Source organism: Magallana gigas, chromosome 10 (assembly GCF_963853765.1).
Source record: "Magallana gigas chromosome 10, xbMagGiga1.1, whole genome shotgun sequence".
NCBI classification, from domain to species: domain Eukaryota; kingdom Metazoa; phylum Mollusca; class Bivalvia; order Ostreida; family Ostreidae; genus Magallana; species Magallana gigas.
The window spans coordinates 17,951,890-18,096,068 of record NC_088862.1 but is presented as its reverse complement, the minus strand read 5'-3'; the positions used below and the strand labels follow the sequence as shown (position 1 = coordinate 18,096,068).

At 33.4% G+C, this 144,179-nt stretch overlaps 11 protein-coding genes and 3 long non-coding RNA genes across 28 annotated transcripts; 6 read left to right on the top strand and 8 right to left on the bottom strand.

Annotated features, from left to right (window-relative positions):
- Positions 1-4,939: 4,939 nt before the first annotated feature.
- On the top strand, positions 4,940-7,286 carry LOC136272448 (uncharacterized). Its single transcript, XM_066074029.1, has 2 exons — positions 4,940-5,036; positions 5,385-7,286. Exon 2 carries the CDS (start codon positions 5,392-5,394, stop codon positions 7,054-7,056), a length of 1,665 nt encoding a protein of 554 aa, XP_065930101.1. The 5' UTR covers positions 4,940-5,036; positions 5,385-5,391; the 3' UTR covers positions 7,057-7,286.
- A 14,972-nt stretch (positions 7,287-22,258) lies between these two features.
- On the top strand, positions 22,259-36,144 carry LOC105321386 (Tripartite motif-containing protein 3). 3 transcript variants are annotated; one of them, XM_066073656.1, is made up of 2 exons: positions 22,259-22,359; positions 22,701-24,594. In XM_066073656.1, the coding sequence occupies exon 2, from the start codon at positions 22,708-22,710 to the stop codon at positions 24,370-24,372; it is 1,665 nt and encodes a 554-aa protein (XP_065929728.1). In that variant the 5' UTR covers positions 22,259-22,359; positions 22,701-22,707; the 3' UTR covers positions 24,373-24,594. The 3 variants fall into 3 exon arrangements, with proteins under 3 accessions (XP_065929728.1, XP_065929729.1, XP_065929727.1); XM_066073657.1 differs by lacking the exon at positions 22,701-24,594 and adding an exon at positions 34,116-36,144 and having other exon boundaries at positions 22,269-22,359; XM_066073655.1 differs by lacking the exons at positions 22,259-22,359; positions 22,701-24,594 and adding exons at positions 33,679-33,785; positions 34,116-36,141.
- Positions 36,145-45,918: 9,774 nt separating this feature from the next.
- On the bottom strand, positions 45,919-46,902 carry LOC105332003 (adenosine receptor A2b). Its single transcript, XM_066072633.1, has one exon. It carries the CDS (start codon positions 46,900-46,902, stop codon positions 45,919-45,921), a length of 984 nt encoding a protein of 327 aa, XP_065928705.1.
- Positions 46,903-50,329: 3,427 nt separating this feature from the next.
- On the bottom strand, positions 50,330-53,958 carry LOC105331997 (uncharacterized). The gene has a single exon (XM_066073352.1). The coding sequence runs from the start codon at positions 53,907-53,909 to the stop codon at positions 52,029-52,031; it is 1,881 nt and encodes a 626-aa protein (XP_065929424.1). The 5' UTR covers positions 53,910-53,958; the 3' UTR covers positions 50,330-52,028.
- Positions 53,959-60,752: 6,794 nt separating this feature from the next.
- LOC109619097 (uncharacterized) lies at positions 60,753-65,693 on the bottom strand. The gene is made up of 4 exons (XM_066074104.1): positions 65,074-65,693; positions 62,620-62,824; positions 61,469-61,496; positions 60,753-61,388 (listed from the first exon to the last, which is right to left on the bottom strand). Exons 1-4 carry the CDS (start codon positions 65,288-65,290, stop codon positions 61,128-61,130), a joined length of 711 nt encoding a protein of 236 aa, XP_065930176.1. The 5' UTR covers positions 65,291-65,693; the 3' UTR covers positions 60,753-61,127.
- An 8,087-nt stretch (positions 65,694-73,780) lies between these two features.
- On the bottom strand, positions 73,781-76,451 carry LOC117683429 (probable E3 ubiquitin-protein ligase MID2). Its single transcript, XM_066073677.1, has one exon. The coding sequence runs from the start codon at positions 76,399-76,401 to the stop codon at positions 74,515-74,517; it is 1,887 nt and encodes a 628-aa protein (XP_065929749.1). The 5' UTR covers positions 76,402-76,451; the 3' UTR covers positions 73,781-74,514.
- A 3,233-nt stretch (positions 76,452-79,684) lies between these two features.
- Positions 79,685-80,660, bottom strand: LOC105331996 (uncharacterized). The gene is made up of 2 exons (XR_010710144.1): positions 80,171-80,660; positions 79,685-80,065 (listed from the first exon to the last, which is right to left on the bottom strand). It is a non-coding gene; the product is annotated as an uncharacterized lncRNA (long non-coding RNA).
- A 1,033-nt stretch (positions 80,661-81,693) lies between these two features.
- Positions 81,694-89,109, bottom strand: LOC105331995 (defense protein l(2)34Fc). Of its 7 annotated transcripts, none has more exons than XM_011434403.4 (6): positions 88,734-89,109; positions 85,095-85,323; positions 84,643-84,713; positions 84,340-84,354; positions 82,240-82,461; positions 81,904-82,001 (listed from the first exon to the last, which is right to left on the bottom strand). In XM_011434403.4, exons 1-6 carry the CDS (start codon positions 88,987-88,989, stop codon positions 81,928-81,930), a joined length of 867 nt encoding a protein of 288 aa, XP_011432705.3. In that variant the 5' UTR covers positions 88,990-89,109; the 3' UTR covers positions 81,904-81,927. The 7 variants fall into 7 exon arrangements, with proteins under 7 accessions (XP_065929430.1, XP_011432705.3, XP_065929429.1 ...); XM_066073357.1 differs by lacking the exon at positions 88,734-89,109 and adding an exon at positions 86,960-87,477; XM_011434405.4 differs by lacking the exon at positions 82,240-82,461 and adding an exon at positions 83,171-83,248 and having other exon boundaries at positions 81,911-82,001; positions 88,734-89,107.
- A 933-nt stretch (positions 89,110-90,042) lies between these two features.
- On the top strand, positions 90,043-93,436 carry LOC105331994 (uncharacterized). Its single transcript, XR_010709896.1, has 3 exons — positions 90,043-90,265; positions 91,553-91,642; positions 91,997-93,436. It is a non-coding gene; the product is annotated as an uncharacterized lncRNA (long non-coding RNA).
- A 1,220-nt stretch (positions 93,437-94,656) lies between these two features.
- LOC105331992 (uncharacterized) lies at positions 94,657-100,622 on the top strand. 5 transcript variants are annotated; one of them, XR_010709895.1, is made up of 4 exons: positions 94,657-94,701; positions 97,379-97,622; positions 98,774-98,863; positions 99,445-100,622. It is a non-coding gene; the product is annotated as an uncharacterized lncRNA (long non-coding RNA). The 5 variants fall into 5 exon arrangements; XR_010709894.1 differs by lacking the exon at positions 94,657-94,701 and adding an exon at positions 94,706-94,720; XR_010709892.1 differs by lacking the exon at positions 94,657-94,701 and adding an exon at positions 96,081-96,228.
- Positions 100,623-102,892: 2,270 nt separating this feature from the next.
- LOC105330036 (SWI/SNF-related matrix-associated actin-dependent regulator of chromatin subfamily A-like protein 1) lies at positions 102,893-113,994 on the bottom strand. The gene is made up of 17 exons (XM_034452973.2): positions 113,922-113,994; positions 112,928-113,643; positions 112,142-112,192; positions 111,428-111,611; positions 110,784-110,934; positions 108,806-108,967; positions 108,465-108,530; positions 108,040-108,177; positions 107,867-107,946; positions 107,011-107,143; positions 106,622-106,692; positions 105,970-106,069; positions 105,631-105,816; positions 105,230-105,330; positions 104,432-104,519; positions 103,614-103,788; positions 102,893-103,143 (listed from the first exon to the last, which is right to left on the bottom strand). The coding sequence occupies exons 2-17, from the start codon at positions 113,535-113,537 to the stop codon at positions 102,926-102,928; spliced, it is 2,514 nt and encodes an 837-aa protein (XP_034308864.2). The 5' UTR covers positions 113,538-113,643; positions 113,922-113,994; the 3' UTR covers positions 102,893-102,925.
- Positions 113,995-114,168: 174 nt separating this feature from the next.
- On the top strand, positions 114,169-120,866 carry LOC105330026 (DNA ligase 1). 2 transcript variants are annotated; one of them, XM_066072715.1, is made up of 11 exons: positions 114,169-114,613; positions 114,891-115,091; positions 117,159-117,331; positions 117,470-117,526; positions 117,682-117,803; positions 118,250-118,554; positions 118,983-119,038; positions 119,084-119,134; positions 119,507-119,601; positions 119,863-119,951; positions 120,365-120,866. In XM_066072715.1, exons 1-11 carry the CDS (start codon positions 114,257-114,259, stop codon positions 120,449-120,451), a joined length of 1,593 nt encoding a protein of 530 aa, XP_065928787.1. In that variant the 5' UTR covers positions 114,169-114,256; the 3' UTR covers positions 120,452-120,866. The 2 variants fall into 2 exon arrangements, with proteins under 2 accessions (XP_065928787.1, XP_065928786.1); XM_066072714.1 differs by having other exon boundaries at positions 118,983-119,134; positions 120,365-120,862.
- A 1,149-nt stretch (positions 120,867-122,015) lies between these two features.
- LOC105335223 (calpain-1 catalytic subunit) lies at positions 122,016-133,578 on the top strand. 2 transcript variants are annotated; one of them, XM_034452974.2, is made up of 16 exons: positions 122,016-122,208; positions 122,592-122,813; positions 123,851-123,982; positions 124,395-124,609; positions 124,986-125,163; positions 125,741-125,806; positions 125,961-126,049; positions 126,429-126,601; positions 126,741-126,842; positions 127,147-127,250; positions 127,714-127,904; positions 128,339-128,418; positions 128,809-128,922; positions 129,110-129,192; positions 129,309-129,538; positions 132,705-133,578. In XM_034452974.2, exons 2-16 carry the CDS (start codon positions 122,604-122,606, stop codon positions 132,724-132,726), a joined length of 1,989 nt encoding a protein of 662 aa, XP_034308865.2. In that variant the 5' UTR covers positions 122,016-122,208; positions 122,592-122,603; the 3' UTR covers positions 132,727-133,578. The 2 variants fall into 2 exon arrangements, with proteins under 2 accessions (XP_034308865.2, XP_034308866.2); XM_034452975.2 differs by having other exon boundaries at positions 122,578-122,813.
- A 129-nt stretch (positions 133,579-133,707) lies between these two features.
- On the bottom strand, positions 133,708-139,283 carry LOC117683550 (E3 ubiquitin-protein ligase TRIM45). Its single transcript, XM_034452977.2, has one exon. It carries the CDS (start codon positions 136,277-136,279, stop codon positions 135,104-135,106), a length of 1,176 nt encoding a protein of 391 aa, XP_034308868.2. The 5' UTR covers positions 136,280-139,283; the 3' UTR covers positions 133,708-135,103.
- Between the last annotated feature and the right edge of the window lie 4,896 nt (positions 139,284-144,179).

Genomic DNA, 144,179 nt, shown 5'->3' with positions numbered 1-144,179 from the left:
CAATACATTAATATTGTTTGTCTGGCCTACCCAAAACCGCCTCCCCCCTCCTATTTTCAGAGGGTTATTTTTTTAATAGAAAAATTAGATAGGAATAAATCAACTGAGCTTCCGTGAATATCAATGATTATGTAATATAGATAATTAGATATATAAAGTAAGATATTGACATTTAAGGAAAAAATGGGGAAATGAAATATCAGTTCTCTCTACCATTTAAGATTATAGATCTCTTTTTTTTCAACTTTTTTTTAGGGGGGGGGGGGTAAAAACTTAAAGTTATTTTTTGTTTTATGTTTTGGAATGTATATATTAATTTGCAAATGTTACATGTACTAGAGGCTGTACCCTTTATGTGTATTTTGACCAGATATGACTGACAAGATTATATAACCCTCTCTCTCTCTCTCTCTCTCTCTCTCTCTCTCTCTCTCTCTCTCTCTCTCTCTCTCTCTCTCTCTCTCTCTCTCTCTCTCTCTCTCTCTCTCTCTCTCTCTGTTGAAAGGAGAGCAAGAGCTAACATAGGTAATGTTGAAAAATCATAACTGGATACCTAAATTATTTGTCACTCACCTGTTTTTTTTCAGTCTGCTTAATTCGGTTTAGAATTTGTTCTGTTTGCTTTACACATGTGGTTGATCTGCAAATACAAGTTACTTGGAATACAAGTAATCAGTTTTGAAGCACATTTACTTATGTTTATCTATAAGACACCTTTTTTTTTTTACAACAATCCTACTTTAGGAGGGTGGGCGGTTTACAAATTATCCATTAGATCTGTCCAAAAAAAGTTAATGGTAGTATGATATTTTTTGCTATTAGCCATTACATTGTATCTTGTGAAACAACAAACTATCCATCAGATCTGGCTAAAACAATTACCTGTATTGTAATATTTTTCGCTTATAACTATTATTTAGTGAAACAAAAATTCAAATATTTAAGCTTTAAAATGTTGATATTTTGCCTATTCTCTGTATAGAGCTCTTTGTTTCAAGGAGATTGTTATAGTCTAAAAATGGCAACGACCCACTAGCCCTACTTAATGAATTTGGAACTTATGAAATTGCTTAAAAAAGACAATATCCTCAAGCTGTTGAGCAAGATCATTCTGATCAGCATGTATGAAATTAATATGAATGCCAGTTTTAAAATCTCCACATATGTGATTTAGAAATAGTAAAGCAGTTAATATGGCTTCAAATATGTATAAATATGTATAAACTAGTAATATGTTTGCATGCATGAGAAGATTTTTTTAAATATTTCTCTCTATTCTGAAGCACAATCCATGATACATTCATTTATTATTGTTACTTAACAATTTTATAATCAGTTTTCATTATGTATTCTTCATTTCAAGTCTTATAGAATGACTGAAAACTAAACCTGAGTGATCTATATGTCAATTTAATCTCATGTATTATCCTTCAAATTCACATGTTGATTTTTGAATAAGTAAAAACTGTATTCTTTTTTTCTCTCTTTTTTTTTAAAAAAAATTGTCTATATCTACATAATGCTGTTTCAGTATTCTTTACTTTTTAGTATATTAATAGACTAGAATATTTGATATTTTTTAGCTCTCAAGTCTTGTTGATGGTTTATAAAAGAATACATTATTATCTGAACATGTCTATTTAATCTGCTTGTTTTCTTTTATTTTGTCTTTTATGGTATATACCATATGTTTCAAGTACATACATGTATCTAATCAGGTGCATCAATATAATTGTCAGAATTGAAAAAAAAATGCATTTACTGTATTATATAAATGTAAAACCATCTATTTATTTTATTTTTCAATGTCAAAAAAGGGGGGAGGGGTCATTTAGATGTATACGTATGTATCAATTCTGGTGAACATCAAAAAAGGATAGAAATGCAATAAATATGTCCACACTTGTATAAACTTGTCAGAATTGCAAGTCTGTAAAGATTTCCTGTATTCTTTTTTTTTTCATAATGTGGTATATATATATGTGTGTATTATATATAAAGATTAAACTGGTGGTGTATGACTGAGGAAGCGAGGGCTGGTAACCAGCCAAGTGTGTCTTAATAAATTGAACTTACAAATGATACTGGTGTTTTGTTTTTTTAACAACAGATTTGAAATCTGTAACTAAACAGACCTGTTACATATCTCTATATCCTGCATGTATATACCGTGAAAAATAGGGCAACAAAAAACTTTTAACTGGGGGTGGGGGGGGCAAATTAAAACAAGATAGATAGATGATTAGAAAATGACGAGATGGAGGTGTAACTAAATAGGGTACTAACCATCTCAAAAGGTAAAGTGCGAGTCAGATAGTGTAAAAGGGGGAGATGGTTTGCTTGGGGCAATGATTGCTATCATGCTATTCCATGGCTACCACTCTAGAACAAAGTCCATGAGTTTTGCACATCCTTCATTTATGCTCATTTTGACCGGGGGAGTGGTCGGTAGATGTATGACCAAATAGGGGCAAAGGAAAAGAGAAAAAATGTTGTTTCGACCTTGACATTAGAAACAACTCAAGGTCACTGCATTCTTCATGTTAACACTGTAGATGAAGAATGAGTCGCACAAAAGGAAGAGAAAATATTCTTGGACAAAGATTTTGCATGGAGAATTCATACAACTTTGACCTCTGACCAATGAACCTTGACCTCTGGCTTTAGAGAGAAAATATGCTCCTGACTAAGTTTAACCAAGAGATATGATATGACTTTGGTTTAAGGCCATTGTACATTTGTTACGAAGTTAGCTGCAGATCTGTATACTAGCTGTTTGGTTGAACAAATTCGGATAGACAAATCAGTTTGTCACTCCGATTTTTTTTTAATCAGAGAGCTACAGATCTACAGCTAATACGAAGAGTTGGTGAAGTTTGAGCAATACGAAATGGCTATAGAGGGGACGGAACTTTACATCTCTATGTAAAGGAGATTTCTGTATATTGTGATCATATTCCCAAAAAATATGTATTCATTTGTACAACATATTAAACATTACGTTTTAAAGCCATAATCAGCAGTAAATGTGGTCTACTTTCAACATCATTTAAACTGGTATGCTATTCGAGTACAACTATGCACATTAGGACATGTTTTATGCGGAAGGGGTTTCCCAAGTTATGACTTAATCTTCCGTCCATCCATAAAACCACCAGGGGAAACATTTTATTTTTTTTAAAAGACAACAAAAACAATAGACTCTCGTGTTGATACAAGAATAAAATAGAAGAAATGGTCAATATCATATGCTAATATGATCAGTTTAATATAGGTAACTTTTTAAAATATATATATATATATATATATATATATATATATATATATATATATATATATATATATATATATATATATATATATATATATATATATATATATATATATATATATATATATATATATATATATATATATATATATATTACATGTACATTGTTTTATATGTTTTTCAAGCACGACAATATACATGTAATTAAACTCTAAATAGTAATAGGAATTAGGCCAATTCATACATACCTATTTTAAAAAAAAAATATTCTATATATGTATATATGTAACGTGAGAGCCAGATTTATGAAAATATTTATGGAGACTCAGAATTAAAATCAATATTTGTACACTCCCAGGTTGCATATACCTGCATTCATCTTTACAGTTGGGGTTTCGTTTTGCAGAGTTATTATTTTTTGTAAACAATGCTGAAAATTGAACATAAATGTAAGTATCATGGAACACATGCACTGTACGTAGACCTTAATCTAGGTAATTATTTCATAAATTACATACTAGTTTGACAAGATATACAATTATATGCATAGCTCTGTGTTCTGAATTTGTAAATGAAAAAGTTTTGAGAATTTTTGAATAAATCTATCTGTTTGTGCAATTTTGTCCAGGCTTAACCACTGTTTTAGAGAATTTTGGATTGTCAACAATATCAACTTCCTATATAAAGAAGCATTTATTTATCTAACACATGTAATCTTAACAATGATTCAAGAATTTGATATATTAAACACATTTCACATCTTTTGGATTGTATGCATTGTCATTCCGAAAATATGTCAACCAGACGCTACAAAAGTGCATGTAAACTTGATTTATAGTTTGACATTTAAAAGCTGTTCAGCAGCTTATAACAGAAGAGAAACTATGAGTATCTTAAAACTTCATAATTCGTCTTGTATACTTGGAACATCTTTCGAACAGTGAACAGCTATTCCCCCATGTTCTCCAGAGCTCTTCCTGCATCTTCGATTTGTTTTCAAAAATCGGATTTCACCTCCATTTCAGTTGTTTGTTTTTATAAGAATCCCTTAATTTTATCACAGTATGCTTATACAGCCTTCAGAAAGCTGGCAAAATATAAATGTAGGAAGTCATGGTTTAATCTATGAACCTGCATGGAATTTTTTTATCCAGGATAAAACGATATTTTGTTTACAGGATATTTATTTACATTGTTTTTGTAGGTGTGTAATGTTTACATATTATTAATCGCCTTTTATTTTTAAACCCATAGAATACTCAAGCGCAGTTAGGCACGTGTTCTCCTTTGTTCTGATACTTGTAGGTCAATTTAATAAGAAATAATAGAATTAGTAAAACATGGCAGCTTGCACAAAATACCCATTATAATGTATTATTTAAAGAATGCAAGAAGTTTTACATTACAAGGTGTCATTTAAAAAATGGGCCGCTGAATTGTACGTGCTATAGGATTTCATAATAGAAGCATAATGAGATTCATGCATAAAATGCTGCATTGGTTTATTTTGAATAGTAACGTTATACCGTATAGAGTATCTATTAAAACTCCAACATGTACTTCGTTTGAAATTCAGTCATCGTGACTGTTCAGTAAGGAAGGGGGGGGGTGATACAGAATTATAATACACGGGGAATAACTCTTAATTGTTTTGAATTCTTGACATTCCTTACAAGCAAGCTCAGCCATGTTTAAGTTACGCGTACACGTCTGTATGTTTGATTTCCGATTCTACGAATATGTATATTGATTTATTTTAAACAAGGTTTGTGCCGCTTATAATTGACTTTATTTATTAGACGGAAATTGAGATACCTACATGTAAAATTGGTTGTTTTGAATTAATGTCTCTCAACTATAAGTACTTTCGTTTTAATTTTCTGTAAGAGTTGACCTTCAACAATATATATTTTATGCTTAAATACTTATCAGTTAACGCAAGTTGATCATTCTATTTGGTTATTGTAAACCCTTGATTAAAGCAGGGCTGCAACATTCGGTTTTTATTTACGTTGGCTCTTAATATATTAACAATTAATCCTACGTTTTCTTCTGGATTAAAGACAAACAGTTAATTTAATTTTTTCATTTAACTTTTTCATTAAATTTTTAGAAAAACGATGGATCCTCATTCTAGTGCCCAGGATGTGCACCGATGTGATTTTTGTGAGACCGCCATTGTACACAGTTACTGTGACTTTTGTCATGTCAACCTCTGCAAGCTATGTGTAGTAGATCACATCTCAGATGGATATGACAAACATAAAATAGTCCCTTTTGGGGAGCGAAGATCAACTCTGATTTACCCAAAATGTGGGACACATTCACACAAAAACTGTGACTTGCAGTGCAAGAATTGCAACGACATATTTGTTTGTTCTTCTTGTACTGCATCACAAACACATAAAGGACATATTTTTGTAGAAGTTTCCGAAGTTTACACGACAAAGAAAAATGCTATTGCGGACGAGGCAAATAAGTTAGAAAATCTTATTTCTCCTACCTATGAAGAAATTGCACTCGACTTGGAAAATCAGCTTGCCAGCCTGGATGGAGGATATGAGAAACTTACGACATCAATGTCTAAACTAGGAGAGCAATGGCACAGAGAAATCGACATTGTTATCAATAAAATGAAAACTGAAATCAGTGAGATAAAAGTAAAACACCGAGACATTTTACAGAAACACTTGGATGAAATCAAACAGATACAGGCTCTCATAAAACAAACATTACTGGCCATAGAAGAAATCAAAAAATCCACTGAAGTATCTCCTACCATTGAATACAGCTCTAAGATAAAAGAGTTCAGCAAGCTGCCACCCAAAGTAAAGATTGCACTGCCAACATTCTTTCCAAAACCATTAGACCATGAAACGTTGTATAATATGTTTGGGAAGATAACTCCTTTGTCTACTGCTACAGAAGAGAATGTCTTGTCACTAAACCAACCCAACACTTCAGTAAGAGAACTACTGGATGAACCGGAGCTTGTTGCCACAATACAGACAGGGTATCAAAGACTTTTCAGCGTCACCTATCTAAATGAAGATTGTGTTTGGACATTTGGATCGACAAAGGATATCAAATGCTTTAACATGAAAGGTGAATTGCTTCATACAGTTAGCAACAAATCAGAACAACGACCCAATGATATAGCTGTAGACAATGATGGGAATTTACTATTTAGTGACGGGAAATCAGGGACAGTGAATAAAGTAAATAATGGACAGACAGAAGAGTTGATCAGATTACAGGGATGGAAGCCTAGTAAACTGTGTGTCACCTTTACTGGTGATATCCTGGTTACCATGTACAGTGATGATGAAACTCAATGCAAAGTTGTCCGTTACTCAGGATCTACAGAAAAACAAACAATTCAGTTTGATGATGAAGATAAACCCCTGTACTCAGGGAATATAAATGTTAAATACATCACTGAGAACAGAAACCATGACATTTGTGTAGCTGACTGTAAGGCTGGTGCAGTAGTGGTGGTTAATCAGGACGGGGAGCTCAGATGGAGATACACCGGTCGTCCCTCAGTTACCAAAAAGGTACCATTTAAACCATTTGGTATCACAACAGACAGTCAGAGTCGTATCATAACAGCAGATTGTAAAAACCATTGTATCCATATTCTGGATCAGGATGGACAGTTTCTCCGTTACATTGATAACTGTGATCTGAAGAGTCCGTATAGTTTATGTGTGGACAATAATGACAATCTGTTTGTATCAGAACATTTTAAAGGCAATGAAAAGAAAATAAAATTTCTCAGATAGACACCAAACTGGGTGATAAAGATTAAGCAAGACTATTTCCATGAATTTGATGATTTGTTGTAAAGTAAACTTCGTTCCTATCAGGGGTGCAGAACACGTGTATTTCATACTATGTATGAATAAATATTTACATTCAGTGTAATTTATTATGATTGTATTGAAAATCTGCGATGTTCAATTTCATGTGAATACACTTAGCCTATTCATGCGTTAAAGCGCAAATAAAAACTTCATCACGCATTTTGAGTTATTGTACGACTGTATTGTATTGTACGAAGGAAATGTTCACACTTACATAACTAATTTGATATTTGCTTATGATATATGATATACTATTGTAAAAGTAGAATGCACACAGTACAGTACATGTAAACTTAAGATTACAAGAAATCATGTATAGCAACTAGATTAATTAATTGATTTTGTTTATACATAAACATGGTGGCGGCAAATGATTCATCAAAATTAGGCATTTTATCCACAGGGGCCAAGTCCGTTTTAACATTAATTTCAATGTAACCATAACATTTTCTTCATTTATCATATGGTTACATTGAAATTAATGTTAAAACGGGCTCGGTCCCTGTGATTTCGTCCGCATGGAGGGAAAGTGTCTAGGGGGGGGGGAGGGGGGCGCTATATGGAGGTGATTGTCTTATAGACACATGACAAATTGTGTCAAACTAATATTGATTCTATTGGAATATAGTAATTGTTTACAGTGATATTGGATTTGTGTTAGGATCCGATCCAATAATTCTTTACAGTGATATTGGATCTATTAGGATCCAGTAATTGTTTACAGTGATATTGGATCTGTGATAGGTTCCAATAATTGTTTACAGCATCTCATACATTGATTATGTGACACAGTATTCTACAAATTTCCCTTCAAGAGAAAGTTATATATTAGTACATTGTATTTCCATTTACATTTGTAGGGGGGGGGGCTATATGGAGGTGATTGTCTTATAGACACATGACAAATTGTGTCAAACTAATATTGATTCTATTGGAATATAGTAATTGTTTACAGTGATATTGGATCTGTGTTAGGATCCGATCCAATAATTGTTTACAGTGATATTGGATCTATTAGGATCCAATAATTGTTTACAGTGGTATTCGATTTGTGCTAGGTTCCAATGATTGTTTACAGCATCTCATACATTGATCATGTGACACAGTATTCTACAAATTTCACTTCAAGAGAAAGTTATATATTAGTACATTGTATTTTCATTGGGATATGAAAGGGGGAAAAGAAATGGGGGGGGGGTGACGAGGCCTATGTCTATTTTTTTAGTACTATGTTTGATTTCTCCTCCCCTCCCCCATCTAGATCAATGAACTTTTTATTTTATGTCAGGGGACTTTGCCCCTCAGCAGATTTAAAAAACATGCAGTTTTGTAACGTTAAATATCACGAGACTCTGAAAATCATAAAATTATAAAACAGCAGTTTCTCTAGCAGTTTAGCTATATCTTATCAGACATAAATAACAATTTATTATGTTATGTTATTTATATCTCTGGTCTTATTTATTAAGTAACGATAAAAGCATAACAATTACAGCAATATTATAGCTTTTTGGCAATCAAAAAGAAATTCTGTCATGGAAATATAAGGAGGCTAAATTAATAAAACTCTTCAAGCATTTCGCCTTATTCCATAACAGTTTAATTAAGGTGCAAAACTTGTTTGTGTGTTTGGTCAAAGAGCTCTCTCTCTCTCTCTCTCTCTCTCTCTCTCTCTCTCTCTCTCTGACCGGATTTTTTTTTATAAATCTGCGACTTTATATACTCGACTGTTTTGGTTCTGTTTTAGACAAAGCTCCGCCATCTTGTTAGCGTACACACCAGGTTCAGCGACGTTGCTGACCTCAGTATCTAACCCCTGGAAGTACAGACCTTGTGCGCAGGCGCCACTCTCAAATCTTACAGCCACCACTAATCACGGAATTAACAAATCATTAATAAAAAATGTATTTTGATAAAAGAAAAAAAAATAACAAAAGCAATTATTAAAAGCTTTATTCTAAGTAACGTCAACCATTTTGGGTTGTCAGATTTTGATTCGATCTTCCTTTGAAACAAACATTGTACATTTAGTTAAATTTCACGAATAAGAATTTCTCATTTTTGAACATTACTTTAAAAGAAATCTCAATAAATGATTGTGATTTGAACACACACCTGACAAAACATGTAAGTGTTCACTCTGATAAATATAATTATTTTAACAAATTAATTTAATAGTACTATATAAATAAGTTTGCCACCAAAATATCAATAAAAGTTATAAAGCGTTTAGGCACGTTCATAAGGTTAAACTACTTAAATACTATCAAAATAAATATTCAAACTGAAAAAAAGTATCCTTTTGGCCCATTTTCCTAACCAAGTTACTGGCATTTAATTTCAATTTAACTTACATGTATTCATTAATTTAAAAGTAGATTGCCGTCAAATCTCTTATTTATGTCTTTTCTCTCGGTTTTTTAAATTTTGCAAAAAAAATAACAAAATGAACCAGGACTAGTTAGTTCAAGCTAGTAACAAAGGAAAAAGCAGGAGAAACTGATAAAGTTATACTTTAAGTTAATCATATAAATATTTTGTCCGTGGGCAATAACTCAAAAGGAAGCTTGAGAATTTTTAAATAGTCAAATATAAAATGTTGACTGACAGTAACAATCAAAACTGATGATAATAATAATGATATTCATCATAGCACAAAGGTAGATAACGATTTGAGTTAATAATAACGATTCTATCAAAACCGTGGCAATTTCATTTACCTTGCTAAATGGTGTGGCGAAGAAACCCAAACACGATTGTACGAGGGTTTAAACATGCATTGTTTATTGTTTATTGATAACACTATCTTTATATCATGTTGAGTCTCTTGTACATGTACCTTTCATCGTGCATTTTAGAATAGCTCTTATACGACTTGCTTACTTATTTGCTCACAATAGTTTGAGAGTTATAAGTTAGATTTTTAGTATTCTTCTGTATTCTTGAAAAACATTGAATGTCAGAAGACGTGATTAATAATGCTTTTGATTAAAAATAAAAAAATATCAAAATTGATTAAAAATATATTGATTCAAATAATCATTCATTTTATTTCGGGCTACTAGATATCAAAAAGACAGTTTCCAATACCCTTCAAAATTGAAAATGTATTACATTTAAGCATGTCAAATGTACGAATAATTTTTTATTTGTTATTTGCATTATCTTGCATTTTTAGTTTGCTTCTATGTTTTCCTGAGTTGAATCAGGACTGTTATCACTTCTCGTTCCTCCATGACACCCAACAACGTCATTTTTCATTATGATAGTGAATTTAATGATGACTATCTGGCTTTAGTTACTAATTATCAATACGTCTTAATTTGGTACGTAAAATACATGCATGTATCATGGCGAAGGTCAATTGAAGTTTCAATATTAGTTGGTTTTATGTCCAATTTTTAGAAACGTTACTTTGGACATCATAAGGTTTATCGCTAACATAACACAAAATTGACCGTGCGCCGTGACCTTATTTTGCACTTTTAAAGCCTAAAAAAAAGTTGTGGTGGAATGAGTTTCTTGAAAGAAACTAAAGTGATCTTTGTTTTTGGACTATAACAAGTTAAAAACCAATTCTTAAGTATAACAACAAGTGTACTTATCCCATGGCTCCGTTGGCGGAGCGCTCGTTTTTTAAACTCAAGGGCCTTGAGTTCGAGCCTAGATGTGGTCAATTAGACTATTGTGGTAATGTAATAATAGGCTCAGTACTGCTACACTTCTACTTATACAAGCTAGTCGGTTAACTCTTTGGCTTAGTAGAGCATAAATTGTTTTAAACTGAGGGGTCCTTGGTTCGAGCCTGTGGTTATTCCACCAATTCTTCTTCACCCTCAAAATAGATAAAAGAGAAACAGTTAGATTCTGATTTATAGATCGTTATTAGGTTTTTATTGATGCAGGTACATGCACATTAATTCTACTTTACATGACAACATACCATATTAAACCAATATCAACAAAAACATTCGATTTTTCCCATCTTCTTCCGCATGGTGTTGAATACCGATATATAGAATTTCACTGATCTTAAATTTTGCCACGGAAAATAGTTGCCCAATCAGCGGAGAAAGGGGGAAGGCTATCGTCCTAATAACCAGTGAAAAAATATGTAATACGAGGGTCAATCAAAAAATACGAAGACTTTTGTCATAGCTATGTTACTTAACGTCATATCATTACTAAATTTGGTAGACATAATTTAGCAATAGTTTTAAACAATTTGCAAGAAAAAATTTAATAAATTCCTTTATTTCTAAGAATTTTTTAGAATCTAGTCCTGCAAAAATAAGGTCACGGCGCACGGTCAAGATTTGTGTTATGTCAACAATAAACCATATAATGTTAAAAGTAATATCTCTATAAATTGGGCTTAAAACCAAATAACATTGAAACCTCAAATTAAGTATAGTCATAGTATTCTATGTACCAAACAATGACAGGATATATTGTTTTGTCAAACAAATATTAGTAACTAAAGACAGATAGTCCTCTTTAGAATTGACTAAAAACATCGACGTCGCCGGACGTCACGGCGCAACGAGAAGTACAAACAAAATAAATTTTAACTCACAAAAAAGCCGATACAAGCTATGAAAATGCTCAAAGGTGCAAAAGATAAAGCAACAATTATTTGCAAGTTTGTGTTTAACTGTAATAATTTTTTGGGGGTGGTGGTAATTGTATTTTGAATATAAAACAGTCAGAAAGAGAGTAAAATATCTGTAAATATTTGGTCAAAAAATAAGTAACGTCAACCGACGTTCAGGATTATCCCTACTGTACACTAAGAGATACACGGTTAGAAAATGAAAAATTCGAAGAACTAACTTATGATTCTTGCATAAATGTGTGCAAATAAGATGTTAAGTGGTTCAGTGCCATTTTAAATTGTAAGGAGAAAGGCACAAGAGACTAAGCGCGATATAAAGATGGGGTATATCTATAAACTGTCCGTGTTTTATCTTGACGTCATGCTTTGAACGTTACCGTGCGCCGTGGTGACATAACATGTTGTTTTTAAAAAGGGGTAACAAAAATACCGTTTCATCAAATGGACTAAAACTTCGCATATCAATAACATAAGTGTTGGTGCACAGGTTAATCTGTTAAGTATGACTTTCATTAAAAATATATGATAGACAGCCACATTGTCTTCGTATTTTTTGATTGACCCTCGTATATATCTATATATTTGATTTCAAACTTGTAACACGTGACAAACCGTTTTAATAAAATCTACGAACATCAAATTTCAAAAGTTAAAATGCTAGGAATATTCACAGCAACAAAATTAAACATTATAACGACTGCAGCCTACGATTCCTCTGGAACGTCCCTGGAAGAGATGATGTAGGTGGGTATATCCCTCTAACTATTTTTAGAATCGGTAGGACAACAAAGTAGTGCCTTTACGCAAAATAGTTCCTATACTTTCAGAGTGTATATACATTTATTGGGACATTTTAAATCAGAATGCTTGACACATGTCAGACAAGAGGATTTTGAATTTTAAAAACAAGTGTCAAAATTGAATTATCATTTGAAGAAAAGAATTGAAATTGTTTGATGTACACCCTTTCCTAAACTGAGAAATTCCCTACTTTTACTTTCATTTTCAGAATTTTTCAATACAGACGCATTTTGCCGGAAAACGAATCTGACTTCAAACCACGAAATTTTAACAGGAAAGAGACAATTTGATGAGCTTTCATTCAAGAGGTCCCTCGTTGTTGAACGAAAATTAGGGCCGGAGCTATGAACCCTAACGTTAACATTACCGCCTATGGAAAATGCATTAGTGGACTATACCCAGGTGACGTACGATTTCCTCTTCATGCTTTTGTAATGCGTCCGTCGTTTCTTGCTTCATCAAGGAAACAAACGAAGAAGGTCAAGAAGTGATCAAGGTTAGTCCTGGGTTCTTGTTAGCTAAGACAAAAAAAAATAATAAAAGTTTGTTCCTCAGGCACGGCTGGTTCAGGCCAAATGCTGTTGCAATGATTAATTTTACTGATAATTGGAAAGGGAAAAACTCAATTTTAGGCTTAAATATTTATTTCCCTTTGCGATTCTTGCGATAAAAAAATAAACCTTCCTACTTCATTAGATTTTGAACATTTTATTCCAGAACCAATACATTAATATTGTTTGTCTGGCCTACCCTAAACTGCCTCCCCACTCCTACTTTCAGAGGGGTATTTTTTTAATAGAAAAATTAGATAGGAATAAATCAACTGAGCTTCCGTGAATATCAATGATTATGTAATATAGATAATTAGATATTGACATTTAAGGAAAAAATGGGGAAATGAAATATCAGTTCTCTCTACCATTTAAGATTATAGATCTCTTTTTTTCAACTTTTTTTTAGGGGGGGGGGGTTTAAAAAACTTAATACATTCTACACAACTTACATTATTTATTATAAATTTAGATTTACTTCCAAGGAAGCTTGGTGGTCAACGAATCAACCATCAGACCTACCTCGTATTCTTAAAAATGATTTGTTTACGTATTAATTAATATTTAGTAAAGCGTTTATTTTCACTTTTAAATTTGAATGTTTCCCTATATCTTTATATAGAGCTCTTTTTAAAAAAGAGATTTATATAGTCTAAAAGTGGTTACGACCATCCAGTCCTCTTATGGTTCATTTTCAAGATTTTGTCGGTATACATTTTCATTCCAATTCAACATTTGTTAGATAAAACTTGTCAGGCCCACAAGATTTCTTTACTTCCATATAAGATTAGTTGTTTTACCGCTATCTCCTTAAAACATGCATCAATTATATTTTATATACTGAATTTTAAAATCAAATAGGCCTAATGGAAATAACTTAAATACTTAAGGATGACTAATTAATTGTCTATACATATACACCAATCAACTGATGGTAATTATAAATTTTGCTATGATACCATTTTAAATGAATTCAAATGGGATCCATTGGTTCAATTCTTGTCGCGTTATAATGGGTTATACTAATCAGAGTCTTAATCAGACATGTGGTCATGCACACAGAGAATTCAGAACTGAGAAAAGAGCCATACCAATTTATAGTCTCGGTGGTTTTTGAAGAGAAGGCAAATTTGTAGACCCCGGCAGCCCTGGACAGACCGGCAATAAGTCTGATGTTGGTCTTCTATTTATAGAAGTTTCAGAATCCAGCATTCCTGGTCTCTGTGGGCCTTTGGCAGTTGTTTTTTACTCCCCCGTATCGCTATGTAGTTATACAGTCTAAGAAGGCTTGATTTAATCAATGCTTTTGGCAGATGGTTTGTGTGTGGTACAATCATTGTATACCCCACAATCATAACAACTTCTAAAGGTTCTTGGTCCTATGGGGATTAAATATAAAATCCCCCTAACCTAACCCCCCCCCCCAAAAAAAAAGAAGAAGAATTACACATTTATCAATACTCGTAATGTCCTTTCAAACTAAACTGCTGAGATCAACAAAAAAGGTTTTTGTGAAAAATTAAGTTATCCATCAGTTAGAAGTTGTGTAATTCAATCAATAATCAACAAATTAAGAAATTGCGACTAACGATATTTTTGAAAAAGCATTATTAAGTTTTGTGGGAATATATTTTTTCATCAATTTTTTATTGAAAGAGGTGTGCCATTTGTGGCTAATTGAGGTTTTTATTTTAAAATAAAGGAAAAATCCGATAATCCTGAAAAGATTTACCGCTAGATATTGATCATGTGTTTTATAACGGAAGGCTATGATCAGAGAATTTATGATGTACATGAATTGCAGTCTTAATCAATGGATTTTATAGTACACATGCATTTTCTAAATTAATTTTTTTTTATCATAAGGGGCTGGAAATCCCAAATTTAACTCAACTAATATTTCATTCTCTGCATGCTTTTTCACTATTTGCCTTTTATATGACGATTGTGTTCTATGCTTAAAATAATATTCCTTCATTTAAGGTGCATCATCCCCCTGAGAAGAGAAATAACTTTTGGTGGGATAGCCTTGACAATAATTTTCAATTTTCAGGATGCTTTCTGTCATTTTTTAATATTCCTGCAAATATATAAAGTTTATGTCACTGGTAATATTGTGTGCAATGCAAGTACGATTTTGCAGAGATAATTATCAAAAATGCAAAATTAATTATGCACAATTAATTGAAGAGAGGGATAATGTACCTTAACATTAATTAGATACAGTGCAACTTCTGTTTAAATCAACTTACTTATCACTTAATTTTTTAAATAATATTTTTAAATTTAAGGATTATTGAAATTGTTGATTGGATTAGTTTTACTGTACTTATTAGAATTCAAATTGGAACTGCATGCATTTTGTATCGTTTCTTCCGATACTCTTCCATCTGCTTGCTAAAAAAATATCATCACTATGACATTATTCTGCTAGTTATAGAATTTCTTTTCCAATACATGCAACAAAAGTATTTTTAAAAAATGGTGTTTATTATGGAATTTTTAATGTGGTAAAAAAATTGTCTTCCAATATTCTTTTTTTGTTTAATGAATTTAAGACACTTTTAGAAATCATTCCATGCTCTCATGTTGGTCACATCTTCAGAAAGAGAAGTCCGTACAAGTGAGGACTGGTGTCAATGTTGTAAAGAGTAACTCAATTCGATGGGCCGAAGTTTGGATGGACGAATACAAGAACTATTATTATAAAAGATTCAGCTATGATCTGGTATGGGTTTTTAAAAAAACTTCTTTGGATTTTTACTGTCCTGAATGTGAAACTGAGAGAATAATTATCTGTCTGTCTGTTTGTCAGTTAGTCTGGCCCCTCTTGGTTTTCAGCTTAATTTTTCTACATGGTTTTAAGAACTGATTCAGAAATAAAAATTGGGGCAGCTTGTAGATTACATGATTTGGTTGTGCAATACTCTGAAAATGTTTAATTTGTTATGATGAAGACATTTTTATTTCACTTCGATTTATAAGATGATGTTTTGTTTCTACAGTTAGATATTAAGTAAGAGTTTGAAAAATTACCTGCTCTTGAAAAACAAATTAAGGATATTCATTTGGAAAATTTAAATCGTATAATCTAAGGTCAACAATAATCTAATTAAACTAATTTAAATGAATAGATGAATAAATTGTTTTCCATAGGGAGATTACGGAGATGTCACCGACAGAAAGAAGCTCCGGGAACGCCTGCAGTGCCATAACTTCGACTGGTTCATCAAAAATGTCTACCCAGACCTATTTTATCCAGGGGAGGCCATTGCTTTTGGAGAGATACAGAGGATAGTACCTGATTCATCATTTTATCGTCTCATCTATCATTGTTTTTATGTTTTATTTTAATACAGACAAGATTAAAGTAAACAAAGAGCTAATCCTGTGCCATATTGGATATTTATGGCCCTAAGAAATAGACTTGCTTTAATTTGTGTTGCTATAAGGAATTTCAATGTTGGATAGATCAGCCACAACAGTACAGTTAGTTTAATCACATTCTTTACAAAAAATGAACAGTCGCATGCATAATCTCGTTAATATTTGAAATGTATGCAATACTATGATAATACTGCATATCAATATATATATATATATATATATATATATATATATATATATATATATATATATATATATATATATATATATATATATATATAGTATCTGTATATATATTCATCTGTTGATGATTGGATTGAACAGCAGGCACAATGCCTATAAATGTTCTCTCCTAAAATTATTTAAAATTATGAATATGATTATAAAAATTAAAATTACGAATTACCTACGATTTATTGAAATTGGTTTTGTTTAAATAAATTGTCCTTTAAGACTAGTACTTAAAAAAAAAAAATCTTTTTTTCATCAAATTTCATTATTGGTTTGTGATTTACTGGTAATGTTATGATTGAATCTTAAACCAATGACTCAAATTTTAAATAAGAATAAGTATATAATTTCTCTTTGGCTATTGACCTTTTTAGAAGGAAAAATAACCCTCTATCTCCTGAAAATTCCAGTTGAACACACAATATTTTATCTTCATTTGTGGGATTTTTCAGGTGTATTTTTTTGGTATTTAGCTTTGTTTTGAATATTAATTAAGTCAAATTGTCAAATTTTACTGACTTTGAATTCTTTTTGACAAGCTTTAAACATCCCTTTATCCAGCCTTTATTTGCAAAATATATGCATATATATATTAAGGACATGCCATCCACTTAAGGTCAAACTGTGTGTCTGCTTAAAGCCTTAATTAGTAATAAAAGTCTCCTTTATACCATACATTCCATGTTTGTTTTTTACTTTGTGTATAATGAAGAGTATATATTTACTTTGATATTGTTATATGCTATTGAATAATGTGGAACGTGTTTGGTTTTGTATATTTTAATGTATATATATGTAAGAATTAGTATTACATACTTCTTTAATCAGTACCAATGAAATCCAATACCCATTGTGTTATATATGTGATTCTGTAGAAGTGGGCGAATATTTGAGATAATTAACTTAATTGGTTATTTTTTGGGTTTTTTTGGTTTAGAATGTATGTATTAATTTGCATATGTTACATGTACTAGAGGCTGTGCCCTTTATGTGTATTCTGACCAGATATGACTGACAAGATTTTATAACCCCCCCCCTCTCTCTCTCTCTCTCTCTCTCTCTCTCTCTCTCTCTCTCTCTCTCTCTCTCTCTCTGTTGAAAGGAGAGCAAGAGCTAACATAGGTAATGTTGAAAAATCATAACTGGATTCCTAAATTATCTGTCACTTAATTGTTTTGTTCAGTCTGCTTAGTTAAGTTTAGAATTTGTTCTGTTTGCTTTACACATGTGGTTGATCTGCAAATACAAGTTAATTGGAATACATGTAATCAATTTTCGAGCACATTTACTTAAGTTTATCTATCAGACACCCTTTTATTTTTTTTTACAACAATCTTAATTAAGGAGCGTGGGCGGTTAACAAATTATCCATTAGATCTGTCAAAAAAAAGTTGATGGTACTATGATATGTTTGCTAGTAGCCATTACATTGTATCTAGTGAAACAACAAATTATCTATCAGATTTGTCTAAATCAATTACCTGTATTATAATATTTTTGGCTAATAACTATTATTTAGTGAAACAAAAATTCAAATATTTTAGCTCTAAAATGTTAATATTTTGCCTAATTCTCTGCTTTTTGTTTCAAGGAGATTATTATAGTCTAAAAATGGCAACGACCCACTAGCCCTACTTAATGAATTTGGAACTTATGAAATTGCTTAAAAAAGCTTTAAAAATAATCCTCAAGCTGTTGAGCAAGATCATTCTGATCAGCATGTGTGAAATTAATATGAATGCCTGTTTTTCAATCTTCACATATGTTTTTTTAGAAATAGTAAAGCAGTTAATATGGCATTCTGAATTTTGTTTCAAATATGTATAAACTAGTAGTATGTGTTCATGCATGAGAAGATTTTTTTTAAATTTCTCTCTATTCTGAAGCACAATCCATGATACATTCATTTATTATTGTTACTTAACAATTTTATAATCAGTTTTCATTATGTATTCTTCATTCCAAGTCTTATAGACTGACTTAAAACTAAACCTGTGTAATCTATATGTCAATTTCATCTCATGTATTATCCTTCAAATTCACATGTTGAGTTTTGAATAAGTAAAAACTGTATTCTTTTTTTCTCTTTTATGGTATATACCATATGTTTCAAGTACATACATGTATCTAATCAGGTGTATCAATATAATTGTCAGAATTGAAAAAAAAAATGCATTTACTGTATTATATAAATGTAAAACCATCTATTTATTTAATTTTTCAATGTCAAAAAATGGGGAGGGGTCATTCAGATGTATATGTATGTATCAATTATGTATCAATTCTGGTGCACATAAAAAAAGGATAGAAATGCAATAAATATGTGCACACTTGTATAAACTTGTCAGAATTGCAAGTCTGTAAAGATTTTCTGTAATTCTTTTTTTTTCCATAATGTGGTATATATATGTGTGTATTATATATAAAGATTAAACTGGTGGTGTATGACTGGGGAAGCGAGGGCTGGTAACCAGCCAAGTGTGCCTTAATATATTCAACTTACAAATGATACTGGTGTTTTGTTTTTTTTTACAACCGATTTGAAATCTGTAACAAAACAGAACTGTTACATATCTCTATATTCTGCATGTATATAACGTGAAAATAGGGCAACAAACAATCTTTAACTGGGGGGGGGGGGGGGGGCAAATTAAAACAAGATAGATGATTAGAAAATGTCGAGATGGAGGTGTAACTAAATAGGGTACTGACCATCTCAAAAGGTAAAGTGCGAGTCAGATAGTGTAAAAGAGGGAGATGGTTTGCTTGGGACAATGATTGCTATCATGCCATTCAATGGCTACCACTCTAGAACAAAGTCCATGAGTTTTGCACATCCTTCATTTAAGCTCATTTTGACCGGGGGAGGGGTCGGTACATGTATGACCAAATAGGGGTAAAGGAAAAGAGAAAAAATGTTGTTTCGACCTTGATATTAGAAACATTAGAAACAACTCAAGGTCACTGCACTCTTCATGTTATACATGTAGATGAAGAATGAGTCGCACAAAAGGAAGAGAAAATATTCTTGGACAAGGATTTTGCATGTAGATTTCATACAACTTTGACCTCTAACCAATTAACCTTGACCTCTGGCTTTAGAAACTTCAAATCCTTTTGTTGATGTCAGTATTTTTTTTACTGTTTGTGCCAAATAGAGAGAAAATATGCTCCTGACTAAGTTTAACCCAGAGATGTGATATGAATTTGGTTCAAGTACATTTGTTACGAAGAAAGCTGCAGATCTGTATACTAGCTCTCTGGTTGAACAAATTCGGATAGACAAATCAGTTTGTCTCTCCAATTTTTTTCAGCCAGAGAGCCACAGATCTACAGCTATTACGAAGAGACACCCTGTTGGTGAAGTTTGAGCAATACGAAATGGCTATAGAGGGGACGAAACTTTATATCTTTATGTAAAGGAGATTTCTGTGTAATGTTTCGTTGATATTGTGATCATATTCCCCAAAAATATGTATTCATTTGTACAACATATTAAACATTACGTTTTAAAAGCCATAATCAGCAGTAAATGTGGTCTACTTTCAACATCATTTAAACTGGTATGCTTTTCGAGTACAACTATGCACATTAGGACATGTTTTATGTGGAAGGGGTTTTCCAAGTTATGACGTAATCTTCCGTTCATCCATGAACCACCAGGGAAAACATTTTATTTTTTTAAAAAGACATCAAAAACAATAGACTCTCGTGTTGATACATGCAAGAATAGAATATAAGAAATGGTTAATATCATGTGCTAATATGATCAGTTTAATGTAGGTAACTTTTTAAAATATATATATATTACATGTACATTGTTTTATATGTTTTTCAAGCACGCCAATATACATGTAATTAAACTCTAAATAGTAAAAGGAATTAGGCCAATTCATACATACCTATTTTTAAAAAAATTATTCTATATGTATGTATATATGTAACGTGAGAGCCCGATTTATGAAAATATTTATGGAGACTCAGATTTAAAATCAATATTTGTACACCCCCTGGTTGCATATACCTGCATTCATCTTTACAGTTGGGGTTTCGTTTTGCAGAGTTTTTATTTTTTGTAGACAATGCTGAAAATTGAACATAAATGTAAGTATCATGGAACACATGCACTGTACGTAGACCTTAATTTAGGTAATTATTTCATAAATTACATAGTTTGACAAGATATACAATTATATGCATAGCTCTGTGTTCTGAATTTGTAAATGAAAAAGTTTTGAGAATTTTTGAATCAATCTATCTGTTTGTGCAATTTTGTCCAGGCTAAACCACTGTTTTAGAGAATTTTGGAATGTCAACAATGTCAACTTCCTATATAAAGAAGCATTATCTAACACATGTAATCTTAACAATCATTCAAGAATGTGATATCTTAAACATATTTCACATCTTTTGGATTGTATGCAATGTCATTCCGAAAATATGTCAACCAGACGCTACAAAAGTGCATGTAAACTTGATTTGTAGTTTGACATTTTAAAGCTGTTCAGCAAATTTCATATTATTCCTCAAACGCATAAAGAAAAAAAGTGTGGAAAACTGAAGTGGGACAGACTGACGGACGGACGGACATACGGACAGACTAACAGACGGACGCATGGACGCAGAGGAAAGCTATAGTTCCCTTCGGTGAAACCGGTAGGGGACTAATAAGAGACACTCCGATTTTAAATAGTAATGAACTATCATTTTCTAAATTTCAAGAATTTTTTGATAACAGAAGATAAAACTATGAACATCTTAAAACTTCATAATTCGTCTTGTATACTTGGAACATTTTTCGAACAGTGAACAGCTATTCCCCCATGTTCTCCAGAGCTATTCCTGCATCTTCGTTTTGTTTTCAAAAATCGGATATCACCTTCATTTCAGTTGTTAGTTTTAATAAGAATCCCTTAATTTTATCACAGCATGCTTATACAGCCTTCAGAAAGCTGGCAAAATATATATGTAGGAAGTCATGGTTTAAATCTATGAACCTGCATGGAATTTTCCTATCCAGGATAAAACGATATTTTGTTTACAGGATATTTATTTACATTATTTATGTAGGTGTGTAATGTTTAAATATATATAATTGATCGCCTTTTATTTTTAAATCCATAGAATACTCAAGCGCAGTTAGGCACGTGTTCTCCTTTGTTCTGATACTTGTAGGTCAATTTAATAAAAAAAATAATAGAATCATTAAAACATGGCAGCATGCACAAAATACCCATTATAATGTATTATCTAAAGAATATAAGAAGTATTACATTACAAGGTGTCATTTAAAAAATGGGCCGCTGAATTGTACGTGCTATAGGATTTCATAATAGAAGCATAATGAGATTCGTGCAAAAATGCTGCATTGGTTTATTTTGAATAGTAACGTTATACTGTATAGAATATCTGTTAAAACTCCAACATGTACTTCATTTGAAATTCAGTCATCGTGACTGTTCAGTAAGGAAGGGGGTGGGGGTGATACAGAATTATGATACACGGGGAATAACTCTAATTGTTTTGAATTCTTGACATTCCATACAAGCAAGCTCAGCCATGTTTAAGTTACGCGTACACGTCTGCATGTTTGATTTCCGATTCGACGAATATGTAAATTGATTTATTTTAAACAAGGTTTGTGCCGCTTATAATTGACTTTATTTATTAGACGAAAATGGAGATACCTTCATGTAAAATTGGTTGTTTTGAATTAATATCTCTCAACTATATGTACTTTCGTTTTAATTTTCTGTATGAGTTGACCTTCAACAGATATATTTTATGCTACAATACTTATCAATTAATGCAAGTTGATCATTCTATTTGGTTATTGTAAACCCTAGATAAAAGCAGCATGTAACATATGGTTTTCATGTTCGCTCTTAATATATTAACAATTAATCCTACTTTTTCTTCTGGATTAAAGACAAACAGTTAATTTAATTTTTCATTTAACTTTTTCATTAAATTTTTAGAAAAACGATGGATCCTCATTCTAGTGCCCAGGATGTGCACCGATGTGATTTTTGTGAGACCGCCATAGTATACAGTTACTGTGACTTTTGTCATGTCAACCTCTGCAAGCCGTGTGTAGTGGATCACATCTCAGATGGATATGACAAACATAAAATAGTCCCTTTTGGGGAGCGAAGATCAACTCTGATTTACCCAAAATGTGGGACACATCCACACAAAAACTGTGACTTGCAGTGCAAGAATTGCAACGACATATTTGTTTGTTCTTCTTGTACTGCATCAGAAACACATAAAGGACATATTTTTGTAGAAGTTTCCGAAGTTTACACGACAAAGAAAAATGCTATTGCGGACGAGGCAAATAAGTTAGAAAATCTTATTTCTCCTACCTATGAAGAAATTGCACTCGACTTGGAAAATCAGCTTGCCAGCCTGGATGGAGGATATGAGAAACTTACGACAGCAATGTCCAAACAAGGAGAGCAATGGCACAGAGAAATCGACATTGTTATCAATAAAATGAAAATTCAAATCAGTGGGATAAAAGTAAAACACCGAGACATTTTACAGAAACACTTGGATGAAATCAAACAGATACAGGCTCTCATAAAACAAACATTACTGGCCATAGAAGAAATAAAAAAATCCACTGAAGTATCTCCTACCATTGAATACAGCTCTAAGATAAGAGAGTTCAGCAAGCTGCCACCTAAAGTAAAGATTGCACTGCCAACATTCTTTCCAAAACCATTAGACCATGAAAAGTTGTATAATATGTTTGGGCAGATAACTCCTTTGTCTACTGCTACAGAAGAGAATGTGTTGTCACTAAACCAACCCAACACTTCAGTAAGAGAACTGTTGGATGAACCGGAGCTTGTTGCCACAATACAGACAGGGTATCAAAGACTTTTCAGTGTTACCTATCTAAATGAAGATTGTGTTTGGACATTTGGATCGACAAAGGATATCAAATGCTTTAACATGAAAGGTGAATTGCTTCATACAGTTAGCAACAAATCAGAACAACGACCCAATGATATAGCTGTAGACAGTGATGGGAATTTACTTTTCAGTGACGGGAAATCAGAGACAGCGAATAAAGTAAATAATGGACAAACAGAAGAGTTTATCAGATTACGGGGATGGACGCCTTCTCAACTGTGTGTCACCTCTAATGGTGGTCTCCTGGTTATCATGCTCAGTCATGATGAAACTCAATGCAAAGTTATCCGTTACTCGGGATCTACAGAGAAACAAACAATTCAGTTTGATGATGAAGGTAAACCTCTGTACTCAGGGAATGTAAAGGTTAAACACATCACTGAGAACAGAAACCATGACATCTGTGTAGCTGACTGTTGGGCCGGTGCAGTTGTGGTGGTTAATCAGAACGGGAAACTCAGATGGAGATACACCGGTCATCTATCAGTTACCAAAAAGGAACCATTTAAACCATTTGGTATCACAACAGACAGTCAGAGTCGTATCCTGACAGCAGACCATTACAACCATTGTATCCACATTCTGGATCAGGATGGACAGTTTCTCCGTTGCATTGATAACTGTCATCTGAAGGGTCCGTATGGTTTATGTGTGGACAATAATGACAACCTGTTTGTATCAGAACATTTTAACGGCAATGTAAAGAAAATAAAATTTCTCAGATAGACACCAAACTGGGTGATATAGATTAAGCAAGACTATTTCCATGAGTTTGATGATTTGTTGTAAGTAAAGTAAACTTCGTTCATATCAGGGGTGCAGAACACGTGTATATCATACTATGTATGAATAAATATTTACATTCAGTGTAATTTATTATGATTGTATTGAAAATCTGCGATGATCAATTTCATGTGAATACACTTAGCCTATTTATGCGTTAAAGCACAAATAAAAACTTCATCACGCATTTTGAGTTATTGTACGACTAAAGGAAGTGTTAATACTTAGATAACTAATTTGATATTTACTTATGATATATGATATGCTATTGTAAAAGTGGAATGCACACAGTACAATACATGTCAACTTAAGATTACAAGAAATCATGTATAGCAACCAGATTAATTAATTGTTTTCGTTTACATAAATATGGTGGCGGCAAATGATTCATCAAAATTAGGCATTTTATCCATAGGGTCCAAGACCGTTTTAACATTAATTTCAATGTAACCATAACATTTTCTTCATTTATCATATGGTTACATTGAAATTAATATTAAAACGGGCTCGGTCCCTATGATTTCGTCCGCATGGAGGGAAAGTGTCTAAAGGGGGGGGGGGGGGGGCTACAAGGAAGTGATTGTCTTATAGACAACATGACGAATTGTGTCAAACTAATATTGATTCTATTGGAATATAGTAATTGTTTACAGTGATATTGGATCTGTGTTAGGATCCAATAATTGTTTACAGTGATATTGGATCTGTGTTAGGATCCAATAATTGTTTACAGTGATATTGGATCTATTAGGATCCAGTAATTGTTTACAGTGATATTGGATCTGTGCTAGGATCCAATAATTGTTTACAGTGGTATTGGATCTGTGCTAGGTTCCAATAATTGTTTACAGCATCTAATACATTGATCATGTGACACAGTATTCTACAAATTTCACTTCAAGAGAAAGTTATATATTAGTACATTGTATTTTTATTGGGATATGAAAGGGGGAAAAGGAATTCGGGGGGGGGGGGTGTGACGAGGCCTATGTCTATTTTTTAGTACTATGTTTGATTTCTCCTCCCCGCCCCATCTAGATCAATGAACTTTTTATTTTATGTCAGTGGACTTTGCTCCTCAGCAGATTTAAAGAAACATGCAGTTTTGTAACGTTAAATATCACGAGACTCATAAGAATCATAAGATTATAAAACAGCAGTTTCTCTAGCAGTTTAGCTATGTCTTATCAGAGACATAAATAACAATTTATTATGTTATGTTATTTATATCTCTGGTCTTATTTATTAAGTAACGGTAAAGCATAACAATAACAGCAATATTATAGCTTTTTGGCAATCAAAAAGAAATTCTGTCACGGAAATATAAGGAGGCTAGATCAATAAAACTCTTCAGGTATTTCACTTTATTGAATAACAGTTTAATTATTGTAACAAATTGATTTAATAGTATTATATAAATAAGTTTGCCACCAAAATATCAATAAAAGTTATAAATCGTTTAGACACGTTCATAAGGTTAAACTTCAGGTTTCAGATTACATTAACAGCATCAACTTCTTCATCTTTACTATCAAAATAAATATTCAAACTGAAAAAAGCATTCTTTTGGCCCATTTTCCTAACAAAGTTACTGGCATTTAATTTCAATTTAACTTACATGTATTCATTAATTTAAAAGAAGATTGCCGTCAAATCCCTTATTTATGTCTTTGCTTTCTGTTTTTTAATATTATGAAAAATATATATAACAAAATGAACCAGAACAAGTTTGTCTTTTGCCTGCCAAAGCTAGTGACAAAAGACAATGCAGAAGAAACTGGTAATGTTTTTTCATTATATTACTAATCATATAAATATTTTTTTCCGCGGACAATTAATAAAAAGGAGGGTTGTGGATTTTGAACTTGTCAAATATAAAATGTTGATTGACAATAACAATCAAAACTGATAATAATAATAATAATGATATTCATCGTAGCACAAAGGTAGATAACGATTTGAGTTAATAACAACGATTCTATCAAAACCGAGGCAATTTCATTTACCTTATACTCGTTCTAAACAATAGATGAATACCTTTCAATTGATCTGGAATTTTATTGGTTTAGAAATGTAGCATAATCATGTTTTATTACAACGGAGCACGATAACGTTCAAAACACGGCGTCAAGATGACGCATGCGTAGTTTATTGATAACACTATCTGTATATCATGTTGAGTCCCTTGTACCTTTCATTGTGCATTTTAGAATTATTATAGCTCTTATACGGCTTGCTTACTTATTTGCTCACAATAGTTTGAGAGTTATAAGTTAGATTTTTAGTATTCTTCTGTATTCTTGAAAAACATTGAATGTCAGAAGACGTGAATAATGCTTTTGATTAAAATTTAAATATATATAAAAAAAATAAAAATCGATTAAAAATATAGTGATTCAAATAATCATTCATTTTATTTCGGGCTGCTAGATATCAAAAAGACAGTTTCCACCACCCTTCATTATTGAAAATGTATTACATTTAAGCTTGTCAAATGTGCGAATAATTTTTGACATTTTATTTGCGTTATCTTGCATTTTCAGTTTGCTTCTATGTTTTCCTGAGTTGAATTAGGACTGTTGTCACTTCTCGTTGCTCCATGATACCCAACAACGTCATTTCTCATTATGATAGTGAATTTAATGAGGACTATCTGGCGTTAGTTTTTAATTAATAAAATAAATTAATTAATAAAACAATATAATACGTCTTAATTTGGTACGTAAAATACATGCATGTATCATGACAGAAGTCAATTTGAAGTTTCAATATTAGTTGGTTTTATGTCCAATTTCTAGAAACGTTACTTTGGACTTTATATGGTTTATCGCTTACAAAACACAAAATTGACCACGCGCCGTGAGCCCTTTTTTTTGCAGTTTTAAACCTTAAAAAAAGTTGCTTTGGAATGAGTTTCTTGAAAGAAACTAGAGTGATCTTTGTATGTTAATTGACTATAACAAGTTAAAAAAAACTTCTTTAGTGTACTTATCCCATGGCTCAGTTGGCAGAGCGCGCGTCTCTAAACTCAAGGGCCCTGCGTTCGAGCCTAGATGTGGTCAATTAGACCATTGTGATAATGTACATAATAGGCTCAGTACTTCTACTTATAAAAGCTAGTGGGTTGACTCTTTGGCTTAGTAGAGCATAAATTGTTTTAAACTGAGGGGTCCTTGGTTCGAGCCTGTGGTTATTCCACCAATTCTTCTTCACCCTCAAGATAGATAAAAGAGAAACAGTGAATTTCTGATTTATAGATCGTTGTTAGTTTTAATATTGATACAGGTACATGCACGTTAATAGTACTTTACATGACAACATACCATATTAAACCAATATCACCCCAAAAAAAAATTAATTTTGTCCCATCTTCTTCCGCATGGTGGTGAATACCGGTATATAGAATTTCACTGATCTTAAAATTTGCCCCGGAAAATAGATGCCAAATGAGCAGAGAAAGGGGGAAGGCTATCGTCCTAATAACCAGTGAAAAATATGTAATATATAACTACATATTTGATTTTAAGTAACACATGACAAACCGTTTTAATGATATCTACGAACATCAAGGAAACAAACGAAGAAGGTCAAGTAGTGATCAAGGTTAGCTAAGGCAAAAAAAATAAATGTTTTGTTTCTCAGGCAAGGCTGCTTCAGGCCAAATGCTGTTGCAATGATTAATTTTACTGATAATTGGAAAGGGAAAAACTTAATATTAGGCTTAAATATTTATTTCCCATTGCAATTCTTGCGATAAAAAAATAAACCTGCCTACTTCATTAGATTTTGAACATTTTATTCCAGAACCAATACATTAATATTGTTTGTCTGGCCTACCCAAAACCGCCTCCCCACTCCTACTTTCAGAGAGGTATTTTTTTTAAAAGAAAAATTAGATAGGAGTAAATCAACTGCGCTTCCGTGAATATCAATGATTATGTAATATAGATAATTAGATATATAAAGTAAGATATTGACATTTAAGGAAAAAATGGGGAAATGAAATATCAGTTCTCTCTACCATTTAAGATTATAGATCTCTTTTTTTCAACTTTTTTTAGGGGTGGGGGTAAAAACTTAAAGTTATTTTTTGTTTTATGTTTTAGAATGTATGTATTAATTTGCATATGTTACATGCACTAGAGGCTGTACCCTTTATGTGTATTTTGACCAGATATGACTGACAAGATTATATAACCCCCCCCCCCTCTCTCTCTCTCTCTCTCTCTCTCTCTCTCTCTCTCTCTCTCTCTCTCTCTCTCTCTCTCTCTCTCTCTGTTGAAAGGAGAGCAAGAGCTAACATAGGTAATGTTGAAAAATCATAACTGGATACCTAAATTATTTGTCACTCACCTGTTTTTTTTTTCAGTCTGCTTAGTTCGGTTTAGAATTTGTTCTGTTTGCTGTACACATGCGGTTGATCTGCAAATACAAGTTACTTGGAATACATGTAATATAGATAATTAGATATATAAAGTAAGATATTGACATTTAAGGAAAAAATGGGGAAATGAAATATCGGTTTTCTCTACCATTTAAGATTATAGATCTCTTTTTTCAACTTTTTTTAGGGGGGGGGTTAAAAAACTTAAAGTTATTTTTTGTGTTATGTTTTAGAATGTATGTATTAATTTGTATATGTTACATGTACTAGAGGCTGTGCCCTTTATGTGTATTCTGACCAGATATGACTGACAAGATAATATAATCTCTCTCTCTCTCTCTCTCTCTCTCTCTCTCTCTCTCTCTCTCTGTTGAAAGGAAAGCAAGAGCTAACATAGGTAATGTTGAAAAATCATAACTGGATACGTAAATTATCTGTCACCTGTTTTGTTCAGTCTGCTTAGTTCGGTTTAGAATTTGTTCTGTTTGCTTTACACATGTGGTTGATCTGCAAATACAAGTTACTTGGAATACAAGTAATCAGTTTTGAAGCACATTTACTTATGTTTATCTATCAGACACCTTCTTTTTTTTTTACAACAATCCTACTTTAGGAGGGTGGGCCGTTTACAAATTATCCATTAGATCTGTTCAAAAAAAGTTAATGGTAGTAGTATATTTTTGGCTATTAGCCATTGCATTGTATCTTGTGAAACAACAAACTATCCATCAGATCTGGCTAAAACAATTACCTGTATTGCAATATTTTTCGCTTATAACTATTATTTAGTGAAACAAAAATTCAAATATTTAAGCTCTAAAATGTTGATATTTTGCCTAATTCTCTGTATAGAGCTCTTTGTTTCAAGGAGATTGTTATAGTCTAAAAATGGCAACGACCCACTAGCCCTACTTAATGAATTTGGAACTTATGAAATTGCTTAAAAAAGACAATATCCTCAAGCTGTTGAGCAAGATCATTCTGATCAGCATGTGTGAAATTAATATGAATGCCAGTTTTTAAATCTCCACATATGTTTTTTAGAAATAGTAAAGCAGTTAATATGGCATTCTGATTTTTGCTTCAAATATGTATAAACTAGTAATATGTTTGCATGCATGAGAAGATTTTTTAAAAAATTTCTCTCTATTCTGAAGCACAATCCATGATACATTCATTTATTATTGTTACTTAACAATTTTATAATCAGTTTTCATTATGTATTCTTCATTTCAAGTCTTATAGAATGACTGAAAACTAAACCTGAGTGATCTATATGTCAATTTAATCTCATGTATTATCCTTCAAATTCACATGTTGATTTTTGAATAAGTAAAAACTGTATTCTTTTTTTCTCTCTTTCTAATTTTTTAAAAAAAATTGTCTATATCTACATAATGCTGTTTCAGTATTCTTTACTTTTCAGTATATTAATTAGACTAGAATATTTGATATTTTTTAGCTCTCAAGTCTTGTTGATGGTTTATAAAAGAATACATTATTATCTGAAAATGTATATTTAATCTGCTTGTTTTCTTTTATTTTGTCTTTTATGGTGTATACCATATGTTTCAAGTACATACATGTATCTAATCAGGTGCATCAATATAATTGTCAGAATTGAAAAAAAAGCATTTACTGTATTATTTAAATGTAAAACTATCTATTTATTTTATTTTTCAATGTCAAAAAAGGGGGGAGGGGTCATTTAGATGTATACGTATGTATCAATTCTGGTGCACATAAAAAAAAGATAGAAATGCAATAAATATGTCCACACTTGTATAAACTTGTCAGAATTACAAGTCTGTAAAGATTTCCTGTATTCTTTTTTTTTCATAATGTGGTATATATATATATGTGTGTATTATATATAAAGATTAAACTGGTGGTGTATGACTGAGGAAGCGAGGGCTGGTAACCAGCCAAGTGTGCCTTAATAAATTGAACTTACCAATGATACTGGTGTTTTGTTTTTTTAACAACAGATTTGAAATCTGTAACTAAATAGACATGTTACATATCTTTATATCCTGCATGTATATAACGTGAAAAATAGGGCAACAAACAACCTTTAACTGGGGGTGGGGGGGGGGCGGGCAAATTAAGACAAGATAGATACATGATTAGAAAATGTCGAGATGGAGGTGTAACTAAATAGGGTACTAACCATCTCAAAAGGTAAAGTGCGAGTCAGATAGTGTAAAAGGGGGAGATGGTTTGCTTGGGGCAATGATTGCTATCATGCTATTCCATGGCTACCACTCTAGAACAAAGTCCATGAGTTTTGCACATCCTTCATTTATGCTCATTTTGACCGGGGGAGTGGTCGGTAGATGTATGACCAAATAGGGGCAAAGGAAAAGAGAAGAAATGTTGTTTCGACCTTGACATTAGAAACAACTCAAGGTCACTGCACTCTTCATGTTAACACTGCATATGAAGAATGAGTCGCACAAAAGGAAGAGAAAATATTCTTGGACAAGGATTTTGCATGGAGAATTCATACAACTTTGACCTCTGACCAATGAACCTTGACCTCTGGCTTTAGAGAGAAAATATGCTCCTGACTAAGTTTAACCAAGAGATATGATATGACTTTGGTTTAAGGGCATTGTACATTTGTTACGAAGATAGCTGCAGATCTGTATACTAGCTGTTTGGTTGAACAAATTCGGATAGACAAATCAGTTTGTCTCTCCGATTTTTTTCAATCAGAGAGCTACAGATCTACAGCTAATACGAAGAGACACCCTGTTGGTGAAGTTTGAGCAATACGAAATGGCTATAGAGGGGACGAAACTTTACATCTTTATGTAAAGGAGATTTCTGTATATTGTGATCATATTCCCAAAAAATATGTATTCATTTGTACAACATATTAAACATTACGTTTTAAAGCCATAATCAGCAGTAAATGTGGTCTATTTTCAACATCATTTAAACTGGTATGCTTTTCGAGTACAACTATGCACATTAGGACATGTTTTATGCGGAAGGGGTTTCCCAAGTTATGACGTAATCTTCCGTCCATCTATGAACCACCAGGGGAACCATTTTATTTTTCTAAAAAGACAACAAAAACAATAGACTCTCGTGATGATACAAGAATAAAATATAAGAAATGGTCAATATCATGTGCTAATATGATCAGTTTAATGTAGGTAACTCTTTAAAATATATATATATATATATTACATGTACATTGTTTTATATGTTTTTCAAGCACGACAATATACATGTAATTAAACTCTAAATAGTATTAGGAATTAGACCAATTCGTACATACCTATTTTTAAAAAAAAATATTCTATATAGCGTGAGAGCCAGATTTATGAAAATATTTATGGAGACTCAGAATTAAAATCAATATTTGTACACTCCCAGGTTGCATATACCTGCATTCATTTTTACAGTTGGGGTTTCGTTTTGCAGAGTTTTTATCTTTTGTAGACAATGCTGAAAATTGAACATAAATGTAAGTAACATGGAACACATGCACTGTACGTAGACCTTAATTTAGGTAATTATTTCATAAATTACATAGTTTGACAAGCTATACAATTATATGCATAGCTCTGTGTTCTGAATTTGTAAATGAAAAAGTTTTGAGAATTTTTGAATAAATCTATCTCTTTGTGCAATTTTTTCCAGGCTAAACCACTGTTTTGGAAAATTTTGGAATTTCAACAATGTCAACTTCCTATATAAAGAAGCATTATCTAACACATGTAATCTTAACAATCATTCAAGAATGTGATATCTTAAACACATTTCACATCTTTTGGATTGTATGCATTGTCATTCCAAAAATATGTCAACCAGACGCTACAAAAGTGCATGTAAACTTGATTTTTAGTTTGACATTTTAAAGCTGTTCAGCAAATTTCATATTATTTCTCAAACGCATAAAGAAAACAAAGTGTGGAAAACTGAAGTGGGACAGACTGACGGACGGACGGACAGACAGACGGACGGACGGACGTAGAGGAAAGCTATAGTTCCCTTCGGTGAAACCGGTAGGGGACTAATAAGAGACACTCCGATTTCAAATAGTAATGAAAATAATGAACAACTATCATTTTCTAAATTTCAAGAATGTTTTGATAACAGAAGATAAAACTATGAACATCTTAAAACTTCATAATTCGTCTTGTATACTTGGAACATCTTTCGAACAGTGAACAGCTATTCCCCCATGTTCTCCAGAGCTATTCCTGCATCTTCGTTTTGTTTTCAAAAATCGGATTTCACCTCCATTTCAGTTGTTAGTTTTAATAAGAATCCCTTAATTTTATCACAGTATGCTTATACAGCCTTCAGAAAGCTGGCAAAATATATATGTAGGAAGTCATGGTTTAAATCTATCAACCTGCATGGAATTTTCCTATCCAGGATAAAACGATATTTTGTTTACAGGATATTTATCTACATTTTTTATGTAGGTGTGTAATGTTTACATATAATTAATCGCCTTTTATTTTTAAATCCATAGAATACTCAAGCGCAGTTAGGTCATTTTAATAAAAAATATTACAATTATTAAAACATGGCAGCATGCACAAAATACCCATTATAATGTATTATCTAAATAATGTAAGAAGTATTACATTACAAGGTGTCATTTAAAAAATGGACCGCTGAATTGTATGTGCTATAGGATTTCATAATAGAAGCATAATGAGATTCATGCATAAAATGCTGCATTGGTTTATTTTGAATAGTAACGTTATACTGTATAGAGTAGCCTATCTGTTAAAACTCCAACATGTACTTCATTTGAAATTCAGTCATCGTGACTGTTCAGTAAGGAAAGGGGGGGTGATACAGAATTATGATACACGGGGAATAACTCTAATTGTTTTGAATTCTTGATGTCAGGTGACCACATTCCATGTTTAAGCAACGCGTACACGTCTGCATGTTTGATGTCCGATTCGACGAATATGTAAATTGATTTGTTTTAAACAAGGTTTGTGCCGCTTATAATTGACTTTATTTATTAGACGAAAATTGAGATACCTACATGTAAAATTGATTGTTTTGAATTAATATCTCTCAACTATAAGTACTTTCGTTTTAATTTTCTGTATGAGTTGACCTTCAAGAGATATATTTTATGCTTAAATGCTTATCAGTTAATGCAAGTTGATCATTCTATTTGGTTATTGTAAACCCTTGAAAAAAGCAGGGCTTCAACATACGGTTTTTACGTTGGCTCTTAATATATTAACAATTAATCCTACGTTTTGTTCTGGATTAAAGACAAACAGTTAATTTAATTTTTTCATTAAATTTTTAGAAAAACGATGGATCCTCATTCTAGTGCCCAGGATGTGCACCGATGTGATTTTTGTGAGACCGCCATAGTACACAGTTACTGTGACTTTTGTCATGTCAACCTCTGCAAGCCCTGTGTAGTAGATCACATCTCAGATGGATATGACAAACATAAAATAGTCCCTTTTGGGGAGCGAAGATCAACTCTGATTTACCCAAAATGTGGGACACATCCACACAAAAACTGTGACTTGCAGTGCAAGAATTGCAACGACATATTTGTTTGTTCTTCTTGTACTGCATCAGAAACACATAAAGGACATATTTTTGTAGAAGTTTCCGAAGTTTACACGACAAAGAAAAATGCTATTGCGGACGAGGCAAACAAGTTAAAAAATCTTATTTCTCCTACCTATGAAGAAATTGCACTCGACTTGGAAAATCAGCTTGCCAGCCTGGATGGAGGATATGAGAAAGTAACGACATCAATGTCCAAACAAGGAGAGCAATGGCACAGAGAAATCGACATCGTTATCAATAAAATGAAAACTGAAATCAGTGAGATAAAAGTAAAACACCGAGACATTTTACAGAAACACTTAGATGAAATCAAACAGATACAGGCTCTCATAAAACAAACATCACTGGCCATAGAAGAAATCAAAAAATCCACTGAAGTATCTCCTACCATTGAATACAGCTCTAAGATCAGAGAGTTCAGCAAGCTGCCACCCAGAGTAAAGATTGCACTGCCAACATTCTTTCCAAAACCATTAGACCATGAAAAGTTGTATAATATGTTTGGGCAGATAACCCCTTTGTCTACTGCTACAGAAGAGAATGTCTTGTCACTAAACCAACCCAACACTTCAGTAAGAGAACTGTTGGATGAACCGGAGCTTGTTGCCACAATACAGACAGGGTATCAAAGACTTTTCAGTGTTACCTATCTAAATGAAGATTGTGTTTGGACATGTGGATTGACAAAGGATATCAAATGCTTTAACATGAAAGGTGAATTGCTTCATACAGTTAGCAACAAATCAGAACAACGACCCAATGGTATAGCTGTAGACAGTGATGGGAATTTACTTTTCAGTGACAGGAAATCAGGGACAGTGAATAAAGTAAATAATGGACAGACAGAAGAGTTGATCAGATTACAGGGATGGATGCCTTCTCAACTGTGTGTCACCTCTACTGGTGGTCTCCTGGTTATCATGCTCAGTCGTGATGAAACTCAATGCAAAGTTGTCCGTTACTCGGGATCTACAGAGAAACAAACAATTCAGTTTGATGATGAAGATAAACCTCTGTACTCAGGGAATGTAAAGGTTAAATACATCACTGAGAACAGAAACCATGACATCTGTGTAGCTGACCGTGGGGCTAGTGCAGTTGTAGTGGTTAATCAGAACGGGAAACTCAGATGGAGATACATCGGTCATCACTCAGTTACAAAAAAGAAACCATTTAAACTATTTGGTATCACAACAGACAGTCAGAGTCGTATCCTGACAGCAGACGGTGGCAACCATTGTATCCACATTCTGGAATACAATGGACAGTTTCTCCGTTACATTGATAACTGTGATCTGAAGGGTCCGTATGGTTTATGTGTGGACAATAATGACAATCTGTTTGTATCAGAACATTTTAACGGCAATGTAAAGAAAATAAGATTTCTCAGATAGACACCAAACTGGGTGAGATAGATTAAGCAAGACTATTTCCATGAATTTGATGATTTGTTGTAAGTAAAGTAAACTTCGTTCATATCAGGGGTGCAGAACACGTGTATTTCATACCATGTATGAATAAATACTTACATTCAGTGTAATTTATTATGATTGTATTGAAAATCTGCGATGTTCAATTTCATGTGAATACACTTAGCCTATTCATGCGTTAAAGCACAAATAAAAACTAAATCACGCATTTTGAGTTATTGTACGACTAAAGAAAATGTTCACACTTACATAACTAATTTGATATTTACTTATGATATATGATATACTATTGTAAAAGTAGAATGCACACAGTACACTACATGTAATTTTAAGAGTACAAGAAATCATGTATATCAACCAGATTAATTAATTGTGTTTGTTTGTACATAAACATGGTGGCGGCAAATGATTCATCAAAATTAGGCATTTTATCCACAGGGGCCAAGTCCGTTTTAACACTAATTTCAATGTAACCATAACATTTTCTTCATTTATCATATGGTTACATGGAAATTAATGTTAAAACGGGCTCGGTCCCTGTGATTTCGTCCGCATGTAGGGAAAGTGTCTAAGGTGGGGGGAGGGGGCTAAAAGGAGGTGATTGCCTTATAGACACCATGACGAATTGTGTCAAACTAATATTGATTCTATTGGAATATAGTAATTGTTTACAGTGATATTGGATCTGTGTTAGGATCCAATAATTGTTTACAGTGATATTGGATCTGTGTTAGGATCCACTAATTGTTTACAGTGGTATTGGATCTATTAGGATCCAGTAATTGTTTACAGTGATATTGGATCTGTGCTAGGATCCAATAATTGTTTACAGTGGTATTGGATCTGTGCTAGGTTCCAATAATTGTTTACAGCATCTCATACAGTCATTTCATGCATATCTTTTACAATTTTATGCTATGCTATGGTATGCGATTTTAATGATATGCTATGAGATTTGTATGCTATGCTATGAGATTTGTATGCTATGCTATGAGAAATTGAAATAAAGGGGTTAATGATATGGTATGCTATGCTATGCTATGGTATGCTATGAGATTTAAATAAAAACGCCTCCATACACAGAAGAGTTCCACACATTTCAAAGTAAAATAATAAGAAGCCAAAGTTTACCACAAATCTATTATGTAAACATTTATTTTTTCAAATTAAAACAATTAAAACCGAGTTAAAGGAATGTTGTATGCTATGCTATGGTATGATATGATATGACGAATGCGATTCTATGAGATTGTATGCTATGGTATGAGATTCCAATGCTATGCTATGAGATTTCAATGCTATGCTATGGGATTTCAATGCTATGCTATGCTATCGTGTATGTTGTAAAAGATATGCTTAAACCGACTGTACATTGATCATGTGACACAGTATTCTACAAATTTCACTTCAAGAGAAAGTTATATATTAGTACATTGTATTTTAATTGGGATATGAAAGGGGGAAAAGGAATGGGGGGGGGGGTGACGAGGCCTTTGTCTATTTTTTTAGTACTATGTTTGATTTCTCCTCCCCTCCCCCATCTAGATCAATGACCTTTTTATTTTATGTCAGTGGACTTTGCTCCTCAGCAGATTTAAAGAAACATGCAGTTTTGTAACGTTAAATATCAGGAGACTCTGAAAATCATTAAATTATTAAACAACAGTTTCTCTAGCAGTTTAGCTATGTCTTATCAGAGACATAAATAACAATTTATTATGTTATGTTATTTATATCTCTGGTCTTATTTATTAAGTAACGGTAAAAGCATAACAATTACAGCAATATTATAGCTTTTTGGCAATCGAAAAGAAATTCTGTCATGGAAATATAAGGAAGCTAAATCAATAAAACTCTTCAGGTATTTCACCTTATTGAATAACAATTTAATTAAGGTGCAAAACTTGTCTGTGTGTTTGGTCAAAAGCTCTCTCTCTCTCTCTCTCTCTGACTTGATTTTTTTTTTATAAATCTGCGACTTTATATACTAGACTGTTTTGGTTCTGTTTTAGACAAAGCTCCGCCATCTTGTTAGCGTACACACCAAGTTCACTGACGTTGCTGACCTCAGTATCTACTCCCAGGAAGTACAGACCTTGTGCGCAGGCGCCACCCTCAACATGATATAAAGATAGTGTTATCAATAAACTATGCATGCGTCATCTTGACGCCGTGTTTTGAACGTTATCGTGCTCCGTTGTAATAAAACATGATTATACTACATTTCTAAACCAATAAAATTCCAGATCAATTGAAAGGTATTCATTTATTGTTTAGATCGAGTATTTAAGCCCTCGTACAATCGTGTTCGGGTTTCTTCGCCACACCATTTAGCAAGGGAATGACATGACTGCTCAAATTAAGCTGAAACAACGACATAGAAATAGAACTGTCTGATATAACTTGTCTCAGATTGAATACAATCATGTTTGTCAGAATTTGATTTTTATGTTTTTTGAAAGGTGTTGCTCTATGTAATATAAAACGAACGGTTTGCAATGGGAAAGTCAGGCATGCTGTGAAATACTGGTATTTTATATTATAACACTAAAAATCAAAGTACTCATAGTACTGAAAAGCGCTAACCCAGCTTCTGAATGTATATTAAGTATAAACAGTGTATGTATATAACATTTCAGCTTCTGTATTGACACTATACTGTATTTCCTCATCACTGCGTGACACCCCCTGCAATGATGCATGGAAGCCCCGTACATAAAATTTACAATAGCTCGTATGATTCACAATAGCCCGTGCAGTTATGTGCATAAACCCCTGAAGCTGGTTCCCTAACCAGTTTAAATGATGTATACTTCTGCTCATAGGGGGCGGTTATTCGATGCACCGGAAGTAGAAGTCTAACGACAATAAAGCGCTAGGCTATGCTTAGCGCTTTAAAAATATTTTCTGCTGATTTTTACAAGTTCTAAAGTACGATGTATTTAAAAATACATTATCATGGCAATAAATTATAACATCAAGTAAAAGGTCAATCATCACAACTTCAGAATACCACTGTGAAAGTTATGTAAATAAAATTCTAGCAGATATTTGACGTAACCTCATCCAACTAAAAAATTAACAGAGCAATTTGCAAAAGGTTGCATTGTCCATTTCTGTTTTTGCCTGTTTTAAAAAAAAACAAACAACACTATTATGTGTGACGATGAATTTTATTATGTGTACATTTACCATAATTCTTTTAGATTAAAAAAAAAATAAAACTGAAAACTGAAAGTTTGTATTAATCAATTACATTAATATCTACTGCATGTATTTTTACAAGGTATAATTTATATGTGACAACAAAATTATCTTCTTTTTCAGAAAGTTATCCATTTCACTCGCTTGCTAAAAAAGACTGAAGTTATCGGTCGATGGCGACTTTGAGTTTGACATGTTTAGAAAATATTTGGAAGGTTGTTAATTTTAATTTACAATATTGTATTAACTTACATGAGATAGTGTCAGCAATACACGCGTCCATTTCATTAAAACGATTTTTTATTACAATTTTTTAAGTGTGTATAAAAAATACAGAACTATGTGCGAGAGAAAGTGGGGTTTTTTTTGCCCCAAAATTCAAAGTTATGAATAGAGCTTTTGAAAATTGCTATATGATAGGTAAATATATAACTAGTTCAGATTTATAAAGATAAATTGTCTAGTCGAAGTCATAAGAGAAGTATGAAATGCTAAAAATGAGCTAATTTTACAAAAAAAAAAGTACGTATTTTAGCCAAAAATGGGGGATTTTCTATCAGATTTTTGAAAAGGAAACATCAATCACATGCTTGCTCCAACACTATTTTAAAAATATGATATGCAAATTAACATGATCAATTATATATGCAAAAATGGTTTTGCAACATTGTGCTCTATACCTTCTACTCTTGAATATGAAGAAAAACTGATGAAATGTTCATGCTTTTGAGAAAATGCGGGAAAGGGTCCATTTACGTGATGTCATAGAAGAACGAGGAATAATCGATGTTGAAAAACATTAAGATTTCTGTAACTAGCATATTCAGTTTTATGTTTGATAAAATATTTTTATGATATGATCTTTTTTTCCCAAATTAATAAAACACGGGGACAGAAATTAGACCTTATCGCATATAGTTCTTTCTTAGTGATTCCACAGTGTTCCTTATTCAAATAAACATTGAATGTTTGAAAAGGATACAGCAATAAAACAAATTCATTGCATGCATCTACATATATTTTTATCCAGTCACATAGATTTATAAACAGGCGTATGAATATTGATAATAAAATAGTACAATACATAATTTACAATATTATATCTACATTTTGTGGTGTTTTTGTCTAGATAACACTACGAATCGATTGTAATTTAATGTCTAATACATTCATCAATGACTATTTTAATGTTTGATACAATTGACAGTACAATTTATTAATTACAGTTTGCAATAATGTTAAACATATATTTTATATTAAAAATGTTGTTTTATGTCAAAAAATTTAAACCACAGAAATATCAAACAACTTGTTATTGCTGTTTTAAAAAAAACAAGACAACTGACTGTTATATTTGGAATGATGAGATTTCAATACTAATTACATTTACCCATATCTTGTTAACAACATTAACTTTACAAGACAGTCAACAATTAATCTATATTTTATTCTATTTTTATTCTATTTTATTCTATTATTTATATTATTGTAGTGGAACAATGTCTTTAAAATGGATAATCTGCATTTTTCAAAAGTAACTAGTGCAAGTTTATTATTAGGAATTGAAACTAGAACTGTCCTAATGGGACTAATACCCCCGCTAGGCTAATTTCAAATGGGACAAATAATTGAATTGAATAATAATTAAGGTTTGGAACACATACAAAAAAAAAATTCTAGAATTGTAAAAAGAAAAAAAAAATAGTTAACAAAGAAAAATTAAAATCAAAATTGTCAGAATTTCACTGTTAATACATATCTATAACAGTAATACATTTACAAATGTATGTATTTGATGATATATTTTTTTTTAATTTAATTGATTTAAAGAAAAACCAACAAAATGACAATAACCCCTCCCTTTGCAGTGAATAGAAATACCGGTAGCCAAGCAATGCTCTTCTGTTGATAAAACTTTCAATATCTTTCTAATAAGAGTCTTGACAGATGCAATTGGTTGTTTCAAATTTTCCTCACTTTCTCCTATGGCACAATTGAACTCCATATCAGAAAATTGATCCCATAGGACTATGATTTTCTTTGGTGAGCTTGTTAAGTTTAATAAACTCCCAAAACATTACCATAATTACCATACTATGTAAAAATATGTAAAAAAGAAAATTTAATATTACAAACAATTTTAAAATTGCCAAAACACTACAATCATATCAGTAATTTTGAATTTCATTTAAATTAATGCCCAATAGGGTCACTTCATAAAATTACTTGACAAATAAATTTAAACAACCGCTAAAAATAGTTTAACTTCTTTATTAATAATTATATTATTTATTTCCTTATAATGATAGACCTTTTGGTTTACATGAAACAGTTTTAAAATAGCCTCAAAACCATCACCCATTTTACAGATTATCAATTTCCCCTAAACACATGCTCCATCTGAGCCATGGCTCAGATAATGGCTCCCTTGGGACGAATGAATTCAGCCACACTTGTCTTTGATGTTCTCATTAGCTCCTAAGAATTTATCATTGACAAACAAAAACTTTGCATTGTCAGTTCATAGAATACTTATAAAAAATAAAATTTTTTTTATTAATTAAGACATAAAGACAAAAAACTCCATCTGGATATATTTATATAAATATATTTTAGAGTGTTTTCTATTAATTAATCAATAAAATCTGTAATGATTACCTCCCTTACTTTTCAACATTAGTGTACAATATATAGAATAAGGAAAATGAAAACTGTCATAAAATCATTAAATCTTGTCTGATCTTAAAAAAAATTGCAGGTGCACATCTTCAGATGGTGTTCAACATATGTACAAATTTTCAAACTGTTCCATGCAGTAATAAAAAATTCTATAGGGGGACAAAGTTGCGTCTACAGACAGACGGACAGACGGACAGACGGACAGACAGACAGACAGACAGACGGACAGACAGACAGACGGACAGACGGACAGGGTGAAACCAATATACCCCCCTAAACTTCGTTTGCGGGGGTATAATAACAAAACATTTGTTTTAACAATACTAATGATTTGGCCACCAAAAAAAAATCACTGAAAGTGATAAATTGCGCACAAATCTTTTCAGAGGTAATTTGAAACCTCTAGATTTTTTTAATTTCATAATCAGCATTATCTTACTCACTGTTAAAAAGAATACATTAAGATCTTCAAAATTTGAAGATGCCCCAAACAACACAATATTTTTAAACAGAAACATCATTAACTTATTCTAACTGTTTTGAAAAATTAGGGACCGTTACTGTCCATTTTGGATATCTACTTAATGCCTTTTGTCTCTAGATCAAGAAATAAAAAGGCTGGACATGCGAATAGTGACACGATGCATTTTTTGCTCCGACGGATAGAAATCACTAGAAACGTACTGGAATTGATATATCAACCTAAAATTGAGAGTGAGTGAACAGGGTACCTTAAACGTGGTTCCAATACCTCATAAAAGCATATGTCATGTTAATAAATAAATTAGAGAGAAGACATACGCTCAGAAGAAACATTTAAGCTGGGTTCTTACGTCAATGGCTATATCATAAAGCTACGTTCATGACTTCTTGAAGAGACCTGGAAAAAGTGATCGCACATTAAATTATTCAATATCCTACTTCATTGATTACAAAAAGATTAATTAGTTACTTTATGGGGAAAAAAATGATAAAAAAAAATTAAAATAGAGCATCGTGACGAATTTATATAGAGTACTAAATTACGAAATTCTACCAGAACGCCAAAGATCTAGAAATGACGTCGCCAGCGTGCGGCTACTATCGTTACCTCATGCTTTACAACATATATTATTTTCAGAAATAATTATCACAATGCATTCAAATTTTCAGGTATGAATTGAATTAGGTAAATATCTTAAAGCACGAATTTTTGTCACTTTGCTCGGATTTTTCACGATTTTATCGCATCTGTGACATTTTTTTCGGATCAACCCTCGTAGTAGATATATAAAAAAAAGATTTGAGTCAGTATAACCATTTCTATCAAAAACTGGGACTTCATTTTACCTTGCTTAAAGGTGTAGCAAAGAAGCTTAAGCACGATTGTACTCGGACTTCAATACTTGTTCTTAACAGTAGATGAATACTTCTCAGCTGTTTTGGAATTGGATTAGTTTACAAATGTAGCATAATTTATTTGACGGTACGTATTAAATCAATGACGGAGAAATAAGAAAACTGGAACTGAGAAATATTGAGGCAGAACGAGTTGATAAAACTAGACACGATCTCGTTGCGAGCAACGAGTGGGTCTTCCGTCCGATTTTTGAATAGATTAGATTAAACTTATCACTTCAAAGATAAAATCGTAGATCTAAGCGAAAAATAGTATAAAAAAAAATGCGGCAATCGGGGCTTGAACCCGGGACACCTGAGCCATGTCCACGACTCTATCGACTGAGCTACTCAGACTCTCGCTTTAAAGTTTTGACGCTTAATTTCTCGAGAATGCCCGAATTACCTGAAAGCACCTTGTTGCGAGCAACACATGGGTCTTTCGTTTGATTTTGAATTGATAGGGTTCAATTAACCTGTTGACATTTGGTACGATTTACTATCATATTATCTTCCTTTTAAACTAATTTTTCAACCTACACTGCGAAATGCAGATTTCCGAAAAACGTCATTTTTAAACTTCAATATCTCTGCAATGCGTTGTCCGATTTTAAAACGGATTTTAAAAATTCCAAAAATCGAAATATTAGAATCACTTCCGGTGACGACTGGAAGTGACCGACGACCTGCTCATATTAAAATTTGATAAGTTTAAAACATATTCTGATGGAAAAATTTTTTTAGATTATTTGATTTAAAAAAAATTTAAAAAACAATTTTTCCAAAAATGCTGTTTGAGCGGACCGGAAGTTACGGACGATCGTAGTTTTACCTGATCGGCCCTAGAAATTCAAAAATCTATCATTCCTGAAATTTTCAATTTTCTATCTTTAATCGTTTTTGCGAAAAAGGGAGGACACGATCACTTTTACAAAAAGAAAAATGAATATAACGGCCGACCGGAAGTGACGTCATCAACAAAAATGTACATGATAAAAGACCTTGATATTTTGTATTATTCGTGAAATTTTCATAAAAATCGAATGTAGCATATTTGAGATATTTGAGTTTTAAGAAAAATGTTAAAAAAAAAAAAGAATAATAATAGTGAAAAATAGAGAAAAAGAAACCTAACAAAAACAATAGGGTCTTCCGTTGGAAACGGAAGACCCCAACTAGGTGATACTAACTAGTAAGTGATATATAATTAATATGGATAATTATTACTCTACACCATATTACTTCAGTTTTGTTAGATTTATCTTTAACCAAGTAACTTCACAATCTGACTGTTTATCATAAAGGTTGTAAAATCTGCTAATTGCCTTCAATTAAATTAGGGTCACCTATTCTAATGGCTCTAATTAGTTTATTTTGATTTATTGCTATTGCTAGAATCAACACGCATAGGTGACACGGGGCAGTTTTTTTTAATACAATTCATTCAGCCAGGAATTGTGTGTCTTCTGAATTGTGGAACTAGAATTTCCCTAGTTCCCACTCAACACAAATAGCTTTAATTCGCACCTTAAAGGGTATATCATCAATTTTTGATGAATATTGCTTGTGATAACCAATAAAATTTTCTACATTGTGTTTTTATCTCTGATTTTGACCTTTCATATTTCGCCAATTTTTCATGATTTTTCAGCTTTTTAGACTTTCCCCAAGCTAATTCCCTCTAAAGGGTTGACAATACGTACCATGTGTATGTCGCACTTTTACATGTCGGAACTTTCCGGTGTATATTTTACTATGTTCCATCCACCCACTCTTCGTGTTATTTTAACTCCCGCCTGTAACTTGCAATTTCACTGTGCAAAGTCAACAGAATAAGTTTAGCTGTCATTCTTAAATCTAACTTCGGATTCTCATGTACTTAACATAAAGTGTCTACATATTGCATACCAATTTCGAAAGGAGACATCCCTCTAACTAATGATAATCGTTCAAGATCCTTTCATGAATTTTAACAACATTCACCTTCAAGTACAGCAATTCTCAATTTTACGAAAAATATTAAGGTTACTTTATCCAAAACTGTCAATTGCTACTACTGTTCAAAAATTCTTGGTGATAAAGAATAGCTCTGCCGTATTCCTGTACTGAAATCAAAAATAGAGGTAAACAATCATTAATTTAGTTGATGTTGAACAACACTATGATCGGATTTATATGAGTGCTTAATATTCAATTTTATAAAAAGAGATAAATGAAGTGGGAACACGCCTGAGATATATAATTGTAATAGAAAAACCAAAACAATCTAACATTATGTTGATGGTGCCGTCAAATATTATCAATATCATTTGTGTCCATAAAGTCTTTTAAAATTTCTATAACTAAGCTATATAAATGCAGCCAACGAATTCCCCCCCCCTTCTTATCTAATTATAGGTTGAGCATTTAAATTTAAATTGAGGGACCCGAGTTCGAGCGTAACTGTCGTTATTCCACAAATTCTTTTCACCCTTAACACAAAATAAAAACAATGAGACAATAATATATCAATTTATAGATCTTTGTTAGTTTTTTATTGATACAGGTATATGCACGTTAATAGTACTTTACATGACAACATAAAACATTTAACCAATATCGACAAAGAACAAAGCATGTTTTCCAATTTCTGTCCGCATGGGGTTACATGTAAATACCTAAAGTGTATTTCAGCGATCTTGAATTTTGCCTCGGAAAATAGTTGCTGTATGGGGAAGGGGGACTCTCGTCATCATTGTCAGTACAAGTTATATAATGTATAACTCTACATTTAATCTAAAGTAGCACGTGACAAATCATTTCAAAGATATCATTGAACATCAAATTTCAAGTGGCTTATGATTCCTCTGGAACGTCCCTGGACGAAATGTTGTACGTAATGTACGATTTCTTCTTCATGCTTTTGTAATGCTCCCGTCGTTTCTTGCTGCAGTAGCACAACGCAATCAGAAACTGGTATCGGCACTCCCGAAACCTCCAAGCGTACAGAAAAGGATTGGCGAACGAATTCAGGACACACAGCATCCCGGCAAGACTTACCCAACCAGTGAGTGACAGCGCAAATTTCTTATCGTCGGAATAACTAATAATCAGGTTTAGAATAACGACAGGTGTGTATAAAAACAGAAACGTACCGGTAATGACTAGAACTCGTGTGAATATCCGGATGTTTTCCATGGTCTTTCGAACGTTTTGGTCTAGCGGGTTGATACGGGAAACCCTGGATATTTTGATAATTCTTCTAAACATAACAATGTTGAGAATTACATTGATTAGAATGCTGGCAGCGAACACGGTGACGTCAATTTTACGCGCAAATTTACCTTGATGATATAGGTTCGGGATACAGACGGTGTAAGTTTGGAACTCGTCAGCATACCTTACAAAGTGGAAAATGAAACCTACGACCCAGGTGAGACCCATCATGGCCTTGATTCTTGTCTTGTTCATGAGGGCATGGTACCTTAGCGGAAACGTCATGGAGATGTAGCGATCGACCGAAAGGACTGTCGTAGTGCAGTAGGACACGACTACCGCCATGTCCCAAAACACAAGTAGGGTTCGGCAGCTGATTAGAGAGATGTTGACAGGCAAGTAGGTGTCCGCAATCAAAAGGACCCCGGCCAGCAAGTCAGTACAAGACAAGTTGATCGCCATCAGTCGAATCTGGACCATCATCTTCTGGCAGGAGGCAAGTACCCCTAATGCGAAGGCATTAATTGTTATCAGCAAAACTCCGAGAGTAATGGTGACAAAATCTTTCTGCATGACCATCTTGCCATCATTCAGACCGAAATCTGTATCGTTATCGCCCGACATGCTGCTTCAGATTGGGCCAGATTTGCCGTTGTGGTTTGACTGTTAAAGAGTTTCGTCCTTATATGAAGATGCAAATGAGGAGTGTTAAGGAAATTTATAAATCAGGATCAAATGACTGATCAAATGGGCTGAAACAACAAGGGAGAAATAGATGTGTATGATATGATTTGTCTCAAATTGATTACCATCTCTTTTGTCAGACTTTAATTTCGTGTCTGTTGAGGTGTTTGCGCTGTGTAATATCAAACTTATGTGTTGCGGTGAGACAGTCACCCATGCTGTGAAATCACAGCATCTCGTTTCCTAGCACCATGAAGTATTTCCTATAGTTGATTTCAACAGGTATTTGAGCTTAATGTATCAAAATATCATATCAAAGCCACACACATTTTCATACGGTATAAATTCATTCGTCAAAGCTTCAAAATACCAAAGTGGGAATTTATTTTATGAGAATAAAACCTCAGACGAAATTAGATCTATTCTCATCCCACCGAAAAACTCGAGGTTCAAAGATGCATTGTACTTAATGTTTTATCTGGTTTAATCTGGTTTTAGAAGCAATACAATCGTTTGAATTGATGAAGCTTAATTGTTACTGTATTTATTTTAATTAGGTAAAACTACCATAATTCTTTTTATATATATTTCGGAATTCAACACTGTCCTCTGCAGTTTAAAACACTGTCTTGGTTATTTAGCTTTACTGTATTTCACAACATATCAGTTAAAAGACAATATAATAATTGTACATCTATTGATTTATCAATTAGAAAAAATTAAGAACATTTTATCTATTTGTATAAACTTTTTATTTATCTATTTGTATGAACTTTTTATTTATCTATTTGTATGAACTTTTTATTTATCTATTTGTATGAACTTTTTATTGATTAATTTATTAAGTTATTAAAATGAAAACTGTATTACATAAATTTCTAATAAAAGGTATGATTTATGTCTAAATATATATAAGACAACCATATTTTTTTTCTTCTTCAGATAGTTGATTTAATATAGAGGTTTATTTCACTAGCTTAATGATAGAGATCGCAATTCTCAAAAATTCCGTTTGGAGTTTGACAAGTGAAGACGACAGTTCAGAAAATATTAGTAAGTTAAGTAATTTTACTTTAATAATGGTGGATTGAATTGTAGATAGTTTCGGCAATTATAGTTATACAAAACGTTCATAGCATTGAATATTATGTTTCATTAAGAGTGTGTTTAATGGTAAATTTTACAGTAGGTATTGTTTAAGATTTGAATATCATTGTGTTATTTAAAAAGGTAAAATTGAAATAGCATTTGTTTAATATCTTCATCACGATCACAAATGTTTTAAAACGTTCCTATTTTATACAAGCTACATATATGTGTTGTTTGAGTGTGAAATAAATATCACAGATATGATTTACAATATCGTTAATTAGTTTTGATAATCACCGTCTTTTACCCTAATTGTACTTAGCAAGTTTATGTTGTCAGAATTGATATTTTCAATTTAATTTATATTTTGTATTTATTTATTTGATTTTTTTAATTTTAGAATAATTAAAAAGTTCAAATATTTAGAAATCATATCTTTATAACTTGAGTGTATCAGAATAAGCATATATTGATAAGTTGATATACTGTAATTGTACTTAAATATCATAAGATGAATACATTTCATAAAAGTAGATGATAATTGATGTTTATTGTATGCCCTTGCAGGAACAACATTTTTTATCTAACAAACATGTATATACTGTTACAGTTGTAAGAAACATCAAGCTATAATACAGTTTCAACAAATATACTAAGAATTTGATTCGGCCACTTGGGTTGCATGTTTCAATTAAATTTAACGTGTGTTTACTGCTATCTTATCACTATAGTCATATAGAGTATTCAATTAAAAAAAATTACCTTGTGAATCATCTCTTGTTATGGATGTAATTCGCTTTTTCAATCTAGCACAAAGTCCGTCAAAGTTGCAACGAAATCTGGACGATCTGTAACTGTAAAAGGCAACACAAATGTCTCAAAAGTCAGAAACAACTTTAAAGTGATGACTGATAAACACTTCTTGATATTGCGAAAGCTGAAGGCATATGGCTTACGCTGGTACATTTCATTTTAAAGCGTATTTTGAAAATACCAATATGTGTTTGTTAGATGGATATTGCGTTTATTAACAGATGATTTAAAAAAAAAAAACCGGTACGAGTACAAACGCTAAGTAATTGCTAAAAATGTTTCCTTAATCCAATCAAAGACAATTTGCAAATAGTGTTACTCGTGACAAAACATGGGTTTAGTATTTCGAACCAGTAAGAAAAATTGAAAACAAGATATGGATAACTTACACGGTAGAAAGCCTGTAGTTGCAAAAAAAAAAATCATAATCCCAAAGGAAGGTTCATTATTGCACATTCTTCTTATGTGGTGTTGGTTCCTATCAGTAACACCTTTCTTGGTATCAAGATGTTATATTAAAAAAAACCTTAAAAAATACTGTCATAAACAATGCACTGTGTCGGGATTTAGGCATGGTCGACTACCTTATGAGAGTCTGCTTCATCACATACACATATTATAGCTTAAGGTCAGACGACACGTTCCTCAATTTTAGATAACTTTTTCCAGGAATTTGTTAATGGTTTACTACTACTTTGACAAGCTTTCTTGCAAACAATTAGGGTACCTTACCAGGCATTTCTGCAAAATACTAGATTATGCAATTTTCTATATATTCTTCTTGAAAATACACTTGAATTGCTGATATAAAAATAAATACATGTACAGCACAGCGAATTTCACTATATAATAATTATATCTCCGCCGGGGCGAGGTTTTGAACTCACGACCTCTATAGCCTATACACTTCTGGTAGTGTGCGGCCACTGTTCTAACCACTCGACCATCTAGACACGTAACCAAATCCAAGTAAATTTTGAACATTTTTAAAGTAATTATAAAATTTATATTTTTTATTAGAACTCTTTATTACGAGGAGATAGAAAAAAGATTCTCGAGGAACGTGTCGTCTGACCTTAAACAGGAATTTCTAAAGTCGATAAAGGTTACCGTCTTGCCACACCCACCATACTCTCCAGATCTTGGTTTAAGCGACTTTTTCCTTATTAACCACAGAAAGTTCTTATAATGTCGTCATAATGATATAAGAAAATATTGTTTTTTTCTGGTGTGTACTACTTTCAACAAAAATTATGCTTACAAGCCAAACATTTCAAAACGCAGTGTTTGCAGGAGAATGCAATAGATCAAGTAATACAAATAGTATCATCGTTTGCTGAAACGAACATCTCGTAATTTCTCTGTCTCAAGGAATCAAATTAAAGTAAAATAACTTATTTGTCTTCAATGTCGTACGTAGTTCCATATATTAAATCTTTGCACAAAATGATGAGTCGAATAGAAATTAGTTATAAAACTTTAGTTTATTTTCAAACTGTATGTAAACACTAAGCACAACATGGTTATAAACAATATCATATCCTACTTGACAACACGAATGTTGATTGACACTTCTATATCTATGCTTCTAATTCATAGTCAAACACATTTAAAACATATTAACGGGATATACAATCTGCGCACAATATACAAAGGTTACACTACAAATACAGTAAAACACGGTTATAACGAAGCGCCAGGGACGGGCGAATTTGCTTCGTTATAAGCGTAATTCGTTGTATCCGTCAAGTTTACAACATGAAAATCACTTCGCTGTAAGCGTCAATTCATTATAAGCGTGTTCGCTATAACTGTGTTTTACTGTATTCACAAAGATTTTTAATGCACAAGTCACTCTCCATCGGTACATCCTACTACGTTTGTTTGAAAAGTTCAAGTGATATCGACTTGCATAAATACTACGTAAAGGATTTAAATTTGCAGTTTCAATGTTTAATGATGTGTTGTGCACTACTTGACAAAAGCATCTTGAATTCTCTGTCTGATTACAGAAGCCAGCGATAGAGGTATTTTCACCACTGGTCTTTGTTTGTCTCAGCCTTTTGCAGAAATACATTTATTTGGTTTCATTGCATTTATTTGTTTGATAGCCTTTACACAAAATCATGAATACATGACAATAAAGCTGAGACTTTCTTCATTGCCTTCAGAAATTTGCAAATGTTCATTTCAAATGGATTGACATCTGGTAAAATCTTGGAAATCGGCTTTTCTTTTTCAGTTCAAGAGTCAGATAAGTAACAAATACGTAACCGTTATATGGCTGGTGAACTAGGTCGGAAAAGGTTTCTGTGTTTTCTGTCATAGTTTATCAAGACAATTTGAAAGTTTTTTGCAAAATCCTTAAGTATCTTATTCTCAATTATATCCAATGTTAAACTGATTTGTCTTATGTTTTTTTTTTGGTCTCGTTTATTACTTTATCTGCATTAAAATCGTTTTCCACATGCTGAGATAGGACCCAACGAATGACAGTGCTGTTGCCCTCGGGTAAACGCCTGAGGGAAGAAGGAAGAAGGGTCGTCCAAAACAATATTGCGACGGGTTGTGGAGGTTAAACGCAACAATACAGGCTGGAATTTCCTGGAATGCGGCACGCCATGAAGCCTCAGACCGGCACCAATGAATGAACGATATTTTTGCCTTATGAGCCTGCTGGCACGGAGTAAATTATGGTTAAGGTAAGAGAGGAACTCTTTTTCTGATTGGTTTTATTTCTATCATACATGTATATGCAAAATATGTTCTTATATCAGTCTATAGAAGAACAGAACCGCTCATTTCTTTTTGAACTGGTCCATAGGTTATTTTTTGACATCACAATGATAAACGGACGAGATTGTGGTTCAACAATTCCACTACTATAAAATAAAACAATGTAATGTTTATTACTCTGACCGCTTTTAAAATAAAAGTAAAACAATCAACAATGTTAAATAGCTCAGGCGGATATGATTTTGGTTGGTACGTGATCAAATCTGAAATACTCTATCATCTATCTATCTATCTATCTATCAATCAATCAATCAATCAATCTATCTATTTATCTATCTACCTATCGTTTTGAATCAGTAGATTGTTTCCTTAAAACCCTGGACCAACATGCATGAAAAATCATTGTGATACAGCCTCAGGAGATCCATTCACAATATTAATTTCACTTGTTTGACTGATGTTGAAGCAGACACTACATAAAATTCGTCGTTACTTTCTTTCCTTAGTATCATTCTACTCGGAAGTGGAATTTGTTCGAATATTTTCAGAGCATATCCTGCGCTGCTAAGCATGTGTATGTTGTTGCTAAAATTTCCGGCGATATATATATTTTCCACAAAGTCCTTTGTCAATCCCCAGGGTCTTTTTAACTCAGAATGTTCATATTTCCACAGCTCTCGCCCATTGCTCTCAATTCCTCTGACAATTCGCATACCAGTCACTGTACGACCGATGTACACTATGTTTCCAATGTTCAAAGAAATAACATCAAGAACTCTGCCTTCTGCAGGTATAATTTTTTGTTCTTTTCCATTTGTTTCTAAGTGGAGAATAGCATTATTGCAACCTACAACCAAATTTTCTTGAAAAACAGATACTGAAAAACACCGCCTGTTAATGTTAAATATTATACGCGAATATGTGGCACTGTTTTCAAGATATTCAATAGCGTGCAAGTTTTTCCTGTTGCTAACCGCATATATTTTTCCCCTCATCATAACAGCATGAAGAATAGTAAATCCAAAATGTACGCTTTTACGACATAATCCAGATGTAGTGCAAACTAAATTGGTTTTATCGTCAACACAAACAAACAGATCTGCATCATTTTCGAAGAGAAACATTTCATTAATCCTTGCACCATATTTATGGTAAATGTCCAGTACTGTCTTCTCTACTTGTGCTATTCCCTTTGGAATGGATTGAAACTCTAGAATACTCAGAGATATTGGCTTTTCATTCACAGTTAAAGATGCTAATTGCTTACTACTTTTGACTTCCTTTAAAACACTGGAAAAGGTAGCAGTTATTGCAGTGTCCTTTATGGATAACTTTGCACTTTTTAAACGTTTCAATTGCTTTTTAATTTGGTAAAATCCTCCGACATAACCAGGGTTACAAGACTTTTTGCTTGGATTAGCCAGGAAAGCTTTGCAGTGATTGGACAGGTCGATTAGGTCAGAGAAGGTTTCCATGTTTCCAGCTATTGCTTTTCGAGTAGCTTTCATACCTTCTGCAAGATCTTCAAGAAGCTCATGCTCAAGTTTTTCCATTGTTTCATGGATTTCTTGTCTTATTCTTTTGGACTCATCTCTTATTTCATCGGCCTTATCTTCTATTATTGATTGCTTTTCCTTCTGTATCTCCTTTAATTTCTGTAAATGACTAGCAACCCGATCAATTTCAGAAATCATTTGTAGACTGTCGTTGTCCTTTTCAATATTTTCAAAAGCCTTTTCAATTGTGTCCATTTTGCAGGTTTTGTGGTCTGTTACACAGCATACAGAACAACAAGGCGTGTCATGATCAAAGCAATACAATTCTATATGCCTAAAATCATGTTTACTGCAAAAATTTTCTTCTGTTTTACGATGAAAAGACTTGTTTATTACATTCAAAGGTACCACTTCATGTTCTTTAGTAATTGTCAGCTTCTTGTGATGATCAGTACACCCCGCACATAAACATTCCATACATGAACCACACAGGGTACTGGCCGATTCCTCTTTGTTGTCATTAAGACATGGTTTGCAAAGCTTAAGAACTTTTTCGTCATTACTTTTAATCATAAATTCGATAATCGCATTTTTGGGAAAGGTTTCCGCCCACAGTGAAGGATTGTCAGTGGAAATTGAACCTGGAACATATTTTCGACAAACAGGACAATGAAAACCCGTCGGAAAATCCTTTCCTATACAATAATTGTTAATATGATTATTCAAACACTGTTGACAAAAGTTATGTGAACACGGAATACACCTTGGATTTTGTAATGTTTCCATGCAAATAGGACATATTGTAACATCCATTTTGTTTCTCAAAGTATGTGGAAATTCCTACTTTCAGTTTGAAAAGCATTTTATATCCGCGATCGATATAGAGACAGGGAACCAGTTTAGCACTTTGCCTCGGTCATATTTGGGGACGCGTTATAAATTTACAGATTGCATGTACGAAAGCCGAAAGCTTTCAAATTTTAAACCTATAAAATTTTAGATTAATTTTTTTTAACCTCCGAATTTTAATTCTAAGTTTGTTTATCTTATCTTCTAAAATTTTATAAAACAGTCTACGACTACTTAAAAATTGAATAAATCCTTATATCCTAAAACGTGTGTGTTGGACAGTTATCACATTTTGTGTTTATTTAGGCGTAATACATGATTTCAGCATCATCATTTAAAATATTTTTTTCAATATTTGTCCCTGCCAGTCAGATAAATATTAATAGTGGAATCATAGTTCGTGATATATTCCCGTCATTGTGAAATAGAAGCTACATATTGCAGATATATGGTGCTTTTTAAAGCCAATTTAAGGGAAAATTCATGTAGAACAAATGAATCAGTAACTCAAGTTTTGTATTAAATCCTTGGTTCTTTTCAATATGCTTATATGCATGCCCAACATTTTTGTTTTTGAGAGTACTGTTAACAAAATTTCATTCGCGGGAAATTTATTTCACGATTAACGTGAGATAAACTCGATTGGTCGCGGCGACTAATTTTTGCGATCAAGCGGTATACACCAAAATCAACTTAATCCAAGAAATGGAGTCTTAATTCGAATAAGTTAATTGTCAGTTTGAAATTTAAAAAAATACACAAAATTCTATATTGCCTGTGCTTGAAATGCTATGAATATTGACATCAAAGAAAGTGGTAATGCAGATTTTTATTGATTATTTGCGGAAGTGTATGGGTCTGATTTGGTATCTTACCAGTCGGTTAGTAGGTAAAGACAGACATTTCTGCCTGAGATGCAGCAAAATATGACCTACATCTGGTCAAGGCAAATTAAATGTCTCAAAAGTCAGAGAAACAACTGATACACTGATACACGATTTGTAATTTTGCCGAAACTGTTTGCATATCGCTATCGTTAGTGCATTTCATTTTGTGACGTATTTTGAAAGTATGAAAGAAAGGTAAATACCGAATATACATGATTGTATTGACAGACGATTAAAAAAGGGTACGAGTACAGACGGCAATACTGTTGTAAATATATTTCCCAATCATCCATGTTTCTCTAATTCAATCAAGCAGTCTGCAAATATTTTTACTGGTAACAAAACAAGGGTTCAATATATCGAACCAGTAGGAAACATTGATAAACTAAATATGGCTAACTAGAGACGGTAAAAAGTCATTGATTGCCTAAAACTGATTTTATTGTCTGATGACATCAACAGTATATAAAGTAAATTTTCGAGATATTCGATCTGGAATTGATTTTATGTAGTTTAAAGTTATTTCTCATCGCGTGCCAACCAGTGATTTAAAATCATAAACAAGTTAATACAACGGTTACCATAAAATAAGTAAAATTATATTAAAAAACACATAGAAACTTAACTTTTGCAAGAACATTACTTCAGAAAGTTTTTAAAGAAAAATAAGAAATGAAAAAATTTAGTCCGAGATTTCTCTGTTTCAATATTAATGTACGTGCACCTTTGTAGTAGCATATCTTCCTTAAATACACAAAACATGGCAATCAATATTTGTTAATAACATTCTTATTTTGTGTTTTTAAACAACTTTTAACTTCAGGTATTAAACTTTGTAAATATATTTTATAAAACGATATTCGTGCAAATATGTTTCCCGAAATGAACCTACAGAAGGGCAAAACCGTTTTTTTAATGTCACAATGATTAACACACCAACTTATTCATGGTTTAAAAGATGTATTATTCTTAACATAAAATTACGGTTATGTATAAAATTAACGATTTACTTCCTCAAACGTAACTCTAAGTAGGACATATCAATGTTCACCAGGATGTCAAGTTTGTAATACAATCATCGTGAGACCCATTCACTATATTAATTTGACTTGTTTGATTGATTTCCAATCGGACACCACAAAAAGTTCGTCGTTGCTTTCTTTTCTAATTATCATTCGACTAGGAAAAGTAATTTGTTCGAATATTTTCAAAGCATATCCTGCACTGCTTATCAGGTGAATGTTGTGGCTAAGAAAACCGGCGATATAGATATTTTCCATGTAGTCTTTTGTCAAGCCCACAGGATATTTTAACTCGGAATGTTTATATTGCCATAACTTTTGTCCATATTCATCAATTGCTCTGACAGTTCGAATTCGCTCACCATTAATTGATGCTTTACTTATGTAAATATTGTGACCAGAAGTCAGAGTAACAATTTCAACAACGTAATCTTCTGCAGGTATAGTTTTCCTTTCGTTTCCATTTGTATCCATGTGTAAAATAGCATTGACGCAACCTACAACCAAACTTTCTTGAAAGACAGATATTCCAAAACACCGTCTAGTAATGTTAAACTTTGTATAGGTAAAAGTGGTATTGTCATGAATTACTTTAAGAGCGTATAAGTTCCCCTTGCCGCTTACAGCATATATGTTAGTCTTTATTATAACAGCGCGAAGAATAGTAAATCGAAATGCTAGACTTTTACGAAATTCTCCAGATGTATCACAAATTAAACCGGTTTTATCATCAACAAAACCAAGAAGATCTGTATCTTTTTCAAAGAAGAGAATATCATTGATTACTACATCATCATTTCCCATATCCAGTACCATTTTCTTTACTTGTGCAATTCCTCTTGGAACGGACTGGAAATCTAGATTATTCAGGGGCATTTGTTTTTCCTTCACAGCTAACGATGCAGAAGGTTTACTATTCTTTATTTCCTTTAATACCTTGGGGAAAGTTGCAGATATTTCTGTGTCCTTTATGTATAATTTTGCCCTTTTCAAACGTTTCAAGTGGATTTTTATTTTATGAAATCCTCCTACATAGCCAGGGTTACAATAGCTTTTGTTTCCACTGGTCAGAAATTCTTTACAGTGATTACAAAGGTCGAGCAGGTCAGAAAAAGTTTCCATGTTTCCATCTATGGCTTTCTGAGTTGATTTAATATTTTGCGCAAGATCTTCATGAAGTTCGTGATCAAGTTTATCCAATGCTTCGTTGATTTCCTGTCTTAGTTTGCTCATTTCATCTCTGATTTTATCTGCTTTATTTTCAAGTTGTGATTGCTTTTCTTTTTGAATCTTCTTTAATCTCTTTAAATGACCTTCGACACGATCGATTTCGGAAAGCATCTGTTGACTTCTATTTTCGTTTTTAATTTTTTCAAAAACGTTCTCAATCGAGTCCATCTTGCATGTTTTGTGTTCTCTGATACTGCAGAGAGCACAACATGGTGTGTCATGATCAAAACAGAACACTTCTAAACATCTAAAGTCGTGCTTATGGCAAAAATTTTCTTTTAGATCAGGATAAAAAGGCTTGTTTACTTCTTCCAAAGGTACCACATCATGGATCATAGTAAGTGTCAACTTCTTGTGATGATCAGTACATCCCTTACATAAACATTCTAAGCATGTACTACACAGGGAACTGGCTGGTTCATTTTTGTTGTCATTCAGACATGGCCTACAAAGCTTAAGATCGTTTTTGTCATCAGCACTTTTAATTAAAAACTCGATCGTTGTGTTTCTAGGAAAGGTTTCTGCCCACAACGAAGAATTGTCAGGAATCGAACCTGGAACAAATTGTCGACATACAGGACAATGAAAACCCGTCGGAGAATCCTTTCCATGACACGATGTGATAATATGATCGCTCAAACACTTTTGGCAAAACGTATGTGAGCATAAAATACTTCTTGGTGTTTGTAATGTTTCCATGCAAATAGGGCATTTCGTAACATCCATTTTGTTCTCGAGAGAACGGTATTTATTATTCCTACTTTCGGTTTGGAAAGCACTGACTTGGTCGTAACTAAGGACAATGAACGCGCTTGATTTAGTGTACACCGGTGTAAACATTTTGTATTGTATGTCAAATGCACTTAAATGGTGTAGTATACATTGTGTAGAGAAGATAAGAATTAATATGGCGGAAAACGGTTATTTTTTTAAGAGAATATTCAGTGACCATTAGTTTTAATACAAATGCAACGAAATAAACACATTTTAAATTTAACGGCTCTCATACAAAATACAACTTGTATGCGAGTTTTTAATCGGTTATATTGCTTTTAACCATTTGTCAAGTTTCCAGTCATAACATTCGAGTGTCCGCCATATAGGTTTCAGTACTTCACCCAACAACACATGCCCTTGACTCCTCGTAAGAAATGTACACCCGATGTACAGCTAAACTCTACAACACTGAACTCGATTTACAAGTGTACACAGTGTACACCTTTTTAGAAAATCAAGTGCGCCCACGGTGCAATTATAAGGAAAGCTAATTTGGTATTTAAAAAATAGTCTAGTTTCGGTGTCTAACACTGTTTTGTTGTTATATGACGAAATTTGATGTCGTATTTTACGCAGGGTTAAGGTCATTATATAAATGTACCTTTAAATCTCCAGACAAGACAATGTTAACTGTAACTGTATGTTAACTATATAAAGAGTATCTAACTTTCACTATATATAAATGCTTATTTTTTACCTATTATTTTTTCAAAATCATAGTGAGTGCCCGCTACATAAAACTGAATTGTAAGCTATGTTGATGGATGTAGTTATGCATGCTTACTATTTATCAATGCAGTAATGTGTATGAATGAACTGTACTTGTCGTCAAATGAAAATTATCGGAATTTTATGTGGTACATGTTTATATTAAACGTTTCAATTCGTGATATGATGCTGAATACTCTTTATGCTAACTACATTCTATGAATAGAAGTCGGTTTTTCTTTTAAATTGCTATGGAAGGTGGTATGTGTATTTATTATATACTTGTTTTTTTATTCTTTGAAACCTTTGTACGGTCATTTGAGAGTCCTTGTGCCAAAAACATTCCCTCGAGCCTGTTAGCAAAAGCTGACTATTTTTATTGATAATTTTTTTTATTAATATAAACTGCTTTTTAAAAAGTTGTACTTGGCTTGTAAGAAAGAATAAAATTCTCATTGAGGAATCGACTGAAATACTCAAAAAATGTATTTAAAAAAATAAAATGATATTAGTTTTAAAATATGCTCCTGGGTACATTTAGCAATTAACTGTTTTGGTTAAAGAAATCTCAAAATTTGTATCAAAAATTATAAATTTAAAATAATAATCATTAGTTAGAAATACTTCTCTTGTTCACAATGTTGGTGAAAAATGCGAAACTGACGGCTTAGACTTTGGCTTAGTTTTGACTTTATTCAGTGAAATTGCAAGTTACAAATGGAAAGTCGTAGGGGAGGCACTGTACTCGAGAACTTGTGTCTCAACTTGTTAAAAGCACCGAATGCTTTACCAAAGATCACACATGTGTTTTCTTTTAAAGTTAATATTAACAAGCACTGCGATTGGATCAGCTACTCGCAGCTGCAGCCAATCATAAAACGGAGCTTGTCACCGAGTTTTCGTAATGAAATCCGCCAAGGGTTTATGGGGAGCAAAGTGGACCGACAACCCTTGGCTAGCGAAGATGTCATCCCATGACATTTGACGTACCGTCTCCAGAGAGTGTGCACATTCCTTTGGGATGTATTTGATTTCTGGATAAAACAGGGATGTTTGTTTTCAATTGGTTTTCATGCATATAAGACATATTTATAATAAAAGACCCGATACTCAGTCGGGGAAAGATTTTTGGAATAAAATGATAAAAGATCAGAGAATGGGTCAGAGCTTAAAACAACCATTTAGTGTAACATTTCTTATTCCTCAATATAGGAGTAAAAAGCACTCATTAAAATTGTAACTTCTATTGTGAACTATAAACTAAAAAGAGTTTGGCAATCTGGTGAGGAATTAAAAACGAAGTGAAAACGCAGTGGCGGGGGTGGGGGAGGGGGGGGATACTAGACTATTTTGTAAGTTGTATTATCACCGGGTTTCATTTCCCTCCCAACTGGTGAAAGTCACGTGATATGTAAATGATCTGCTTAATTCCTTCATATACATGTACATATCGTCTATTGTACCAAAGTCCACCCATTCTGATCTTTTTTAGCCGGGCTGTAGGCGGGCAAATCGCCAATGTTACTATAAATAGCACAATTTCAAAAGTTAACAAAAAAACAAACAGCGTCAAAGTAAAAGCTTCCGCTTTATCAAATAGTTACAGAAAGAGCCACGTTTTGTCAAAAGTGTTGGCATTTTGTTGTTGTTTTTTTTAATTTCAGAGAGAATATCTATCTTTTTTTTAGTTTTCTTATTAATACTGTGTCTTGATTAAAAACAAAACTTTTTGGACACATGCAATGCGCATGAATTTCCATGAACTACTTTGCTTCGCGTTGAAGAAATGGGGATTGAATACTAATACATAACGCTTGTTGCAAAATTCAAGGCAGCAACTGTTGAATTTTTTTCTACTAGACAGACATATTTTTGTTTATAGCCGCTTACAAAATTTGGTCGCTCTCCGACGCTTTGCCGACATTAAAAGCATGAGAGAGAGAGAGAGAAAGAGAGAGAGAGATTTTCATTCTTTACTACACAATATGCACCAAAAGAGTCCGGCTTTTAGTACTTCAGTATTTTGATTATTAATTAGAAGGACAAAATCATAAACCAGAACAAAATTTACTGTTACAGGGTGTACAAAATCATCTCTAATTTATGCGTCAACCATTACAATAAAACAATCCAAGCTCACAACACTAATCAGGATATGTCATATTTATTCACTCTTGTGCTAAATTTATCAAAAGCATGGTATCGTTTTTATGCGTTTAAATGTCATCCTATACAACGGAAATGCCGTATATAGTAGGAAGTAGGAAGTACTTTCAATTAATTAAGTATACGATTTTTTAAATGTTATATTAAATGAGTCATGCTATACAATAGAATTATACAAAAGTCATAAAATTCATCTGCTTGGTTATTAGATAGAGACATATCAAAGTAAAGTAAATTTTCGTGTCTTCTGGGGTTGAAATGCACGTACAATAAATGATTGGTATCAAAAATTCATCAGGTAAGTGGCATGGGAGGGGAGAGGGGCTGTGTAGTGTAGCCTCCCTCATATTTTCCCCTTTTTTCTACAACTTAAACAAACATAGAATTGAATATTATCCAGAAGGTGGTGGAAATGGGATCTTTAGACATGGTACATGTACCCCACCACGCAGCTTTTCAGGTTCAATATTTATTTCAACAGTTTCGTATTCACTTGATTGACAAGGAATGGAGGTTGTAGTTGAACTCAGGATTGTTGTGTACGGATTGTGTTCTTGTTGTGGATAGTATCCGTTTGTCGCCTGAATAAAACTGTAATCGTGTGTGGTGATTCGAGATTCTTCAATAACTATGTAATCGCAATGGTCTGTAAACTGCAAGAAATATCCTAAAGTTACATTATGATTTTTAAACTTTTAACACGTTTCATGTCTTTCATTACAAATGTACTTACCTCTTCCACCGGTGCCGACCTTGATTTCCTTGAAAAAAGATATTGATTAAAAATGAATAAAATTTGTACTGTTAACAATTGGTTAACATTTCTAATCATTTTTACTGAACCACGTACAACAGTATGATTAGATGATTAGCTTTTTCACCTCAAAGTAGGATACTCAAGATTGGATGTTGGTGGTATCTTTTAAAATCGTTTGTTAAACAGACTAAATATATCAGCTATCTACCATAATTGATGGGGTCTATATGCTTTATTTGGCGTTACGGTGTATTTAGTACTGCAGTACTACTTTAGACCTTTCTGCACTGAAAGTGCAGATTGCACATAAATCGCTTTTCCCTCTATATTTTATTATCGGAATAACCTATGGCACCAAATACAAAACTATTTAGAATAATTAAAATGAAAATTATCATAAAGAAAAATATTACAACTTCTTCACCTAATTGATATTTTGACCTTTTTGCACTGATAAAACGCTATTTTTATCCATTACCAATTCAACATGTAATGAAATTATTTAAAAGTCTCAAACTTTTTCTCAAATAGTGATTCACTTGTCAGAAAAATCTTAAAATTTCAGAAAATAAAACAAAAGGTGTGGGTCTATGAAGTAAAATTTGAGAAATGGCATGAAATAAGCTGATTTTAGGCAAAAATTGGGATTCATTTCTCCTTGAATTGTATGAAATATAAGTTAAATTTGCCAATATGTGTTGATAGAAATATTGAAAAATTGTTAAATTATGTTTTTCGTAACAAAATGAAGATATCCTAATGCAAAAACTATCTGGAAACTTTGTTTGCACTAAAAATAAGGAAGCTAAAGTGACAGTACTCTAAAAACAACTGAGTTATGAAACATGTTCATTTTCTACATAAAAACCTTCCACCACAAAATATAGTGCAATATTAAACTCTGTAAAATATGTAATTTTTCCATTTCTATTTTCTTCAAGATAGTTTAATGGGCATTATAAAATTTGAATTTATTGGTAGAATCAATTTATGATGCATAATTTCTAGAATAGAGGAGACCTAAAATGGCTACCCAAAAACAGAGGAACGAACCTCTTTAAGCAATATAGCCTGATGGTTATTTTGCAGCCAATAATTTATTATTGCACGCAATGTGTGACGTGTACCTGAAGCGTCTATACAGCAGTGCGCAGACTCCCAGGAGTATTAGCAATGCTAAACTCACAAAAATGATGACCAGTACAAAAGTATTCTTAGGGACCTCTGGAGGACCAGTGGATGGAGGGGTCCCTGTAGGGGTTGAAGACGCGGCTCGTATTCCTGTTCTGGTTGTTGGCAAAGTTGTTCTTGGGTTTTTGTGGGGAAGATAATCTTTACAGAAATATTTTGTATGAATAAAAAATCACTATTATGAAAATAAAACAAAAAAATTTTAATGTCATGTAAAAAAAAAAGGCACTTAAGTCCCTTTGTGACAAACTGCAAGTTGTTTCCGTCCGATATTTCGCCATCCCTATGTAGACTTTGTTTCAATTATAAACATTTTAGAAACGACAAATCAAATCCCTCAACTCAACTAATATTTTTATCTGTACGTGATGATGTATGATAGTAACTCTTTCAGTTTTATTAATCTTCCCTTTTTATATTCAATTCAGCTCCAGATCCCTATCTTAGCATATATTTTTTATTAAATTGCATTATTAGCAATATAACTGCTATGCGCCTCATAAGTTTATTATACCACAAACATGACACTAACGTTTAATTAATTGTGCAAGATCCAAAATAATGTTTCGATATTCCACCCTAACCCAAATCTATATTTATAAATTAAGGCATTTTGCAAATGAAATACAAAATGCCAGCACCAGAGTACTTGCTTACACCTTTGTTATTTCAACACGTGTTAGATGATGTCCATAAGGTATAATTGAATTTTATCTGATAATTTATTATTGTGAAATTAATCAAGAACCTACTTTCATTTTCAATAAACAAGCCCGAAATACCAAAAATGAGAGTAAGGTGGTGAACACGCTTTGGCGGATCCAAGTCATGTATAGTCGCAATTAATCAAAATATATACTTGCAATGAAATTATATTAGTAGTAAGGAGTGAATATTTACCTTTTTAGAGAATACATAGAAGTTAAGATTTGACAAATGTTGAATAAATAAAATGAGTCAATTCGTTTCTTTAGTTTGGATTTGATACCCATTCGCTTTCGGTGAGAGAATGGGATAGAACTTTCGAGAACGGGTAATTAAGAACGCGGATTGACTAATTAACGAAAAGTGTAGGACGAGTTCATCTTGCATTGCGGGCAGATACCTTGGATCGGACTTCGATTTAAAAAAGTTAATAAAATGGAACAATTAAATACGATTTTAGTATTAATGGAAAGAACATTCCAGAACGGGGTGCCCAGAAACGAGTTGACTAATTGACATCATGGCGGAAATTGTAGGGCGATTTAACCATCGGGCAGATACTTTGAATCTGACAACTTTGGTTTAAAATATTCATGCAAATGGATAATAATGCATAACCTAGCGTGCTTTAATTTCATACTTTTTTTACAACGACAGATTGGTTGAAAAACTTGGACAATAATTTGTAAACATTACCAGTTATCGGCTAAGGCCAGTTATTGGCTAAACTGAGAGTTCGGGTTAATAGCACGCGACTATTCGAGATTTTTTAATATTCAGTCGTCTGTTTCTAATAAAGAAAATTCATAAGTTTGCTTGAAAACTTTCTTGAATATGATTTAACCATGAGCTTGAACGGTCATTGTTTACCGCTGATTTACATCTTTGCACTTTCAGCAGTGGAGGAAGTGCCGTGAAGAGTTAAAACTAGAATATGACCTCTTCGTGACACGTTATTATATACATTCTTCATTTTGACATAATATCAATACATATATTAAACATGTAGAAACAAAAGGAAATCATCAGTAAACTCTGAGAGATATAAAGCGCAGTTAAACGCATGATTGCCCAAAATTGTGTATTGAAAAGTCTTCGATTTTGTGTATTACCGTATGATAACAAACCAAAGAGTTTATGAGTTTTGTTTATGTAACATAACCCCTAGCTACTACCTTTAGTCTGACCCAAAAAGGGGCATATTATAATTTAAATTACATTATGCAGAGTATCAAATCAACATGTACAGGGATTTTATTATGTTATTATCGCAAAGCCGATAACTGCTAGATCTACCGTAAATCTTAATTAGGTTAATTCGGGGCGTGCCTAAAAGCAGAAAAACAAAACGTTTTGAGTAATTTATAATGATATAATTTATATAATGGATAAACAAGGAAATCACCATTTAAAGTATGTCAATATTTATCCAAAAATATCAAGAAATTTTAGCCGATAACTGGCACAGTGCCAGTATGGTTAAAATGGTCATTAGAATAGATACTTTTTTTTTCTCAAATATTAAATGAAAATGTTTGATTCATAATCCAAACTAGTAATCACTCGAATCTTGTGATTATTTATCGTCTCTAAAATTGACTAGACAACATCAAATAGATCAATGAACAAGAAATACATTGTTCAATGTATCTGGATATTAACATGTTTGTACCGATAATACATACCATAATACACATAGATGTCACCGTAACAACAACGGTCCTCATACAGAGTCTGCGAGGATTGGTTATTGTTGTAATAAACTGTATAAAGCTGTTTATCCTGTCTTGTGGAGCAAGACCACATAATAATTCTCGTGATGTTGATGTCCTTTGGAGCCGTTATATACACGAATTTACAGCAGCTAGGTAGAGAACATCTTCTAAAATCGGATTTTGGCATAATTCACCTACATAGATGTTTTTAAAAGTAACAAGTGAAAAATGAAAAAAAAAACAATTGAATAATTTATCCTATCTACATAATTATCTATGTCATTTAACTTGTATTTCAAGGTGCGCTATTGAGCTTATGAGATTTATTACAATAAAATGAGAGAAATTGAGAGAGCGGCCTCTGCTATGAGGAAAGCGTCTGCTACATGTACTACGTTTACTTAGTCGTACGTAGGGATACTGTGTTTTGCGTATGAGATAATAAGTTGGACATACGACATGAACAGTCAAGACAATATAAACTCAGTCGTAGATAAGTCGAATGGACGAGTTACTAAGCTGTACAATTAAGGTACATGCACTTTATTACCAAGTTTCTTCAAATTAACCTCTACCACTATCAACAGCAATCGCATAATCCGTTGGGGGGGGGGGGGGGGTTATACTTTTTACAGTTTATTTCCTTATTTTCAATTCAATTTTTACATGGTCACAGTAAAGGGGGGGGGGGGGGGTCAACTCCATGTTTATTCAATTTTTTGTATGTAAATTTAAGAAAATTAAGTCTTTGCTGCGCAAAAATGTGCCCCCCCCCACCCCCCGGCCACCCCTGATGCTACGTGCCGGCGATAGGAAACTCTTGGCATTTTATTGATAGTTTGATACAAAAGCGAGCGTACATGAAGAAATGAAGTTGTTCTACTATTGTGTAACAGGAGTATTTGTTGTATGTTGAAGAAATCAAACAAACGCCTGTTCGGGTTCTGGGCATTTCCAGTATTAATGGTATAGATAGTAAACAAGTACATGTATTCCTTTTAAAGGAATGATCGGCAACAATGATATATTGATAGCTAGAAGCAATCAACATGATCAGTTTGATGTAAAATGATTAAAAAAGTACTGTATTTTTACAAAATATTAATAGAATATTTTGAAGCTGTACACCATAATTTCATCATTATAAACCGTCAACATATTTAATTAATTTTGAAATAAATTTGGGGAAAGCCGTTCGTTAACCCCTTGTCTAGTTTTATATTTTTAACGTAATTATTAAATGTTAATGTATCTTCTTCTTCTTCTTCTTCTTCTTCTTCTTCAGAATACTCAGTAGGGCTCTTCAAAGAGCATTAACACGTATACAAAGAAAAAGATGCAAAATCAAATGAAAGGCATTTTTAAAAATTTCCAACCATATGAAATATGAAAGGGTATACAAACACGTAATAATTGTTTTTGAATGTGTGTGGGCAGCTTCATCAAAATCATCTTGACAAGCAATTAAAAAAGGTTGAATTCTCACATTCATAAAAAACCCCTAACTACATGTATAACTTCAATTCAATTAGAATTCCTTATTTGCAGTTTCGTTTATTGCATGCTCCTACAAAAGTGTGTGGGGGGGGGGGGGGTCCATGATATTTCCATTTATCCTATAAAGTTAAAGGAAGTGAACATGAAAAAAATAATTGTTGTTTAAAAAATTATAAAAGCCTTTTGAAACTTAAAAATGAGGTCTGTTACCTATTTGTTTATTTCTATCAAGAGATTTTATCAATTTAACACTCTCAGTGAAAGGTTTATGGAGGTAATCCATTATTCCCCAGCATGCATCTGTTCTCTGACGTAGATAAGCCACATTGCTGCTGGTGACTGGGTCAATGTTGGAACTAGGCCAGTGTTTATGTACAGAGTTGATAAAAGTTGAGGAGAAAAATTATGCCTTGATGTGAAGAAAAATTTTGTGTACTGTCATGAGAAGACAAGGATTTAGTACATTTCTATAAATGAACCTCAGATAACTATTTATGATTTGTACAAAAAATGAATATAGATAAATTAATTTATGAAATATAAGACCATCACATTCCAGATGTTTGTACGGAGATGCATGTGGCAGTCAGTGTTTACATAAATAAAATGCTGTTTTTAGATTTCAATTTAAATTAATATAAAATTGTAATTCCATTTTCCATGTGGGGTTTCTTACCGTTACTTTTTATTTAAATGCCCTGGAAATTTTTCTGATTTGTTTTTTTTTTTTTTACATAAGATCTTGATGATATGTACGCCGGTTCTGTTTATGCTGTCAGAAGAATAACAGGACTAAGACACTTTTTAAAAGTCAGGCTGTGCAATTAATGCACCTTGTGTGCTCATTTATGTAGCACACATAATGTTCAAACTCATAAACAAGAAATTCCCGAGTGCAAGAAAAAATAGGTCACAATAACACTGATCCACGGACATTCCATTCTAGTTACATGTCACATTAACTGCTGGTGGGAATGCATTATTCTGAGATCCAAAATCTTCCTCCATAAACACTGTTTAAAATGACAACTCTTTACATTCCTTTCAAGTTTCCATTCACATTTTGATTGTGTAAAATGCAATGTGTCTCACTGACGGCAGCATCAGTGCTGCCCTCTCTTAGATGCTTAGAGATAACCCAGCAGGGAGGTAATGATTTTAACAATATGGCAGCGCTCATGGATTGCAAGAATTAGTTATTCTAAGTGGTATATCTTTTTACTGAGGAAAGCTCTGTCTAAACGGTTTTCAGATATCATTATACACATCAAACAGACAAATTTGAGCCCTTGATAATTTTTTCATGTTCACTTCCTTTAAAAAAAGTGCCAGCTGCCAAAACAGTGGGGAGGGGGAAGCAGACTCCCTCACCCCAACCCCCGATGCTACGTGTCTGTGATGTAAACAGATGGTGTGCTCTGGGGTATTCGCATGATCCCAACGGACTCGTCAACTATTCGGCGCGCAAAAATTATGAATGAGATATTATGGCGCGAAATCCTGCTATTACTGTTCACGCAAGGAATGAACTCATCCATTGGCTGAGGGGTCAGATAAATTTTTGACAATTGTTTTGTAACAGCTACATACATTATTAATAATACTTTGGATCGGATGTTTTGGAAGAATTCTACCGAATTAAAAAACACATTAGCTTGATTAGTAATTGTTAAATGTAGTAATGTACATTTAGTAAGACGTACACGCGATTTATGACCCCTTTTCAAGATTAATGAAATCGCCCAACTGAACGAAAATCGGGTCACACCCCGCTTTGGCGATTTAGTTCCTCCAGTAAACATTCCAGCTGTATAAATATATATTTGTTTTAACCCAAACTGATGACTCTCTTGCAATAATGATAATCCAACGCCAGTTATTACTTACATTGTACCGTAATAGACAATATGTTACAACTTATTGCGATGACCCCCTCTCCCTTTTTCACCGTTCAAATATGGTGGAATGCCTGATCTATTTTTAAATCAGGATTACACACGTGCACTGCATGGTGAACGTCCCTTTCACTTGAAAACTCTTGCTCACTGTTGTTATAACATGCCATATAACATTTTCATCAATTGTGAATGTAAATGCTGACATCTTAAACATGCATCGGTAAATCTTTTTTGTGAAATATCATGATATTGCTTGTCCCATTGTCTGCACTGTTTCGGAGATTGCAACTTTTAAACCTTAGATATGCCTGACGTCATGACGTCAGGCAATAAATCAACAAATCAAGCCGTCTTCCTAGTTACTATTATGCAACATCAGTAGATCGAGGTCAGAAGACTGGAAAACTTCATCAATGCGCGTAGCTCATTGATGAAAAAGTTTTCCGGTCAATTTTTTCTTTGATACGTCGATCAATAGAAAAATTATTATCTTCATTTCTTATCATTTCATAAAACATTTTCAAATCAAAAAATGTGAAGTGTCATTGATCAATAATGTAAATAATGTAAATGAAGCGGCGCGTATGAATACAAAACAACAACAACAACAATATATTCAAAATGGATGTGCCTTCAGCTGATGCAGAGCTATTGAGCGGACTTTGATGGATTAAATACAAATAGCGAGTTAAAATCTGAACCGCTGAATTGAATACGAAAGGAAAATACATGCGATAGCTTAATTGTGATATTATTCACTTTGCAGAAAAATTCGTAATAAAAATAGTTTTCATGTGAAATCGCTGGAATATGCAACTGAACATAACCATCCAAGGAGAGGCGATCGTGGACGAAAAAAAGTTGATATGTCGACAAAGAATAGTATGTATAAGCGACCTTTGTAAACGTTGTGGTAACTAGATAGCTAGTGATGTACTGAAATGGTATATTTGCCGCTTGGAATGCGCCGAAGGCGTTGATACATTGCTCATAGCTTTGCTTTACCATGCTTATTCTTATGACCGATCATGTACGTGTGTAAATTTAAAAATCATTGTCACCAAATTTGAACAGCAGTGTTACCGTCAAAATGTGTGGGCCTATATGTTCTTTATAATTATTTTGGAAAAGGAACAGCCAACCTCGCAGTAATGTTGATTGATCTCATTCATCTCAAGCAGACGAAATCGTGAGCAAACGCTTAATTTTCTATTTCGTGAATCAAATAATGTATATTAATTTTGTTATTTTTGAAGGTTAAACTGTCAAGTTTTTATGTTTATAAAGTTGTATTTTGTTTGCTGACAATAAAACAGACACAACTTAACATTTTGTTGACAGTGTTTATTTTGGAATTTCCCGTTCTATAAATAGTGTTAGATCAGAATAGTTTATAGTCTGTCCCAATATATTGCTTCCATCGCTGTTTGATGATTTTTAATAAAAATACACATACCTGTGAAAGAAATACAGTTGAAATCCATGAAAGGAAATATAGCCAAAATATCTTCGTTGAACAATTATCATTTTTCACTCATAAAAGTTCACAGGAACGAATACAAATTAATTTCTTACGGATATTTATAATGGGAGATGTTTACATCTTTTCTCCATTTGGAAGTACTCGGGATACCTCGCACAATTTTTCAATGTTATCATCCGGGCTTAATAATGGCTGATGCAATGCTAAATCTCCGTAGACTTTCTTTTTTGGGATGTGTATTGAAACCTGAAGCGGTAGAACGCAATTCCAATTTTTTTAAATTTCTTCTTTCATTGTTCATCAATTTAATTCATATGAATCCCGCTGTAATAAAATTGAATACTTTATTCAGTATACAAAAGATCAGTTCCTTTACGTTAATGTTTTTATTTTCCGTCTGATAATTTGATAAGATATACATACAACAAGCCGTGTTTCTTAATTGAAGCACTACTGAAACTTATCTGGTTTCCTTTTTTAATTTTTTTTTAATTCAAATTACCTTCTATTGAAACACTGGAACTTATTTAATCGAGTTTAGGGGCAATAAACATCGATAAGTACCAGTCAATCAGTGATCGAACTAACTTTTTAAAAACAAAATGGCTGCCAATATGGCGGCGCCCAGGGCTGGAAGAATTTTCTTTTGGCCTTAGTACCTCTGATTCAACTTTCATTTTTCACTGATTTTCTTAAATTATATATACCTGTTACCATTAATCCTCGATTCGCGAGGCGGGCTTCGCCCGCCTCTCGCTGCGCTCGGTATTAGTGGATGAACGTAGTTTAAGCACAAAGGTATTTATGATTATTGAAATATCAAGCAAAAAGTGGTGGAAGCAAAAACTCGGGACAGAGTATAGTAAGTAGATCCGGTGTAATGAAGTATAATGACCCCCGTAGAATATGACCGGGGGTCATTTTTCGACGTAGAATAATGACCCCCTAGCTGAAGAATAATTGGATTTTTCTGAAGAAAAATGAACCCCGTAGAAAAATGACCCCCTCTGTAAACAAGAGTAGAATTTTTTTATCCCGTATCCAAGATACGACCTTGAAATTACTTACTCTGTTCAACTGATTTTGAAGTTATAAACACCAAACTTGTAAATAAATCGCTGCATATAGTTTTTCATGTCCGTAGCAAGCACACACACAACACTCTTACTTTGCTACAAATTGATTGTTAACAGTTACGTCACTTCTTTAGTCGACATAATTATGGCGGGAAATGACGCAAATAAAGAAAACCAAATTCATACACAATAAGGATATTACGTGATAATTAACGAACAATAATCATGAAATAATAATTGTTGTAATAATATAAGCAATATTTATTGGTGAATGAATTGTCAATCGAAGAATGATACATGTATATATTTTTATGGAAAAAGACTAGGGAGGCAGGTAACGTAGGAATATGAATTATACTTCTTATTTACATTTCTGGGTGAAAGTGATTTTTTTAAAATCATTTTACGTTAGTTTTGTTTCCTTCTACGTAATAAATCAACATCGATATTCGAAACATTTGTTGTAATGTTATATTTGTGATCATGAATAGACTTTATTCTTTTAGAGCAAATGTGTGAAGAGTACCTGACTATAGTACATCTTAAATAGATAATAAACACTGTTCGATTATAATAAGAAGTGATTGTTTCTAAAAGTATTGATAAGGAGTTTGTGCCCATGTTATGGGTTTATATCCCCCTTGATTTTGATCACACGATCTTTATTGTATCCAAAGTCATCAATGTTCATGCAAACTATTGATGCATTAATCATTTTGATATTAACTAAAGTATGCCGATGATAAAGTAAAATATATTTTCTGTTCGAGTACTCTCAGTACTTTGGCCGTTAACTTCTACTGGCGTAATGGCTGCTGTCAGTGCCTGCTAACTTCAGCTTGGTTATAATGCCTAACAGTGGAGTAAACTTTTCATAATTTTTATTTCATCATGAATTCCGCGTGATGCACTTGCATACTCAGCAGTTTGTAGTAGGGAACATCGTCAATGCAAGTATAATTCATGAACAATGTCGACGCCAATAAACAGAATTTTGTTTGACAGTGTCTTGTATCTCGAAATAATTTCAATGTGTTGTCACTCGTAATAATGAGATTCATATGATGTTCCGATGGGGCCACTTCGACCTTCGCACTTTCGCCTATAGGGCGAAGATGCGAGAGTGCGAAGTTGCGATGGCGAAGGTGCGACGGCGAAGAAGCGAAAGTGCGAAGATGTGAAGGCGAGAGTGCGAATATTTTGATAATTTTGAAATCTACAATTGAATGGTGATACGTACGTGCTGCTAGGATCTTTTGCGTCGTTGTTGTAAATGAAAACAACGCAGTTGAACGCAACGAAATTGAACACGTTAAGAGGGTTTACGATAAATAATGACAATAATTATTTTATGCGATTTACAATAGGATTCTAGCAGTAATACTAATATACAAGTAACAATTGCCGATTGAATCATTGTATCATGCATACAAATGAACTTTGGGGTAGTTTTACACTTTTTGGTTTTTTGTTAAGGTAAAATAGTGATCTATTTTTAACTGTCCCGTGATACCGTGGTTTGACAGCTTCCCAGGGGGAAAAATTTCACTAGAAGAAGACCCTTAAAATCAGCGACCAGGGAAGAGGCCCTCTGGATGCTTCCGAGCCCGGTGTTCCTTACCCCGTTATAATGAATAGTGCATTTTTAGGGCCCTATTCCTTAAAACTAGAAATGAACACATCACCATATTTTCACGGTGGTAGCTGGTTTACCACTAGTAGATGGCCCTAAAAATTTCAGGCACAAAATATGAAAAATACATTTTAAATTGCGAGCTGCGTTCTAAAATGCAGTTTATTTTTGAATTATGAAGAGCGAACAGCAAACTGCGTTATAAAAACTGATTGCCTTCAATGATCGACTCGATTCCGAAGAAGAAATATTATTCCTTAGTAAACTTGTTATTAATATTCAGCATTGTGTTCATAAATTAAAACTTTTTTATAAAATGACCATTATAACGACAATCATTAAACTCGGAGTCGTCTTAACCTACCCGCGTTGTAACCACAACATAGACTTTTGCAGAAATACAGTTCTTTCGGTTTCCTTTGTATCCTTTTTACAATAGCGTCTACACAGCCGAGAACAAATCTATCTTGCAAACAAGTCTATATTTCGTTCGAATATGTTTTTAAAAAGTCGCATCTAACAACACGAATTCTGAATTCTATAACATTGTAAAGGATATCCAAAATTTCGCAAACAAAAACATTTTATTATATAAAAAGATGAAAAGACGTTTAATCGCCTTCAAAGTAATATCTTGAATAAATGATAGTTTCTTCATTGCCCTCAGGACTTTGCAAATTTTATCTCTAAATGAGTTGTTTCTGAAATTAACGTATTATTTTAGTAAAGAATGTAGGATCCTCACAGTTCAGTGACTGTAATAAGTGCACATATTTTTGCATCGTTTAGCTATATTTTAGCATATTTTAAACGTTTAAATAGCATCTCTATTTGATAAAATCTCTGACAAAAATAGAGTTAGACTTCTTAAGTTTTAATTAGTGAGGAATATATCTCAGTTATGGAACTATTAGAACAAGTCAGAGAAGGTTTCAGTGTACCCTATTATGGTGTATTGAGACAACTGGAAAACTTTTGCAAAAATCGTTGAATACCTAGCTTTATTATTTCATCTGCATTGAGTTTTATTTTTGACTGGTTTCACCTTTTGATATTTATGTAAATACGTTTCCTTAAATGAAGCTTCAAAAATTAAAACTGTTTATTTCTGTGTGATTGCCTATCCGGTCAAGTTTTGATTGTCACAATGATCAATGTGCAAGCTTATCTCTGGTTTAAAAGACGTAATATTATAAACATAAAATTACGGTTATGTTTACAACTGAACGATTTCCCTTCTTTAAACGTATCTCTAAGTGAGAAACAGCAATGTTCACCAGGATGTATTTACATCTACGAAGTATGATTTCTTCTATTTCTTACGGAAACTTATAGTTAATTCATAGCTGTATAGAAACAACCAGACTGAAATCAATATGCCCCGTTTATCGACTTGTCGAAATCTACAGCGGCTGAAACTAACAGGACTGAAACTGACACGCCCTGTTTATCGATTGGTCGAAGCCTACAGCGACCTTAGAAAAATTCCGGACTGCACGAAATAATTATGATGATGTCAGACTCAAAGCCTCACAGAAACGATTTGGCCGTTTCTTCTAGCTAACGTACTTATGTACGTTAACAGTAATTTAGTGAATTTTACTAAATTTTAATTTCAGTTTTAAATAGTTAAAAGAAAGATGTTAATATAAACAATAAAATGCTTTCTTTGATTATTCATGCAATTTATAAAGGTAGCGACATTGCAGAAAAAATGCATAGCCGGTACATGTATCTATCTTAATCAATTGATTGTATTCTATACACTTTAATCAACATGCATAATAAATGTCAATTTTGTAATAAAATCCTCAGGAGATACATTCACCAGATTAATTTGACTTTTTTGATCGAATTGAAAGCGGACACAAGATAAATTTCGTTGCTTCTTTCTTTTCTAATTAGCATTCTGCCAGGATAAGGAATTTGTTCGAATATTTTCAAAGCATATCCTGCACTGCTTAGCAGGTGTATGTTATGGCTAGAAAAACCAGCGATATAGATATTTTCAACATAATCCTTTGTCAACCTAAAAGGAAATTTCAACTCGGAATGTTCATATTTCCATAACTCTTGTCCATTGCCATCGACTGCTCTGACAGTTCGCTCCGGATTTAATGATTTTTGACCTATGTAAATATGGTTGCCAGAAATGAGAGAAATAACGTCAAAAATACAGCCTTCTGTGGGAATATTTTTCCTTTCGTTTCCATTTGTATCCATGTGTACAATAGCATTGACGCAACCTACAACCAAACTTTCTTGAAAAACAGACACTGCAAAAGCCTGTCTAGTAATGTTAATCTTGGTACACTTACAAGTGGTATTGTTTTGAGGTATTTCAAGATAGTACAAGTTTCCCTTGTCGGTTACCGCATATATTTTTTTCCTAATCAGAACAGCACGAAGAATAGTAAATCTGAAATCTACGCTTTTATGACAGACTCCAGATAAGTCACAAACTACGCCGGTTTTATCGTCAACAAAAACCAAAATATCTGTGTTATTTTCATAGAAAAGAATATCATTGATAGCTGCATCATCTTTTAAGATCTCCAGTACATTCTTTTCTACTTGTACAACTCCCTTTGGAACGGATTGAAATTCAAGATTAATCAGGGATATTGGATTTTCCTTCACAGTTAAAGATGCAGATTGCTTACTACTTCTTATTGTCTTTAAAAAATTGGGGAAAGTTGCAGATATCTCTGCGTCCTTTATGTATAACTTTGCACTTTTCAAGCGTTTCAATTGCTTTTTTATTTTATGAAATTCTCCTACATAGCCAGGGCTACACGTCCTTTTTGTCGCACTAGTCAGAAATTCCTTACAGTGATTAGAAAGATCGAGGAGATCAGAGAGGGTTTCCATATTTTCATCTATGGCTTTCTGAGTTAATTTCATATTTTTTGCAAGATTTTCGTGAAGCTTGTGCTCAAGTCTATCCAATGTCTCGTTGATTTCTTGTCTTAGTTTGTTTGTCTCATCTCTTATTTCATCTGCTTTATCTTCTATTTTTGTTTGCTTTTCCTTTTGAATTTCCTTTAACTTCTTTAAATGACTTTCGGCGCGACAGATTTCTGAAAGCATTTGTTGACTTTCATTTTCCTTTTCAATTTTGTCAAAAACTGTTTTAATCGTGTCCATTTTGCAGGTTTTGTGATCTGTTATACTGCAAACAGAACAACAAGGTGTGTCATGATCAACACAAAATAAATCTAAGTATCTCAAATCGTGTTCATTGCAATTATGTTCTTCTGTTTTTAAATAAGAAGGCTTGTGTATTTCATCCAAAGGTACCACTTCGTGGTCTTTGGTTATTGTCAGTCTCTTGTGATGATCAGTACATCCCTCACATAAGCATTCCATGCATGATTTACACAAAGTACTGGCTGTTTCCTCTTTGTTGCCATTCAGACATGGCTTACAAAATTTAAGAACGTTTTCGTCGTCAGCACTATGAATTAGAAACTCAATCGTTTCGTTTTTAGTAAAGGTTTGTGCCCACAATGAAGGATTATTAGAAATTGAACCCGGAACATATTTTCGACATACAGGACAATGAAAACCCGTCGGAGAATCCTTTCCATGACACGATGTGATAATATGATCATTCAAACACTTTTGGCAAAACGTATGTGAGCATGAAATACTTCTTGGTGTTTGTAATGTTTCCATGCAAATAGGACATTTCGTAACACAGTCATCCATTTTGTTTTTGAGAGTACGTTATTTATTATTCCTAGTTTCGGTTTGGAAAGCACATGACTTGATTTAGTGTACACCGGTGTAAGCATTTTGTTTTGTATATCAGGTGCACTTAAATTGTGTAGTATACATTGTGTAGGGAAGATAAGAATTAATATGGCGGAAAAGGATTATTCTTTTAAGCAAATTTGATGTTCAGCGACGATTTGGTTTTAATATAAATGCAGCAAAATAAACACATTTTAAAATTAAGGGCTCTCATACAAACTAAAACTAATGTATGCGAATTTTAATCCGTTATATTGCTTAAAATCATTTGTCGAGTTTCCAGTCATAATATTAGCGTGTCCGCCATATTGGTTTTCAGTGCTACACCCAACAACACATGTCCCTGACTCCTCGTAAGAAATGTACACCCGATGTAGAACTAAACTCTATTAACACTGAACTCGATTTACAAGTGTACACGATGTACACCTTTTTGGAAAATCAAGTGCGCCCATGGTGCACTTATATGGAAGGCTAATTTGGTAAACAAAAAAGCGTCTTGTTTCGGAGTCTAACACTGTTCTGTTGTTATATTACAAAATTTGATTTCGTAATTTACGCAGGGTTGTTAATGTCATTATACAAATGTACCTTTAAATCTTCCGACACTGTTAACTGTAACTGTACGTTAACTATATAACGAGCATCTTACTTATAAAACTGTGTTGTAAGCTATGTTGATCGATGCAATTATGAATGCTTACTATTTATCAATGCAGTAGTTTGAATGAATGAACTGTAATTGTCGTCAAATATAAATTATGGGAATTTTATATGTTACATGTTATTAAACATATTAATTAGTGATATGATGATGAATACTTCTTATGCTAACTACGTAGTCGGTTTTTCTTTTAAATTGCTATGGAAGGTGGTATGTGTATTTATTATATACTTGGGGTTTTTTTTTCTTTGAAACCTTTGAACGGTCATTTGAGAGTCCATGTGCCAAAAACATTCCCTCGAGCCTGTTAGCAATAGTTAACTATTTTTATTAAATTTTTTATATATATTGCTTTTAAGAGCTGTATGTGGCCTGTAATGAAAGAATTAAATATCGTCTCATGGAGAAACCGACTAAAATACTAAAAAAAGAACCGCAATAAAAATGATATGATATTAGTGTCAAAATATGCTCCAGGGAACATGTAGCAATGAACTATTTTGGTTAAAGAACCCTCAATATTTGTATAAAAATTATAATTTTAAAATGATTATCATTAGTTAAAGTTATTTCTCCATTTCACAATATTGGTGTAAAATGCGAAACTAACGGCTAAGACTTTGGGTTTGACTTTATTCAGTAAAATTGCAAGTTACAAATGGAAAGTAAATAACACAAAAAGTAGATGGATTGGACTCAGTAAACTTTAAACCGGTACGTTAATTTCTAACATAAACACTGCGACATGAACATAGTGATTTGTCAAATTCATACATGCAAGATCATAACAATGGGCAAAAACTGCCAAAATCTCAGAAAAGTACATTACAGGAAATTTTACACATCATGTCTAATGAAATATGCGTTAGGCTGCTTTATAAGAAGTGAATTCGATGTATTCGTGCTGAATGAGAGCCATGAAAGTTCTAGTGACAGTGTTTCCTAAATACACACTATATCGACTAAGTAACTTATATAAAAACTTTCCAGTGCAACACTGTACCCTAAGGCTGGATGTCATAATATACAATACCAGACTATAAAGATTTACTATACATTGACTTAACTAATTATGATAAGCAAAAAATGTTGTCCTGCTTGAGTTCATAAAGTCAGTAAAGAATGAAAAAATGACAATAACAAACCGTCAACCATCTAAACAAATCCATAAAACGAAATACAAATTCAAGGCAGGGCAACATGGACCTCTAAAAAGATAGAGGTAGGATCAGGTGTCTAGGAGGAGTGAGCGTCCTCTGCTGACCGGTCACACCCGCAGTGTGCTCTTCATCGTAACGATTGATACAAAAACATAAACAAAGGTTTTATTTAAAAAATAAAATCATAGACTGTTTTTGAAAAGAACAAATTCTGCGTTCGGCCTGTATACAAATAGTCGAACAAATACATCAGTTTTATCGAAGTAATCGTACAGCCAGTGATAATATTTTTTGTCCTCGTACCGTAATTAAAACAGTAAAATAAATGCCATACAATTTATGTTCGTGAAGCTAAGAGATCAATGAACTGGTTTTGTGCAAATTATTTATAAAAACATAACAAAAATCTATTATGTCCTCAATTTGTTCTTTTCACAATATGAATTTGAGCAACCTGATTGTATTAAAACGGGACACTACTAAGAAATTGTTACTTTCTCTCCTGTATATTATTCTACTTGGATCTGGAATCTGTTCAAATATTTTCAAAGCATAACCTTCATTGCTGAGCACGTGAATGTTGTTGCTAGAGTAACCGGTGATGTATATACGATCAGCACAGTCAGTTGTTAAACATCTGGGATATTTCAACTCGGGGTGTTCGTACTTCCATAACTCGTGTCCATTGTCATCGATTGCTCTGACAGTTCGAGTATCTTCCATGGGACGACTATTTATTTTTTGACTTATATAGATTAAATTACCAGAAGTCAAAGAGACAATGTCAACAACACATCCTTGTGCAGGAATGCTTTTCTTTTGTTTTCTATTTGTATCCATTTGTAAAATAGCGTCAACGCTACCAATAAGTAAACTATCTTGAAAGGAAGATATTCCAAAACAACGTATAGTTGTGACAAATTTTGTAAAAGATTTTGGTTGATAATTTTGATGCATTTCAATGGAGTAACAATTTTCCTTGTCGCTAACAGCATACATTTTCTTCCCTAGCATAACAGCTCGAAAAATAGTATATTTGAAAGGTATCCATGCACGACGGCATCCAAAAGTATCACCAATTTGGACAGTGTTATTGTCTAAACAAACAAAAAGCTTTGCATCATTTTCAAGGGAAAGAATATCATTAATGTTTCCCTTATCCAATAAAATTTGACGTACCACCCCCACAAATTGTGCAGATCTCTTTGGAATGGATTTGATATCTGGGTAAAACAGGGATGTCTGTTTTTCTTTGAAAGATAAAGATGCAAATTGCTCACTGCTCTCATTAGTTTTCTTAAGGAAAACATTGGAGAAAGTTGCAGATATATCGGCATCCATTAAAATTAATTTTGCACTTTTTAAACGTTTTAATTGCTTCTTTATTTTATGAAATCCACCGACATAGCCAGGGTTACACGATCTTTTGCTCGGATTGGTAAGAAATTCCTTGCAGTGATTTGAAAGGTCGAGAAAATCAGAGAAGGTTTCTTTATTTCCATCTATCGCTTTTCGAGTTGATTTCATATTTTGTGCAAGATCTTCGAGTAGCTTGTGCTCACATCTATCCAATGTTTCATTGATTTCCTGTCTTATCTTGGTTGTCTTTTCTCTTATTTCATCGGCCTTATCTTCTATTTTTCTTTGCTTTTCATTCTGAATCTCTTTAAATCTCTTCAAATGATTTTCGACATGATTGATTTCTGAAAGCATTTGTTGACTTTCATTTTCCTTTTCAATTTTTTCAAAAGCCTTTTTAATCGTGTCCATTTTGCAGGTTTTATGTTCTGTTACACTGCAAATAGAACAACAAGGTGTGTCATGATCAAAGCAAAACAAATCTAAGTACCTGAAATCGTGCTTATTACAATATTCTTCTTCATTTTCACAATAAACAGACTTGTTCATTTCGTCCAAAGGTACCACGTCATGGTCTTTGGTAATTGTAAGCTTTTTGTGGTAGCTAGTACATCCCTCACATAAACATTCCATGCATGATCTACACAGTGTAGTTGCTGGTTCTTCTTTGGTGTCATTCAGACAGGGTTTGCAAAACTTGAGAACGTTTTTGTCATTATTCTGAATCATAAACTCGATGGTTGCATTTTTGGGAAAGGTTTCTGCCCAGTGTGAAGGGTCGTCAGAAATCGAACCCGGAACAAATGTACAACAAACAGGACAACGAAAACCTGCTGGAAAATCCTTTCCCTGACACGATGTCTCTATATGATCCTGCAAACAATTTTGACAAAATGTATGTGAGCACGAAACACACCTTGGGTTTTGCAGTGTGTCCATGCAAATAGGACATATCGTAACACTGTCATCCATTTTGTTCCTTTAACTATACGGCAGTTCCTACTTTCTGTTTAAAAAGCGCATGGCCTCGGTAACTGATAAGGCACGTTTACAGGTATGGAAAGCTAAAAGGTTTAATAATTCAAACTTCCCAAAATATTTTTTTCCTAAAATGCTAACTTAATATAATATATTTGTTTATCCTTCTTAGCTAGGTGTCTATTTCTTATAAAAAGGTTCTTTTTCTGATTTTTAAAAATAATTTTAATCGAAGCGAATACTCCGCCTATGAGAGATATTAACCTTCATGTTTTAGTTATCTTGGCCTTTGAGTAACTAGGAAACAAAAAGTTAAAGCTTCAGGTTTTACATTGGTTTTTTAATTGAAGAAATACAGTGGGTTACAATATCAAAACCCTTTCTTTTACGTGGGTTGTTTTTATTCGTTAGTTTGAGTAAACAACAAATTTTTCATTAGGGTGGTTAAGTAATAATGTGGTTCTCTGACTTTCATTCAAAACTCTGTTAACACGTTGTTTTTGCGGAAATTTAATATAAGCATTCATAATACAAACGTACATCCACAAAGTCATATTTACATAATATGCATCAAAAATGTTTGATAAAGTGATTTATATGCGATAGAAATACTAGAATTAAGACGGTAGATACATTCAAGGTCCTGTAGGAAATCAAATTAGATAAATTAAACATAATTGTGTCTCTAAAGATCTGCTAAGCGGAAACATACTCATATAATTGTAAAATTACTATCGGTATTTGTAATGCAGTTAATCCAATGTAATCTAATGAAAGGGAATTTCAAGTCGGATGTGTCATTATTTAAAAACTAAAAAAGACAATCAAATGAAAATAATTGATAATAAACATGATTTTTTTTTATACCCGAATTACAATTGACATCTTCTCTCATTATCGAGATACTCTTATGAATAAAATGTTTTTAAAAACACGAAACAGTACAATGAATTAAAATGTTGAGATAATAATTATTACAAATAGATACCTACTACATGTTACTCTTGAATTTTCCTTGCCAAAAATAATATAAAAAAACAACAATATTACACTGCAATAATCAATCTTCGTACGACGTTGAATACACATTCATTCTGATCCTTCTATTTAGGCGAAAAATGCATTTATCTTTGGTGTCTTCCATAAACAACAATTGCTCAATAGAAGAGCAAACCATTTATGGTAAGCAATGTGTATCCTTAATTAAAAAATATGAACTGTCATTTTTTAAAACGACAACACCAAATCATTATTGTAGCTTCTTTTTGGATTTCATCGGGCTCGAGGTTGATGGATATTTTTTTTTTTTTTTTTTTTTTTTTACAAAAGAATTGCAATCACAGAGGTCACAAAGGAAATGATGCCAGCAGTTTTAAATGGAGCGTTGTTAAAAACTGGAAAAAAAATCACAATGAAATTATTTTTAAATAAGAAACGCTATTAGATGTATAAAAAAAACTGTTTCCATTGAAAAGTTTTACTTAGCGTTGCATTCATATATATATATAACAATTTAAGAAAACTTGTAAAATGAAAAGCTATTTGTAGTTGGTTTGAATTATTACTGTAACTAACATTCAATGAGATACCATTTATTAAAAAAAAACATAATTATCAAAACCAATCACAAACCAGGTTCCGAAGCAGTCGCCAAGGGCTGGGTAGTAGTGGTAGTTATTCTTTTAGTAGATGACGTCAATGGTATTGCTGTTGACGTCATAGGTGAGTATGTTGTGGTAGTAGAGGGCGTGGTAGTAGTGGTTGTTGTTGTAGTTTTAGTAGTTGTTACAAAGCTGGTAGTTGTTTGCGGTGTGTTAGTAGTCTGTGGTGGTTTTGGGGTGGTGGTGGGAGGTACTGAAATAATAGACACGTTGTCTGGAGAAGGTGTTCTCTCTTTGAATGATTTATCTAATCCGACGACATATTGATGTATATAGTTTATTTTAACCCGTTATGGCGTCTTCTCTCACTGGAATTATAGAAAATATAAAACGCCATTCATATCTACACAAGCTTTAAACTTCTTTTTTTTTTTACGAATTGTAATATTTACTTTGATATTTCTTCTCTCTTCCTTTCCCTTTTTTGAAATCATACGTATATATAAGTTTTCTTTCTATCATTTTCTAACAATCTTTCCTTATTGCAGCTATCTTTATGAATAAATTTAAAAGCCAAATACTTTATTTCTTTGGGAACCTCTTCAGAGGCAATGCATCAGGAAGTATTTATGCTTTATTGTGTAAATCTAAAAGACTTTTAAGGTAGGATTTGACATTCTCAAACATAATCTTGGAAATTACATAAGAAATTTTGAAAAAAATTAACATGGATTTAAGTTTGGTTAGGGTTTTAAAGGTTTTATTTCATTCCAACAGACTTCATATCTTCATCAGTTTTCAGTTACTTTTTATATCTTGGCTATTTTCATGGTCATTCTTTATTTTTATTTTTTTTAAAACATAACCGCTAATGGGAGAACTATAATAGAATTGTTAATGATTAGATAGCCGATGGTAATTATTAAATGCCTTCTCCCACAGTCAATCAGCGAAAGGCAAACCTGTGGTGGTGGGCGGTTCACGGGTTGCGGAGCTCATTGTGGTAGGCGGTGCCAATTTTGTTGTTGGCATAACAGGCACTGAAAACCACAATTTATTCATAGTTCACCTATCAACTCAGAACATGGTCACGTGATCTACAGGCTGTGACGCAAGGCGTGTGTCAATATTAATGTAGCGTTTTAGTCCGGATTTACGTGTTAGCGTCACAGTATTAACGGATTTATAATTTAATGGATATATAATTTGTTACGAGCAATTTGTCAGCAGACGTGTGGATGCGTTTGAATAATATGCAATAAAAGATCGATATAGAGGCACAGTTTTGCCAAGCATGAAATGGATAATGTATGCATTGTGATAAAGAGAACGACGCTGATGATGATGAGGATGATGTTTATGATAATGAAACTGATAATCCCATTTAATTTATTATAAAGATTGTGTTGGGGTGGTAATTTCTTTTTTACATACTAAATCGATTAAATTCTAATACGTTGTTATATACAACAACCATTTCTATTAATTGGGATTGAGTTATTTGTTTGATTCATCAGCTAATAGAAACCTATAATACATCTAAAACAGCAACAACAAAATACAAGGGATTAGCAAAATCGTAGCAATATTCTGGATAATAGTTGTTATTGTCGTCTCCAAAAAATATTAACAGGACTTAAGAAATATGACATGCAAATGGTAAAATCCTAAATCTGTGCCAGGGAGACAGCATGAGACTCACAGAAAACTGGGTTCATTGGTTAAAGCGGTATTTTCTTGAATTTCGTGAAAATTTATTTTTTGTTTTTAATGTTTACAGGTCAAAATTTATTTTTTATTTTTTAATGTTTATAGGCAATTTTGATTGTCAATCAAATTTGAGTATCAGTTGTTGAGTTATTATAAGCATGATACAGTGCTCACAATTCTTTGTTATGTGTACAAAGCTGGCATTCAAATTTTGGTTGATCATTAAAAATTCATTGTAAACAAGAAAAATAGAAAAATAAAAATTGACCAAAATCTTGAGTCGTGACCATGCCCTTTTACGAAACAGCATGAGACTCACAGATAAGAAAATTCAATGGTTAACAACGATTTAGTGTCCTTTGGTTAAATAAGTTTGTTTACTGGTACCAACTGTTGCCAAAACCTTTAAGTTAATACACACCTCGAATCGCAGACACTGAAGATGAGATACAATGACGTCTTTATAGCAAGCGATGTATGAAAGCGATAAAAAAAACCTTATACAAAGCATAATTATACAAAATGAGAGCACAATCTGTAATATTTCAGAGCAAAGCCATAAGCTCGATTACTATAGGTGATTGTGGTAAGCATTACAGTGCATTTAATTGCAAAAAATAAAAAGATAAAGCAGCTGAATATAACATTGCTTTTTATGTTGATACAGTCGTACAGAAGTTTTAATGTGGTTGTTATAATACTAATTGTGTGATACTGAACTTACCTCCAACGGGACGAAGTTGGGCCGAGTATACTCCGGGGTAGATAGTTCTCAAGTTCTGGACCACAGTAGCCCTGGGGATACAGAGATCAGTACGTATTACATAAGACGCTTGTTACATTTGTCTTCATATAAAAAAATTTATATCAATGATTTACAATTTGGAATCATTCAATATTTCAAGAAATCCAAAATATTGTCGTTTTAACGAGCATAAACAAAAAAAAAAACATGTTGTAAATGGCTAACATGTTTGGGTGTTTTTGTGTGTTGTATTGTTGATTATGTCGTTCATCTTATCATTTCTGGTGTCGCTGTCCCTCTACATTTACATTTATTGTAAATTGTTTTAGTATTAAAATTTTAATTGTGCTCCTGTTTGTCGGAGTTGTTTGCATTGCTGTCCTAATATACTGGTGTTTACTAGTATCTAGTGTGTACTTATCAATACATACACAAATTGGACCTGCTCTCGCATTCCTGGCTCGGGTATCCAAGCAAAACGTACGATATTTTTGTCATTGTTGGCTGTATGTGTCAAGGTCAAACCGTTTTGACATTGAATGACCTTAGAGTCTCCTGTTTGGAGAGGAATAAACTGTCCCCAGGACCTCGAGCCTCCGTTTGGTGTCCGGGCCTGCACAATGAATCCACGGAAAAGACCTCCTTGTCCTTGGATCGAAACTGTCAAAATTTAAAATGCATAACGTCAAATAACGTACAAAAACTGCTCGCGTCTAGAAATCAATTTGATAGGAATGATAATGTTTGCTATACACTGCAAAAAGATCAGCATACAGCTATTAGATAGCATTTGATTTGAGAAATCTGCATGGTCTAATTCACTGTTATTGAACAACTGAATTATAGAGTCAGATTTAAGAGATGAAAACTTACAAGAGATTTTAAAGCAAAGTTAATATTTATTTAATTTTGAGTGTTCTTATTTTATATATGTACAATATTTTCTCATAGTTTTCGTGAATTTTTGTTCAAGAGCGTATGCGCATTAATATTTCCAATATAACTCTTCATGGGTAGGCCATAAAAAGGTATGTAAATGACAAAGTTCTTTTCAACATGTAACCAATGACCTCATAACCTAATAATCTCAAAGACGTCATATATGATCACAGCCCTGACGCTGGAGGGCGAAATTGCGTCATCAATAACGTCTACATACATCGTGGGATGTCATACAAGGGTATGTGTACAGCGCATCGATCAAACCATGCTAGCCTAACCGAACTATTAGTTGTCATTCATATTTTATGTAAACATACCAGAGTAATGAATTAGCATGCACGCTTATCGAAATAGTAATATTTCTGATACACCATAGGGTGATCATATATGTTTATGTGAGAAAATTCAAAGATTCATCAGCTAAACATTTTATTTCTTGGTTTTATGATCTAAAAAACGATGTTTCAAATAGTTCTGTAATATTTATTGATAATAAAAACAGATATTTAAAATAGTTCTGCAATACCTAAAGCCATTTGAGCGCAAAAGTTACTGTTGTTGTTTTTTTTTATATCGAAATGTTTTTAATATTATGAAATCGAAATCATGATAAAATTTCCAATCTCCTGTTAGTCATATTTTGTTGTTGAAAAAGCTATGTAGATCTCAGGAATGAAACAGGTGATTACATAATGTCGCCCTATACCAAAAATTAGTTTGCTGTAATTATATTCCTGAGTTGATTTTGAAAATAATATTAAATAAATCATTTAACGCTTAATTACATAAAGGTTTGAGTTATATGCATAATTATTAGAAAAGCTGGTTTTGCAGCAAACTAAACTTTGTTCTCATATTGCTTCGATATAATCTGCATAACACACTGTGTTTTTTTTTTTTTTGTATATATAATATAGAATGAGTAAATAGAGCAATATATTATGTAAAAATGAGAGAGAGAGAGAGAGAGAGAGAGAGAGAGAGAGAGAGAGAGAGAGAGAGAGAGAGAGAGAGAGAGAGATGTAAAGAAAATCTGTATGGACAAAGTCGATCTTAATATTCAAATTTGATTAAAAAAAAAGAAATTGAAAAATTGGTTCATATTCATAGCGTTCTAAATTTATAAATCATTTATAAAATATTAAACAAATTTAATTAAAGTTGTAGCTGTCATAACTTGATTTTTTTTTGTGGTCATGACAAAAGTCGAGATTTTTTTTTTCTTTGGTTCTTTCGTAATAATATCGTTATTCAAAACATTTTATGACTAGTTCTATTTATCAAACTAAGTTTAATATATATTTTTTTTGTTTACAAAGCCTGGTTAAACACCTGAAAAGCTCAAATTACTTACCAACAACGTAATTTTTACCACAAAGCTCGGGATTATCACAAAATCGGTAATACGGAGTAGACAAGGACAGAGAATAAGCGGACGGATTGTTGACAAAGAATTGCTGGGGGTGTCGGGGGAGTAGCTGCACGCAGGAGTCGGGGGTCGTGGGGGATCCCTGCGGAAACGCGGTCACAGAAATAGAAAGAAGCAACAGAAAGTAGAGTTCCATAATATATAGGTGGTTTTTAACACTTTGAGTATCCATTTTTTCCTTCGAATTCCGGGAACACTAATTTGAAGATCAAGTAATTCTGTTTTTTTTAAAAAAATTCACAATAACGGGAACACTTAAAAAAATTCAAATAAAAGAGAAATGGTGGGGAAAATCGAGTCCCTATGAAACACTATCACATATATTTAAATCTTATTTGTTACATTTCCAGTAGGTTTACGGGAAACACAATGGTGATCTGGATCTGAAACACAGGTAACTACAAAATCAAGGGCACCTTGTTGACGGACTGAGGTGGAAATAATTTGCGCCAAAAGAACCTCTACATAGCCAAAGTTGACCCGGAAGAATCACTTTAATGCTGTAAGACATTAATGTTCTGATGTAATTTGATAAAACATGACAAAATACAATAACTGCGCCGTTCTGGGACTGCCGTAGGGGAGAGAAACCGTGTATTGCCGAGCGTGTACATGATTCGGACGTCATTATCAAACGCTGCTTTTAATTGAAAACAAATAAAACGGACAGTTTACGAAAACACTATAAAACAATGTTTGAAAAGTAAGTAGAAGTTTTTTTCCCGTGAAAAAGCAAAATGTGTATCCGTGTGTTTAGTCTTAATGTTCTGATTAACTCGATGCAATTAAAGCAATTTTAGAGAAAAAAGGAGAAAAATATTCAAAGGGGAATTTAGATACTAGTAAATCAAAATAATTTCAAAATTAATTGATCTAATGTTGGTAACTTTTTAGCAGAATAACTGATTTGCATTTGGGAAAAAATGAGGGCGTGATTGTGTATAATGTGTAATTGAACTTACAAGTTTTCGATACGGTTGGAAAGAGCGCTTTAAGCCTAGCAAAATGACCACACCCCGGCTATCGAAATATCGTATCCTCAGACGAACCTCTTCTTTGATGATGCAGAGTAAAGTAGACTAACTTCTCTTTTATATACAATTAAATGTAAAATTGTTTCTGATACAAATTAAGTATAAGTCTATTTTCTAATATGAAACTTTTTGATACGGATTAAAACAGCCTATTTATTTTTAAAAGTATGCTTTCCTTTTCTTTTAATAAAATGTTTAATCAAGTATAAAGACTACTTTTTTATGTTAGTAGACTACCACAGTTTCTGAATTAGAATAAAGTTGACCACCACTTCCTTGACAGAAAACTGCTTTTGATGCGAAATAAAGATGACTACATGTACCACTTGTTTGACTGATACAGAATTAAGTGGATTACCATTGTTTCTGATACAGAATAAAGAAGTCTATCTTTTCTTTGATATAGAACTGATCTAATGCGGAATAAAGTAGACTACCACTTGCTTGACTGATACGGAATATAGGAGACTAACATTTCTTTGATATAAACCTGCTTCTGATGCAAAATAAAGTGGATTACAACTGCTTTGACTGATACAAAATTAAGTGGATTACCACTGCTGTGACTGATACAAAATAAAGTGGATTACCACTGCTGTGACTGATACAAAATAAAGTGGATTATATTACCACTGTTGTGACTGATACAGAATTGAGTAGACTACCTTGCAGCGGTTGTAGGCCGCACTGCTGGTTGGAGGTACAGGTCTGGTACTGCTGCTGACTGACCAGTATACGGTACGGTCGGGTCGTCCCCTGCTGGTTCGGCACCTGTTGGTTTGTCAGTGGGTCCATGTGAATCGGCTGTAGATTAATGCAGGACTCGGTCCGCACTGGAGCACCTTGCGGGTAGGATAAAACGGAAATTTTACAGCACAGTACACAGAAAACGGCGAAAGAGACACACAGGCGAAACATCATGTTGAATTTTTAAAGAATGATCGGGTCTTTCTTTTTCTTTTTAACTCTGTTATAACGAAATCGGATGCGTGTGTTGACCAAAGGGGAGAGGAGAGAAATGGGAGAAAGTTTGATCACGGACTGGTGTATTTCTATAATTAATAATATTTAATTAATCACTCAAAACTATTCCGTCACGTGATTGCCCTGTAACCGTTTTCTGGTGGGTGACTTGATGTGTTGATGGATCGTATTTAAGCTTACTGTTTTGTAAAGAATTTGTGTACATGGTCTCGCGAGAGTAGGCGAGTCATGGACCATGTACATGCATTCGATGACAGCGTCATATCCTCTGTATATCCATCAAAAAGCATGTTTGTCATATTCAATCTTATAATTGTTGATTTACATGGTTTTCTGTGCGGTCATTAATTAAGTGCATGGATTTTGTTTGCACCTAACGAAATTAAAGCCTTTAAAGTTAATGGAAAAACCGCATTTAAGTTTTATTGAATCGTAAACAGATAATCCATCATAATACAATCTTCAGGTGTTCAATTCGTTGTTTGACTAAAAAGGGTTCCAATGGTGCATGATATGAGGCATTATTTTTTTTTACCAAATTAAATATATTAGTTTATGTAGAGATATCGAAATTTTCATATCTGAATTTAATTATGTAGATACTTCAAAACATAAATTAAATTTTGTCGCTTTACTGTTTGACTTTTCATAATTTTCTCACATCTGTAACCCTGTACCTGTATTAATCGTGACTAATCGTTTCTCCTTGAGATCTTTTTTTTTTTACATGCATAGACTAAAATATTTGAAAGAGATAATTTCAAATGTAAGATAACTTTGTATTATTCTAGCATGCACCGAAATAAATAAGAAGATTAGAATGTCAAGGATTATCCATTGCAGAGATTATATTAAAACCACGTCTACCTGTAGTAGTGGGGAGTATGCACTTTCTTAACTGAGCAATACATGTATACACATTCCGATAATCTCCACTAATCCGTCTGGATCATCGTGTCAATCCAACTCAGGACTTATCCAGATGCATTCTTCTGTGCATGTATATTAAACTTTTGAGTTCTCTCATTATGATTTGATTCAAAGCTACCGAATCTAAAATGTGAGGAGTTGATTAAAGACCCCACGGTACCAAGAGATCTTTCCGTTTTCAGTTCCATGCCGTCAACAGAAAAGATGAAGAGATTATTCGAACGTCATTTTTCCAAAATAGTGTCTGCAGGAATCGTAGGCAGTGTGCCTTTACTTCAGATAGGTTTGTATCTGCTAGCATATATTATCTATTATATATAAAATACATGCTTCTGCTGATAACTGAAAAGTAATTCCAATGATAAAAATCCGTCTCGTGTAATGATGATGCGGTCATTGAATAAAATGTTGAAAATACGTTTTCTTAGTTTCTCATAGAGTATAGAACCTTTATATCAAGAGCTTGGACTTTGGGTAGTTTGTGTCAAACAGCAATGTGACGTAGGCCTATGGAACGCCATAGCTGCCTTAAGGTTAATTTCATATTATATGAATTGGTATATCTTTTTTATGCAATAGTAATAACATCAGTATATACTGTAATTTCTCAATCATATCCAGGGATGAAATCGTTATATGAAGTATTGTGGTAAAACCTGTTTGTATTGTGGTGAAAGCTTTACATGCAATTGTAAATCCATTATATGATGTGACAATTTTATTATATGCCGTTGTTGAGTCATTATTTGATGTGATGTGATGATTTAAAACTGAGTTACCTTGCTCTTGATTGTTATTTAAAATCATTTTAATAGCATCTATATAAACCATGGCGCTTGGAACAAACTTATCCGTACATCGCTGATTCATACATTATTGCACGGCTTGCTTTTAACGATGTCGAACAATATACATGTACATAATAATTTTTGAAAACGACATATTTTACAAAAAAAAAAGTACATTAACTTTATCAATTTATGCGTTACTTTGTTTTAAAATCCCTCGTTCAGCAGCAGATGTTTACAATTCATGTTTATAATGTGAACAAAGTCAGTAAATTTGAAAAAAAAAATCAGCACAAATGTAAAAATTTACAATGACAAGCGTTTTGAAACTTATTTATCCCGACATTAATTAATTTCAAAACCATCGGAATAGGGGTATTACCTTTTCGTGCGATCAAAAATTAATTTAAAAAATACCAAGCAGTTAGTCTCGGTGATTATTCGGCCATCCTGCGTAACCACTCGGCTGTGTATTTTTTCGAAGGCCACTCAGCCATTGCTCTTTGAAATCAACAAGATTTGTCTGGCTTTTGAGCTAAGACTGCGCAATCGGTGTATATTTCACTTTTTAAACTTGTTTTTACGCAACAAATAGATAGTTACGTCCTACTGAAAGTTCAAGGCCTTGTTAAAATGAGAATCGGACAAATCATTTTGCTTACATTGATATTAATTTAAAAGTTCAAGTAATTTGGTTATCATACTTTGTAGATTATCACGATGGGTATGACATTGTTACAGTAGTTTTGTATCACATCTTATTCCTGTCCCCCTGTATTTAGGAGTGGTCTACAGATTGCTGTGGGTCCCGGAGAAGCGGCCAGTCAATAAGCGCGTGTGTCGCTGTAGCTGCTTTGACACCATCTTCAAAGGTAACAATTGTCACATACATTTGTATACTACTGTAACAGACAAAATCGTTGAAAATATTTATTTATTGTCAAATGAACAATACCACCTTAATTCGATTAGTTTGACTTGCCCCCCCCCCCCCTCACTCTCTCTCTCTCTCTCTCTCTCTCTCTCTCTCTCTCTCTCTCTCTCTCTCTCTCGTTGGTTGATTCTTTTTAAATATATTATAAAATATCTTCTTTGGTTCTTTTATTGCACAGTGTAAAAGGTATCATTCTTGTATTTGGATTTAAGGGTAGATAGTTAAGTACTCTCTATTTTATGATACGCCGGTGTATACAAATTTGCCAATGGTCAAAATTGTATTTTGTCAGGTACTTATGAGAATGGCGGCATTGTTCGATACAAGCACCTGTACTTCAACGCAACTTTCCAAACCTTGGTCATCTGGATAACGTTACTGGCCAGCATAATTGTAACATACGAAACTTTGAGTCGTCTGCTAGGTCTTTTCCGGAAGAAAAAAATCCGATGGCGAATGTTTATCCTTTTTGTTGCTAACCTATACCCAAATTACTTTTCATTATGGGCTTTCTTGAATTATATTAACGATGGATTTTACGAATATTTCATGCACCAAATATTTTTCACAACGACAGAACTATTTTCGACATGGAATATAGTCCGGATGTGTTCAGCCGAGGCAGACGTTGAAGCTTGGCGGATTAAGACAATCGTTGCTATTGGTTGCATGCATATTGTTATAGGGGGTGTAGATCAATTCTTTGAACAGTTGATTCTTTGGAAAGGAGATACGTCGCAACAGATGAGAAGTTTGTTGCTGGTTGCTCTCGATGTGTTGCATGTGGTGTTGCCGTTAAAGGAGCTAGCGATAATCCGGAATTCAACATTGAAAAGTTGTCTGACTAGGAGGGAGATGGGTGAAATATTTATCTGTATTCTATTTGGATTCATCGTGGGAAATTCTATCTTTAAAGACGCATAATCGCTGCTGGGCTCATTGCATTGCATAAAAACTATGTATTTGAATGTGAAAGTAAAAAATAAATTAAAGTTCTTAATTTCTATTTACTTTCACTCGATCAATGCTGTTGTTTTATATCCTTTGCATTCGTTAATTTTATAACATATTTACAATAAGTGACTGTTTCCAATAAATGTGAAGAAAGACGTTTTGATTTATAGTCTGTCCCAAGTTATTGCTTCCATCGCTTTTTGATGATTTTAAATGTGAAAGAAATACAGTTGAAATCGTTAAAAGGGAATATATCCAAGATATCTTCATTGAACAATTATCCCTTTCCACTTAGAAAAATTCACAGGAACGAATCGAAAACAGATTCCTTACGGAGAATTATAATGGGGAATGTTTAGATCTGTTCTCCTTTCGGAATACACTCGGAATACTTCGCGCAATTTTTTAACGTTACCATCCGGGCTTATTAATGGCTGTTGCAATGCAAAATCTCCGTAGACTTTCAATTTCGGGATGTGTATTGAAACCTGAAGCAGTAGAGGGGGCGTTTCAAAACAGATAATCTGGACATTTTTTATATTAGTGGATGAACATAGTTTGAGCACAAAGGTATTTACTATTATTGAAATATCAAGCAAAAAGTGGTGGAAGCAAAAACTCGGGACAGAGTATAGTAAGTCGAAGCGCAGGCTCTGTGTTAATGACTGAATGTTGAACTTGTTCAAACGGTTTTCATTATCATTATGGAAACAAACACTTTTTTTCGTTCACTGCCATATTTGACAGCGTCAAATTCTTATTCATTCTACAAATGCATGCACCAAGATAATAACATAATTGTAAATTTATGTTTATAAAAGCGAATAATAAAAGTCCTTGCCATTTTTATATATGCTTATATTTATATTTTCAACTGTCTTTGTCTATGATAACATTACGAATAAATTTTGAGCCATAAAACCCAATAACGTCATAAGACATGAGTGACACTAATGGGCGTGGCTTATAGCATAACCTAAACACGGTATTGGCTGTGCCGCGTAGTAATACATAGCATATGGTACATAAAAAAAATAGTGGTTTTAAAATAGTTTTGTTTTAAAGTGTACAAATTCGAAATAATATAAATATAAGGAATCATTCTTTGAATATTATGAGGTGATCAATTCGGTCGGAGCGTGGTCAAATCTATCATAAAGCCCTCCGGGTTTTATTGGATTTGACCACGCCCCGACCGAAATGATCACCTCATAATACTCAAAGAATGATTCCTTATTCCTTAAATAATAATATGTTTTACGGTGTGACCGTTGGGGCGAGCGCAGAAAACACTACACATCTCTCATCATTGTTAAACTGCAACCCATGGACTTTGCCCAACCAGGAAACTTTGGCTTTAAATACAAAGCTGTTTGAGGTTTTTTTTAACGTAAATACAATCATGATTTATCATTCCTTTACTCTTAGATAATGATCATGTTAAATTCAGTAAACAATAAATTGTTTGTCTGTGTTATTTCTCATTTTGTTCCTTGTTGTTATCCGTGTTTTAATTATTTTCCTCTGACACATCAATTCTGTTTTTTGATTTTTTTTAATATGTGTACGCTATATCTGTGTTTTAGACATGTGCCCTCCCATTTTTTTAGTGTGTGCAATATTATTTAAAGGTTTGGCAACATATGCAGATAACAAATACATGTAGATATTTTAACTGTTTATTTTTTTCTTTTTTTGTTTTATTTATTACAAAATGACGTGGCTGCACTTAGTTCTAATAATAATCAAACTTTTTTTAAATACATTTTTGTCACCTATTACCTAACGTAACGTTATGCATATATGATTAGATCAATATGACGGTAAATTAAGCATGGAATTCGCATGTATATTTAGTAAGCAAAAAAAAAACCTCAGAACAAAACTAATCAGCCAAAGAGTTGCGTTAACATTGAGTACTTACTACAAGTTACACCCAGCACAGATGCTTAATCCACCTCTAAATGTATTGTGCGAGATCACTGTGACGTCATACTTAACTCGAGGAAGGAAATGACGTCATATGTCAGCAAAAATTGATAGGTAGCCTACAATTTTTTTCGTAAGCATATAATTTTATTTGTTTTGCCTCGGACTAGAATGTCGCGACGTCATTGGATGAAACGCGTCACGTGGCTGCCTTACAAATTTCTTTAAAAGGCAAGCGTCAAAATTTATAGGGCAACATGGCGGACGTAACGTTATTTGAACTGATTTTCTACACAAACGTTTGTTTACATATCAAACTTTAGGTCCTCGACAAAACAAAACACTTATTAGGTTCGTTACTGACTGTTTAAAGAAATTTGTGGGGTCGGTAAAGTCCATAGAAGGCTCGGCTTCGCCTCGCCTTCTATGGACTTTACCGACCCCACAAATTTCTTTAAACAGTCAGTAACGAACTTAATAAGTAATAGTGTTGTTTACTTTAATGGTTTTAAAGGATTTTTTATTGTTAAATGAAATGAAATAGATGTATTCGCTTCCTGTTCCACCATGTTGCTATGTACCGCAAAGAATTATTGGGATTTGTTTTGCCTCGGACTAGAATGTCGCGACGTCATTGGATGAAACGCGTCACGTGGCTGCCTTACAAATTTCTTTAAAAGGCAAGCGTCAAAATTTATAGGGCAACATGGCGGACGTAACGTTATTTGAACTGATTTTCTACACAAACGTTTGTTTACATATCAAACTTTAGGTCCTCGACAAAACAAAACACTTATTAGGTTCGTTACTGACTGTTTAAAGAAATTTGTGGGGTCGGTAAAGTCCATAGAAGGCTCGGCTTCGCCTCGCCTTCTATGGACTTTACCGACCCCACAAATTTCTTTAAACAGTCAGTAACGAACTTAATAAGTAATAATGTAGAACTATTTCACGCAGGTCCACAAAATTTTCTTTGAACAATGTGCAGATTTCAACTCGAATTTCTTTCGTTCGTACACGTTATCTATGGAGCTCGCTAAGCGAGCGGCGCTTCGCGCCGCCTCGCTGCGCTCACTACTAATCAAAATAATAAAATTTGAGATTTGAATTAAGATAGCTGGATGGATGTGCCAATTTTCTGCTGTCTATATTAATCTCATTTGGGTGAAGAGCTCGTATTAAGATATAGGAAAATTTTCAAATTTTAAATCTTAAATCAAATTTTAAATCTTAAATATTTGAATTTTTCTTATGGACTGTTATGAAATGCCAAATTTATTATATTTAAAATATTTATAGGCATATCTGATAGGTAATGTGCTGACCATCCACTTCAGACTTAGTTTTAAAAAAAACCCGACTTTGATACTTTAGGTAATTGATGCCAATAGATTTTTTTCTTTCCCCAATTGTTATATTTTCAAAGGCTTTCGCCCCCACCCACCGCGCCCAACACACAACTTTGTAACCAACAAAAGTCTTTGTGCTCAACTCAACTTTAGAGTTGTCGTTTCTGCTATTTGATGATTCCCTTTAAATTCCACACCTACGAGATTTTTTCTGCTTGATATCGATAACAATAATCGCCAATCGGCTATCCGTAAAAACCAAATCAGGACATACTGCAGCGATTTCTTTCAGGTATGTTACTGGTTTTTTGTACTCGATATCTTAATTTCTAGATAAATCATAAAAACTGACTTTAAAATAATCAACAAGAAATAATGCAGGTTTTCCAGAATAAATCATTCATGTCCGATTGCTAAACATACATTTACTTCTTAATCCTATATAATCTAAGATCAGCACATTTTAAATCACTATTTAAAAACCCGCTTGAGAGAGCAAGTAAACATAGGAGCTTGATTTCTTTATATTCAAATATTAATATAAAAAACAAATTCGAGCGTTTGCCTCATACCAATTCAAACCTTCTTTGTCTATTTTACATACACAATTTCGTTTCTGACTGACTGTCTTTACAAAAATCAATATGAGCCTCTCTCTCTCTCTCTCTCTCTCTCTCTATCTCTCTCTCATATTCGTGGAATACAAACCTGACTGATTTGTCTAATAATATTTCTCAGTTCTAAGACGATGTAAGCCTATGAAACTGTCTTAGAGGAATGGAAGTACATGGTCTGCAATACAGTGTATCTCTTTTATTTGAATATCGATATCTTATATAATTATGTTAAAATTTATAATGAAGCCAATGAATGGTGTAAATATTGCCATAAGCAGGCACAATAAAAAAAACAGCGCAAAGGGGAGGGGTGGGGGGCTCAGAATTTACTTCTGTAAGTATCCTTTTTCAGAAGGAAAGACTACATGAAATCGCTGAAATTCGCGTTTTAATATGTAGGGGCATTTAAAAAAAATTCGTTGTGGGAGAATGAAATCCAACACTTCTCTTGTAAATTTTTAACGTGTCTGACGGAAACCGACGAACCAACAAACCCAGAACTGTTATGATAACTGACATCGTTTGATTCTACTATCCCCAGGGGGTAATATTACTCGGACGCGCCTCCAGATGTTCCGACCACGCCGTAATTTTGTTGTGTTACCGTAGGGGGGTAGTTCCCAGTTATTGACTTTCATATCAGTTCATACACATCGTGTTGGATTTCATTAACCCTGTTCATTTGGGGGTAACGGACGGCATATGGCAATACGTACATACTGATGTATACTGTTACTGATCTACAATGTATTTACCGTATGTACGATAGGATAAGCAGTTGATATCAAACTCCTTGATGAAATCCACCCATATTTCCTTCTCAAGTATTTGCGGATATCCTGGCCGACTTCCTCCCACGGAGTAGATGCCTGCATGATGAGTTTTCACTGACTACAGGATGGCGGCGTTAAAACACTGACCCTGCTGCCGTGATCAAAAATCAATACTTTGGGTCTTCTCTCAGTAAAGATGGCGAGCTTGTCTGAATGGAGAAGTCCGCCGGGGTTCGGTGGACGCCAGGCTTGGTTATCGGGTCTTCTTGTTTGCATCATCCCGTATATTCACATTGGTAAGTACAATGTACATTTATAATGCATGTTATACAGGTATACCATGTATCAAGTTCCTCGGATGCGGGTAATTCATGTAACGCGATATGGTGACTAAGGTAAGCTAGTTCAGGCATCGCGTTTTTTGAAATCACTATGACAACCTATTGTGTTAACGCTAGATTTCGCGCCATCATTCAAACCCAGACTTTGGTATCGGGTTTCGACACGATCTGAGCAAAATCCGGTATCTAGTAAAATACTGTCAGTATTTTTTTAATCAGAATTTTTAAGAGGCATTATGAAAAAGCAGTTCTTTATCTTTTTAACATGAATTTTTTTTAACTTAATTTAAAGTTGTTTTTTTTTTAAATTTTTTTTATGTATATCGTGTTGACTTTTTTAACACTACATATACATGTACAGGAAAAGGGAAGAAAATATTATTTTTAAGTCATTAACTCACCGTATCCGACACTGAATATACGTGTTTATAAAAAGAATCTGTAAAATATTTTCTTTTGCAATGGATGTATATATATTATAATAGAGAATCTGACGCCTTGTTTAATTTGAAACTTTATTTTTGATGTTACTTCCCATGTTTTGTGTAAAAAGCAAACATCAACACATACACATAACCTCCCAACAATTAAATCACCGTTCCTCGACGAATGGCGATGTTTATACTTCTTTTTAATTGAGACATTATATTTATTAAATACTGTCTGTTTGGGATGGTATCAGTAACTATGTCAACCGACGCCCTTGGCTAGCGAAGATTGAAAGTTAAATGCTGATTGTTCAATATCAATACATAAACCTCAGGTACTTTTATTGCACGATAGCAAATATATTGAGTAATATCTCGCATGAAAAATTAAAGCTTACTATTCATTCGCTTTGTTTAAAAAGTCGCAAACCATTGCCAAAATCTATGATTTCATTTGGAAATATATTTCTCAGCGTGCAGGGCTTGAGACAAAACATTTTAAAAAGTTTGTCGATCATGCGTTTGGAAAATTTGTGCATAAATGTATTTATCTACTTATATCTTCTACAAACACATAGCTATTTGTTTGTATTTTTCGTGATTTTATTGGTCACGTGGTGAAAATGACAATGTATTTTCGACAAATTGTAATATAGATAAAATTGTTTTATTCTACAGGTATAGTCAACAAGATGTTTTGGGTTCCAAACAAGATCCCTGTGAACCGAACGGAATGCCGTTGTAACTGTTTTGACACAGTGTATAAAGGTAGACTCTAATATCTGTGTATAGAAAATTTGAAAATTTTATAGTGGGGCCGGGGGGGGGGGGTGTCAGGAGAGTCCAGACCCCGCTTAAATACTCAGACTTCTAAAACTCACATGGTACATGTATATACAAAAAGTTACCACCCCTCCTCTTCCGGGCAAAGAAAAGTATCCCTTAGCACCCCCCCCCCCTTCCACGAAAAATTTCTTGTTGATCCACGCATAATTTCATAGCCATGTAGTGAATATTATATTCGGGTAAATAGAAATCAAGACTATTGTTTCAAAATAACAGTCACGGCAGCGATAAAAAAAGGTTGGCCAAAAATTATAATTATAGTACATTTGAATTAAAAAAAAATTCACCGAGCGTGAAACATGTAGAAATCTTCTCACATAATATTTTTTAAGTATCCAAAAGGCAGAAAACGTTCAAGTACATGTAATATGTGCCTTTTTGTAACCCATGAAAACAGAAGTTTATATATATATATATATGTACAACAACTTTGTTTTCGAGCACGTCAAATTACCAGTATTTCAATATTAAAATCATTAAAACTATGTTTTGTTTTCTTGTAGGATCGTATGAAAATCCAAGGAAAACGGGCTATAAACACATGTATTTCAACGCAACATTTGAGATGTTAATCATTTGGATTTTAACGCTTGTTACCATCATTCTCGCATACGAATCATTCAAACGTTTACTTAACCTCTACAGCACGGGAAATTTAAGATGGAGGATGCTAATACTGTTTCTTTTAGATATATATCCCAATTATTATTCATACTGGTCTTATTTCAACTACACTAACGATGGATTCTATGCGCAAGTCTATCATCAGTTATTTTTTACGACAACGGAACTGGTTTCGACATGGAATGTTTTCCGGTTGTGCTCAAAAGACACCAAGATGGAGTCAGGGTCCGTCATGTGTATCGTGGCCATTAGTATTATTCATATTTTACTGGGAGGAGTGGACCAGTTTTTTGTGCAATTGATCCTATGGAAAGAAAAAACTTTCCAGAGAGCGCGAAACATTGGTTTCGTGTTGCCAGATATTTTGCATGTGATTTTAACCATTCAGGAAATGGCCAAAGAAAATCGGATATCATGGACGCAAACCTTTACGCGAAATGAAATTAAGTTTGGGCTAATATTTGTTATAAGTGGTTTTGTTTTAGGAAAGGTTATTTTTCGCTAAATCAAATGAAAAAAATAATCAGTGGAAGCCTAAGGTTATTGCATGCACTCTAGCTGTGGCAATTTAACGGACAAATCGCCAATTTAAGAATTTCTTCATCAATATTCAAAATTTTCAATCTACCTAATTCTTTAGGGGTTTTTTTCGATGTAAAACACGAATCATGCTATAAAAAAGTACCACTAATTTTAAGCACGTGGTAGTACGTATTCGATCATACAATTGTAGCTGCAATAATGTAAGCCCTCTGCGATTTTTATATCTGATGTTTACTGGAGAGGCCTCAAAAAGTAAAAAAAAAAAAAAAATCGGGAGAGGGCTACATTATTGCAGCCAATACAATTGTTGAGCATCTCTACACAAAATTGTAAGGACCAAATCGGAATTGTACAAGAATTATTCATGGAACCGAGCAAGTAATTTACATTGGATTTGCCCAGTCTAGTATCATCAGGGTATGCGAGATTTGCTGTGGGTTGTTTTGTTTCTAGCTTCTGTTTTATATTTTTTGTATTGTAAACTGAATAAATGTCTCAGATTTTTAGTTATTTCTACATACTGTGTGTTTATATACATTATGGACATGTATGGACACCGTCACACAGGTATTTAAACCTTTCGATTTCGCTAAACCGATTGGACACATGAAACTCACGACCGACGTGTAGTCTTCCTTACGTACATGTAATGTAACATGTCTAACGTTTTGTGCATTTAAATTCACAATAATTTAATTATGGTTGTAACGCGGCATTTGATTGGATAGAAAAATTTAGTTAAATTTGTATAACCTGGTTTGCACGTCACAAGACACGTCACAATGCACCAACGTACTAATTCACTTGACGTTACGTTTGAATTTTGAACAGATTTATATCATTTTTAAAAGTAAAACGGACTCAATTTGTACAGCAAATTCCAGAAAATTAAATTATAAGGAATGAACTCAATATCTACCCAAGTTATACTCGTATAACCTGGGCTGGGGCAATTTACGCTTTTTTATAATCCGCTTCGCGGATTATAAAGCGTAAATTGCCCCAACCCAGGTTATACGAGTATAACTTGGGTAGACAATGAGTTCATTTCTTAATTGTATGTGCATTTACGTCAGTTATTTGTCGAAATTACGTGACGTCTTCCGTTGCTAAAAAAAACGCCCTTTCAACATTGGTCTATCAAGATATAAACATAAGATTACACCCGTGAGCTTAAGCTTAATACTTACAATGTATATATAATATCTATCCTATTTGTTTCATTCATCTATAATAAAATATTCACGACTTAATTATAACAAACACGACTTCGATTTCCGAAAAAGAAAGATAACCCTAGTTAGCAGATAGATTATAAAAATATTTATTTGTAATTAATTTCTCTGAAGAGGATTTACTGTTATTTAGGAAATGCTTTATTTTGGATCTATTTTAAAAAACACAAAAATTTCATATCAAAGGATGCGATGACCGATATGTTCAAGCATTGATTTTTTATAAAAATATACTGGGTACCATCGCTCCTACCGTACAATAACACACAAAGGGTGCAGACAAATTGAATTTAACGCGCAGTACGTGATGAATTCAATGATCATATTTACATGAAATTTAAACCCGGTATTCCAAAGAAAAAATCCGGTAATTGATATGGTGAAATAGCGAGAGGCTACCAAAGTGCACGGATAACTCATCCTACAGTTTTCAAGATAGGAAGTTGTCGTTTTGCAGATCAATTGTACATATATTAAAGATGTGCATATATATTTTAATATATATATTTAATTCAGTATTTCAAATGGTCACCGTTGACAGATTGCAGTGTTTAACAATAATTTCACGACATGTCTCTGTCTTGCAAATTTAGAAGTTAATTGCGAAATTGGTTGTTTACTGTCCCTTCATACCTAAGGCTCACTCTAGGCTGTTAAAAAAGAGCCAGTTTGAAACTCTTGACAACAAGAGGCCCAGAGGCCTTTACAGTCACCTGAGTACCATAGCCCGTAGATGGACCTGTCAGTTAGGGAGTCACATGTTTACATATTAAGCTTCATTTTGGAGTTTAAACCTTACTGAGACTCCTCTGACTGTTACCCATGCTTTAATTATTTGCCGTTTGCAGACATCCATTCACAATAGAAGGCAATAGTTGAAGGAATATTATTGTAGAGGGCTTCATGGACATCGTAACCATGCATATAGTTTATCCCCCTCTGCCGTGGAAGTAGAGAAAAAGATTTCCTAAGATTTTTGAATACATTTTAACTATTTCGCCATTTTGGCCCCACACTAGGGTCTGACGCCTACCCAAGGGACCATATATATAACATCTTAGTAAAGGACTTCATGAACATCATAAACATGCATTAAGTTTTTTTTCTCAATACGTCTGGAAATAGAGATCATGTCGATTTTTAAAACCTTGGCCTTTTTTGCATAGTTGGCCCTACCAAAAAATGGGAACAATCGGCTTTGTACTTTTCAAGAGGTTTAAAAGGTAAAATTGTTATTACATGATGCATGTCTCGTGATGCATGATGACGGACAAAGACCAATCATGCAGTAATGATGCAGAAAATGGTCTATATGATTTTTAATGTCATTATGTTTCAATAACACAAAAAGCTCAAGAGAGGTACGTAGCCATTCAAATACATAATTGAATTCTGATATAAAAGTACATTGCTGCTCTATACCGGCTAATCATTTCATTACACTCACCATATATTTCAAAGTGTATTTGATAAACAATTAAGAACTTACAATTAACCTTCAACACAATTCTTGATGACGTTCTACAACATGCACAGATTGAAGCAAAGGTTTTGAGTTTTTAAAGTTTTATTTAACAAAAAGTTAACGCTTTGATTTTTTGTACTGAGGTTCCTCTATTTCTTCCAGCCAATCGTCATCGTCGAACAGTTCTGCCTCGACCCCCTCAAGGAGGGTCTGGGGCACCACCTTGTCTCTAGAGTCACTGGCACCACTCTGTTCTGACCCCGACATGTTCTTCTTTGCACCGAAGTAGTTGAATAGACTCTGTTCAGTTTTTGGTTTCACGGGTTTTACAGACACTGAATTGAACAAAGAATAATTTAAAAAATTTTGTTATTTATTTTGTAAAAGCCAATTGTCAACTGGTCTAATATAAAAATCACAAAATTATTATTAAATTAAATATGGAATGAACTTAATTTTTTAAGAGAAAACAAACTGCAGATTCCTTTTCAAGTTTGGTAACAAGTGTAAAAATTTTGCCCATTGCCTTCTGGCCCTCTTAGAATTAACAAGAAGAGAAGCAACAAATTCCTAAAAGAATTTTGTAATTTATAGTTCACGAAATATTTTTTGTTGGTTAATTTTTCATGACATAATACTAAGCAATTTGGTAATAAAGTGTCATAATACTGAGCAAGTAGGTAATAAAGTGTCAGCAATTTTGTATTTGTTTAGGTCTGTTTGGTATTAAATAAGATTGTAGAAGTAGGAATTTGGATGATGAAACTGGCAAAAAAAAGGAGGTATCGCACAATTGGCATCTTACATAATTTAGAAGCTTGTTCCTTCTGATTTGTCAGTTTCTGTCCATTTGAGTTCGTATTTGAAGTTGCTGGAACTGCGGATTGCGTCTGGTCATTTTCTGTCTCTGAGGCTTCCTCAAAACTCTCTTCCATGAAGCTTTCCTCAAAGTACTGCATCAAATCGGTCTGTGTGGAGTCCTACAGAAGAGAACAGTCACACTGCCAGTATAAATGTACAGGTGTCATATACAGGTACATGTATGTACATAACAGAGTGCACAAAGACATGGAATCAACAGTGATAACTATAAAGGGATTTTACGATGTATAGGTTTTAATGAATGTCTTACCTGTAATAGTTAAACAAAATATGTTGATTCGCTACGTTCAAGTTAGTTGGAATAAAATATTAAATACAAATTAATTCCTGTTGCAGTATGAAGGTGTATGTATTCTGCCTTTGTATGATTTATATGAAGACCATAAAAGCACAGCATGTTATTTGTTTTAAGTGAGTATTGTGAATGTATTTCCTTTACAATTTGAAGTGAGTACATGTGTATAATCATGTTGATGTAGTCATATTGGATCCTATATAAAAATATGCGTAAGATGCATGCAAGGGTCCTCTGTTCATAACACATGTATTTTTTTTTTATACACAAGTACCGGTATGTATAATTATGTAAAACAGCAATGAATAATGGTAATTTCTTTCATCATGTCTTGACACGTACTTTACACTTGTCTGACATATGATGAAGCACATATATTGGAATAATGTACAGCTTACTAAGTCAGCACTACCATTTATATGAGGCATTGTGAGACTACAGCTTACTTTCATGGTTTTGGTGTCAGCTGCTGAGAAATCCTCCTTACTGAGTCCTGCTTTACTGAGTACCTCCAGCTTCTTCTGAACTAGAGGCCTAAAAGAAAGACCAGCTGTGAAAGACCTGACTGTGACATTCACTTTTATATGTTCAGCATCTGGCAAAAAATTGTCCTTAGTTGACATGCATGTGCATAAATCAGACGGATAAAAAAAATCATAGAATGTGCTGCACCCATATACATGTATTTATGGCCATTAATGTCCCTGGCCACTAAGTTGCAGAAGTGAGTAACCCTCTTATTTTGTCCTGCATTTTGAATATCCTTACCATACAGCTATACCATTATCTAGTAAAAGTGTCTACCCTTTGTATATTTTTGTACTTTGTATCCCCTAACCACACATGGTCATCAGCAGTGCCTCTAACCACAAAATAGTATGTGTGTTTACCCCTCTGTATATACAATGTACAGAAGGCCTGTGTCCCCTTAACATAAGAGGTCATCAGAAATGCATATATCAACTATACAGTGTTATTGTGTCCCCTATCCTCCTCTCTTGTAATACTGTAAACATACTGCATTTGGCTGTGTATTCTATTTAGCGCTTTTGGCCAAATGCTGCTTCCCCTAAATCAAGTACATCGCTAAATGTCATGCAAATATGTATAAAAATAGTCACATTCAGGGATACGCTAATTCAAATCCAGGCCAACTTGTTCAAAAACTAATTTTCGCCACATATCGTACTGCCAATTATAATGTTTTGTACAGTATTAGCCTGTATTGTCCTTTATCCTCTTACCACACATGGTCATCAGCAGTGCCCCTGGCCACCAGATAGTGGACATTGACCATGTCCCTCTGTCCCATTCTGTGGGCGCGATCCTCTGCCTGCACCAAAACCTGCACAAAATATGGAAATATGTACTGTAGAAGCACAAATTTTCTTTGGGTCAAAATTTCGTTGTTTTTAAACCAAGTAAAATTTTGTTGGCATTTAATTTTGTCACATCGTCACCCTTTGTAATCATTAATACCTGGGTTAAAAATTCCTCTTGGATTCAATTTCGTTGTTTTATAATGCCAACAAAAATAAGGAAATTAAATCCTCAACGAACATTTCTGCTTCTACAGTATATATACATCTTTCCAAGATGAGAGAATATTTTATATAAAATGAAAAAAATTAAAACCATGACATACCCCAGGATTCCAGAACAGCTCCCCAAACACCACCAGACTGGCAGCAGACAGATTGAGGCCGGCATTGGCTGCACAGATTGACAAAATGGCCACTCGCAGGGAATCGTTGGACTGGAATTTGTTGCAGAAATAATTCCTTTGTTCTGGAGTTGTTTTCCCATCAATCCTTATATATCCTTTCTCTATCTGTTTTTAAAAACAAATATAATGTCTAACTGCCTCTTCTATACATTTACATTATGCAAAGTAACTGAAAATCAAATTTTTATGGCAGTTTGTGAAAGACAATGTGCCTTAAAGTTATCTTCAAGCTTTGTCTAATTTGTCATTTTATCTGACCTTTGACTGTACAGCAGCCTCTATAGCATCGAGGACCTCCTGATGGTGAGCAAAGATCAGGAACTTCCTGTCCAAATCCAATAAGTCCAAAACATACTCCCTAAAAAACAAAACATACTCCATACAAATCCTAAACATACTGCCTACAAGTCCAAAATATACTCCCTACAAGTCCTAAACATACTCCCTACAAGTCCTAAACATACTCCCTACAAGTTAAAAATGTACTCCCTACAAGTTAAAAATGTACTCCCAACAAAACAAAACATACTCCCTACAAGTCCTAAACATACTCCCTAAAAAACAAAACATACTCCATACAAATCCTAAACATACTCCCTACAAGTCCAAAACATACTCCCTACAAGTCCTAAACATACTCCCAACAAAACAAAACATACTCCCTACAAGTCCTAAACATACTCCCAACAAAACAAAACATACTCCCTACAAGTCCTAAACATACTCCCTTCAAAACAAAACATACTCTCTACAAGTCCAAAACATACTTCCTACAAGTTCAAAACATACTATTTACAAAATTAATCAAAAACTTATCCCTGCAAAACAAAGCAGCAAGTCCAATACATACTTTCTACTAAAAATGTACATATTGTATCTAGCATATTGGTATATAATTTTCTCTGCTTACTTGATAGCTTTGACTTTTGCTGCCCCAGTGTGGTGAAAGTATTCCAAAAGGGCCCCTCTTCTCTCCATTCCCTGTGACAACATACATAAATAAGATTTAGATCAACAAATGATTGACGAGTGTTCTTGATTTCTTACACATTATCCCTTATTCTATTTATCTTCTAGTATTAAGACAAAAACTTGAATGATATCATGTTTTTAGATCTACCATCACACTAACTGTTCTTATATCTACTCACTACCCTTCAAAACAATGGTGCTTTTGACGGGTATTGATAATTGATTTGCAACACCCTTGACGAGACCTTGATAACTAATGAAGCCTTGCCTAATTGCTTCTTCCTTTTTTTTTTTTAATTTGAAAGTATTACAGATGGTATTTTTCACCTTGAGGGACTTGAGCTCCATTGTCTTGCTCTGCAGCTCCATCTCCTTAGTGGTCTTGATCAGCCCTGGGTCTAACAGTACCATCTGTCGGACCTTGTCTGGGAGCTGTGTTATCACTTCTTTCTTCAGTCTCCTACAAACATTTACAATACACATTACTGTGATTTCATTAATATTCAAGGTTATCAGTTTTCGTGGATAAAGTGAAAATCACAGTTTCAAGGATATGTGAATTCGAGGCCAGTGACCCTATCAATACAAAATATTAATAGAAACTGCACTTCAATGAACATTTAATTTTGTGTATCAACTTAACAACGAAATCCACGAAAATTGGTATTCAACGAATATTGATGAAACCACAGTAATCACTGTTTCTTTAACAATGCATCATACCTTATATACAATAATGGACTTTTTGAAGAAAAAGTCGACACTTTCTTTAAATAAATCAAATGCTTTTTTCTTGACTTATCCTACGAGATAATATAAGATACCAGCATTTGAATATGCAAAGTGTTGTCTACATTTGTATCTTTACCACTGCAAGTAAGCTTGTTTCCCTTTGAACATACATTGTATGCTATTGAATTTTGTCAAATGTTGGGACCACAGCAAAGGATTATTAATATATCAAGTGGACAACACTTGATCTACCAACCAATAGAGTAACCCCCAACCAACAGGTGCAAACAAATATCCCCCCATTTTTATTTTTACAGAAAGTATGAAGATGTATTGTTTTTGCTAGAATGAAAATATGTACAATGTAGGTAAGGGTACTCAGAAAGTCTATGACTCTGGTTCCTTAAAAAACCTGATGAATTACCAGAAAATCTATATGGGTGTAACAAACCTTATCATAATGCTCTCCTCTAGAAGGATCTGAAGCTCCTCCATGTTGGATGATCCCGAAAAATCCCATCCCCAGGGATTCTGTTCAAATGGTAAAACACACAACAATAAGCATTAGGATCACCTATCTAGTAGAAACCAAGATAAAATCATATGTTTCTGTTGTAAACTCACCTTCTTACCGTCACAGTAGCGGACCCCGAAGTCTTGGTACTGGAACATGTAGGGTTTGACGGCACAGATCTGGGTGTACAGCTCCTGGGGGCGGGACAGGGCCGGGGTCCCGCTCAACAGAATCACACGCTTGGCAGCCTACAACAACACTGACCATTAGTTTTAAAAACTGAATTGATATTCATATAAATGTTACAATGAAGTGCAACATCCTTCTTTACTCTCTAAAAAATTGCTTAGATAAAAATGCATGGTAATCTAGCATAACAATGGAGTTACCATAAAGAAAATAAGTTAGAACTATTCTTTAGAATATATTTATATAAATACCGTAATCATTGAGAGTTAGCTCCCTTAGCAGATGAACATACCACCTTAATAGTAATTTTTATGAACTTCAAGGTACTTTTGCCATGTCCTCTTACCTTTAGAATTGGCATAGCGGCTTTACATCGAGCAGTTTTGAAATTTTTCAACAAATGACATTCATCCTATAAGAAAATAATATTGATCAGAAATTGAATGATTAAAATGAGAATTTAAATAATACATAGAACATTAACTCATAAAATTACATGTATAACACAAACGTTATTAAGTAAGTTGAAAATTAAACTGAGGATCAAGATTCAAAGGAATTATGCATTTTCAAAGTGCAAACTTGCTTGACATTAGATACATTTATTAATGCACAAGTACAAGTACAATTACATGAACTGTACAGTACTTGCATTTATTATCTCATCTACTGAATACATTTCCATACCATTATGACAACATTGAAGTTCCTTTCCAATAAGTCTTTGGACTTCTTGGCCATCAGGTCATAACTAAGGATACAGACCTTGTGACCAGACAAGCTACACTTCCCTGACAAGGCGACATAAACTTCCTGTGGGTCCAGACTTGGTACCCATCTCTGGAGTTGCTGTAGGCATCAAACCAATGAAATTAACTGTACAAAGTCTATGGTGCAATGAATCAGGCTTGGGGCGAATTACATTGTAAAGTAATGCATTACATTACCATTACTTCATGAAATAGGGCATTAAATTACTATTACCATTACTTGAATTTCTTGAAGTAATGCATTACATTACCATTACATGAGTAAAGTAATGCATTACCATTACCATTACTTTGTTTTAAAAAAGTAAAGCTAATAAAGAGTTTTTGCAAATGTTTCAAATATAAAACACTCTTTAACATCCATGTATCTACAGCTTCATGCTCAGTATCAGGTTCAAATTCAATGACTAAACAAGAGTCATTATTTGCTCAATATATAATAATCTTGTGGCATTATCAACAACATATTACATATGTAAAATGATATTTATAGACATTTGGCATGATACAACACCAGATACGAAATAGAGACACAGAATTACATGCGTAACAAAAAACAATTTATGGATTAATGTTGCGGTTTTTAAAAGCTTAATATAGATATATCCCCAGATTACACAAATCGATCTTTATAATTTTGGACACTTAATTCTATTAATTTATAAACAGATGGTTTTTCCCAGTTATATTTCTTAATGATATTTCTTTCTACTGAGGACACTTTAAGACAAAAGATTGCTGTTGCACTTTATGATCAAAGTTTCAAAGGGTTCATCTTTTAACTGCATCCATCTTCTGGGCTATACTAAATAAATGTTTTACAGGAGCAGTCGAAGCTTGGACTGGAAAATACTGTTTGACGATCTTTATCTTAGGATATATTATGTGCAATAATAAATTAAATACATGAGTCTTGTATTTTCTATCAGTCCAAACTAATGTACAGTGTAATTAATATACAAGAGAGAGAGAGAGAGAGAGAGAGAGAGAGAGAGAGAGAGAGAGAGAGAGAGAGAGAGAAATAAGTTTATTTTCAAATGGGTTATAATATTGGAAGTGATATTGATTTTCATCATGGATGGACAGTGCATTCATTTTGCTTTTAAAGGTGCATGTCTGTCACCTATTCTATTGTGACATAGCAAAGGGAAGGGGGTTGGGGTGTTTAGCACTTCCTATAACAATAGATTGTTTTGATACTTAGATTATCCTGGGGGCATAGTGTGTTGTTGACACATTTCTTATTGAAGTTACAACTAATTGGAGTAAATTGTTTAAATGATTAAAAACTATTAATAACAACACTCTTAAAAATGTTATGAAATTGTGCTGTTATCTTTAATAATATTAACAATTCAAAAATGAATTTTAAAAAAACTTTTCTAATAATACATGTACAATTAAAACATTTTTATCTCAAGAATTATTTCTTTCTTCTTTAAAAATAAATTCAATCAAATTCAATTTCAACTATTCATTTATTCATCATGTTTTAAAGTGAACATGCATAAATATGAATAGTAATGCAAAGTAATGCCATGTAATGCCAGCATTACACTAGATTTTGGAAAGTAATGAATTACATTACCATTACTTGTAATGCTAATTTTGTGGCATTACACATTACTAGCATTACTTTGAAAACATGTAATGCATTGCAATGCATTACCATTACATTTAGCATTACCCCAAGCCTGCAATGAATCAAAATTTATGATTTTTCCCCCTGTTAAGCTTTACACCAAAATAAAAGCTCTGTTTCAACATTTGTGGGAATATAATTTGGGGGAAAATGATACATTTTAAAACAAAATCTGTGAATTGCTCAAGTAATATTAATCTAATCCACCCCAAAAGCCCTCCCCCCCAACAAAGTATGAATATTAAGTAGTTACCTGCGCCCAATCAAATCTGACAGAGGAAGGAACGACAATGAGGAGGGGCCACTCGTTTCTATAGTAACAGGCCAGACAAATTGCCTGTATTGTTTTACCAAGACCCATGTCATCTGCCAACAAAATGCGACCATTCTTGTGTACTCCAAAACTACAAAGATAAAAGTATTTTTTTCTTTATTAATATTCCATTAAGAACAATTAGTACAAGACTTAGTCAAACAATTTATATATTCATCAATGAATTTTGTTTTTCACATTTCTATTCTGCTATTGCTAATGAAGAGATAACTAGCTATGTAAAATATAAAAGCTTATTTAGCTTGAAAATTACTGGGTTCCTATCCAAGAATTGTAACCACAATATTTGTAATTACATATATTGTATTTCTAATTCAAATTTCAATCATATTCTAATTCGTAAGACTATAGCAGATGCAAAATTTGCACTAATTCAGACTATTTAAACTGTTTAGATAAAAAAGGATTTTTTTTGTGATTACATTTACAATAATGGTTCCGTGACATGAATACACACATCCATCTCTTTATGTTACTTTTTAACCCTTAATTTCCATGTATTCCCACCCAACCTTCCATTATTTCTAATACACACACTCATATTCTTTGTCCCAACTGCTTACTTGACTCCGACCCTCTGGAATGGCAGCAGAGAGTTGACCAGACTGGCATCCAGGTGACTGAGGTCAGCAGTGGGGATCTCCTTGTCGGGATACACCCCCTTCAGCTGCTGTTGGAAGGTCGAGAGAACAGCTTGTGGGAAGGGCACCAGTCGAACCTGTGGACTCATGGCTCTCATTGCCGAAACTACACAAGGAGTTGTATTTATAATTGAATTATTCCCCTTTTCAAAGTGTAAAATAATCACAAAATTTTTAGAAATAAATTGTACCAGCAGTTGGTAGAAAATGGGGTTATCAAAATATCAATTGCCTGGTTTTACTGATATTTAGACTTTTACAATATACAGCAGTCCTTAAAAAACTAGATAGTCATTCTATGGCCAAAAAATCTAATTTGGGAAAGGTTTAACACGGTTTCTGAGTATGCAAGATAAACCTTTACCAAAATATTATAGAAATTTTCAATTCATAATATCATTCATTATGAGTAGGAATTTAAAGTACAGAATTAAATATTACATAACATTTTACTATATTTAGTAAACACTACAAGGAACTACATGTGTATTACTGTTAAAAATATATAAACCAAATATGAAAATATGTTACACAATGCAGTTTATAAATAACATAGAAGTATAAACTATAAAAATTGTAACATATATCTAGTACTTGTAAGATCGAGAGATAATTAACGGTAAAAGCCATTCTTACCCAATTTCTGATACTCTTCCAATTTAAAGGACCATTTTTTGGTGACAGCATCTGTAATATTCAATGTAAACTGGAATTACTGGACAAGAATGGGATCTAACTTCATGATACAATTAATATATCTACAAAGTGCACAACATTAATAACTAATTCAAACATTAAGCAGACTGAATTCTATTGACATTTTCTTTTTAATTAATAAGTTTCATCTCATCAGCCATATCTTAATTTTATGTAGTGTGTTATGCATGATCCAAATAATTGTGTAGAAATAGTAAGCAGGTCAGACACAAAGTCTGAGGCAAGTTTACACATTACAATAAACAAATGCACTTTTAATTTATTGTATATATGCAACTAATTGCCAATTAAGGTTTGTTTGTTTAGCATACTGTGGAATCACCATTGTTTGTCACAGTGCCGGACCAATGTTCATTGGCTTTCACTGGTAACCTTTGCTCACAAATATATGAAGCCATGAATGTATATATACAATCCTTTGTTTAATATTTATTAAAGGTATACCTAGTATACCACCAACAAAATTATGTCCCAATGAACCAGGACAATCTTGGCTAGACACCAATGTTGACCCCCACGAATAAAAATAATTCCACAGTATTAGAAGATTTACATATTCAAATAATATTACTTTTACAGGAAGATACATGTATATCATACTTAAGCACAAAACGTCAAAAGTATAAACATGCATTTTGACAACTGTCTCCAACATGTCCGAGTCTGCGTTTGTGTACGTGCATGTGCATAACTCATGATACGTACCATACTTTTTAGTTGCCATGGTTTTAAACAAGTCAACAAGTGGAGGAAAGTATCCAGATGTGACTTCGAACCTCTCCCTGGAGATCAGCAGACACTTCGCCGTAGTCCCTCCCCCCAGGGTGCTCTGTGATGGACCAGAGGTTGCTATTGACTCCGCAATCTTAGCTACATTAGACTCTGCCCCGTTCACTGATTGCTGCGGTGCAGGTTTATTCAAAGTTTGTGTTTTATAACTGGAACCAGAACTTACTCCATTTCTTTTGTTGTTATGTGTGTCTCCTGTTGTACTTGTTTTAAAAGAACTATTACCTGGGCCATTATTACTAAATGTGTTTTTGCCTGTAACAACAGCATTGGAAGTTTTGTTAATCTGGTTTATCAAACTCCTGCTATCTGTTTGTGGCTTGCTATAATGTGCCTGTGATGGCTCTGAGACCTTCGACGGTTTTTCTGCTCTGAGAGCGAGTGCTTTCAGCCTATTTTCTTCAATCTGTTGTTTCTGTATATCACCGCTGCTTTTCACTGGACTTAATTTCTGTGCTCGCTTTGCTAGAGCTTTTCTCTTATTCTCTTCAATCCTTCTTTTTTGTTCCTCAGTTAAAGCTGACATTGTCTTTATCAGTCATTTGACTCCAAATCATAACAAATACACACAAACAGGAAATTCATCATGTTCATGTCCAATAGTTTCCTTTAACTTCAAGGCAGAAACATATCTAAATTACGAAACAAAAAAACTATAACTATGATTAATCTTGATTATTTTTTTGAATTCTAAACGGACATAATTGCATTCTTATTGTACAACAGCTGTATAATTTTGCATGCATGATTGCATACATATAAATACGGGTACCGTATAAATACAGCATTTGAATGAATTAACATGAATTTTTCCATAAATTTTTCCATAAATTTTATTTAAAATTTAGAGAAAGGTGGGATATAAATTAATTTTAGCTTCACAGAACATTTAACTCATGACAAAACTCACATTTTAAACGTCTACTTTCTATATTCAAAATTTCGCGACTTTTTTCAAAGAGGTTCTAGACAACTTGTACATTGAATTATTCTAGTTTTTTAAAAATCGTCAATGTCACAAAAATATGTAATTCAGTGCCATTTATTTCTTAAATTTATATTCTTCAATTGATCAAATGAACATATGCTTTGCCTTTATAACAAAACAGATGAAACGACTATTCTCTTCATTCCCCCAAACGAATCATTATACGTACGCCTACATAAAATAATTAAAACAAAATAGAAACCATTATTACTAGATCTATATGAAAAAGTTTTTACTGCATACACGGAACAGAAGAAATGGCGAGTCCAGCAAAGAAAGCCAAAGCTTCCACGTTACCTACATGTCCTTACGGAGCTCGCTGCTACAGGAAAAACCCCGAGCATTTTAAAGAATTTCTACATCCTCCAAAACAAACGACTGACACTGCATCGACATCAGACAGTAACGACTCGACTAAGAGAGCCAAAACCAAAACCAAACCTAGTCTGCCAGATGGCAAAAATCTGCCACCTTGTAAATATGGAGCAAGTTGTTTCCGCAAAAATCTGCTGCATTTTGCCGAATTTTCACATCCCACAGCTGTGGTAAAGAAGGTGACGACTGGCAGTGGGAGTGATACCGACCCCATAGACTCTGATGACGAGAAGGATAAGGTACCTTAAACTTTTTTGTGTTAGAAGGATAGTTAAGGTGCAATAGGGGGGCTTTAAATAAAAAAAAATTAAAATATTCACGAATTCTAGACATGCTAAATAAATGATGTACATGCAAATCCAACGATGTCCTTGCATGCTTATATTTGTGTGGAATATTTTGCAATTATTTTTCAGAAATACAATCTCAAATGTTTGCTCAGTTCTCTGTTATTCACATATGCATGTACCTTGTGAAATGTTATTTGATATTCAAAAGAATTTATCAACATTATAGAAGAAACCCAAAGGAAAAGCTGAGGACATTTTGAAAAGGGGAATGTCATTGGTGAAAAAATACTCACAAATGTCCGAGGCAGAGAGAAAAGAGTTGATCAAACAAGCATTTGAAGCAAAACAAAAGTTACAGGATGAACTCAAAGAAACTCAGGACAAAGTGAAAGAGAAGGAGAAGGAGTTAGAGAAGATGCAGCATCAAGTATCTATTTTCTCTCCATCACTATCTTTTATTAGTCCCCTACCGGTTTCACCGGAGGGGACTATAGCTTTCCTCTGCGTCCGTCAGTCCGTCTGTCTGTCCGTCCATCTGTCTGTCCCACTTCAGTTTTCCGTTGTTTTTTTCTGCATGCGTTTGACGAATGATGTGAAACTTGCTGAGCAGCTTAAAAATATCAAACAGCAGACCAAGTTTATACTTTTGTAGCGTCTGGTCAACACAATTTCCAGAAATTTAATTTTTTTCACTCCAATTTTTTTAATGATCGGGTTCGTTATCGGGCTAAGTGTGTACTAAATGAACGAGGACATTATGTGGTCAGTAAAATAATAAATAATATCGTGCATTATTTGTATTATTACATTTATCATTTCTAATAACAAACAAATAAGTTCTGTAAAATGGTGTCAAGTATTGTGTAAATTTTAACGGCAGGGTTTTATCATTATTATTATTACAATCAGGTTCGTTATCGGGTTTGGGCTGTTGAATAATAGACTAGACTTCTGTGTTTGCTTTGCTTCAAATATGTATTTTTTTAATGGATTTTTGAGATTGTTTGCTGTTTATTATAATCATTTTTCATAATTTCATACTATACAATTACTACATTTATGATAGGGGATATTTAATATACAGGGTCTCAAACTTTTGCCATTCTCAATCAAAGGGGTTACCGGTAGGGGACGTGTATTGCTTATGCAATACTCTCAGAATGCTTGTTTCACATGTTTCAATAGACACAATGTACTCTCCTGGAATAAAGTTTCAAGTTTGATAAATCATAGATGTGTCTTAATAAATACTTGTGACGTGAAACAAATTTTAATTCATGATTTACAGTTATCATGGTTATACATTACAAGTGTAATAATTTTATTCTGGAAGGACTATTAGTGAAATAATCATGTCATAAGTTGGAAAAATTTCCCATTATTCAAACACAGTATGAAATTCTAGATAACTTAAGATAAGTACATTTAATATCTAGGAAATATTATCTTTACAGTTATGACATAATGACATTATACAGTAAAACATGGTTATAGTGAACTTGCTTGTAATGAATTGATGCTTACAGCGAAGTGATTTTAATTCCCCGTGACTTAATTTCCTGTTGTAAACTTGATGGATATAACAAATCAGGCTTATTGCGAAGAAAAATCTCCACTCCCTGGCACTTTGTTAATATGTAAACGGTGTGACCATTGGACCGAGCGCAGATGTAACACAAAGCAGTTTGATTTTTGTAGAACAAAATTAATTTGAAACGCACACAGTAGGATCCGCCTGGTTGCCTACTCAAATCATTAGCCAAAGTTTAACTAAATGTCGCATGCTCAGACTACATTATGACGTCATGTTTCAGACATAAAACGTTCAAGTTTTGTCTTCGGAAATAGCCGAAGAGAGTTACGTTATTCCGAACTTTTTTAAAATTTCTTCTTTCATTGTTTATCAATTTAATTCATATAAATAACGCGGTAATAAAATTGAATACTTTATTCAGTATCTAAAAGATCAGTTCCTTGATGTTAATGTTTTTATTTTCCATCTGATAATTTGATAAGATATACATAGAACTAGTCGTGTTTCTTGATTGAAGCACTATTGAAACTTATCTGGTGTCCTCTATTATTTCTTTTATTTCAAATTACCTTTTATTGAAACACCAGAAAATTTTAATCGAGTTTAGGGGCAATAAACATCGATAAGTACCAGTCAATCAATGATCGAACTAACTTTTTTTAAAAAACAAAATGGCTGCCAATATGGCGGCGCCCATGGCTGGAAGAAAATTTTTTTGGCCTTAGTACCCCTGATTCAACTTTCATTTTTCACTGATTTTCTTATATATATACGTGTTACCATTAATCCTCGCTGGGCTTTGCACGCCTCTCGCTGCGCTCGGTATAAGCATGTTTTACTGTACAATATATTATGGATGTCATTTGAACCTTAATTATAACATTTTAAGACAATTGATGTTGTACATTGCAGGTATTTTCTGAGCTGTTATGATGTTATAACCAATGATATAAATTGTAGGTATCCTCTGGCCTGTTATTGGTTGAGGGAGAGAAGGAGGCCCTTGAGGGGACCAAGACTGTGTATTTCAAATTGATGGCGGAGAGAAATCACAAAGAGGGATCGGCTGAGCAGACGCATTTCCGATTGGCGGAGTCCCAGTTTTACCGTCTTCTGAGTGGAACTAACAGCCAGTATGTGTAAATTTTGTCATATGCCATAAGTCTTCCATACTGGGTTCTTGTATTGTAGTCAGACCAATGTATTTCAGTCTCTTGATATTCATGTTTTCTCATTATTGTAAGGCATTAGCAATTCTGGTTTTCTTTCAGTTACACCATAAAAGCGGTCGAATATGTTGTCAACCCAGAACTAATGGCCCAATTCAAGTAAGAAAAGATCATGTTTTATATGTAAATGTAACACAATATTTAAGATTTGAAGTTGAATAAATTTTTTTTGTGATTGACAAAGCAATTAAGTACTTTTATATTCTGCAATATAATTATGTGTAACAATTTTGATTATCAAGAAATATTTTCAGGCAGGGGAAAGAAGACCTCAAGAAAATGAGAGGAGAGGAGTTATCTTATCCTGTCCTCGCCTTCCACGGAACCAAAGTAGAAAATATCACCAAAATTTGTGAAACTGGATTCAAAGTGCCTGGTACACTTATTAAAATATGATATTGTGAGCTCATTGTTTAAGGTCAATCAGTTCATTCCCTTCCTTGTCTGTATCTGTGTCATTTTATACAAGATCAAGAATTGATATCATTTTATTCATCTGAGAGATCATACAATTGGAATATGGAATCAATGTCATCAAATCAATCAGCTTCTAGCTGGCAAAATAGGCAAAAAATCTTTTGAAAAAGTTGCAATATTTAAGACTTAATTTTGCATGTGCCTGCCTGTTAGACTTTAAATGTTGGATTATATTGCTCAAGGTTTTCATTCTTGAAATAAGTTTGGGAGGCGATTTGGGGTGGGGGGTGGGTTGGTCGGTAGAGAAAGGGGCTAAAATCTATATTACCAGTAGAGATTTGCAAATTTAAATATTGTAGAATATATGATTTATATTTCATTCATACAACAACTCTCTTTCACCAGGAGAGAAAGGATTTAAGCATGCTACAGATACGGGCTGGTACGGGAAGGGCGTGTATTTCAGTGAGTTCCCAGACTACTGCATGGGATATATCAAAGGAGCGGACAAACTCTTGCTGTGTCAGGTTCTTCCCGGGAAAGTGTTCCATTGCAAGAAGCTGATTCACGGAGCTCCGCTGTCCAAGGGATGCGACTCCCACACGTCTCCCGACAAAAAAGAGCTGGTCATTTTCAACTCCTACCATATTCTGCCATGTTATGTAGTTCACTACAAAATACACACTGGAGAATTTAAGTATGGTACTAGTGTAAGTTATTATTGTATATTCAAGGCTATTTAAAGATTAATACATTGTGGGTTTTTTTTAATGTTAAGGTATCCGATCCATAATAGCACCAGATTCAAAGAATCTGGAGGCATAACAGATGTGTATAGGCTTAATACTCTGTATACTTGGTCATAATTTTTTTTGGAAGAGTTGTCCCCCTTTGCTTTAAAAAAAAAATATTTTTAAAAAATCGTATTTAATTTGCTATAAAATTTATTTTCAATAGTTTTTGTATTCCATATGATTAAATACATCTTTCCACAAAAGCATTGATACTTTTGAAGACTATAACATCTAATAATTGTACATGTATTGTGATGCAATTTTGTTTTGAATTAGTGTTGTCAATAGAGATCACTATAAAAAATGTCTTTATAATATAATTATGCATGTTTTAACAAAATCAGAAAGAAAAAGGAGTGAACAGCAAAGATGATGATGGTGATGATGATGAAGATGATGATGATAATGATAATGATGATGATGAAGATGATGATGAATATGATGAGCTCAGTGTCCAAGATAAATGTGACAAAGCTACTGCAGCAGCCAAAACCAAGTAAGAGAATAATTACATGTAACATAGCATTTTCATAATTCAACAAATTCACTAAACATTCTTATTTGGTTAATTACAAAATAGTTGTCAAAAATCAAACTCAATGTTCAAGTATATTAGTTATTTTTTGTCTGGTTCTATTCAGGGACTATGAAAAATTGTATAAAATTGTCTTGCTTGCTATAGCCTTTATGTTATAATATTCTTTTGTTTGTCATTTGATTTCATTCTGACTGTATGCCTACATGGTGATGCAATAAACTATTGAATTGAATTTTTGTTTCATATAATCATATGATTTCTGATTTCATGAAATAAAAAAATATACATTGAACCCTTATTAATTAATAGATTTGTTTTTACATGTATCAGAGTCTTCAAAACCCAAAGAATGCTATTTACTGGATCATTCTGCCTCACCCAGAAAGAAATGACAGACCTTGTAGTAAAGCATGGAGGCGCTATAGGTAATTTAGTAGTGCTGAAACTTTGGATAGAATTGACATGTAAGAAATTGTAATTGGATGGGAGAAATACCGATATATCAGACTGGGATTTGAACTCTGGTACTTTGACTCTCGATCTAGTCAGGCGCTCTACCAACTGAGCCACCTAGATGGTTTTGGTGATTGAACTGGTCTGAGTGTCACAATATCTTACAATTACAGTTGTTGAATCATAAGCTCCACTACCAGGTGGAATATGATTAGACTTTGTTTATTTTACAGGAACTCCTGGTAATTTCAATCTTTGTGTGGCTTCGTTAGGAAGTGTAGATGAACCAACTGCCAAATTCAGGAAGGCTGAGGAGAAAAGCGTTAGTTGTTTTTTACCACTGCTTACTCTGTAAATCATATATTATAAGTGATCAGATTTCATTGTGTCAAAAGGTTTATACTTAGAACCATTTTAACAAGACTTTGGGTTTTCAGTAGGATGTAACGATCTATTTCTTGCGACAAAACAAGTTAAAATGACAATGGTTTCAAGCGAAATATACACCGATTGCGTAGTCTTCGTTCAAAAGCCAGACAAATCTTGTTGATTTCAAAGAGCAATGGCCGAGTAGCCTACAAGGAAATAGACAGGCCTACGTCACATTGCCGTTTGACTCAAGTACCCAAAATCCAAGCTCTTGTTAAAAAAATGGTTCTACAAAAGGTGTACTGTTGTTGTCTTATGAGAGAAATTGTCATTCTAAAAAACACACCTCTTTGTATAAATTTACAGATATCGGTTGTCTCAGAAGAGTTCCTGTATAAATCAATCTTCAAGAAAGAGCTACAGGACCCAGATTATTTCTATCCCGGTACATAAACCGGGATAGAAAATTGTATCATATTGAATGTCCACTGCATTTTAGAATGATTCTATAACTACATCAACTTGTTATTTTGTTTTTAAATCCCAATTCAGATAAGAAACAAAAGGAAAGTGTACATGTAGTTGTATTTAAGGCAGCATATTTTAACTAATAAAAGCATTATGATACATGTATACAACCATGCTATGTTTGTCTAAAATTTACTATTAAAGTTAGGTTTAATTTTAGATTTAATTCATGTGTAGAATAGAGATGGATATGATGGTTTAGATTAAACATTTTTCTAGGCTTGTCCTACATGTAAAATTATGATTTTTTATCAATTTTTACATGTATTTGTATATTTTATTTATTTTAAAGATTTGCCAAAAGAAGTCTAGTTTCTTTCCAAAATAAGATTAAATAGTTATGATTCTTTTAGATATTAGATTGTTATTTATTATATATTTATTAATATTAATTTTTTATCTGTAGCTGTTTGATAAATTTTACATTTTTTATAACCTTTCTTCAACTGCAGTTGTTGAGAATGTTCACTGTTCAATGTTCATGATGTACAGTTTATTTAAAATGTTTTTTTTTTTCATTTTTAAATTTCTCATGCACTTGTAAGTCATAATTATATTGTCAATCTGATTAAAAGCAGCTGTTTTGATACTCTTTAGCGCAATTTGTACGTTGTTTTAATCAGGTGCTTTTATTAGTCTTACATGTTCTAGTTACATGTATAGAAATAAAAATAGATGTGCTTTATAAAGCTGTTCTGTTTATTCCTATTTTCTGTCATTTGGAATTTTAACAAGCAATATCAATTTATTATCTAAAATGTCATTATTTCCTCACTTTAATCTCGCACAATATTTGATATTTTCGCTGTTCCCGTAATTTAATTAACTGTTGTTTTTATTTTAAAAATTTCATTTTTTCTGTTACTTTAGATATTAAATATGTAAGGCTGCTTGTCTACGGTATTTTGGGACTACTCTCGTGCATCATCGTATGAGAGACTGGCCTTGGGTTGTCAACTAGGCTCGTGCATATGGCATGCACGTACTAGTAAATGGGTCGGACTTCTAACATCGAAAAATATAGGATTGTTAGGGTTGTCATAGTTCTTTGAGTCCCGATATATCATTCTATGTAAAAAATATAATTTAAAATAGTTTCACAATCGTTGCTGCGAAAGATTTATAATTACCATTTATTTATAGTAATGCTTTTGCTTCGAGTTTCCTTTACGTGTTGTGATATATAATTATCTATCAAATGAACAAATAAACGTATAAAGAAAACTATTTATTTAAAACGAAAATTAAAAACCAACCCCAAAAATTACAAGCATTATTTTTTTTTATATTAATATTTTAATTTTTAAGTGTGAAGTATTTGCACAGAGTCCATAATTTTACCAAATCACTTCCTTAGAAACCCGCAAGAGGACCGCCCATTCTAACAATAGCTAGGACGATAAACCACACAAGTGCACCTAGCTTTATAAATGCGACTTGATTTTATTTAAAAGTAAAGCAGATCTACACCGCTTGCGCAATGAATACCGTTAGTGTGTAATATCAAGCCCCCCTTCGATTTACCTTGAAGTTGATTTGCCCAGGTTTTGATTTTTAATACACAGTCCTTTGTACCGATCACGGTTAATCCGCCTTCTTGATCTTAATTCTTTAGGCACCCTGTGGAAATGTTTTTTCGTGCGTGTATTTATATTTAACCCAAGGAAGATATGAATTCTTAGGTGAGATGTTTGAAAAAATAATCAGCACGAAATGCATTTTCACTCTCTCTCTCTCTCTCTCTCTCTCTCTCTCTCTCTCTCTCTCTCTCTCTCTCTCTCTCTCTCTCTTTTCTTTGAGCACCAGATATATCTGTTAATATAAAAACATTTTTAAACATATTTATTATAGCATCTTAATTAATGTTAAAGATGAATACGTCTCTCTCTTTTCCAGTCTTTTTTTCTCTATATGTATCTGTCTGTTAGTTCGTCCTCCTTTCCTTCCTTCCTTTCCGTCCGTCCGTCCGCCTCTCTCTCTCTCTCTCTCTCTCTCTCTCTCTCTCTCTCACACACACACACACACACACACACATTAATCATTTGATTTAGTCATTCTGCATTAGAGATTATGAAGAATGGGATGCGGCCCCAGCAAGGATGAGAGCGCACACCCTGTGCGGTCCTCCGACACGTACACTCTGAATCTCTTTGGAGTTTACGAACGTGTCTGGGATTTCCGAGAGACACATGACGTATTTCAGGCTCAGGCGCCGCCTACATGCATCCAGCTATGGGACGACCCTGTCCTCTGTACCCCCAAAGACTGCCAGTCCTTTCGGGCTAAGGTACGAAGTACACGCAGAATGGTAAATAAACTGTGACTGTGTAGTAGAATTGTGGATATTAGTTTCTTGCTGTTAGTTTATTTTACCTTAAAGCTTTATTCCACTTGTTTGTCACTTGAATTAGAGCTATAACGATTAACCTAGGTTCATGGTTTTCGATAAGGAGGGTATCCATTTACCAATAACAATTAAATAAAAAGAAAAGAGGGTATCTATTTACCAACACAACTTAAATAAAAAGAAAAGTGGGGGGGGGGGGGGGTATCTATTTACCAACGTTAACAAAACTTAAATAAAGAGAAAGGAGGTTGTCCATTTACCAACAACAATTAAATAAAAGGGTTGAATATCTTAAAAACGGAAAATTGAGATCTTGATATACAATAAACCAGGCATTTTTCTCCTTGCTGTCGCAGTGATGCACATGCCATCCAGGCAGGTTGGGTCGATTCTAAACGCAACTCTTCCTTAAAATGATATAAGTATCTCTACTTCTATTATTAACTTCTTCAGTTAGCAAAACTCATCGCAGAAATCATCGCCGTGTACTTTAATGTCGCGTTTAGCTTTCGCAGGGTTCCATTCGGCTCAGATCTAACGGTCCTCTATTTTTTTACCCATCAGTTACCGATTACATTAATGATAATCATTATATTTAAGCTGTTATCAATACCACTCTTGTATGCAGGTTTCAGCCCCACATGTTTGATGAATGCATGCGCGGATCCCGATCTAAGAGGTATAGGGAGTGTCGTTGAGGGATTTATTAAATTCAAATAGTAAAGCTACTAAGTATTCAACCCCCCCCCCCCCCCCCACACACACACAGTAAATCATCCCTCGGACATCCTCCGCTGGATCCGCGCCTGAAATATATTCAGTAGAAGAATATCATGAAAGCATCCATATCATACTATACCGTTGTTCTGAAGAAATCCGAGTGATCATATTTTTTCCATATCATATATATACTTATACCGAGCGCTAACAGGCATAGTTTTTATGTAATTATAAAATATGAAAGTTGTCTGCTGTAGATAGAGGGCATTCACTCTCTGCTGCTGTGCAAGGACCCAGAGAACCCAGACTTTAACCAGGGGGAACTGGACACCAGCTATTTCCTCACCGTCATCGAAAAACTGACGTCTCGCACTGACATCATCAAGCACGTAAGCTAAGCGATGACAATCCTCGCAATCCAAAAGTTTAGAGTAGCCCAAAATGAAGGCTTGTAAAAAGATATTCAGGATAATTATATAAAAATCATGATATATTAAAACCTTTATCATCGACAAAATAGGTTATTCAACAGTGTCAAACTGCAGATTTGCCATAAAACAGAATAATCATTGTGATATATTCTGGGGTTATTTTTTCATTAAATACCTTTTTTAAGACTCATTCAAAACATTATTTGATATGTCTTAGGCCTTTAAAGTCCCCCTTTTCTCATACATTCATATACACTCATATGTATTGTTTGACATTATAAAAGACCAAAAAAAAAAGCAACTACTTGGTAGCAAGCTGTCCAATAAATGTACTTGAACGTTTTGTTTTACAAACATTACCTTCTGGTAGCTGATACCCAACGACACACTGCGGACTGTCTACAAGAAGGCGGAGGTTTACGTGGGGGTGGTCCACTGCCGGGTGTGGAGGGCGGGCCGCTGGGTGGACATCTACGTGGACGACTCCGTGCCCTCAGTCGCTAACAGCGGGGGCATACGTCTTCTCTCCTACTGCCACGACAAGGACGAGCTCTGGTTAACGTTTATTGAGAAAGCTTGGGCCAGGTATAGAGGGGCGGGATTAACCCGTGTGGAAATATACTAATCATACTTGTATTTGAGTATACTTGTACTCGCTTCTATGTTTCAGTTAGGCTACGTGTTCGATTGGTCTACTTAATTTTTATTCAGACACTTGAAAAGAGAATCAATTTTTACTATAAACCTATTTTTTTTTGTATTTTTATTCATCAAAATGTACTAGCTTAAAAGAGCATGAATATATAATTTGCCAATTGATTAAAAAATATACTATAGCTTAAAAGAACATTTATTTAATATATAAATATTATAATTCATGTTGTCTAAAAGTATAGCATTGGAAGAAGTCTTACTTTTAATGTTCATTTATTGTTGGTTTCGTATTATTTTTGCTGTGTAGATTTTGGGGAGGGTACTCTAACATAGAGTATGGGTACATCCATGACACATACTCCAGTCTGACCGGGGGAATCTATGACGCCATCAATCTGGAAAAGACGCGACTAAAGCCCGGTGATATCTACTTCCGGATCCGGCGTGCGATCTCCCAGGGTGCAATTGTCGGCTGCGCCGTATCTGTGAGTTATCAGAATAATTTGTATAATAAGATGTCGATACCTTAATAGAAAGATATTATGCATGATTAGAACACATTGCGAACATATCGATCAATTTATAAAACATTATCGCAAAGGACAGTTATCAACTGGCATGAAAGCTATATCAAATTTACTGGTTTCAAATGCGAACTCAAAGTACATATAAACATCGTCTTTGTATATGTACTTATCTACTGAATATAGAATTCCCCATGTTCTTGAGTTTTAGAATCCTTTTTTAACACTACGCTAAATATATCATTTGGATCCACATTTGCATTGATGTGCGCTTATCCCCGCCCCGCCCCCTCTTTATATAACTATAAAATTGCCTTTGCCATTTGGAACCAGTCTATTCTGTTACACTTAACTTAATATCATCTAATACTTTTGCAAGTGACAAAAATTAAAACTGTATTAATTTAAATTTGTTTATTTCTGAGCTCCTGGTACTTTGATTTTTAACCGACGATTGATTAACCGACCACAAGTAGTTGCTAATCAATAGATCACGTGCAATAGGATGTGCGCAATTTGTTGTGTTTTTGTTTTTCAGAGGAAGCATGACGGAGTTTACGGTCTGACGGCTGGTGACACTTTCACTATTGAAGACACTTACCAAGTAATTACTCCTATTAAATTTCTTGCCAATACCGTACCTTTTTTATAGATTTGAAAATTAATCGTATTTCTTATCAATTCTCACTTCGAAATGCCGAAATTTAAATTTCTCTTGAAAATTGTTGATAATTACGTGTCTTTCGTATACCTTGAAGGTTCATACGCAAAGAGGGAAAGAAATTCATCTTCTACGCATGCGCGATCCTTTAGGATACACGATCTGGAAAGGTCCTTGGAACCAAAAGTGGGTTGTTTTAACCTCAAAAGTACTAATTTGCAAAATATCTTATGTTACTATCACTAAAATTGAGGCTTTAAGTGGCCAAGAAGTGATCCATACGGTCATCTTCAGACTTATGAAAATTAATTGTAAAACCACTTGTATTCCACATAATAAAAAGCGTGGTGGCGTGTTTTGTAACTTTAAGCTTTTGTGGTTAACATGTTTATAATTACATGAACAAATTCTCTGTTTTCATCAGTATTCAAAGCTTAAGTTAAACGCCACTTTAACAAAAAAGCCTAAATTTTAAAAAAGCAATAATGAGGCGTACATGCAAACAAATTTACATCAAGTAATTTGCTACATATTGGCATCTTGGTGGGTTTTTATTACGTCGCAGCGGCAGCGAGTGGGCGTCTTTGCCGCCGGAACACGATCATATACTGAGCTCAGTCAGCGACCAGGAATTCATCATGGCGTTCCGTGACGTCATTGCCTACATGGAGTACGTCTGTGTGTGTTCCATGACACCGGTGGTCGACCAGGAAAACAACAACAAACCTGTACATTTAAGTAAGCTTTGTTTTAAAAAAAAAAAGAATAAACATTCGATTTTTGCCACAGTGAAAATTAAACACGACCATCAAACAAAAATAAAGTGCATAATTATATTAAATAGCATTTTGATGGAAAATTAATTTGGTTATTGTAGGGTTTTGTACACATATATTCGGGGAATGGCGAGGACAAACCGCTGCTGGCAGCAAGAAGCTCTTGGACAACCCCAAATTTTCCTTCACCATTCCAAAGAGTGGTAAGCTACCGTGAACTTAGGTTTACACCCGTTATTTTACTTGCGAATTACATTTAGTCCGTCTAAATGACGTACTTTGGAAATATGACAATAATAACAATATACTATTTGAGTTTTCCGTGTAAAAATAAAATGAAAATGTACATGCATGCTTTAACATGTAGCGAATGAATTGCCATCAGATGTCTTTCACATTGTAATTCCAGTGTTTCCCCCCCAAAAAATTAACAATTCGCGTTTTAGACATACCGGTATTACATCTAGTACGTAAATGACCCTCTCTAGCTTTCATACCTATTGACAGGATTCAGTAAGGACCAGAGCCCGGTCAATGTCGGCATCTCCCTTCTCCAGTTCTGTAAGGACCGACTGGATGGCAGGGCCCCCATAACACTCAGGATGTTCAAGGTAGGAACACAATGTGAACGTTCAGGATTTTCAAAGTAGGAAAACAGTGTGAACAATCAGGATGTTCAAGGTAGGAACACAATGTGAAAATTCAGGATGTTCAAAGTATAGAAAAATAGCATGAACAATCAGGATGTTAAAGGTACATGTAGGGTAACCAGCTTAGGTAAAAAAAAAAAAACAAACTCGGAGTGTTCTATGTAGGATTACAGCGTAAGTTAAACGTTAAACACTCAGGATGTTCAAGGATCACATTTTGTCAACACTCAAGATGTTCAAGGTAGGTAAACTGTGTGAACACTCAGGATGTTTAAAGTAGAAAACAGCGTAAACGCTCAGGATGTTCAAGGTAAGAACAACATTGTTAGCACATAGAATGTAAAATTGTCTTAAAGTTAAAAAAAACAAACACGTTTTTATCAGTCTGTCCTTACGTGCAAAAATGGGTAATTTTATCTTGTAGGCTAGACAGCAGAAACAAGGGATGCTGATCGAAGAGATCGGTGAGACATTTGAACAGAACTTTCAGCAGGTCCTGAGGACGATGAAACTGAGGCCGGGGAGGTACATGATCCTCCCCCACACCGCCAAGATGAACACCGAACGTCACTTCCTGATCCGCCTGTATACTGCATTACCCCTCAGGACCATTCAGTATGTGTGTATAATTTCATGCCAGGAAGCAGAGCTGTAATATGAAACATAATGAAAAAAAACCAGGCTTTTAAGGGCAATAGGAGGTTCCATATGAATATTAATAATAATGAAGTCATACGATGAATTCTTCACCAAAAAAAAACAATTTTCGTAGATCTTTTTGCTTTGGTGATAAAAAAGTAAAATGTCGATCGAAATAAGAACCATGAAACGCCCAGTGTAGAAAAGTATTATCTGGATGGGTTTGGGTTGTGGTCAATGGAATTGAAAGTGTACCTGACTTATTTTTCTTGGAGATCATTAACTCAGTAATTGCTTGTACCACTTCCTATTTGGTGAACTTGCGTGAGGTTTATTTTGAACGGATATGTCTATACGGATTATGACTAAGCTGAGATATTTTAAGCTATTAATCCATTTTTTATTTTTAGGTGGATACCCTCTACCGAGCCTCTGCTATTACTTAAAGAAGACAAACCTTTGACTCTGAAGGATCTAAAATGTACATTAGGTAAAATGGAACTCTAAAACAACATTCTAAACTGCATAATCCTTTAAAATGTGACTACACCACATTTAAAGATGTTTTTGTGTGTCCCTGTGTAACAAATACATTATTTTCTTTGATCTTGATACCGTCGATTAAAGGTTTTCCGAAAAAACCTATTTTGATTCTGAAAGAATATGTTCTTCCTAGACTTATACATTTTGGTTATTTACCACTTTTTAAAAATTATTTTATATAGTCCGGCATACAATATGTTAAATAAATAAAATGAATTTTTACGTCATAAAATTTTAATTTTCCCACTGAAAAAATACCGAGTTCGAGGGAGCTAAAGAAAGCATTATAGCACATTGATTTCACAGCGATGTTGTATATATGTACCTCTGATTTTAGACTGCTGTGAGGAGGTGTGGGGTAGATGGACAGAGGGACTCCAGGGAGGCTACATATACGACAGGGACTTCGACCTGAACCCCCAGATCGACATTTCGGTGCCCGAGGGGGGAGGTACAGTAATTTTCAATATGCCTTGTTTGTGTTTGTTCTATCAACATTCCGTATCGATCCCAAGATTTTATGTTTTATCCTGATCGTGATTAGTCATGAATACTTCGATCCGGTCCAAACCATTCACTAATCTGCTGTTTAAAAGGTATACATGTATGTAAGCAACGACTTCCATTTTTGAATTTAGATGAACTAAAACAGGTGATTCGATTCAAAGTACTCAAAGACTGGAATTCAGACGATGCTTGCCTTGGGTTCAGACTGTTCAGGGTAATCTTACCGTACATGTGCTGACTTTGTTAATATTTTTTAAACAGTTTCAAAATTTCAAACAGCCTTCACTGTCGTGAATAAACTTGGGTTCACATACTTTTGTCACTACTCAGATAGGACCGGAAGACGGTGTTCCTAAAGAGACCCAATGGTTGTATAACAACTGGGAGCACACCGTGAGATGTAGGGACGGATCCATTGAGGGCTGGGAGTGGGATTACCTCGCCCCCACGTTCCTTGTGGAGCCGGGCCGGTACTGCGGCATTCTGTACAACGAGAAACCGGGCGGAAGTGATACGGCCTACTGTATCATGGTGTACTCTGCTGTTCCTTTACAAATCAAGTGAGTGACGTCACATCCTGTGTGACATATTTTTTCAGTGTAAATGTATTTTTCTAATATTATACCACAGGGGCTCGTCACGAAGTTTTTTCAACCTTTTAAATATACCACCTCTATACAATGAAATTCACCCCTTGTGACGAGGGTGTTGCTAAAACGCGGAACGGAAAACGGAACTCAAAGCGGAACGGAACGGAAAGCGGAAATCTTATCTAATGTTATTTACTTGATAGATTTGTTAATCATGCTAAAAACAATACACTTTATGTAATTTCTATTTTTTCCCGAAAGATTAGCAATATAAGATTATTTATTCAAGAATAATAATTGCATGTTATGTAATTTTGAGGAAATAATTTAAATTATTTCCTCAAAATTACATAACATGCAATGACACTATAATCTGTCCCAAAATACCCTCGATTCCCATTTTGCTGAATAACTCGATATTTATATAAACCTCAGGGTTCAAGCGATTTTCTTTCAGAAGTGCAGAAGTATGAAAAATTCTTATTATTCCGTCTTTAAAACGTCCTCTCTAGCTCATCAGCTGGTTTCAATACACAGCTAAAAATAAAGAAGTCTACGGGGTTTTGCATTTCAACAGACCCTAATGATAACGTTGAAAAATTGGGGGTAATACTCACTTTTTGACGGAATTTCCTCCGGACGAAAAGTCCAAGCCGCCCAGTACACGGGGTTCATATAATCTTGTAAAGTAACCCCAAGGGCAATAAAATGATAATTATTTAATTATTAAGACGTCTTCACAAACTCAGTTTATGCGTCTTGTGATTAATTAATCTAGTCTGTCTTATCTTTATCATAGGGGTTATAAATACGGGTGATGCAACCAAATGCTGTACAAAACGATGTTGCTAGTGTTGATATAACAGTGAATTTGTTGGTAACTTGTTATTAGCTAATAACACTGCCAAATTTATGCTAAAATAATCATAAACCCTTTGTTTACAGTTATAATATCTTTTTAAAATATCTAATCCTCAACATAATGGTTGGGTTGGACTAATGCCACCAAAATACACTAAAAAACAAAGACTGATTTTATTTGTCATTTTTGTTCACACAATTACAACACATTTGATCTATAAAATGTATGAATACATCAAATAATTTAGATTGAATAAACTTGATAAAAAAAATTCAATTTTTATAATTTGTTTTATCTTTTAATCATAATGACTTGTTTCTAATCTAATTGAAATTATTAAAGTTTAAATATGTGTATATCATCGTTATTGTTATGCCATTGTCAAGTATAAAAGTCTCCCCAATTTCTCAAACTTCTCCATGTTTCTCTGTTAAGAGAAGTAAGGGAAGTCTCCCTAAAGTTTTGTTGGTCCCTGGTCAACCATTGAATACTTGTATCATTATTAGTACAGTTTGAATAAAATTAAATCTTAAATATATACCATTTGAATGATTCATTATTGGTAAAGATAAACCAATACAATTAAACAGAAACAGGTATTTAATACGTTTGTTATTTTAGTGTATTTTTGTCAAAATTGGTCAGGGCTAGTGGTAAAGGAGTCAGGGCTAGTGAAACATTGCTGAGGTACCCGACTGGTCTAGTAACTAAAAAACTTAATGTCAAACCCTGAATTGCATCTTTTACAGCTATGTGTATGACAGACTATGGTCACAATTTATAATCGGAAAATGTAACCAGGCAACGTCTAGAGCTCTCTATTCGGATCATATGTATATAGCTGCAGGAATGAACAATTGCCAAGAAATGCAAACGTTAACAAAATTGCATTACTAAAAATACTAGTTTCACTAAGTACTGGGTATTTTAGTGTTTAATGTACTTTAAATTTAAATGTCGGCAGTCGTTCGGGTTACTTTTTTCATCTCAATGATACTGTATCGTCTGTATGATTTAAGATCGTACAGAACACCGAAAATTCAATGTTGATGTAAGTATATACATCACATTTGAAATATAAAAATACTCATAAAAACACATGAAACGCTTTCACTAACTGCGTACGTTACGCTGATATGCCAGCAATACCATATAAGAAAAATAAGTAAAAATTTATAGCTATTTACTCTTTTAATTATTCTAATACTTCACAATTCGTATACATTTGATTTTTTCCGTTTCATACTTAACTAAAGCCAATTGAATACAATGCTATATTTGATAGACATTCATAAGAATATCGATAAGACAGCCACATGTTGATAATCATTCATTAGAGATATGAATAAATGAAACAAAGTAAATCGTTTCTGGCCAGTTTATACCCCTTTAATGCGATAAACGTGATATGATATTTTCCGTTTTCCGTTCCGTTCCGCTTTCCGTTCCGTTTTCCGTTCCGCGTTTTAGCAAGACCCTTGTGACGAGCCCCTGTGATTATTTAAACAATAAAATGCTTTCTTTGGGGATTCATTCGGGATATGAAGGTAGGGACATTGCAGGAAAATTACATAACCCGCGTTAGCGGGTTATGTAATTTTTTCCTGCAATGATCGCTACCTTCATAACCCGCATGAATCATCAAAGAAAGCATTTTATTGTTTATATTAACATTTCTCTTTTAACTAATTAATAAATTGATTATGAAAAATAAGTAAAAATCACTAAATTTAAATACTGTTAATGTACATAAGTACGTTAGCTAGAAGTAACAGCCAAATCGTCTCCTGTGAGACCTTGAGTCTGACATCATCATGATTAATTTGTGCAGTCCGTGACATTTTGTAGGTCGCTGAAGGTTTAGACCAATCGATAAACAGGGCATGTCAATTTCAGACCTGTCAATATCTTCTCAGTTTCAGCCGCTGTAGATTTCGACCAATCGATAAACGGGGCATATGTATATTTCAGTCTGGCTGTTTCTTTAGAGCTATGAATTAACTATAAGTTTTCGTAAGAAATAGAGGGAATAATGCTTGGTAGATATAAATATACTGTAATGTACTATAATATGTAAATGCCAAAATTATGATAAATTAGCAGGTATTTAGTATATAGGTATTTATCAATTCTTTTTTCGATACGATTCCTCGAGACATAATTCCAGGATTGAATTGTATGACATATATATAGCGTTGCTATTAACTGGGTTACACAATATGATAAATATATACAATATCACGAAATCATTATTATGTTTATGTACGTTTGCAGGGGCTACAACTTGGGGAACTGAAAATTTAAAGGAGCTGTTGAACAATAAACATAACAAAGCAGAAACAGCCCCCCCCCCCTCCGAAATATTTAGGAACGTCTGGTCTTACGAGGACGAGGAACAATAAACGATGTAAAAACACAGTTAGGCGCTGACTAACGCGGTATCCCCAGCCAGTATACTGAAGGAAAACCAAGAAAAACTCGGACTTCTCCATTTGAAGCAAACAATCTGTGCAACAAAAAATAAATTTGGTCCAAATGATGGGTATTTTATTTGTAAATGAAGAACATTAGATCGATGTCCATGTGTATCTGTATTATAATATTGAACTTAATCGTGTCGCATTCAGACGCCCCACTACAAGTGTGAACAACTCAGTACACAAGTACATTTTTTATATATCTGTTGCATAAATTTGTTCTAGATACAATTTAAACAGTAATCTTATCTTAATCTTCTAATAAACTTATATGTAATTTAAACTTAGAGATACATGTATCATATTCAGTCCGTCGGCTACACATGTACATGTATGTATACCGGTCATATATATATACACTCCGTGTAAAATTGACGTGTCGCTCCAATACATGTATCATGTAAAGGGTTCACGTCTGACCCACATGCATAAAGGAAGGCAATACGACTGTGTATTCAGCAACTGGAAAACGACAAAAATACTTTGCTCTTGTAAACATGCAAGCCAGGACACTTGTATAGCGAATGTGACTTGCATTTCCGTCAGATCGTATGGTATAACCCTATGCAGTCAGTTTGATTTTTAAGTACATGTGTGTGTAAATATATTTTTAAGAGACTTGCTTTCATCTTTATTTAATTGCTCAGAAAAATAAAAATTCGAAAACTTCATGAATTTTGTTCTTACTAAATTGCGTTTCGTCTAAAGATTGAAAATTTAATATAATTTTAGAACTGAATTTAAACATTGTTAAACAACCAAACGGTTTGTGTTGCGAAGATCCAAATAAATAAGGCTACGGTTTTTCGTCCCTTCCTCCAATTGAGTTGATCTTTTTAACTATAGTGTATTATAAATTTTAAATTTTCATCCCTAATGTGTCATCTGTTTTTACGTTTTATTCATAATATCTAGTACAAAAAACCCGATCTTTACCGTTTTCCACGCATTGCATGAATCATATTTTATCATCTATAAAAAGTAAAACTTACTCATTGTTTGTTTGGTTTTATTTTAATATAAGTAAATAAAAGTTTAGCGAAAGTGAGAGTTGTATGATGAGATATCTAAGATGCAACCGCAATCAGAGAAACAAAATGCGTAAATAAAACTAATATTTTACTAAGAAAGCAAATATCTAATTAAGAATATAAAAGAGCCAATAGAATCTAATTTGTTACACATTTGCGAATATGGATTAAAAAATTAGTCTTAAAATTTTTGAATATTTCAAAACTTAATTAAATTGACAACTGCTTATCACGTACCGGGTATTAAAACTATTATTATGCACATTATGTTTTTTTGATTATCATATGTAGGTCTATTAACATGATAAACCACAAAAAACAAGCATTTCTGAACTATTACATATATAATCGATGAATGGGAAAGAAAGCAAGATATTCAATGTAGCTGCAAACATCCTTTGAATTACTCAGCATATTTTAACTGCATTCTCTTGTTTTTAAAAAGTATGACCAAAATGTTGCACTAAATATTAGTCACTTCAAAGATAAAAAAAAAAAATAACAATTTAAAAGTTAGCTCGTACTTTTGAGATATACCCAACGTATCGTCACTGATACATAAACTAGATTTAAAGATACAATATATGAATTGATCAATTTTTTGTACATATGATAAAAATCAACCCGATACAAAGCATATGTTTTAAAAATATTGGTCATAAAAGAATGAGCAAAAATCCTGTCTGAAAACTACCTTAATTAAGAAAACTTGCTTTATCTACCATTAAGTGTGCCTCGAATAATACTGCGTATATAAGACAGATGATGGCTACGAACAAACTCCAACTAAAACATTCAAATTCTGACTAAAATATTATAACACATGCAATGCAATATTATACAGTTTCATCTTGACAACCAAACGTAAATAAATATCATTCAATTTGCATGAAATTTAAAAAGTAAACACAAAATTTCTTTATTTCATGTATGTTATAGGACACTCCATCATAAAATAAGACTAGGTATCCAAGTATCAATGATAAAAAAATAATAATAATGAAAAAAATACAAAAAAAAAAAATACGTTTATACATTCTATCATGCATTTCTTGAAGTTTGTAAGAGTATCTTACGCAGACAAAGGCGTTGGACAACATCATTGGTGGCGATAGAAGGAAAGAATAATATATCAACTTATTTGGGAGAATTATTCATTAAATCATTAAATAAAAGAAAATTCCATTCCATGCCTATCCACACATATTGGTGTTGACGTATTATGTTCGTCTCTAAAGCCAACACTGACAAAACATTTCATATTTTCCGGATTATATTCCTCAAGATCAGGCATCAATTTGACCGAATTTAAAGTATCCTTATTTCTAACATATACATCTTTCAGCATAGTAATTTTCTTTCTAGTTTCATGAATTTTCCGAACGTAATGGACATCTTCTTTTTCCTCCTTAAGACGATTCAATGATGTTCTGCAATGCTCTAGGTAGGAAATATTGTCACAAACTGATTCTGCATTTTCGTGTAAACTTTGTATGCATTCTTTGCTGTTCGTTGACAGTTGATTGAGATATTCAGCTTTCTGCTTTTCAAGATGTTGAAGAATTTTTGTATACAACTTTTCGGCACGATCGCATAATTCAACAGATTTTTTTTCAATATTTGAGATATTCTTTTCCACTTTTACTTTAATAACTGTCAATTCCGTTTCAAGGTCTCCTATTTCACCGCAAAAGTTATTGAAATCCTTCGTTCGCAACTCCTCAGCTATTACCGAAATATTTTCAATATCGTTACATTCTTTATGTGTTGTACAGACACAAGTTGCGCAACATGGAAGCGAGTGGTATTTACAGTAATATTTTATGTTTTCTTCAGAATGGGCAAGACAAGACCTAACAGCTTCCGTCATAATGGGAGTTTTCCTTAACTCTTCTAATAAGAACAGCTTGTGATCTTTCGTAAAATTGAACCTTCTGTGGTACTTTACACACATATCACAAAGTTTGTCCTCGCACATCAAGCAATACTGATTTGCTTCAACCTCCTCTCCCTCTCTTTTACAGGCATCACATAGTTTGTCCCCTGTAATTTTTGCTATTTTACTTACTTTATCATTGGTCGGGAAATCATTTGCCCAATTGCTTGGCGTAACTGAAATGTTTTCAGATGGAATAAAATCTCGACAGAGGGGACAGCGAAATCCAACCGGCGCCATCTTAGACTTACACGAAGACTGTATATGGGTTGATAAACATTCGCAACAAAACGAATGGGAACACGGTAGACATTTTGGCGATTTAAATTCGTCAAGGCAAATGGGACACTTTGTAAAATCCTGACAGGAAGAAAGTTCGTTCTTTACCTCATCACAAGCTGCCATTGTACTTTAGAACGGACCACACCGGTTGTTTTTTCTCTTTAAGATTAATTCATTTTCGCAAATAAGTATAAAATGTTCCAGGTCTTCCGAGGAAAACAGCAGCGCCTTTCAAACTACATTAAGAACTGTGTTTCTTCAGTTGAGATTTTTTTTGGGGGGGGGGGGGGGGCTGGAGAGGTTTCCGGTACCTCACACGAACATATCTTCTTAACCAATGCAAATGCACAATAATACAACATCTAATTTTATCTTGATAAATCGACAGTATTAATCAAAGGAATTTTATAGCCACACAGCAGCCGTTTACGAGTTCAGTACGTGGTACCCCTTTTTCTTCAGTGGTGATTGTTTTGTAATCTTAACAAAGATAACACCCCTTTTAATAAATCTGGAAGGTTCATTTACTTTTTTTTTACCGATAAAACAAGGTCTTTCTTATGTTTGCGATTTCAAGATACAAATTGAAAGGACATTTATTTATGAAATGTTAGCATTCAACTATCCAGCAATTCATTTAAAGTAACTATTCTCCGATATTAAATTGGGGAGGGGCACAAAGTCGGCAAGACAAGCCTAAGGGATAACTGGTATTAAATAGTTGATTTCCTTTAAACAAATGACAATATAATTCAAGAAAATTAGTGCTCAACAAGTAATGATAAAATATTTTTCAACAAATGGTGTGTTCATCGAGTTTATACATCTATAAAGAAAAGGCAAATTTCAAGAAAGCCAATGATGTTGGTTTTTAATCCAAGAGAAACCCTAGAATTCCAAGCAAGCCCAAAACATGTATGACCATTAATCACATGAAAAACAACAAAAAAGCCACTTAAATTGTGTGTATGTTGTATTTCTGGAAGGTCGTTAGTGGCAAACCCTTAAATTGCATGCTTGATATTCAAGCACTTGTGTATTACAATATGAAAAATCTGTTCGGGGAAAAATGATAAAGTTAATTTCAAAATAATGAGAAAGGGGGAAATACAATGACTAACATTTTGAACTTTGCAAAATACGCTATAATACTCAAGTTCTTTTAATTCTTAAATAAATTATTGATGACTAACAGGATCGATAGTTGCATAAGATTGATAACATTATCGAAACTGTAACAAAGGAAGCATGTTATAATTCTAAATGAAAGTTGAGAAAGATATAAAAAGGAATGTATATGAGGGGTTTTCATCAGTCTTTGACACAGATCAACTATATACTGGATACATGGATGGGTATTTGCAATGTAGCATCATTCTTAGTAACCTGAATATGTTATCCTGCAATAAATATTTGAAGTGTGTCTGTCAAGTGCTATTCATAGCATCATAACGTCCATTTCAAATATAAACACAACCGACGGGCCTTAAGTTATTTTTATTATTTTAGCTTCATTGATTACAAAATGACATGAAATATTGACATGATCGAACTTTGTATCATTCTTGTAAGTTCTCACAGCAACTTTATAGGGTGTATAAAACTAGAACATAAGATCATATGGTCTAAAACGATGACAGTTATTACCACTGTGCCTAATGGTCAGCTGTGAATCGTGAAATAAATACCAAACACGTGAGTTTTAAGATCATATATTGAACTCCAGCATCAGCATAATTTTAACAAGAAGAGCTTTTTGTAAAATTAAATAGTCATTCGATGGCAATCGTCATTTTTTGCATTTAAATTATCATTTGGTCAAAGTGCTCAAATTCTGTGCTGAAAACAAGAAAATATAAATTATACTATTTTAAACAAATACAGAATCTTTTTTTAAACCGGTTTCTGAATTCCCTGTCGAAAAATCCATAAATAAAGGGATTAACAACATTGCTGAAAAGATAAAAATTGTCAAAAAACACCAGAAGTACACAAATTCGTTCTTCTTGGTTGAGAAAGAAATACCTGTCCCTGTTGAAATAGATATCCAAAATCAGTTTGGGCGTGAAGCAGAGAATATTGAGGACAGTCATCAGGATGAACATCCAGGACAGCCTATTGTTTGTGATAAAGGTAGTTATGGATCGGGCCGTCAACTGTTTGACCAATTTTGGCCTTGGTCTTTTATTTTTCACAATCTGGTCGTTGCGCATTGAATCTGAGCTCAGCGAAACACTCTCTTCGTCCTTGACATACGGCTTGGATATCGCTTCTTTGCCTCGTTGGTGTATTTGCCTTCCAACAATAATATACAAAACTGCAATAACAGAGCTCCAAATGAACGAATTAACTGTAAGCAAATAAAGGTAAGAATTTGAGCCGATAGCATCTTCGTATTTTTCGTCTGTTCCACACACGTAGGCAACCGCTGTTTGGTTCGGACCCACGTCAAGCCTAACCTCAGCGAGTCCAACAAAAAAGTATTTAGGGACTGACGTCCCCAACACAAACAATCCTGTTATTGTCAGAATTCCCAGTTTTTGCCTTGTTGTCAGACGTTTGGCGTGCGGTTTGCAGATCAAAAAGTAACGATGAACAGCAATGGCGAAATACAAAACACCGGAAATTATAACCAAAAAAAGACCGATGAATCTGTTTACTTTGCAACTAACCTCGTTCTCTTCGGAGAAATAAAGAGGTTGGCTGATCTCGTCATTTAATTCAACCCCACCATTATAGAGAAGTGTTATAAGATCACTAAAAGCTAGAAAAGGTATGAATAACCTTCCAGAAGTAAACACATTCTTCATGTCCCTCACGTACACTATGATTACAGAAACATTACCCAGTGTTCCGATCAAAATGTAGAGAATTAAGAGCACCGCATTGTATAAGTTTCGATGGATGATGTCCTCTTTTAATAAATGGAATGTTGCGTTATCCATTTGTACAATCGACACAAAGAACGTTCAAAATTAAATTGACAGTTAGCCAATTAGCCTCAGAAGGAAGTGAGAGAAAATTTAACAGCGGATGCACTTGTAAACAGTAGGCACCTATTGTGAGCTTTTATCACACGAGTAATTACTTTTCTCACCAACATACTATGGAATACCCAAACAGGATGTTAAAAAAAAACAGAACAAAGCCCATGAGTTATATACAAATATTATACATTTATATATATAGTTATCAAACAAAAAATCCCAAAATATTTGTTTACAAACATTAACTATGTAAAGCGAGATGTTTGTATGAGCATTACACATATGAGATTATGTTCAGTATTTTACTTGAATATACTAATTAAATTCATATATGATTTTTGTGCTTTTGCATACTTCAAATCAAGCCTTTGAGTCTGTTTTGCATATCAGATCTGTGTGAAAAAATTCGGTATGAAATACACTTTCACAACTGAATTTTATTATAAATAGATTGACTAAACATTCTTTAAATTATGTATATATTTTTTGATGGCATTGATAGTAGCGTAAAAGGGCGGGAGAGAGGATGTGAGAGAAAGCCAAGGTTCTTTGAGAAAACCCATGAGTCTTAGCTGGCGACCATCCTACCTTTCTCCTTTAACTACTGCTGATAACAAAAATCAAACTTTCATTGCAGGGTGCGAAGCGAGTGTATTGCTTTCTAAATCCCTTTTCTTGCATGCGCAACTTGGATACCCAAATATATAGTAGCATTGGTGAATACACTTTACTGTCCTTTAAAAAGCCCTGATCGTAAGTTATGTTTGAAAGAGTTAAATCACTTACTGTATTAAGTGACGACAAGAGCATACACATGGTTTCTTGGTTTTAAAGGGTTCTTTTGAGAAATAAGATCAAGTGCCGTCGGTATATTTTTCTATATCTAGTACAAGTGTGAAGGACGGCTTTAACACGTCCTATATTTCTTTAAACCAAGTTTTGTTACTTTTCATGCAGTTGTCAAAACTTAGAGGATGATTTAGAAAGCGGTATAAAATCAGAGGTTTATTAGACTTTTTATCTTTTAAAAGGTCATTAATATATATATATATATATATATATATATATATATATATATATATATATATATATATATATATATATATATATATATATATATATATATATATATATATATATATATATATATAATATGAATGAAATTAAAATGTCAAAGTGATCTAAAAAAATTCAGGCAGAGTTGCTGACGAAAATGATTATGATTCTGTCATAAAATCGGTTGACCTGAAAGCTTCGATAATATTGGATTTAATTTATATCAATTGAACATGTTCTCTATCTGAGAAGAAACACTCTGTACAAGTACTTATATGGCACTAGAAAAATCTAAAGGTTTTTTGGCATATTTCCACATTCACCATTAAAATAATATTTTTCAATTTTATGCACATTTATTTGCATCTTTAAAATATCATTATAGAAGCATGCAGTTGTAAATAACAAAGAGCAACAACTCTTTTAAACCTTTTTACTCTAATAACGCAATGTTTATCCATGATAACAACAAAGTTTACCACTTTGCAGTTACACATTAGGAACATGCAGCAAACTGAAAGTTCAAGAAATAGAGGATGTATTATCATTTTCATAATTAGACAGTAAGGTAACCAAAATCAGAGGATATGGCATGAACATCAAAGTAAGAATAGGAAAAGCCACTACATCAATTACGAGGGCTCGAGGGCTGTGGCCATTTTTAGACTGTTAATTCAATCCCCTTTAAAAGATCATTTCATCATCAGTTGTATACAGCAAAATCTTAACATAAAATGGCCGAGTCAAAACCGAAACGAAGACTTTTGGAGGAAAACAACTCAACACCTCATGATCACTGAGCTTGAATTTTAGAAAAATGAGATGGCGATGAAATGCAGGCTACACCCGACAGACACTGTAATGGAACCCGTATTGTAACTTTTTTGTCTTACCTGATCTACATGTTATAGTTAATTGAATATAACCTCCGTTTGTCAAATGCTTTATAAACTTACATAAAAATTCATTGGCATAAACGGCAACATTTATCTTATTTTCCTGAATTTTCTAATGATGTGTTCTGGAGGGTTTTTTCCGAGTTATGATAGTCACAAAGTAATGTTTTTGTTTCCATTGCCAGTTACTAAGGCCCATTCATTAGGTTGAAAAGTATTTTAGCTTCTCTGGAATCATATTTATCCCTGGAGGTCAATCTTTGTGGGTAGCAAAAATTTCCATGTTTCGTAGAGACGTAATTGCGTACGTAGCAAGTTCTTATTTATATTCAAATACTAATCAGATGCTTATATATATACGTTCGTGGGCTTTTTAATTCGTGTGAAAGGGTTATCATCAAAAGCCACGAACATTGGTTCTCCGCGAAAATGATGATTCCATAGTTGTTACAAAGAATTAGATTATAGCAGGCAAAATGGACCATAAACCTAAGGTAAGCGTTATGCTCGCAAAGATGGCAGTGTACATGTTATTAATCAAGTAGACAGTAAATCAGCGAACTTTCTTTCCTTCCTTTTGACATTGAACGGATATCAAACAATTGATATCTTGTCCACAGCGGAAATATAACTCCTTAAAAGAGGTTTTAAAATATCCATACATCCGTCGTATTAATTGGCGAATACGGTGAAGAAAACGAATCGCACAGAGACTTTTACGTCAAAGAGACCATACAATTTGCGAAATATAACTTGATTCGGGCGAGTTTAAGGACATTAATTCTAAGCGAATTACTAATTACCGTAACAAAGGAATTTCTTCATAACCATTGATGATCTTTTAATGGACTTCAGTTTTAAGAAGAGATTCTATTTGGTAAACCATAACCATCACACGTTTTGTATCTTTTTTCTATTGCTATGCCATAAGATAAAGGAAAGTCGCTAAACTAAGGAAACTACACAGGTTGTTCCCAAGCTGCAAAACTTCTTCAAAACTACACTTCTGGACTATTAGAAAGGGATATCATGAACGCTTCGGACGAACACGACTTCCTTCGTTTAAACGAGGATTACATCAGGATAAACATACCGAACATATTTATCAGCGTATTCTATTTTCTTTTCGGAGTCAGTGGGAATTCGTGTGTGTTGCTAGTATACTGTCTGTGTGTTAAGCGGCGACATAACCGACACTATATTCCATTTCTTGCTCTCGTTGATCTCTTGTCCTGTCTGATGAACAGTTCATGGGAAATTATGTTTGATATGCAACCTTTAACATACAACGATAACTTTGGGTGTAAATGGATACGTTTCCTAGGTAACGCTTTAGTAATCAGCTCGGGATTGCTACTGGTAGTCATTGCTTTGCAAAGGTTTATGCTTGTCTGTCGGCCATTACACCATCCTTCCTCGAAGAGAACGAAAAATATCATTGTTTCCGTGGCGCTTTTGTTTGCATTGTCTGTTTCGTCTCCGAAGTTTATTTTCACTGGAATCACCGAAGTCAAGACGCGGGACGCAAGATTCACTGGAACAGTATGTGGTATTCTTGACGAATACTCCAATACTACCAGTTTACTAGTGTACGATATAATACTGAGACTAGTGGGCGGAGTATGCTATATCTCTTTAATCGTACTGTACTTCTTTGTGGTCAGAGCCATTTATATTCGAAACAGAAAGCTATCCCAAACTCATAATAAAACTGTTCTAATATTGCGTGAATGCTCCAACACTAATAGCAACGCAGGGGCTCAACAGTCGAGCCCAAAGAGTTCCGAAAATGTGTCTGGAAATAGAGAGCAGAGGGACTCCGATGCATCCACAAATAGCAGGACCAGAAATACCATTGCTTCACATCGGTTTTCGATTATGTTCTTTGTGATTACTCTTATTCTGTTAATTACCATCTCGCCACGGCTAGCTTTAGAGTCCATGGAAGCAATGGACAAAAACTTTGCAGCCAATTTTTCAGATACACAAATTGTTCTAAAGGGTTTTTTCGAGAATCTATATATATTAAATGGGGTTATAAATCCAATGATCTATGGATATTTTGACCGAGAATTCCGCATTGTACTAAAGAAGAAACTATGTGGAACCTAAGATTTTACAATTAAGATTTTAAGTACCTCTTGTAAGATGAAGAATGATATTTTGTTTAAACATAAATTTCCTATAGCATCAATATAAAACATCTTTTGAAATCTCGTCATTAAAGCTTTATTTTCAAATTTTACAGCATAACTATCCATATGTGTCGTATATATTATCTTATTCTATACTTGATTGTCCATTGTGATAAATGTGTCGCAATAAATATGATATGACAAAGTGAACTGCGTTTGTTTATTTTCATGATTGAACTTCCTTGATCTAATAATGCATCATTATCATTTACTGTATTTTTCGTATTTAATTAAAATATCGTGCTTTCATTGGCTTATACGTGTCACATGACTGTATCATACAAGCAATGGCCAACGCAGAACACTTTAAGATGTTTCATTTGTGGCGATTTTTAGTCTATATTTATCCTTTAAGATGTGTAGGAAATAATTGAAATTTAAACCAATTTTTTTTTTACTTCATGATTAAGTCATATCAAATCATATCTTGATTTGTAAGATAGATCCAATTTGTAATTTGTTCAACATCCAGTCTCTATAAGTTGTCTATATGATGGGTGATACAGTGTGTACATGAAAAACAGTTTGCTTGTTACATTTTGGAGACCTAACCCCTTAAATTATAGATATATCATCAGTGCAAGCAAATTATTCAAAAGAAGAATACAAAAAAAAAAAAAATAATAAAAAAACAAAAAAAAAAACAAAAACAAAAAAACAAGAAAAAACAACAAATAATTAAAATAAAGTATCTAATTTCTATCAATTACAAAAAGTGTGTGTGTGTCATTTGATAACAAAATGTTTTATAATAACATTTAAGCTGATGGAGGGTTGGAACTGATAAAATAACAATTAAAAATACAATAACGCTACAAGCTGCACATGTCTATGAAATTACAAAACGCTGAATTGCGAGGAAATAAATAATTATGTTAATTTTAAACAT

What these genes read in the sequence shown, in the direction of transcription:
- LOC117683429 (XM_066073677.1), bottom strand. Translation starts at nt 76,401, where the DNA reads ATGGATGACTGTGTTACGAAATGTCCTATTTGCATGGAAACATTACAA.
- LOC105331997 (XM_066073352.1), bottom strand. Translation starts at nt 53,909, where the DNA reads ATGGATGTTACAATATGTCCTATTTGCATGGAAACATTACAAAATCCA.
- LOC105330036 (XM_034452973.2), bottom strand. Translation starts at nt 113,537, where the DNA reads ATGTCAGCTTTAACTGAGGAACAAAAAAGAAGGATTGAAGAGAATAAG. An exon ending in GCTACTGTGACGGTAAGAAG is followed by an intron (nt 107,947 to 108,039) that starts GTGAGTTTACAA and finishes CCATTTGAACAG; the next exon opens with AATCCCTGGGGATGGGATTT. An exon ending in TGGAGCTCAAGTCCCTCAAG is followed by an intron (nt 106,693 to 107,010) that starts GTGAAAAATACC and finishes ATGTTGTCACAG; the next exon opens with GGAATGGAGAGAAGAGGGGC.
- LOC105331995 (XM_011434403.4), bottom strand. Translation starts at nt 88,989, where the DNA reads ATGATGTTTCGCCTGTGTGTCTCTTTCGCCGTTTTCTGTGTACTGTGC. An exon ending in CGGCCTACAACCGCTGCAAG is followed by an intron (nt 85,324 to 88,733) that starts GTAGTCTACTCA and finishes AAATTTTGACAG; the next exon opens with TTTCGATCCAAGGACAAGGA. An exon ending in CGAGAGCAGGTCCAATTTGT is followed by an intron (nt 84,714 to 85,094) that starts GTATGTATTGAT and finishes CTGTATCCCCAG; the next exon opens with GGCTACTGTGGTCCAGAACT.
- LOC105330026 (XM_066072714.1), top strand. Translation starts at nt 114,257, where the DNA reads ATGGCGAGTCCAGCAAAGAAAGCCAAAGCTTCCACGTTACCTACATGT. An exon ending in CTGATGACGAGAAGGATAAG is followed by an intron (nt 114,614 to 114,890) that starts GTACCTTAAACT and finishes TCAACATTATAG; the next exon opens with AAGAAACCCAAAGGAAAAGC. An exon ending in GAACTAATGGCCCAATTCAA is followed by an intron (nt 117,527 to 117,681) that starts GTAAGAAAAGAT and finishes AAATATTTTCAG; the next exon opens with GCAGGGGAAAGAAGACCTCA.
- LOC117683550 (XM_034452977.2), bottom strand. Translation starts at nt 136,279, where the DNA reads ATGGCAGCTTGTGATGAGGTAAAGAACGAACTTTCTTCCTGTCAGGAT.
- LOC109619097 (XM_066074104.1), bottom strand. Translation starts at nt 65,290, where the DNA reads ATGCCAAAATCCGATTTTAGAAGATGTTCTCTACCTAGCTGCTGTAAA. An exon ending in TGACATCTATGTGTATTATG is followed by an intron (nt 62,825 to 65,073) that starts GTATGTATTATC and finishes ATTTCTGTAAAG; the next exon opens with ATTATCTTCCCCACAAAAAC. An exon ending in GGTCGGCACCGGTGGAAGAG is followed by an intron (nt 61,389 to 61,468) that starts GTAAGTACATTT and finishes TATTTCTTGCAG; the next exon opens with TTTACAGACCATTGCGATTA.
- LOC105335223 (XM_034452974.2), top strand. Translation starts at nt 122,604, where the DNA reads ATGGGATGCGGCCCCAGCAAGGATGAGAGCGCACACCCTGTGCGGTCC. An exon ending in GGATCTAAAATGTACATTAG is followed by an intron (nt 128,419 to 128,808) that starts GTAAAATGGAAC and finishes CTCTGATTTTAG; the next exon opens with ACTGCTGTGAGGAGGTGTGG. An exon ending in TTCGGTGCCCGAGGGGGGAG is followed by an intron (nt 128,923 to 129,109) that starts GTACAGTAATTT and finishes TTTTGAATTTAG; the next exon opens with ATGAACTAAAACAGGTGATT.
- LOC105332003 (XM_066072633.1), bottom strand. Translation starts at nt 46,902, where the DNA reads ATGTCGGGCGATAACGATACAGATTTCGGTCTGAATGATGGCAAGATG.
- LOC136272448 (XM_066074029.1), top strand. Translation starts at nt 5,392, where the DNA reads ATGGATCCTCATTCTAGTGCCCAGGATGTGCACCGATGTGATTTTTGT.
- LOC105321386 (XM_066073657.1), top strand. Translation starts at nt 34,123, where the DNA reads ATGGATCCTCATTCTAGTGCCCAGGATGTGCACCGATGTGATTTTTGT.